Source organism: Dromiciops gliroides, chromosome 3 (genome assembly GCF_019393635.1).
Source record: "Dromiciops gliroides isolate mDroGli1 chromosome 3, mDroGli1.pri, whole genome shotgun sequence".
Classification (NCBI taxonomy): domain Eukaryota; kingdom Metazoa; phylum Chordata; class Mammalia; order Microbiotheria; family Microbiotheriidae; genus Dromiciops; species Dromiciops gliroides.
Genome location: NC_057863.1, coordinates 115,023,183 through 115,167,361, shown reverse-complemented (window position 1 = coordinate 115,167,361; position 144,179 = coordinate 115,023,183).

Genomic DNA, 144,179 nt, shown 5'->3' with positions numbered 1-144,179 from the left:
TTGGATTGATATAAATTTTATTTAGTTTCCTATATACTTCAGAAATGAGACCTTTATCAGAAGTACTGGCCATAAAAATCATTTCCCAGCTTTCTGCATCCCTTCTAATTTTGGATGCATTGCTTCTGTTTCTATGAAAACTTTTGAATTTAATGTAATCAAAATCATCCATTTTGCATTTCATAATATTCTCTATCTCTTGTTTGGTCATAAATTATTCTCCTTTCCAAAGATCTGAAATGTAGACTATTTCTTCCTCTCCTAAATACCTATGGTATCACTTCTTAGGTCTAAATCATATATCCATTTTGAACTTATTTTAGTGTAAGGTGTATGATGTTGGTCTATGCCTAATTTCTTCCATACTATCTCCCAGTTTTCCCAGCAGTTTTTGTAAAATATTGAATTCTTATCCCAGAAGCTGGAGTCTTTGGCTTTATCAACCACGGCATTACTAATGTCATTTGCTACTGTGTCTCCTGTGCCTAGCCTATTCCATTGATCCTCCACTGTATTTCTTAGCCAGTAGCAGAGAGTTTTGATGACTGCGGCTTTATAGTAAAGCTCTAGATTTGGTACAGCTAACCCACATTCCTGTGCATTTTTTTCATTATTTCCCTTTATATTCTTGACTTTTTGTTTTCCCAGATGAATTTTATTATTTCTTCTAGCTCTATGAAATAATTTTTAGGTAGTCTTATTGGTATGGCACTGAATACGTAAATTAATTTAGGTAGAATTGTCATTTTTACTACATTAGCTCTGCCTTTCCATGAGCAATTGATATCTTTACAATTATTGAGATCTGATTTGATTTGTGTGAAAAGTGTTTGGTAATTGTGTTCATAGAGTTCCTGGTTTTGTCTTGGAAAGTAGAACCCCAAGTATTTTATATTATCTACACTTAATTTAATTGGAATTTCTCTTTCTATCTCTTGCTGCTGGACTTTGTTGGTTATGTATAGAAATGCTGATGATGTATGTGGGTTTATTTCATATCCTGCTACTTTGCTAAAGTTGTTAATTGTTTCAAGTAATTCGTGAATTGATTCTCTAGGATTCTCTAAGTATACCATCATATTATCTGCAAAGAGTGATAGTTTTGTTTCCTCCTTGCCTATTCTGATTCCTTTAATTCCTCTTTCATCTCCGATTGTTAATGCTAACATTTCTAGTACAATTTTGAATAATAGTGGTGATAATGGACATCTCTGTTTTAGCCCTGTTCTTATTAGGAAGGCCTCTAACTTATCTCGATTACATATAATGCTTGCAGATGGTTTTAGGTAGAAACTGTTTGCCATTTTAAGGAAACTCCACCTATCGCTAAGCTCTCTAGTGTTTTTGTTAGGAATGGGTGCTATATTTTGCCAAAAGCTTTCTCTGCATCTATTGAGATAATCATATGATTTTGGTTTGTTTTCTTATTGATGTGGTTGATTATGTTGATAGTTTTCCTTATGTTGAACCAGCCCTGCATTACTGGTATAAATCCCACCTGGTGATAGTGCATTATACTGGTGATCACTTGCTGTAATCTCCTTGCTAATATCTTGTTTAAGATTTTAGCATCAATATTTATTAGGGAAATTGGTTTATAATTTTCTTTCTCTGTTTTTGCTCTGCCTGGTTTTGGTATCACCACCATATTTCTGTCATAAAATGAATTTGGTAGAACTCCTTCTTTACCTATTTTTCCAAATAATTTGTATAATTTTGGAATTAATTATTCTTTAAATGTTTGGTAGAATTCACCTGTAAACGCATTTGGCCCTGGGGATTTTTTCTTATGGAGTTCTTTAATGGCTTTTCTAATTTCTTTTTCTAATGTGGGCTTATTTAAGGATTTTATTTCTACTTCAGTTAACCTGGGCAGTTTGTATTTTTGTAAATATTTATCCATTTAATTTAGATTGTCAAATTTATTGGCATACAGTTGGGCAAAATAATTCCTAATTGTTGATTTAATTTCTACTTTATTGTTGGTAACATCACCCCTTTCATTTTTGATACTGGTAATTTGGTTTTCTTCTTCTTCTTTTAATCAAATTAACCAATGTTTTATCTATTTTATTTTTTTTCATAAAACCAGCTCTTAGTTTTATTGATTAATTCTATAGTGGTTTGTTTTTTGTTTTTTTTTTGCTTTCAGTCTTATTAATTTCTCCTTTAATTTTCAGGATCTCTACTTTAGTATCTAATTGAGGATTTCTAATTTGTTCTTTTTCTAGCTTTTTAAGTTGCATGCCAAATTCATTAATCTCTTCTTTCTCTTTTCTATTCATGTAAACATTTAGAGCTACAAATTTTCCCCTAAGCACTGCTTTGGCTGCATCCCATAGACTTTGGTATGTTGTCTCATTATTGTCATTCTCTTGGTTATAGTTATTGATTGTTTCTTTGATTTGTTGTTTGACCCATTCATTCTTTAGAATGAAATCATTAAGTTTCCAATTGATTTTCAGTCTACTTTTCCATGACTCTTTCTTACATGTAGTTCTTATTGCATCATGATCTGAGAAGGATGCATTTACTATTTTTGCCTTTCTACATTTGACTATATTTTTGTGCCCTAATACATGGTCAATTTTTGAGTATGTGCTATGTACTGCTGAGAAAAAGGTATATTCCTTTCTATCCCCATTCAATTTTCTCCAGACATCCATAATGTCAAACTTTTCTAATAGTCTATTCACCTCTTTCACTGCTTTCTTATTTATTTTTTGGCTAGATTTATCTAATTCTGAGAGGGGAAGATTCTGATCCCCAACTAGTATAGTATTACTGTCTAATTCCTCTTGTAACTCATTTAACTTCTCTTTTAAGAATTTGGATGCTATGCCACTTGGCGCATACATATTTAATATTGCTATTGCATCATTATCTATAGTGCCTTTTAGGAAGATGCAGTTTCCTTCCTTATCTATTTTAATGAGATCTATTTTTGTCTGTGCTGTGTCTGAGATAAGGATTGCTACCCCTGTTTTTTCACTTTAGCTGAAGCATAATATATTCTGCTCCAGCCTTTTACCTTTAGTCTGTGTATATCTCTCTGCTTCAGATGTGTTTCTTGTAAACAGCATATTTTAGGATTCTGGCTTTTAATCCCCTCTGCAATTCGCTTCCATTTTATAGCAGAGTTCATCCCATTCATATTCACAGTTATTATTACTACTATTTCCCTCCTTTCTATTTACCCCCTTTGTACTTTCCCCCCCTTCTTTCACCCTACTCCTCCTCACCAAATTTTGCTTCTTACCCCTGCCTCCCCCAATCTGCCCTCCCTTTTTATCACTTCCTCCATTTTCTTTACCCTTTTCTCCCTTACTTTTGCCCTCCCTTCTATCAGTCCCCCCTTTCCCTTTTCCCTTTTATTTCCCTAAAAATAGGCTAAGTTTCTTTATCCAAATAAACGCATATGTTATTCCCTCATTGAATCAAATCTAATGAGAGTAGGGTTGAAACAACATTCAGCCTTCCCCTCTATTGTAATAGTTATTTTTTTCCACCTCTTCATAGGATGTAATTCACCTGATTCCATCTCCCCTTTCCTCTTCTCCCTATAAGCTCCCTTTTTAAACCCTTAATTTCCTTTGTGTCATCACATCAAAGACAATTTATATTTGTACCCTCCCTATATAATCCCTCTCTCTGCCCAAATACATTTACAAATCTAAAGAGTTAAAAGTATTATCTTCCCATGTAGGGATGTAAACATTTTAACCTAACTGAGTAACTTTATTCCCCTGTTTATCTTTTTTTTTTTTTTTTTTTTTTTTTTTTTTTGGGGGGCAATGGGGGTTAAGTGACTTGCCCAGGGTCACACATCTAGTAAGTGTCAAGTGTCTGAGGCCGGATTTGAACTCAGGTACTCCTGAATCCAGGGCCGGTGCTTTATCCACTGCGCCACCTAGCTGCCCCCCTGTTTATCTTTTTAACTGCTCTTGAGTCTTGTATGTTAAGATCAAATTTTCTATTCTGTTCTGGTCTTTTCCTCAAGAAAGCTTGAAAGTCCCCAGTGTCATTGAATGTCCATCTTTTCCTCTGAAGGAGAATGATCAGTTTTGCTGGTAATAGATTCTTGGCTGTGGTTCAAGCTCCTTTGCCTTCCAGAATATCATATTCCATGCCTTGGGTTCCTTTAATGTTGAAGCTGCTAGGTCCTGAGCAATCCTGACCATGATATTTAAATTTCTTCTTTCTGGCTGCTTTGAATATTTTCTCCTTCACCTGACAATTCTGGAATTTGGCTACAATATTCCTTGGAGTTTTCCTTTTGGGGTCTCTTTCAGGAGGTGTTCGGTGGATTCTTCAATACCAATTTTATCCTCTGATTCTCTAATATCAGGTCAGTTCTCCTTAATAATTTCCTGGAATATGGTGTCTAGACTCCTTTTCTGATCATGGATTTCAGGCAGTCCAATGATTCTCAAATTTTCTCTCCTGGATCTGTTTTCTACATCAGTTGTCTTTCCAATGAGTTATTTCACATTTTCTTCTAGCTTTTCATTATTTTGATTCTGCTTGACTGATTCCTGGTGTCTCATGGATTCCTTATCTTCCAACTGTCCAATTTTAATTTTTAAGGCATTGTTTTCATCAGTGAGATTATGCACCTTTTTGTACATTTGGCCAAATGAAATTTTTAAGTAATTGTTTTCTTCAGTCAATCTTTGTGCTTCCTTTTCCAAGCTGCTAATTCTTTTTTCATAATTGTCTTGTGTTGCTTTCATTTCTCTCAATTGATTTTTAAAATCCTTTTTGAGCTCCTCCCAGAAGGTTTTTTGTTCTTGAGACTTCACATGTAGGCAATTTGGGAGTATTGTCCTCATCTGAATTTGTGTTTGCCTCTTCCCTGTCAACACAGAAGCTCTCAATGGTAAGACTTCTTTTTTGTTTTTTACTCATAATGCAGCTTATTTTATTTTTTTAAAGTTGAGGTGTCCTCTGGGGCCACCAGGGTCCCTGTTTCATGCTTCTTGTGCTGGGATATACGGGCTGTGTCAATGGCTCTCTACGCTGAGGCCTCTATGTCTTGAAGATTTTTCACCTCCCTGGACTCCCTGTCAGAGTGTGCTGGGATCAGTGGATGTGGCACTGGGCTTCCTGTCCGAGCATGCTGGGATCAGTGGGCCTTCTGGCACCTGTCCTGTGGATATACTTCCAGCCGGCAACCTGCCCTCTCAGCTGATGCAGATGGGTTTTGCCACTGTTCTGCTGTGCCACTGTCTTGTTGTGCCAGGATCCAAGGGCCTCGGTTGCTCAGCTGTGTCCCACAGCTTCCTGCTGAATTGCCCCACCCTCTGCCACACACTGGGCTTCAGTGAGCTGAGCCTTCCTTTTGCCCAAGTGAGACTGACCCTTCCTCAAGTCTTCTAAATTATCTTGGGGGGGGGGGGCGCAGCTATATGGTGCAGTGGTAAGGAACCGGCCCTGGATTCAGGAGTACCTGAATTCAAATCCGGCCTCAGACACTTGACACTTACTAGCTGTGTGACCCTGGGCAAGTCACTTAACCCTCATTGCCCTGCAAAAAAACAAAAAAAAAACAAAAACAAAACGAAACAAAACAAAAAATTATCTCTGGGAGGAAGACCGTGTCTCTGTCTCTTTGCAGGTTCTGTAGTTTCAGAATCCATTTAGAGGCTTGATTTAATGTTCTTTATGAGGGAACAGAAGGAGAGCCCACGCAATTTGCTGACTACTCTCTGCCATCTTGGCTCTGCCCCAATTAAATTTTGATCTGCATTATGTCCCACTAGGAGTTTTCTAGATCAAGATCCTGTCTGAGTTTGACACTTCTTCTGTGAGAACATCTTTGTGGATACCTTACTTAAACTCACCAGTGTACATCAGCAATTGATAGGTAACTGAAATTCCTAGATAACTGACTGGTAGGAACACATTATTACTTGGAACTGGACAAGTCATTATGTGCCAGAGGCAGGATTAGAACCCAATTCTTCCTGAGTCCATAGCCTCTATCTTTGATACTAGAGAATTCTTTACCTTAGGCCTTGTTATGTTGCGAGCATTGGACAAAAATCTACTGATTATTATGTACTTAAAATAATAGTTCTTAGGTCTAAATATTTGAGATACTGTTTCTTTCTCTTTCTTGATGTAATTTTCAGACTTATGTATTCTACCTCATCTGTAATCTTACCCTGGAACATCCATCAAGAAAGACTTTTCAAGCAGGAACATCCCTCTGATTTTCTGGCCTCTTTCTCCAATTGGTGAGTTCTTGGGAACGCCATCCTCTGAAGACTTTCATTCATCTTCCAGAAGTCCTGCTGACTTTCCAGATTTATTCACCATAGCTCCATCCCAGATAAATGCCCTACCCCACACCCACCTACATTCCTGCTCCATTTTAAGTGTGTCTTCCCAGGTGAGTTTGTAAGCCTCTTAAGGGAAGGAGATATCTTTTTTGCTTTCATTTCAATCACCAGATCTTATCAAATGACTGGCACAAAATAGACACTTAAAAATATTTTCCCTTGCTTTACCAAAGGCAAACACCACAATGATATGAAAGGTAGTATGGAAGGCAACCTTATTCACTGATTAATTGTGAAAGATTTGGCTATTCTTAGCAATACAATAATCAAAGACAATTAGACTTATTAAGGACTTAAAATTCTATTGGTGGAAGCTAAGTGGCACAATGGATTAAGCACTGGCCCTGGATTCAGGAGGACCTGAGTTCAAATACAGCCCCAGACACTTGACACTTACTAGTTGTGTGACCCTGGGCAAGTCAATCCTCATTGCCTCACCCCCACTAAACATTGAGCAGAGTAAGAAAATGCTATCCACATATACAGAAAGAACTAATGTAGTCTGAATATATATTGAAGCATACCTTTTTTTTTATTTTATTATTCTTTGTTGGGTTTTGATTTTTGTTCTGTGCTTTCATTTGCAACATGGCTAATGTGGAAATGTTTTGCTTAACCAAACATGTGTAATCTACATCAAATTTCTTGCCTTCTCAAGGAGGGGCAGTAGGAGGGATAGAATTTGGAAATCAAAATATAAAAAAGAATATTAATTATTTCATTATTTATTATATATTTATATATTGTATTGTATTATATAATATTATATTGTATTATGTATTTATATATTATATATTTGTTAATTAGTATTTAATGAATATTAATATTTTGCTTCCATGTAATTGAGAAAGTAATAAGATTAACACCATGAAATATTATATACTTTCTACATTTATAATTGGGCTTTTCTTCTGAAAAAGTGTAGATTATTAGTTATCTTTTAGCCCCCAAACTCTTCCAAATTGATTGTCTTAAGAATTATTTTCTAGATTAATTCCAATAATTTATCAAAATTTCTCTACTTCTAGTGTTTGCAAACCAAATTGATATATCAATACATTATTATAATAGACACACATACTACTGTACATGTTGCTCTATTTTCTATGCATGGATATGCCTTCGACTGACAATTAATACTTACTCTTAAATAATTCCTTTTGTTTTCATGGGATTATATTGACTAAATATGGTGATTAAAAATCTAGAGAAGAACTGGTTCAGATTCAAGGATACAAAGTAGATGTCCCTTCAATTTCATTGGTAAAGCCTTGTTATCTTTGTTTTAAGAATAGACTGGCACAAGCATCATAACTCAAAATATATTGAGTGAGGAGGAGACATGATGAATGAAATGAATTTAGGTCTGGGCCTTGAGTTAGATACATTGTGCTCACCAAAAGTAGCAAGAGAATATATAAGGTATAAGAATAATATAATAATGGAGAATCAGCAAAAATACCTCACTTTAACCTGTGAATGAACTGAGTTATCCACAGGCAAATGCAGTAGGACTGTTTCCAAACAATGAAAGATCTTTTTCCTTACTACCATAATCTATGTCCTCTTACCATACATTGGAACAGACTTTATATTTGTTACCTCAGAAATAAATCATTCAAGATATGATTGGGTCAAAAAAATTTTTTTTTTACTGCCTGAAGACTGAAAACAATAAAAAGTTAAAATAAATAACAAAATAACAAGAAATTCCAAACTATAGTCTTAATTAAGCATGTTTAAAACTGTCCTAAAGCATCAGAAAGATCATATAAAATGGTATATCAGAGGGGTAGAAAATTGGAATTTAAGTTTGAGAGACCTATAGGGAGAGGTATAAGGGCGGGGTGGGGCGTGGGGGACAATGCCTGGAAGTATAATGGAGAAAGTGGAGAAAGGATTTAGATTATTTAACTGGACATAATGTAACTAGAGAAGTTAGCTATACATTTGTATGAAACAGACCCTCCATAGCTTTTAGCCAGATGGACCTAAACTAAAAAACTGCTTACATTAACCTAGGTTCTTTCTGAATCATATTGTGTTAATCATAACAGTAGAGATAATCTGAAACCAAAAATTAAAAATAGAAATAGTAATATAAATTGGTAATAGTAAATGTAAAATAAAGTTGGAGCCAAGGTGTCTGAGAGAAGCCAGGAAGTTACCTGAGCTCTCCCAAGTTTGTCTGTAAATATTGAGTCATATTTCTAAATGGATTCTGAAACTTAAGAACCTACAAAAAGACAGAGACACAATCTTCCAACCTGGTCTCACTTGGGTAAAAGGGGAGCACAGCACACCTCAGCATAGCAAAGCACAAAGTAGGTATGGGCAAATCAACAGGAAGCTCTTGGCCACAGAGGTAAAACTGAGGCAACTTGATCCTGGCTCATCAAGCAAGTGGGGCAGCAGGCCAGTTGTGAGATCCACCAACACAAGCAGAGAGGACATGCTGCCAGCTGGAGGTCCACCCACACAATAGGTACGACCAGGCCTGGCCATCCCAACACCTCGAGCAAGCACAGGGAAAAAACCCAGGGTGGTGAGAAATCCACAAGCCATAGAGGCCTCAGAGTAGAAAGCAAGTGACTCAGCCCCTATGCTCTAGCACGAGAAGCTTCAAACAGTGACCCTTGTGTCTCAGGAGCAGACCTCAACATTAAAAAAAAAAAAAATAAGCTGCAATATGAGTGAGAAACAAAAAAGATCTCTTACCCTTGAGAGCTTCTCTGTAGACAGGGAAGAGCTAAACATAAATTCAGATGAGGACAATACTCTTAAATTGCCTACCTGTAAAGCCTGAAGAGGGAAGATGAATTGGGCTCAAGACCAAGAGGCCTTCTTGGAAGAGCTCAAAAAGGATTTGAAAAATAGATTGAGAGAGGTAGTAGAAAAATGGATAGAAATGAAAGCAATGGAAGAAAATTATGGGAAGACAGTCAGCATCTTGTAAAAGGAAGCACAAAGAATCAGCAGCTTGGTAAAGGAAGTGCAAAGATTAACTGAAGAAAACTATTCCTTAAAAAATTCCTTTGGCAAAATGGAAAAGGAGGTGCAAAAGCTTACTGAAGAAAACAATGCCTTAAAAATTTGCACTGGACAGTTGGAAGCTAATGACTCCATGAGACAACAGGAATCAGTTAAACAGAATCAAAAGAATGAAAAAATAGAAAAAAATGTAAAATGCCTCATTGTAAAGACAACTCACCTGGAAAATAGATCCAGGAAAGACAGTTTGAGAATTATTGGGCTGCCTGAAAGCCATGATCAGAAAATAGTCTAGACACCATATTCCAGTAAATTATCAAGGAGAACTGCCCAGATATTATAGAATCAGAAGATAAAATCATCATTGAAACAATCAACCGGTAACCTCCTGAAAGGGACCCCAAAAAGAAAACTCCAGGGAATATTGTAGTAAAATTCCATAATTACCAGGTGAAGGAGATAAAACTCCAAGTAGCCAGAAAGAAGCAATTTAAATATCATGGAACCACAGCTAGGATTGTATAGGACCTGGCAGCTTCAACATTAATGGATCATAAGGCTTGGAATATGGTATTCCTGAAGGCAAAGGAGGTTGGATTGCAATCAAGAATCTATTACACAGAAAACTGATCATTCTTGTTCAGGGGAAAAGATGAACATTCAATGAAATAGGGGACTTTCAAGGTTTCCTGATGAAAAAGCCAGAACTGAATAGAAAATTCCATCTTAACATACAAGACTCAAAAGTAGTTGAAAAAGGTAAACAGGGGGAAAAAGTTATTGAATAAGGTTAAACTTTTTACATCCCTACATGGGAAGATAATACTTACAATTCTTGAGATCTATATATCTATTTAGGTAGACAGAAGGAATATACACAAATTGTCTAAATAGAAATTGTCTTTAATCTTTGATATCAAGAAAATTAAGGGGTTAAAAATTAGTTTATAGGGGCAGCTAGATGTAGCAGTGGATAGAGCACTGGCCCTGGATTCAGGAGGGCCTGAGTTCAAATCTGACCTCAGACACTTAATACTTACTAGCTGTGTGACCCTGAGCAAGTCACTTAACCCCAATTGCCCAGCAAAAAAAAAGTAGCTTATAGGAAGAAGAGGAAAGGAACAGTGAAATGGGGTGAATTACATCATATAAAGAGGTACAAAAAACCTATTACAATAGAGGAAAAAAGGGTGGGGTGAGCATTCTTTCAACCTCACTCATATCAGATTTGGTTCGAACAGGGAATAACATATATTCATTTGGATGAATAAATTTAGCTTATTCTTTAGGGAAGTAAAAGGGTAAACAAAAATGTAGGGCTGATAGAAAGGAGGGCAGAAGCAGGGGAGAAAATTGTAAAGAAAAGGGAGTGGTGCTGATAAAAGGGAGGGCAGATTGGAGGAGGCAGGGGTAAGAAGCAAAATGTTGGTGAGGAGGAATAGGGTGAAAAGAAGGGGAAAAAGTACAAAGGGGGTAAATAGAATGGAGTCAAATGATAATAATAACTCTGAATGTGAATGGGATGAACTCAGTCATAAAATGGAAATGAATAGCAGAGTGGAATAAAAACCAGAATCCTTCAATATTTTGTTTATAAGAGACACATTTGAAGCAGAAAGATACATAGAGAGTAAAAGTAAAAGTTTGGAGGAGAATATATTATGCTTCAGTTGAAGGCAAAAAAGCAGGGGTAGCAATCCTTATATCAGAAAAAGCAAAGGCAAAACTAAATCTAATTAAGAGAGACAAGGAAGGAAACTACATCTTGCTCAAAGGTATGGTTGATAATGAATGCACCAAGTGGTATAGTATCTAAATTCTTAGAGGAGAAATTAAATGAGTTATAAGAGGAAATAGACAGCAAAACTATACTAGTGAGGGATCTGAATCTTTCCCTCTCAGAATTAGATAAATCTAGCCAAAAAGTAAATAACAAAGACGTTAAAGAGGCAAATAGAATTTTATTTTCCAAACTATTTTCCAAAACTAGCAAAGTTTTACATCAATTTTTTAAAACTTTGTGTCCCATATTCTCTTCCTCCCTCCCTTCCCACCCCCTACCCCCAAGAACTCAAGTAATTCAATGTAAGTTAAACATGAGTAGTCATGGAAAACATCTCTACGTTAGGTAAGTTGTGAGAGAAAACAGATAAAAACAAGACTTCAGATTAAAGAGTTGTTCAAAAAAAGAATTGTGTTTAAATCTGTTTTCAGATACCATCAGTTTTCTCTATAAGTTTATTGCAATTTTCTTTTTTTATTGCAATTTTCATAAGTTGTTCATAGTTATATTGGGTCATTATCTTGATAAAAATAACCACATGCTTCCCAGCAGATCATCTTACACTATTGATGCTATTCTGTATATAGTACATTTCTCTCCGCCTTAATTCTTGTGGCACTTTCCAGGTTTTTCTGATAACATCCTTTTCATCATAACTTTTATATAGTACCTTAAACGTGACAAGGAATTTTCTTCACAATAGCCCAGCAGAGTAGGTACCATACATTTTGCCATTGAAGTCATCATAAATATTTCTCTCAATCTTATTCCCTTCCAATGATATTTGTTCTATTTTCTCTTTTATTTTTCCCTATTTCTCCTCAGAAATCTTTTGCTCCTGACTGTGCTATCCTCCCTTCATTCACCCTTCACTCCTTATACTAGTCCCCTCTTACTTTTCTGTAGGGTTAAATAGATTACACCTCCCAATTGGGTGTGTATGTTATTCCTTACTTGAGCCCACTCTTATGAGGTTAAGTCTTTGAGCTAATTCTGTTTTCTTAAATTTTTCTTCCTCCCTCCCTCCTCCACTCTCCCTATGAAATCAAGCAATTCTCTATATGTCATACATGTGTTATTATGCAGAACATCTTCACCTTCCTTGAAAGTGTTTTGCTTTTTACAACTCCCTCCCCCAACTTACCTTCCCTCCTTCCCCCTCTTCTCCCACATCTCCTTATCTCCTTCCCCACCCACTTTTCCATAGGACAAAATTACATTACCATAACTACTTGAATATGTATGTTATTCCCTCTTTGAGCCAATTCTGATAGTAAGGTTCACTCACTGCCCTATTCCTTTCCCCTATTTCCCTCCTCTCTATAAGCTTTTTCTTATTTACTTCACTTGAGCTACCTCTCCTCAGTCCATCTCTTCTGTTCTCACTCCCCCAGTCTATTCCTCCAACCCCTCAACCCTATTTTAAAGATGTCATCATGGGTTAGCTAGGTGGAACAGTGGACAAAGAATCAGCCCTGGACCCAGGAGGCCCCAAGCCTAAATCCAGCCCCAGACGCCAGACACTCCACCCTGTGTGCCCCACAAAGAACAAGACATAAATTCTTTACAGAAATCATCCTTTCATATTCAGTTCAGACCTGTGTCCTCTGTGTATTCCTTGCTGAGAAAGTTCTTATGAGTTGGCAGTATTATCTTCACATGTAAGAATGTAAATAGTTTAACCTTTTAATATCCCTCATGATTTCTTCTTTCCTGTTTATCTTTTTATTCTTCTCCAGGATCTTGGATTTGAAAGTCAAATTTTCTATTCACTTTAGGTCTTTTCATCATAAATTTCTGAAAGTCTTCTTTTTAATCGAAATCCCATTTTTCCTCTGAAAGATTATATTAAGATTTGCTGGGTATGTGATTCTTGGCTGTAGCATCAGTTCCTTTGTCCTCTGGAAAATGATATTCCATGCCCTTCAGTCCTTTAATGTAGATGATGCTAGATCTTGTGTTATCCTTATTAGAGCTCCATAGTATTTGAATTCCTTTTTTCTACATGCTTGTGTTATTTTCTCCTTGACCTGGGAGCTCTGGAATTTGGATATAATATTCCTAGATGTTTTCCTTTTGGGATCTCTTTCAGGAGATGATTGGTGGATTTTTTTTCAATTTCTACTTTGCCTTCTGCTTCTAGAATATCAGGGCAATTTTGCCTTGCAGTTTCTTGGAAGATGATGTCTAGGCTCTTATTTTAGTCCTGGTTTTCAGGTAGTACAATGATTTTCAAATTATCTCTCCTGAATTTTCTAGGTCAGCTGTTTTTCCTTGGAGATATTTCACATTGTCCTCTATTTTTTCATTCAATTGGATTTCCTTTACTGTCTTGGTTTCTCATAAGGTCACTGGATTCCATTGGTTCAATCCTAATTCTTAGGCAATTATTTTCTTCAGACCGCTTTTTTTTATATCTCCTTTTCTATTTGACTTTTCAAGCTCTTGACTTTTTTCTCACGACTTTCCTGCATCACTCTCATTTCTCTTTCCATTCTTTCCTCCCCCTCTCTAAATTTTCCTTCTATCTCTCCTACTTTCTCTTCAAAGTCCCTTTTGAGTACTTCCATGGACTGAGAGCAATTCATATTTTTCTTGGAAGCTTTGGATATGGGTGCCCTGAGGTTGTTATCTTCTGAGTGTGCACCTTGGTCTTCCTTGTCACTGAAGAAACTTTCTATAATTCTCAACTTTCTTTGCTTGCTCATCTTTCATTCTTTTACTTGACTTTTAACTCCCCACTGGGGCTACACTGTCCCAAACTTCAGAGGGTCCCAGGTGTTTCAGTTTAAGGGAGGGCACCTTTTTCTCTCACCCATCTGCTCTATGGTCTGAAGATAACCTCAAGCCAATTTATTAATTAACCAACCAACAGAGCTTTCTGTGCTATGGTTTTTAGCTTCCAGGAGCTGACGCCCCTTCACCAGCTGTGGCTCCTCATGCTCAGATTTTCTTCCTGATTCCCTGATGGGGTTGCACAGCCAAATTCCTCCCTAAGTCCGGCTAACATCCTTCCACTTCCCCTCCACCCCCGGTCAGCCATTCAGCACCCTCATCCATTAGCAAGCTCAGTTCCAGAAAACACTAGTGCTGCAGCTAGTTCAGAGGCTTGGGGATAAATTCCTCTGGTGTGGCATGCTTGGGGCCTCTGTTGGTGCTACTGTGGGGTTGGACTTCACTGGCAGCCCACCATGGCCTCCTTTATTCTCTCTATGGCTGCAAAATAATCTCAGCCCATATTTATCTGTTTTTTTTTGTGCTCCAGAGGTTCTTTTATTTCTGTTTTGGGGGTAATATTATCAGGAGTTCTGTGCATTTAATGTCTTTCCTCCATCATCTTTGAGGTGAATAAAATGTTAGAAAAGGTAGACATGATAGATGTCTGGAGAAAATTGAATGAGGAAAGGAAAATACCTTTTTGTCAGTGGTACATGGCACATATTCAAAAATTGTCCATGTATTAGGGCATAAAAAGCTCATTTTCAAATATAGAAAGGCAGAAATAGTAAATGCATCCTTCTCAGGTCATGATGTGGTGAATATTCCATGTAATAAAGAGCCATGGAGAGGTAGACTTAAAATGAAGTTGAAACTAAATAATCTCATGCTAAATAATGAGTGGGTCAAACAACAAATCATAGAAACAATCAATAACTTCATCCAAGAGAATGACAATAATGAGACAACATACCAAAATCTATGAATTTTGCATGGAACTAAAAGAGCTAGAAGAAGAACAAATAAAAAATCCCAAACTAAATATTAAATTAGAAATCATGAAAATAAAAGGAGAAATTAATAAAACTGAAAGTAAGAAAACTATAGAATTAATCAATAAATCTAAATCTGGTTTTATGAAAAAAAAACAATAAAGTAGATATACCTGTGTTTAATTTGATTTAAAAAAAGAAAGGAGAAAACCAAATTCCCAGTACCAAAAATGAAAGGCATGATTTAACCACCAATGAAATTGAAATTAAAGAAATAATCAGGAACTATTTTGCCCAACTATGTGCCAATAAATTTGACAATCTAAATATAATGGATGAATATTTACAAAAATACAAATTGCCCAAGTTAACTGAAGAGGTAATAAAATCCTTAAATAGGCCCATATTAGAAAAAGAAATTGAACAAGCCATCAATGAACTCCCTATGAAAAAATCTCTAGGGCCATATGGGTTTCACTTGAATTCTACCAGACATTTAAAGAACAACTAATTACAACACTATACAAATTATTTTGGAAAATAGGTGGAGGAGTTCTACCAAATTCCTTATATGACACAAATATGGTGTTGATACCAAAACCAGGCAGAGCCAAAACAGAGAAAGAAAATTATAGACTGATTTCCCTAATGAATATTGATGAAAAATCTTAAATAAAATATTAGCAAGAAGATTATAACATGTAATCACCAGGATAATACACTATGACCAGGTGGGATTTAAACCAGGAATGCACGGCATGTTCAACATTAGGAAAACTATCAATCAACCACATCAAGTAAAAAAAAAATACTAACCAAAATCATATGATTATTTCAATAGATACAGAGAAAGTGTTTGACAAAATACAACATTCATTCATATTAAAAACAAGAGAGCATAGAAATAAGTAGAACTTTCCTTAAAATAATAAGTAGTATCCACCCCAAATCATCAGCAAACATTGTATGTAATGGGTATAATTTAGATCCATTCCCAATAAGATCAGGGGTGAAACAGGGATGTCCATTATCACCTTGATTATTTAATATAGTACTGGAAATGTTTAGCTATAGCATTAAGAGAGGAAAAAGGAATTAAAGGAATTAGAATAGGCAGGGAGGAAACAAAATTATCACTCATTGCAGAAGATATGCTGGTATACTTAGAGAATCCTAGAGAATCAACTAAAAATTACTTTCAAGGAAGATGAAGATGTTCTGCATTACTGCCCCAGTATATCATTGAATTGCTTGATCTCATAGGAAGGGTTGAGGAGGGAGGGAGGGAGAAATTCCATTTAAAGTAAGGTTAGAGAACAAAAAATACTCGGGAGTCTACTTGCCAAGACAAACCCAGGAACTCTATGAAGACAATTAAAAAACACTTCACACAAATCAAATCAGATCCAAATAATTGGAAAAAATATAAATTGTTCATTGATAGGCTGAGCTAATGTAATAAAAATGACAAATCAACCTAAATTAATTTACTTATTCAGTGCCATTGCAAACAGATTACCTAAAATTATTTTATAGAGTTAGAAAAAATAATAACAAAATTCATCTGGAAAAACAAAATATCAAGAATATCAAGAGAACTAATAAAAAATGCATAGGAATGTGAGCTAACTGTACCAAATTTGAAGCTTTACTATAAAGCGGCAGTCATCAAAACTATTTGGTACTTGCTAAGAAATCCAGTGGTGGATTAATGGAATATGTTAGGCACAGGAGACACAGTAGTAAATTACTTTAGTATTCTATTGTTTGATAAACTCAGACATCAGCTTCTGGGACAGGAACTCAATATTTGACAAAAACAGCTGGGAAAATTGGAGGATAGTATGGCAGAAATTAGGCATAAACCAACATCTTATACCTTATAGTAAAATAAGGTCAAAATGGGTACATCATTTAGCTATACAAGGTGAGACCATGGGTAAATTAGGAGAGGAATGAATGGTTTAACTCTCAGATTTATGGAAAGGAGAACAGTTTATGACTAAATAAGAGACAGAGAATATTATGAAATGCAAAATGGATGATTTTGATTACATTAAATTAAAAAAGGTTTTCTACAAACAGAAGCAATGCAGTCAAAATTATAAGGGAGGAAGAAAGCTGGGAAACAATTTTTATAGTCAATATTTCTGATGAAGTCCTCATTTCTAAAATATATAGGGAACTAAATCAAATGTATAAGAATGCAAGTCATTCTGCAATTGAGAAATGGTCAAAGGATATGAACAGGCAGTTTTCTGATTAAGAAATCAAACTATCATCATGTGAAAAATACTTTAAATCACCATTGATTAGAGAAATGTAAATTAAAATAACTATGAGATACAACCTGACACCTATCAGATCATCTAATATGACAAAAAAGGAAAATAATAAATGTTGGAGAATCTGTGGAAAAAATTGGAACATTAATGCATTGTTGGTGGAGCTGTGAATTGTTCCAACTGTTCTGGAGAGCACTTTGGAACTATTTCCAAAGGGCTATAAATATGTGCATACCTTTTGACCCAACAATACCACTATTAGGTCTTTTTCTCAAAGAGATAATAAAAAAGGGAAAAGGACCCACATGTACAAAACATATTTACAGCTACTCTTTTTGTGGTGGCAAGGAATTGGAAACTGAGGGGATGCCCAACAATTGGGGAATGGCTGAACAAGTTGTGGTTTATGAATATAATGGAATACTATTTTGATATAAGAAATGATGAACAGGAGGAGTTCAGAGAAACCTCAAAGGACTTACATGAACTGATGTTGAGTACGAGATTGTTCCACAGGACACATTATGGAAAATGCTCTCCAAATCCAGAAGAAACAGAACTTTGTAATCTAGATGCAGATTGAACCATACTATTTTTTTTTAATTTTTCTTTTTTGAGTTTTTTCCTTTTTGCTCTGATTCTTCTTGCACGGCATGATTAAAGCAGAAATATGCTTAATGTAATTGTGTATATATATGTGTATATATATATACATGTATATACATATATATAATCTATATCAGATTGCATACTGTCTTAGTGAGGGGGGACGGGAAAGGAAGGAAGAAAAAATTGAAACTAGAAATCTTATAAAAACAAATGTTGAAAACTATCTCTACATGTAACTGGAAAATAATAAAATACTTTTATGGAAAAAATAGTAAATGTAAAATAGTAATAGTCATGATTAGATAAAGTATCCTATAGTTGTTCTTATCATGTATATTATACCTGGGACATTTTTGCCTTTGCCTTACTATTATTACTGAATTTTTAAATATATTATTTGATCACTAAATCAGCAAGCATTTATTAAGTATCTATTATCTACCAGGAACTTTCACTCAGTGCTTTGTAAGTTGAATTTTTAAAACATTTTAAATTATTAGAACCCCAATTCTATCTTACTTTAAAGCTCTATATTTACATAATTTTGAGTTGCTCTTCTATTGTGTTGTTGTGTTTTGTTTTTTGGTGAGGCAATTGGGGTTAAATGACTTGCCCAGAATCACACAGCTAGTAAGTGTCAAGTGTATGAGCCCAAATTTGAACTCAGGGCTTCCTGAATCCTGGACTGGTGCTTTATCCACTGTGCCACCTAGCTGCCCCTATTGAGGTATTCTTTTAGAAATGATTTCCATTGTTTCTGAATAACAGTTATATAATTGAAATATTGCTGACCTATACAGCATGAAATATTTACCTAATTTATGTAAATTGTGGCCAGGCTAGAACAACATGCTGTTGATTAATGTAGTTTTAGCTAGTCACTACAGTATTTGAAAGGAGCTTCACCAAGAAATATAATGATATTTCTCCCTAGCACTAATCATCATTTGCATAATCTTTTATTTTGTAATTGATAATATTTTAATAAAACCATTTAAAATGAGTTATAAATGTGTGTAAATCTTTTTTGTGTCCACTCTTTTGGGGGATATATCTGAATTCTTATTAAATATTTTCTTTTTGACACTTAAGAAATGTTGACCAGGTTATAGGTATGTCAGCTTGAATGAGACCTTGAAATGGTCATTCATGCTTTCGTTATTTCAAGATTAGTTTATAGCAATTCTCTGCTGGCTATGTCCCCTATAGATGGTATATAAGTTCCAGCTGGTGCAGGATAAATCTGCCAGGCTTTTCTTGCAAAAATGATCACTCTGAACATATTTAAGCCCTTTTCCAATTACCCAGATTATGGTTAAATAACATATTGATTATAAAATGCCCTTCTTCCATGAAAGGGTCTCATGACATTGGTTCATTGAATGTTAACATTCTTTCCACTTATGTAGTCTCACACAAAGTTTCTAACTAACCTAAGATTAATTCATAATCATCTTGTAGCTAAAGCCTCATAATGTTGCTATGTACTTACATTTCTACTTTCCAAAAATAAATGTCTAACTTGGCATTCCATGTGCTTGTGTCAAAGGAGGTCATCACTTAAGCTTCTAAAAATATTAAAAATTACTATCTGTTTCAAGGTCATGGTGCTTACATAAATTTTGCTTTCTATGTTGCCAAAAGATATTTTACAGAAAGAAATCACAAAAGGGATGTTCTTACGTGATACAGTGTATGTACTTTGTTGAAGTGCTAGTTTAAAAATGAGGAATAAATTTTGTCATAATTATTTGTTTTCAATGTGGAGAAAAAGTTCATGCCAGATAGCAAAAGGCATCTGGGACAATTAAATATGTCAGAAAATCTTCTTAGAAAAATAAAGTTCATTGGTACAAATGGCATGATGCTATAAAAATGACAGAAAATATTGCTACTCAGTAAGACCTATTCAACCAGGGATCCAGTGCATTCTCCTAATTCCATTGCCTATATGTCAGAAGTCTTTTATTTGTAACCTCAAAATTGTTAAAATTTACCTATGAATATATTTCTTTCATTCGCCAACTACAGGGGATTGACATTGGTCTTTGTCTTATATTCAGAAGAATCCAGTGAAAGATAGATTGGAATCATTATTTTCCTGAGAACTTACTTTGATCCTGAAACAAAAGGTTTTTATTTCAAGGATATGCATATTCCAAAGACCAGTAAAGTAACTTGGTGTTTCTTGATAATCTCTTACCTTGAATACATTAATAGTATGTATCTTTGTATACACATTCATATGTAAAGACACATACATACATACATACATACAGAGACAGAGAGAGACAGAAGAAATGGGTTGTTCTCTAAGAGGACCAAAATGACATCACTAAGTTAGAGTCAAGTTACAGTGTAACTTGTGGCTGATCTGACAAGTATGAACTTAGAATGCTCTACCATAAATCAGGCACAAATAGTCCATATTAACATTTGAGGTGGATTCTGTAAATTTCTGTATATCTCTTTTCCTTTGAGCTATTTTAATTCTGTTTTGCTCATAGTGAACAGCACTTCCTCTGATGAGGACAGGCCATGATGGGCAGAACTTGGACAATGTCTAGCATGTCATGCAATGTTTCAAAGTTCTTAAGAAAGACTTTGAGGGTGTTATGTGGTGTGTGTTTTCCTGACCACCATGTGAGTGCTTACCCTGTGTGAGTTCTCTATAAAATAGTGTTTTAGGCAAGCAGACATTTGGCATTTGAACAATGTGGCCAGCCCATTGGAGTAGTGCTCTCTACAGTAGACTTTGAATGTTTGTCAGTTTAGTTCAGGAAAGAACCTCACTGTCTGGTACCTTATCTTGCCAGATGCTCTTCAGAATTTTCCCAAGACAATTCAAATGAAAGTGATTCAGTTTCCTGGAATGGTGCTGATATATTGCCCAGGTTTCACAGGCATACACCAAAGAGGTCAGCACAATGACTCTGTAAACCTTTTGTTTGGTAGTCAATCTAATAACTCTTTTCTCCCACACTTTCCTTTGGAGCCTCACAAAAACTGAGCTAGCTCTGGCAATGCATGCATTAGCCCCTTTATCAATGTGTATATCTCTAATAAGTATACTTCAAAGGTAAGCGAACTTATCCACAGTCTTCAAAGCCTCTTTGTTTTCTGTAACCAATAGTTCCACATATGGATGGTGTGGTGCTGGCTGATGGAGCCCCTGTGTTTTCTTGGTATTATTAAATTGTTAAGCCAAAATTAGCATAAGCAAGAGAGAATCAAACCATACTTTTTGCATGTCAGCTTCAGAATCTTCATTGAATGCATAATCATCTGCAAACAAAAAAAAAAATCATGTACCAACATTCTCTCAACTTTGGTCTTGGTTTTAGTCTTTTTAAGTTGAAGCATTTACCAACAGTGTGGTAGCAGACCTTGATTCTGTGTTCATACTTATTGAAGGTATTTAACAACATGGCTGAAAAGCCCATGCTACAAAGCTTGGGAGCAAGCACACAGCCTTATTTGCTCCATTAATGACATACAGGAAAAACATGAGAATATTATCCATTATCCAAAATCCAGGGAACCATTCTGTCATGAAATTGACATAAAATATTGATGAGCTTTTTGGGGCAACCAAATGTTGACATAATTTTTCATAAGCCCTCATGACTGACAATATCAAAGGCCTTGGTCAGATGTAAAAGTTTTGTATACAGACCACTGTTCCACTCCTTGCATTTCTCTTGAAGTTGTCCAGCACTTATTAGAACAAGTCTTTATTAAGCAGCTATTAGGTATCAGTCATTGTGTTAAGTGCTTTACAAGTATTATCTCAATTCATCCTCACAACAGCTTGGGAAGGAAACTGAGGCAGACAAAGGTTAAGTTACTGACCCAAGGTCACATAGTTAATAAGTATCTGTGACTGGATTTGAACTCCTTTTCTTGAGCCTAAGTCCATTGCTGTATTTATTCATGCACCTGACTCAAAATGAACAAATACCTTCAAAAGTTTACTATTTTCTACAAGGTATAGTCCAAATTCCTTACCCCAGAACTAGGACATAAAATTGTTAGGAAATATAAGGAAATGGATTCAAAAGAATGTGTGGTGCTTCAGATGATTACATCTATAAATACTGCCTTCCTGTCACAAACAGGGTAATAATTAGTTTAATAGGCATAGAGAAGTGGGTTATAAATTGATAGTAAAGGGTACGGATTATTGAAAAGCCAGCACTAAATAAAGTTAGTCAATGAAAAGTGAGATAATAGCATGAAGAAATGAGGACTCAGGGGAAGCATGACAGCAATATTGAAATATTTGAAAGGCTGTGCTGTTATGTGAAAGATGGTGGGAACTAGTTTCATTTGGCCCAAAAAGTTGGAACTTAGAACAAGGGGTGGAATGCAATATTAGGAAATGTTACTAATAATTCAAGATATCAAAAATAAAACAGAATGGCACTGCACTTCATTTTCATGGAGTATTTGGTACTCTCCCTCATCATTGCTCTCTACATCTCTGAATAGAAATTCAGGCCATGAAATCTAAATCTCTAAAGAGAGAGCTCCTTATTTCTCACTTTGAGATGATTTGCATTCCTCCTCACTGAATTTCTTAAATAAAAAGTTCTAGGTAGCTTCGTTATACTGGTGATTGTTATACCGTTATGGTTTGTACTACGTAAGTCTGAAGACCCCTCTAACTTTAATTCTGTGATTCCATGAAAAGAAGAGAAGTCTCTAGACAGATGGCAGAAGGGAACACTGCTGAGAATTTTGGTTAAAATAGTGGCAGGAAATCAAGACAAAGGGAAAATGTTCATGTAAAATATAAAGATGATAAGGTCCTGATAAAATTATTACAATATTTTGCATTAGCTCCAAACATAGTGCTTTGTTGTATTTATTTTAATTTTGTTTATCATTTGGACAGCCTCAAGAAAGGAGAAAAAGATCTAGTCAAATTTAAAGTGACAAGACAAGAAATAGAAAGGTTGTATCTTTTATTTTTTTTTGGGGGGGGGTGTTGGCAATGAGGGTTAAGTGATTGCCCAGGGTCACACAACTAGTAAGTGTTAAGTGTTTGAGGCTGGATTTGAACTCAGGTCCTTGAATCCACGGTCAGTGCTTTATCCACTGTGCCACCTAGCTGCACCGAAAGGTTGTATCTTTTTCTTTTTCTTTTTTTAAATAATCCTCTTTTTATACCTTGAAAAGTGTGAGTCTGTCCTCTTGCTTTCTTTCTCTCTCTCTCTCTTTTTTTTTTTGCTCCCTTTCTCTTGCAGCCACTTGAACATGTGAAAACTCCTCTAGTCTCTCTCTTCCCATTCCCACTGGGGCAAACACACTCCTTTCCCCACTATTCATAGTTATGGTAGTGAGCAAATGTGCTGCCTAGGCAAACCTGAGCTTAAACCAACAGGCTGTTGGCTGTTTTGCAGATGAGTAATGGAGGGAAGTAGAGGTCTACTTCCATTCAATCAGCCATCTTGGATCCTATCATCATGTTGTGATTTTTATGAAAGTTATGTGGATACAATTCATGTTACTGAATAGAATGAGGAATTTCAGACCTAGGTTGGGGGCCACAGTGAAGAAGCATGATCAGATAAGGATTGTGATAAGAGACAAGGAATCAGACCTTTCTCACAAGTTTGCCTTAAGCTGAGTTTGGGCAGGAGTGCTCATCTCATCAATCCTTTGTTCATGGAGTAGTTCCAAGTTTTATTCCTTTCAGTCTCAATCACAACATTTTTATGTCTACTTTAGAGGGGAAAATGATAAAAAGTTTTGTTTCTGCTTTTTTCTAAAGGAAGTTTGAATATTTCTGATATGTGTGTGCACATGTGTGAAATCTCAAATACACAAACATATACATATACATACATCTGTATGTATCTATACATGTGTATATAGATAGATAGATACATGCACATATATGTACATATATATTTAATATTTTAGTATTCTAATTTTTTCACAAAACCCACAAGACTTCATAAGCTTAAAAGATGGGACGATTTCTTTGTCCAACCTTTGCTGCTAATGGGTCCCTCAGTTGGGGGGTTAGATGCTGAATAATTTATGGACTGAGGCTTGAAGGTGTTCAGCAGTATAAATTTGGTTGAGCAGTGCTAATGAGGTATTGACTATTCTTTCCCATATATGCAGTACCAATATTTTGTATCCCAGATCAACAATAATGTGTAGCAATTGGCGAGATTTTACCTTTGTGGAAGGTGAGAATAAGCAGTCTTCTCACAAAATAATCTTCTTAATGGAAAGCCATATCAACCTATCATTTTCATGAGAAAGAGTACTATTTCTACTGGTTAATTAGAAAACAAATTACTTTTTAATAAGAACAGAATTGTTTCTAATAAATTGTTGAAATATCATTAAATTACTTGTAAATGTCAACTAAAATTAACAAATCACAGCAATGTAAAATCATTTTAACAAATTAAATAATTACCTAATGAATGTTAATCAGTTTTTATTGATTTTCTATTATTTTTTTGTGGGGGACAAAGCCCTTATAAAAGGAACTAGTTTGTACGTTTAAAATATGATTAACATTTAAATAGATTTTTTTTTTATCCCTAAGCTTAGTGGTATCAGAAGTTCCTTCATCTCTTATTAAAGTACTGCCATTTGAAGGGGTAAAATGAATTCTAGTCCCATATGAGCTGAGTCATGAGCTTTATATGCTAGACACTGATATTTTGGTTAATTTGTCATTTTGTTTTTGGAAAGTATAGCTGTAATATGATTTAGTGAATAAAGTTCTGAGATTAGAAGTCAGAAATACTTTAGTACAAGTTCTGCTAAATTATTTTACTATGTGATTCTCAGTAATGCATTTAACCTTGTAGCTTCCTAGGATTTATTTCCCTGTTTTGTTCATAGATTTTTCTGATATTTCCATTTTCTGAAAAGTAGATCCCTATGGACTGGAGTGTGTTGAACACTTCAGAGCATTATACTTTTATCCCCCAAAAGTGATTCCTATCCTTAAAAGAAGATTCTTTCCAACTTGGTTCTAGCAAACTTATAAGAAAAGCACCACTGTGAAAGACATTCTTCATTATAATTTCAGTTCTTGAAAATAATATAAGCAAATCAGAAGGTAATTAGGTACCACAGCAAATAGAGTAGAAGACTTGGATTCAAGATGACCTGCCTTCAAATCCTATACTTACTAGCTGCTTGACCATAGGAAGTCACTAAAGCTCTAAGAGACTCATGAGGTTCCATTACAGGTAAAATGAAGATAAGAAAAAAACATACTTCCTGATATCTTTTCATGACCAAATGAAATAATGCATGTAAAGCACTTTGAAAAATCTTGCAGTGTCATATAACTCACTAACTCTAAATGTGGGGCATTTTAATATTAACTTGATCTGAAATTGGTCTTTGTTTTGTTTTTAAAAATAAGGAATTTATAGGGAAATTATATTATAGGGAAAATTTGCATGAACATATTCAAAACCCTAAGATCCCATGAGAGTGGGGATTATATCTTATCCAAAATGTCTATCACTCAAGAACTAAAGCAGCCAAGGACTCTGGACACAGTAGGTGATTAATAAATGTTTATTGTTGTTCTTGAGAGAGCAAGCTATTTTCCAATACTTCAGAAGCATTCATTTGGAGATTGACCAAGTGCCAATGAGCCTTTTTAGCTATTCATTAAAGCAGACCTGAGATGACCTCTACTTGGCAATATTTTGAAAGTGAGTTTTGGGGAAACTATATATTTGGAAATTTTGTTAAAATATGCTCTAAAGTCTATAGTATATTAAATCAGATTTTTCATCAATTCAGACTGGTATTGCCTCTGACCCAAATGGGGTTGTTCATGGATAGTCAAGAGGACCAAATGAGCTCTACCAGAACTGGGTGCTAAGGAACACAGTACACAAAAGTCAAACAGAACTCTAATCCCCACAAGAAAAGTAGTGGAAAGCAAGTATTACTCACAGAAAAAAACAAACAAACAAACAAACAAAAACAGCACCCTGGTCAAAGACCCAGAGTACACTTTTATGAGAATATTGCTCTCATTCATATAGATTAAAAAAGGGACAGCTGAGACCCAAGCATATTTGGAAATGGACAAAATTTTACTTACCATGAGATAAAGAGGCTTTGGGGAGAATGTCAATAGCTACAAAGTTTTGTGTCCATGATGCTTATAAAATACTACTAAATGACATTTCTGTTGGACCTACACAATTTTCTTTTTGTTCATCTCTGAAAAACAGTTTTAGATTTTTACGTATGTCTTCTTTTTTTTTAATCTTTTTGGTGAGACAATTAGGGTTAAGTGACTTGCCCAGGGTCACACAGCTAGTATGTGTAATGTATCTGAGGACAGATTTGAACTCAGGTCATCCTGAATCCAGGGCTGGTGCTTTATTCACTGTGCCACCTAGCTGCCCTACATATGCCTTCTTAAAACCAGATCATGGAGGGATAGTTAAGTGAAGGACAGAGGGCTTGGAGCTTTTGCAATGGAGTCATAATGAAGGAAATCAATCCATGCAGTGATCCACCATGATTCCAGAGAACTCATAATGAAGAACGCTACCTACCGCTTGACAAAGAGGTGATGGTCTAAATATGTAGAATGAAACATAAATTTTGGATATAGAAAGTGGGAGGAATTAGTTTTGCTTAACTATGCATATTTGGGGGGGTGTTTGTTTTTACAAAGGATTTCCTTTTTGTCCAATGGGTAGGGAAATGAGAGGGAGATAAAGATTTGATAACTTAAAAAATAATTGAGTCATGAAGAACTATTTAGGATAGAAGGAATGGAATTGTACTGATTTCTAGATGTAGGGATGAGGGTGATGGAGATAAAGATAGTATGCAAACTTCTGTTCTGAGATAAGAGATAATGACTTGCTTTTCTTCTTCCATGCCAGTCATAGGGCCCAAGAGTTAAGATAGGAGGGGTTTTGAAAATAGTTTATATTTTTATATGGTATTAAGGTTTGTAAAATATTTTAATATATATTCTCACTTGATGCCTACCCCCCAAAAAAGAAAAGTTCCTGTAGCTCAGAGGTATGGGTTCATTGTCGCCATTCTGGGAAAAAATATATACAGAAGGGTAATACAACTTTACTAAAATAAGAAAATCAAAGAATGCTGTGTCATTAGAAGGGATCAAAGATATAGTTTAGCCAACACCTGACCAAGATTATACTCCATAATATACCTGGGATAAGAGTGTACAAAGTAAGTATTGTTTGTCCTTCATTTTCAGAGGACCAATGACATCATGGGTAATGTCTTGATTTGTGCTTAAATTAGATTTAAGTGAGACAGAGTTGCACAAAGTCATTATCCTCACTCTCTCTTCCCTAAATATATTATAAGGATCTTCAAAACTCCCACTTTAGTGCCCTACCCACTCTTCTTTATACCTCCAAGAATTTGGATCCAAAAATACTTTTCACACTGTCTACTATTTGGCAAACTCTATTTAAACCCACTTTCAGATGGACTCATTGAAGTTTCAGGAAAGTTAGCGGTTGGAAAAAAAAAAATCATACCAAGGTGTGAATGACTGATAATATGCTCCTTTAACCTTCCCATTAGCACTGTCAGTTGTTGGGATTTCAACCAAGGCATGTAAATAGTTTTAGGCAGAGAATTTCTTATATCATACCCCCAATTTATTTCCCTCATTATTTTTATCCCTTTTCTCCTTATTATTCACACACTGTGTAACTGTGAAAAAATAATTTTGCTTTTTGACCTTCAGTTTCCTTATCTGGAAATGGGAATTGTAAGATCATAAATTTAAAGTTGAGAGAAATCTTGAACATCATCAAATCCAAGCCCCATATTTTACAGAAAAGGAAACTGAGGCCCAGAGGGATTAAGTGATTTGCCGATGGAGACACAGATAATTATTTTTAAATAATATTTCATTTCTCCCCAATTACATGGAAAACATTTTTGTTTCTTTTAAAATTACATTTTATTACCATCTTTTATTTTTATATCATAGGCATTTTTTGATATTACCCACCTGTACAAATTGAACCCTCCCTTATAACAAAAGTAAAACTGCTAAGCAAAAACAACCAGTACAATGACTATGTATGACAGTGTATGAGATGTTTTAGCCAGGTAGTCTCTGTCTCTCTGCCAAAAGGAGAAAAGTATATTTCTTCATCTACTCTTTTTTTATGATCTATTCTTTTTTTCTATAAAAGTATTTTATTATTTTCAAGTTATTTGTAGAGGTAGTTTACAACATTTGTTTTTGGAACATAAAATCTTCTGACCTCCCCCCCCCCCCATACACCATCAATCATCTATATCTCTCTGTTCTGCACCCCTTTGAGAGCCTGTAACTGTTTTCGTTCTGCCCACCTGTGTCTCTCTGAAAAGGTCTGTTTTGTCTTCATCCTGCACCCCCATGAAAAGATCTATATGTGTTTTGGTTCTGCCCATCTGTATTCCTCTGATAGGAATTATATCTATTTTTGTTCATGTCTCATTTCAAAATTCTACAGAATCATATAAAATGTCCTTGTTTATGGCAGTACTGACAAAATTTAGGGGTTTGGTATTGATTCTGTGGTTGGTAATGATTCTGGGGTTGGCAGTGATTCTGGGGTTGGAAGTGATTTGGGGGTTGGTAGTGGTTCTCAACTGCCCAGCTTCGCTGCTTTGTTATTTCCTGTACTGGAGCTAAAATGCCTTGTCTGTTCTTTTTCTCCCTCTCATTTCCTTCATAAATATATGTTGCTATTTCTTCAAGTCTGTCAGGACTCAACTTATTCCAATCTGGACACTGCCTTTTAAAGTATTTTCAAATTTCTGGTAAAGACTGGTATATAAAATAAGAGCAGATAATATGGGAATCTCTAGGATTCAATGGTTCTAGCCCAGCATGTTGCTTAGCATGCTTACACAACCTATCATAGAATCTATTAGGTCTCTCATCAGGACTCTGAAATGTATCTATAAATTTTTCCCAATTATTAGTCCTTCTAGCACAGGATTCCATTGCCTTCAGCAATGTGTCTCTTGCCCCTTTTAACAGATCAAAATGCCTAGGGTCATTGGGGTTCCATTCAGGGTCTTCAATAGGCCACCCAATGTCAACCTTTCCTGTGGCTTCCAGGCCATTGACTGCAGCTATTATGTCGGCTCTTTCCCCTGGGGATAATATTGCTTCCAAAAGCTCATTAACATCATTTCAAGTGGGCTGATATCCTCTGAAGATTGTCCTAAAATGGCCAATAACCCCTGTGGGGTCCCCATCAAATTTAGGAATTTCTCATTTCCATCTACCTAAATCTTTGGGGCTGAATGGTATATATCTTCTAAGACTTGCTACAACATCATCCTTACCATGGGAGGGGACCTCGTGAAGGGGGAGGATCTTTATTCTTTCTGTTTCCTCTAAACATGAATTTTCTCTTTTTTTCTTTTTTTGTTTCCTTTGTTGATGTGTCAGCCTGAGAGGCAGATTTACATTCACATGCAGGTCCAAAGCTGTCCTCCTTTTCTCCCTTTTCAGTCAATTCCTCACTTGCTACATTCCAGAGGTTCCAATAAGTTACATCTTTGAGGGACTCAAAATGAAGGATCATTTGTAGAGTTTTCAGTGTTAAGTGATCAAAAGATCCATTCTCTAACCATTTGTTTCCCAATAAGCTAGAATATTTCTTATGCCACATAAAACACAGTTTGATAAGCCTTGCTTTTGTCATGCCTGGCTGAATTGGTAGTTTGTAAGTGTCCCAAGCTGCAATTATTTTCCCAAGGGGGGAGTCATGAATGATATAAAATGTATTATCTTCCACCCTCTTTTTGTAATTCAAAAATTTCCACACTATGACACAAAGAAAAGTAAAAATTAAAATTAAAATTAAAATAGGAATAGAACATTCGAATTCATAAGGACCAAACTTAAATAGAAGGTCAATCCTGGTGAAAAGGCAGGGGAAGAGGCTTAGTCCTCTTTGGTTCCCCAATTCCCGGTCCATTTTGTAGAAGGGAGCAAGGCTTGAAAATAGGAGGCTAAGAGTACTTAAAGGTTAAAATATATACTCAACCTAGGTACTTAACTGTTAAGAGAAATCCAATTTAAAGAGACAGGCACATGTGCAAATAAGGAAGGAAAAGAAAAAAAAAAAAAACTTCTTACCAAACTTGATCAGAAGATTGAGGATCTGCTTTTCCTCTTTGTGGTCAGCCAAACTGTGTAATTTAAGATTCTAAATGTGGATTCTAATTTGCTCCCCCAGTTTTGGGGGAAACTGACTAAAATCACTGATAAAACGAGTTTAGGTTTTTAAGGGTTTTTTGAAAAATAGAAAGAAAAAGATTGAGAACAGAATTCCAATAGCCTGGCATTCCTATCTTTCCTCAAATTTCCTATGAAGTCCTCTGCCACTGCCACCACCATCAAGTCAGGAATCCAAAAAGAACAAGAGCTCTCCACACAGGCCCTCTTTCCTCCTTCCTGTCTCCTCCCAGAAAATAGGAGGCTCCTCATGTTGATTGGCTGGTAGCCTTGATAGACAGCACCCATGAGCAAACATCACTTCCTGTTGCCAAGGAAAAGCCACATGACCTTGCCGTCTGAGGCATTTTCCTCATGGCAGAGCTTTCCCACAGCAAGTCTCCAGTAGGTGGCATCATTCCAATCATTACATAAGATTTCTAATTCCAAATTTTTCTCCATGCTTCCCCTCCCTCCTCCTTCACAAAGACAACAAGGAATCTGATTTGGTTATATATGTACAAGCACATTAAACATATTTCTGTATTAGTCTTGCTATGCTAGAAGAATTAGAGCAAAAAGGAAAAACCTCAAAAAAGAAAAAACAAAAAATAGAGATAGTATTGTTCAATCTGCATCTAGATTCCACAGTTCTTTTTTTTTTTCTGAATTTAGAGAGTGTTTTCTATCATGAGTCCTTTGTAACTATCTTGGACCATTGTATTGCTGAGAAGAGTCAAGTCTATCACAGTTGATCAACGCACAATGTTGTTGATACTGTGCACAATATTCTCCTGGTTCTGCTCATCTCACTCAGCATTAGTACATGTAAGTCCTTCCAGGTTTCTCTGAAATCTGCCTGCTCATTGTTTCTTACAGCACAATAGTATTCCATTACATTCATATACCAGAACTTGTTCAGCCTTTCTCCAGTTGATGGGCAACCCCTCAATTTCCAATTCCTTGCTGCCACAAAAAGAGCAGCTATAAATATATATATTTTTTTTAACTTGTGGGGCCTTTTCCCTTTTTTATCATCTCTTTGGGAAAAAGACCTAATAGTGCTATTGCTGGTTCAAAAGGTATGCACAGCTTTATAGCCCTCTGGGCACAGTTCCAAAGTGCTCTCCAGAATGGTTGGATCAGTTCACAGTTCCACCAACAATGCATTAGTGTTACAATTTTCATGGAAAATATTTTTAACATTTGTTCTTGTTATTTTTTGTTGTGAGTTCCAAATTCTATTTCTTCCTCTCTCCCCACCCCCTCCTTGAGATGGTAAGTAATCTGCTACAGGTTATATTTGTGCAATCATGAAAACAATTCTATATTAATCATTTTGTGCTAGAAGATTCAAGGGGAAAGAATGTGAGAGAGAAAGTAGAAAAAAGGAAGGAAGAAAGGAAGAAAAGAAAGAAGGAAGGGGAAAATTGTATGCCTCAGTCTATTCAGACAACATTAATTCTTTCTCTGGAGGGGGATACCATTTTTCATCATGAATCATTTGTAATTATCTTGGATTATTGTATTGGTGAGAATGCCTAATTCACTCACAGTTCATCATTGTACAATATTGCTGATCCTGTGAACAATGTTGTTTTTTTAAACTTCACTTTGTAGAAGTTCATGTAAGTCTGTCTAGGTTTTTCACACAGCTAATTCTTATAAAAATTAAAATTGTGATATTAGGAAAATATAATCAATCCTCCATTCAGCTGCTGAAGTGAGTTTCCCACAGCAAAAATCCAAACACATAGTTTCCCTACTGAATAAACTCCACTGGCTCCCCCTCACCTTACTGATGAAAAAAATTATCTTTTTGCTATGCAAAGCCATTCATAGCTTACTCTTCCATCACCTTTCCAGTCTTATTATATCTTAGTTCCTTTCCAATACCATTTGATCCAGTAACACTTTTTTTTTCTTCCAAAAAACAAGACACTGTTTCTTGGCTCTAGGCATTTTTTCTGCCTCTCCCCAGTGCCTAAAAGGCTCTCCATTCTTATCTCTCCCTCCTCACAGTCTTGGCTTCCTTCAAATCTCAACTGAACTCCCACCTCCTCTATGAAATCCTTCCACACTTAATGCTTTGTTCTTAATTCCTAACTTAATTCTTAATTCTACTGCCTTCCTTCTGTTAATTATTTCCTATTTGTAATGTAAAAATCTTGTTTGTACACAGTTCTTACCTTTTGTCTTTCCTATTAGATCATCAAAGAATAAACAAAATGTTGAGTAACAAAGGAAGAAGAGATCCTGTTTAGTCTTGGGGAGTGATGAAGTAACAATTATGCAAGGCTGAGAAGAACAGGCAGAGAAACTCAAACAACCAATAATTCAAAGGACTTACCATGGGCTATATCTTGTGCTAGGTTGTGGGCATAGAAAGACAAAAAACACCTGTCCCTGCTCTCAAAAAAGCTTACATATTATGGGGAAGCAACATGTGCTCTTAAATTCAAATATCTTAAAAATGCAAGGAACTATAACTAAGGACAGTAGAATATGAGGGATAAGGAAATGGCTCATGTATAACATGATGCTTGAGCTGAATTTGAATGGAGGTTAAGAATTCTAACAGGTAAAAAGTGGTGATGAGGAAGTTTATTGAAGGCTTATCCCAAGATGAATCATTGTATCCAAGTAGGTCAATTTCATTAGACCACAGAGTTCTTGGAAAAGAGCAAAATGGAATAAGCCTGAGCCAGAATGAAGAGTTTTAGATGCCAGAAGTGTTGTATTCATCCTAAGCACAATAGGAAATAACTCATGTTTCTTGAGCAGGAGAATAGCATAATCAGTTATATTACACAGGAATATCATTTTGTCATCTTTATGTGGTATGGAATGGAAATGGGAGAAAGAGGAAGTAGGTAACCCAATTAGGAGTTGTGACAATTGGAATGACACCACCTGCTGGAAGGTTACTGTAGGAAAGCTCTGCCATGAGGAGAAGGCATCTGAAGGCAAGCCATGTGGCTTGGAAGGTCAGTTCCTTGGCATCAGGAAGTGATGTTTGCTCATGGGTACTGTCTATCAAAGCTACCAGCCAATTAGCTTGGAGCTGTGTGTGCATGTAGATGGGATATTTCCAATTTTCATAAGAGGCTTCTGGGAGGAAGAAGGAATGAGGCTCTCTTTCTTTTGTCAGGACCTCATGGAGAGTGGAGCTAGAAATGCTGGCTCCCTGAGATAGATAGATGTAGGTATCTAGGCATCTTTCTCTCTGTTCACCAAATTCTTATGCTCCTTAAAGTTTTTATGCTTAAAACTCTAAACTTTTGCTAAAGCTTCTAATTTATTGCTGACCACTCATTAGATTTTTAGACAGGATAGCTAGATAGCAACTTTACAGATGGCTGACCACAAAGAGGAAAGCTGAACCCTGATCTTCTGATCTTCCAGTTTGGAAAGAAATTTTTTTTCCCTATTTCTATATGTGCCTGTCTCTTTAAATTGGGTTTCTCTTAATGGCTAAGCACCTAGATTAAGTACCTGATTTAACTCTTAAGTACTCTTAGCCTCCTATTTTCAAGCCTCTCTCCCTTTTACTTTATAAAATGGGTTGTGGGACCAAAGAACACTTCTGAGTTTTAGTAATCTAAGCCTCTTCTCCTGGATTTTCAACCAGGTCAAGATTGACTTCATGATTAAGTTCTGTCCTTAAGAATTCAAATGTTCTATTTCTATTCTAATTTTTATTCTTACTTTCCTTTGTGTCATAGTGAGGAAATTTTTGAATTACAAAAAGGGAACTGATGATACTATAGAAATGAAGAACACTCAGAAAACTATGAATACCAGAACATACCACATAATACAGGGGTCCTGCTTAGAGAAAATAATTGCAGCATGGGACTCTCATAAGCCACCAATTCAGCCAGGCATGACAAAATCAAGGCTTATCAAACTGTGTTTTATAGGTTACTGGAAAAGAAATGGTTAGAGAATGGATCTTTTGACCACTTAACACTGAAAACTCTATAAATGAGCTTTCATTTTGAGTCCCCCAAAGATTTAACTTATTGGAACCTCTAGAATGTAGCAAGTAAGGAATTGACTGAAAAGGGAGAAAAGGAGGACAGCTTTGGACCTGAATGTGAATGTAAATCTGCCTCTCAGGCTGACATATCAAAAAGGAAAAAAAAGGAAAAAAAGAGAAAATTCATGTGTACAGGAGACAAAAACGATAAAAATCCTCCCCCTTCATGTTATCCCCTTTCATGGTAAAAAATGATGTTGTAGTAAGTCTTACATGATATATACCATTTAGCCCCAAAGATTTAGGTATATGGAAATGAGAAATTCCTAAATTTGATGGGGACCCCACAGGGCTTATTGGCCATTTTAGAACAATTTTCAGAGGATATCAGCCCACTTGGAATGACCTTAATGAGCTTATGGAAGCAATATTATCCCCAGGGGAAAGAGCAGATATAATACCTGAAACTAATGGCCTGGAAGCCATGGGAAAGGTTGATATTGGGTGGCCTATTGAAAACCCTGAATAGGACCCCAGTAAGCCTAGGCATTTTGAAATGTTGAAAGATGTGAGAGACACATTGCTGAAAGCAATGGAATCCTGTGGTAGAAGGACAACTGGCAAAAATTTATAGATACAGTTCAGAGATCTGATGAGAGACCTAATAGGTTCTATGACAGGTTGTGTAAGCATGCTAGGCAACATGCTGGACTATACCCATTAAACCCTAGAGATTCCCATATCTTCTGTTCTCATTTTGTATACCAGTCCTTACCAGAAATTCAGAAATATTTTCAAAGGCATTTTCCAGACTCAAATAGTTTGAGTCCAGACAGACTTAAAGAAATAGCAACATATATTTATGAAGGAAATGAGAGGGAGGAAAAGACCAGACAAGGCATTTTAGCTCCTGTATAGGAAATAACAAGGCAGCAAAGTTGGGCACTTGAGAATAACTGCCAAGCCCAGAATCATTGCAAATCCCAGAACCAATCCCAGAACCGATATCAAACCCCTAAATTTTCCCAGTACTTCCATAAACAAGGACATTTTATACAATTTTGTAGGATTTTGAAATGAGACATAACTGAAAATAGATATAATTCCTCTCAGAGGAATACAGATAGGCAAAACCAAAATAGAGACAGATCTTTTCAGGGGGGTGCAGGATGGAGACAAAACAGACATTTTCAGAGACAGGTGGGTAGAATGAAAGCAGTTACAGGCATTCTCAAAGGGGTGAAGAACAGAGAGACATAGAAGATTGATGGTGTGTGGAGGTCTAAAGGACAATGGAATCTGAAGATTTTACATTTCCAGACCCTGAAATTTTTAGCCCTTTTGTACCAGTCCCTTCCCTTCCCCAGAGTAATGAACCTCATGTAACCATTAGGGTTGAAGATACTTATTATGATTGCTTATTGGATACAGGAGCTTCAAGATCAGTCCTAGTGAGAAAAACTGGACCCCTAAATGTACACCTATTGGATCTCTAAATGTAGTGGCATTTCCGGAAAAGCCCAATACGTTGCAAAATTAACCCTCGCATGGTGAATCTGGGTCCATGAACAGTAGAATATTCATTCCTACTTATGCCTGACTCTCCTGTAAACCTACTAGGCTGTGACCTCCTTTGTAAACTTTGTAAACTTAGAGCAACCATATCTTGTTCTCCAGATGATAGCATTTCCCTGGAGGTGCCAGAGGATACGTCCAATTTTGATCCAGATAGTCAAGAACAGTGGATAATATATTTGAAATCCCTTCTGATATTCCTGAGTCCCTATAGGCTCCTCATCTACTGATGTGTAGGTCTCCTTAAATCTGCTGTTCCTGTTATCATTAAGACCAACGTGGACCATCCATTCCACAATATCCCTTATTTAGAGAATCCATTGAGGGAATTTCTCTATAATTCAGGCTTGACAAACAAAGGCATAATTGTCCCATGCCCTCAATCCTTGTCCAACATGCCTATTTTGTCAGTTAGGAAAAAAAAAAAACACCCCAGACCTGGGCCATATGGCAAGCCTATTACAATTTGTACAAGATTTACAAGCAATTAATTGTTATGTATACCTAAACCACTCGTTAGTGCTGAACCCTGCTATTCTTATTTCTTCAATCCCATATTGAAGCATCAGCATCACAGTAGTAGATCTTTGCTTGCATTTTTTTTCAATACCAATACACTAGGAATCCAATATTTGTTTGCTTTTACCTGGAAGAATAGTCAGGGACTTGGATAAGACTCCCACAAGGGTTTGTTGATAGTCCCACACTATTCTCCCAGGTTTTGCATCAGGATTTAGCCTCCATTACCATTAAAGGTTCTACCTAGATCCAATATGTAGATGACTTACTCTTGGCTGCACCTAATGCTGAGAATTTTGCTTTGTTTTTGTTTCTTTTTTGCGGGGCAATGGTTGGTTAAGTGACTTGACCAGGTCATACAAGCCTAGTAAGTGTCAAGTGTCTGAGGTCAGATTTGAACTGAGGTATCCCTGAATCCAGGGCCAGTGATTTATCCACTGTGCTACCCTAATGCTGAGATTTCCAGAGAGATAGTAAAAACCTGTTATATAGAGTTGCGCAAATGAGGCCATAAAGTCTCTAAGTCCAAATTAAAAATGGTGTCTGCCTCAGGTAGAATATTTGGGTTTTGTGTTGGCTGCTTGGTACTTGTTCCATCTCTACTAAGTGTGTCCACACTATTCAACAACTCTTGCTCCCTCTACTAAGAAGCAGCAAAGGGCCATTCTGGGAGCAGCTGCATATTGGAGACAATGGATACCCTCTTTTGGTGAAAATTACTAAACCTCTTACAACTCTAACTGAAAATTCTGTCCAGATCCTTTACAGCTGGATTCCCAGCATTGTTCAGCTATAGCAGAATTAAAATGGGCCTAGCTATCAGCACCTACACGGGGATCCCAGACTACAGTAATTCTTTTACTACTTTTGTACATGAGCAGAAGGGAATGGCATCTGGGTCCTGACCTCAAAAATTAGGACCTGTCTAGTGCCCAATAGCGTATTATTCCAGCCAACTGGATTCTGTAGCCTCTAGGGTGCCACCTTGCCTTAGGGCAGTGGCAGCTACAGCCCTTTTGGTATAAAAAGCCTCTGATCTGGTCATAAGTAACCCTCTAACCGTGCAATACCCTCATGAAGTTGAGGCTCTCTTACTATGTCATAGGACACAAAGTTTTTCAGATCAAAGGCTCACTAGATATGAAGTAACCCTGCTAGGAAATGAAAGAATCACTTTAAAGCATTGTACAGTCCTTAACCCAGCAACACTGCTCCCTGACCTGACACTCTCAGGGTAGCCTTTGCATAATTTTATATCCCTAGTTGACATAACTGAGAAACCTCATGATGATATTCTTGACACACCTTAGAGTACCCTGATTTTATTTTCTATACAGATGGTTCCTCCTTATGCAAAGGGTAACCCATTACACAGGGGCCACTGTAGTTTCTGATTATGATACTATCTGGGCAGCTTTTCTGCCTTCACATCTTAGTGCACAGGCTGCCAAACTTGTGGCTCTCACACAAGCCTGTTCTTTAGCCAGAGGAAAAAATGCTACTATTTTTACAGATTCTAAATATTTGTTTAGTGTCGCCATGCTGTAGGCATGCTTTGGCTACAAAGAGGTTTTTTTTTTTTTTTTAACATCGGCTGGCAAAGCCATTGCTAATGGAGAATTTATTAAAGATCTCCTATCTGCCTTAAAACTCCCATCTGCCTTAGCTATTGTTCATTGTCCTGCTCATACTGGGGAAAGTGACCCTCTTTCAAAGGGAATAAATTGGTTGATGTTGCTGCTACGCTTGCTTCTTTGGAAGCCCCTGGAATATGTATTTAACTTTCTTTTTCTGCTGATGTTTCTATACACTTACTTATGATAAGTCTGAGGTAGAGATGTGGGAAAAGAAATACAAGGTTAAAGAAGTCAATGGGGTTTGAGTGACTCCAGAGGGGAAGCCACTTCTCCCCCAGAGCTTCTATCATCAGGTATGCCTATCTATTCACAGAAAAAGTCCATTTTAGCACTCAAGGAATTATGGACTCAGTAAAAAGGGTTTAGATTGCCCGGGAGTCACTAATGTGGCCTTTAGGATTTGTGCATCTTGTTCAGTTTGTCAGAATTATAATCAACATGCTTTCTGGCTAAAGCTTATGGAGGATATCCCTTTACCATATACCCCTTTTGAGCATCTACAAATTGATTATACTACAATGCCTAAGGCAGGAATTTATACATTTTGTCTTGTTATAGTTGATCAACTCACTTGGTGGGTGGAGGAGTTTCCCAGCCCCTGAAGCCACAGCTGCCTTTGTTGCCAAACCCTTCTTAAAGAGATGGTCCCTCATTTTGGCCCACCAGCCTGCATTCATCCTGAAAAAGGCACACATTATACTGATTCTGTTTTATCCAAAATTTACTCTTTCTTGGGAGTTACTCCAAAATTTCATACACCCTAACATCCATAAAGGTCAGGACAGGTGGAATGTATGAATAAAACCTAAGAGTATGTTTGGCAAATTGTGAACTGAAACTCATTTGAATTGTCCTGATATTTTACCCTTGGCACTGTTCTACCTGTGTAGTAGGCCAAGAGAAGAACTACATATATCTCCTTATGAGATGCTTTTTGGCCATCCTCCTATCTAAGCAAAACCTTTTTCCCCAGTATAAACATCATTGGTGGGAAGAGATGTTTCTGTTTCTTCCTATATACAGGAATTACAAGCCAAACTACATGATCTCCATTGAAGCAGAAGCAGCAGTACATGCTGGCCCATTGGACATCTCCTTACTTGATCTGAAACTAGGAGACAGTATATATATAAAGTTTTCAGCAGACTAGTGGGACTCAGCCAACTTGGGAAGGTACTTTCCAAGTATTGCTAACAACTCTCACTGCCATCAAAATCAGAGAGAAGGATTCATGGATACATTGCTCTCATGTAAAACTGGTACCAGCACATGTGGACCATTGAATGTCATTGTCTCTTATTCTTCTGTGTGTATTTTGTTGTATTTATTTATCTCTGTTTTAGAAACAATGCAAGATGGTTTTTATTTAATAATACCATGTTAATTCTGGGAGTATTGTGTTCTCCTATTCTAAATTGTTTTTTTTTTCAACTGATTATTTGGATCAAACTCTATAAAGCATTTCCCTGGTAAATTGCTTGCCTTGGCAAGTGTAAATTGATTATAGAAGTATTATTTTTGCTAAGCATATTTTTTTAAAAAGAGGGTGACATTTGTAGTTTTTTTCTTTTCTCATATTTATGTAATCTAATTTATTATTGTCATAAATTAGACATATTTTATAATATAAGAATATGCTATTTGGTTATTATAGATATTAAAATTTTTTTAAATGTATTACAATAGTTCACGATAAAAAGTGAAGAGGGCCTGAAAATATTCTATGGCTGAGTGGAAAGAGGGATTTGGATGGAAGAAATGCTATGCAGAACATTTGGCAAAAATTGGGATTTGAGAATGGAAAACAGTAAAGAGAAATAATGAAAAAAATGAAAAGAAAAAAAAAAAAACCCGGAGAATGTGGTAACTTAATTGCCAGGATTGTGAGACTTTTGATAAATAATGAGTAAGTTTGGAAGAAAGACAATTTTTGGAGAGAAAATTATCATTTCTTTTTCCAACCATTCTGTATAGATTTTTTTTCCTATCAGGTGGTCAATATTTTCAAAGAAAGTAAAGAAAGATAAAGATTGAGGAAAGGTCTTAAATTGGGAAATAAGAGATCATAGATATTTTGGAGAGAACAGTTTCATTGAGTCATGTGGTAGGAGACTGAGAAGCAAAAAAGAAGAAGAAGTGGAGATATCAAGTGTATTCAACTTTGGTGGGGGGGATAGTGAAGGGTTTGTAGGAGTGATGGGGTGAAATCTTGGTATATCACCTATGATGGAGGTTGGGTATTTCACCCAAAGCAAAAAAAATGAAGCTGATGTGGTTGAATAAACATTTGATTGGAAAAGAAAGGACCTGAGATCATTTCCAAGTTCTTTTCCTTACTACCCATGTGACTAGTTAATTCATTTCATCTTTCTGCATCTTAGTTTCATATCTGTAAAATATGTGAGTAACTTATACTTTTCTCTAAGTGCCTTACAGCAATCACTCCTATAAGAATAACACTTATAAGCTGGGTCAGTTGTTTGTATCATACTGAGAATCAATTAATCAGATTTCTTCCTAAAATCAGGGTCAAACATAGTAATTGGGAAAAAGCACATGATATATTTTTGCCTCTGAAAGGACAAGATATGATCTTAGGTCAAATGACATCAAAAGGGAAACTAAGGAAGCTAAAGGACTATTCTTTCATCTTACAGTTTTATGCAAGCATGGTTCTATTTAAAGATGTTCTAGTAGTTGATATTTATGGTACTATACTTGATTTCTATTCTAACCCTCATTAGGCATTATTATCTGTATTCTGCCTGAAGAAGGGAGTCATTAGGAGTTCATCATTATCTAAAATCTATTTACACATTAACAGCTCTCCATTTTAAGCTTCCAGCTATGGGATCATGACAGTATAATAGATGATATGCATTGCCTTTGGAAAAATGAAAGGTTACTTACCTATAAGCCCAGTTTTTCAGAAGATGTATCACCACAAATCAGTCATGAGACAAGCTTTTCACTTCCCCATAGCTGTTAACTTGCTGATTCGGTTTCTGAATACTAATCTCCTTGGATGTACTGATTCATCCTATGATTTCATTTTGCCCCATGAAGAGTCATGAGAAAGGTATGCACAAGTGTATATGTGAGTTAACTTTTTTTCTGTTACTTTCTGCCAGAAGGAGGCCTTATATGTGTATGTGTTGTGTGTGTGTGTGTGTGTCTGTCTGTCTGCTGTCTGTCTTACCCAGAGGTCTAACACAGTATACTGGATATACATATTAGGCACTTTAAAATAATTTCAATGAAACCACTTTTATAAATATATAATTTTCTGTGTTTTTTATTATGAAGACTCCACTTTTTTATTTTAAAACATATCAAATGCTTCCATTAAAAAAGAAATGTCTGTGTGACCCTGGGCAAGTCACTTAACCCCAATTGCCTCACTAAAAAAAAAAAAGAAATGTCACTATGGAAAATACTAATTAAGTTTTAACAAATCAATAAAACAAAAATTTTATTAAATGCCTGGCCATGACCAAATGTTAAGGGTGGGGCTTAGTTAAGGTGGTGCCTCGTTAGAATAGGTTCATTGTTGGTATGAAATGAGGTACTCTTGGGTCATTCATACCAAAGGCTATACTTCACTAGGTCTATAAGGGAAAGTCCTTCCAAAACAGAAATATTTAAAGTCATAAAAGCTCACAGGGAAGACGTCTGAACAGTCTATTTTAGGTCCTCCAGGGAATAGCCTGTTCACACCCAAATTAAAAGAGACAGACTTAGAAAACTTTTAAATGAGAGTCATTAGGACACCCAATGGAGAATGTGGATTTCCTAACCTATAGTTTCCAATAAGTCTCTGTGATTTCTTCTATAGCATGAGAAGCAAATGTCATTTTTATTCTGTAATATTCCCAGAATCTTCTTTGTTTTCTCACCACTTCTATAGTACCAAACTGTGAGTGAGAGCACTGGATGGCTGACTTTGTTAGAGTTGATTTCCTACTGCTTATCTCTCTTTCATCTAGAGTCAATTTACATTAATCTGACAATCCAATTTTTTCAAGGTCAGAGTAACCCAAGAATGCTAAAATGGGCTTTCTTACTCTCCCAAGCAACTTCCAGCCAATAAAGAAACTAGGTCTTGCTCTGTATTCTGTTAAGATGTTTCTCAATTACCATCAGAAGAGGTCTTGCCATAGACTTCCATTGTGAATGGCAAGTGATGACCTCATCCCCTTATTTGAATCACTATTTTCTAAATTTGAACCAAAATGTGAACCACTACAAAGCCATCTATTCCTAATTACAATATCCCATACACTGCAGCTTGTTTCATTGTTATAATGAAATAAGGCACTATAAAACCATTCACCAGTTTAACAAAATGTTCTATTTAATGTAATATACATATATATATTTATATATAACACACGATACATATATACATACACAGTTTATATATATATATATATATACACACACATAATATATGTATATGTATATATATACTATTACAGTATGTATATAAGATACTATCTATCTATCTATATACTATAATATCTATATCTATCTATACCAGTATATATAAATATAGATATGGATATAGATACACACATATATTACATATCCATATATATACACACATATATATATACATATACACACACACACACATATATATATATATATATATATATATATATATACATATACACACACACACACATATATATGGATATACCTGCACATTACTTGTGTAGACATAGTCCCCTTTACTCCCATATTTAAATATGGTAACTCATACAGTCTTAGGTTATCCAATCTTTTGGCCTACTCAAACCAGTATATTCTTCGCAGGTTCACCCCTGTCTTTTCCACTTAATGAGATTCCTTTGTGGCCTTCTGTTAAGGGCTAAAATTCCTAGCCAGTCTGTCCTTAAAATATCTAATGATAGGTTGCCAATAAATTATAAGCTTTAGCAAGAGTTAGACTTTAGGCATTTGTTAAGGAGAATAAGAATTCAGTAAAGAGAGAAGGAGAAGGCCTAGATTCCTAATCTATTAAAGGGGAGAGCACATTTCTAGCTCTGCTCTCCACCAGAGTCCAAAGGAAAGAGAGCGAGACCGAGTGCCAGTCTCTTCCTTCTTCCTCCCACTAGCCAATGTCACTTCCTGATGCCCAAGAAAAGACTCCTGGTCTTTCCCTCAAAGACCTTCGCTTCATGGGCGGAACTCTTCTACAGTAAGTCTCCAGCAGGTGGCGTCATTCCAATCATTCCAGTTCCCCGATTTGTTTCCTCAAGAAACGGTACGTTTCCTTGATGAAACAGTCAAAAATAACAGAATATAATAACCTATGCTAACTAACAATATGTTAATAACAATATAGAAAAGGAAGAGAGGAAAGTTTTGTCCAGAGGGGCAATGTTTTGTCCTCATGAACCGACACTTTGACATTGGTCTTGCAAAGGGAGGGCCTCTGCAGAGAATACATGTTACAGATGGTGTATATTATAATAGAGAAAAGAGAAACAAAAAAAAAAAACAACAAAAACAAAACAAAACTGTTCATTTAAAGTCTCTGAAAGTCTTTTCTCAGATGGCCTCTAGGTGTAGTCATGGAATGGAAGTCTTTTCAGGGGTTGATGTGTGGATCCATATGTGTGGATGCTGGTAATCAGCCAGGAAAATTTCCTACAAAATTGAGCTTAATTCAACTTTAAAATAGCTTTGTCAATAATCAAATCAAACAATGAGAGTTCTCAAAAACATGTCTAAGGGAATTCAGAATCTTAGTTGTTACACATGAAACATACAATAAAACAAAAATTGAAACAGTCTTTAAAATTAATATTAATACAGCCCCCTCCTTTATGGAGGGTAAATTGAGAAGACAATTGCTGTGATATTAATTTCTAAAAATAATTTTAATCTTTGTTTCATCACTTTTTTGCATCATCTGCCTAATTATCCTCATGCCATTATGAGAAATTAAAAAATCTAATATAATTGGTAACAGATGTCAAGGCCAAATTCAACAGTTATTTATCATGACACCTGAGATAATTATGGGGGTTACCATAAAAGAACAGAGAAATGATGGGATATGATCTTTCCCACACTTGAGCAATATATACTGCCCATGCAGTATGCCAGGTTTAAACTAGGTGGATAGAATAGATGTCTATGCCACCGAACATATTGGAGGAAACTGAGTCAGACTTAATCAGATGAATGGGATTGAAATGTCCATGGCATCAGGCATATAGGAGGGAGCATAGAAGCCAGGTGTAGAAGTGAGATGGGTGGGATGAATACTTCCAGTCATCTGTACAATATTGTGGGGAAAAGTAATATAAAATATTAAACCAAGAGAATCCAACCTCAACATTTGTCAAAAGCCGTTCCCTCGGCCATACCTTGATTTCATGCATGTCTCCCCTCGTGACAGTTCAGTGTCTGCTCTTGCATGTATTCCTCTTGTGATTGGATGGCATCTTGGCCAAATGGCATCTGATAACTCAGAATAAAGGCAATTAATTTCTTAAATGATAAATGATTGCAAAAAATGTGAATACATCTTGACTCAGAACACAATATATAATTATGCAACAATTTCAAATACCCTTTTTTTACTAAGTATATAATTACTTTTGTGAAAAATCAGAATATATTTAAATACAAGTTAAAGCACAACAGAATCTCAAAGAAAACTTTTTTTAAAAAAGAAAACTTTTACAAATGTTCCCCTCTTTTATTTTGGAATATGCTTATCAAAAATAATACTTCTAGAATCAATTTACACTTGCCATGGCAACCAATTTGCCAGGGAAATGCTTTAAAGAGTTTGATCAAATAATCAGTTGAGAGAAAAAAATAGCAAAAACAACCAACTCAGAAAATGGGAGCACAATACTCCTAGAATTAACATTGTATTATGAAATCAAAACCATCTTGCAATGTTTCAAAATTAGATAGATGAATGAATAGAAGAAAATACACATGGAATAATAAAAGACAATGAAATTCAAACTAGGGAAATCTAAATTAATATGAATTTAATATTAATAAGAGCCTTATAAAATATAAACTTGATCACATGACTATTAAAAAGCTTTTACAAATATTCTCCTTGTTTTAAAACTAAGTATAAAACACAATCTCAAAAGCATGAAAATCTCTCTAAAAATAAACCCATATCATTAATTTCAAATGTAGATGTAATAGCATAGAAATCCTATGTAACCTCTGAACTGATACTATTACTCTGAGTGAATTCAGAACACTTTTGATTCCGCTATCTAAAATCCCCAATACTCATATCAATACCTTGCTGCTTGCTTCTACATTTCTGTAAAATATGTACCCTTCCATGGCAGAAGAAGTGGAGTCTTGAACTATGTTGATGATTGTCATTCTTAATCAGCTTAAGTTTTTCTTCTTTAACACCTCTATATTGTCTGTCAGTCTTTTCACCATACAAATGCTTTATAAGATTACTAATTAAAGACAAAAGCAGGTAAGCAAAATAATGAACAAAATGAGCATATCTGGAATTTAAAGGGTTTTCTAAGGTTGTCTCAGAAGCACAGCCAGGCTGGGGAAGGGCTGAGCCTGAAGCTGCAAATGTAGTTAGAGAAAGTTGCACATACGCATTAGATATCTGGACTTTCCTGGAAGGAGAATCAAGGGGCTTGGCCATGTGAGTTGTAGAAGGTAGGGTCTGGAGAGGAGGGGAGGGACTGGGGTAATTTGAATAGGACTTGATTTTGAACTCAGGCCTGGATTCCTCTCCCCCTACTTTGCCTCCAGGTGCTCAGGATTAAAAACTTCTAGAGGTTGGGTCATTGCCTCCAGGTATGCAAAATTAGAGCAACAATTAGTGTTAGAACTTGGAAAAGCTGCAGGAATCTCTTCCTGGTTTCTCTGAAAAAGCATGGTTGGGAGAGGGGAAGATATTTCCTTGTGTGAGTACCTTGCTGGCTCCTCCAACAAAAATAAAAAGAAAAATAGAAAATCCACAAAAACAAAGCATTAACATGATCTTATTCCCCATTTGTCTGGTTAAACAGACTAAAATAAAAAATAGGGTAATTAGGAAGTTTAAAAGGTCCATTGGAAAAAATTTAAAGGGAAAACACAGCCAGTATGCCAGTACTTAGCAATTAAAGGGAGAGGGTAGGGGAAATTTCTTACCCAACCAGAAGATCAGAAGACTGAGGTTTAGCTTTCCTCTTCGTGGTCAGCCATCTGTTAAGGGCTAAAATTCTAGCTAGTCTGTCTAAAATATCTAATGAGTGGTCGCCAATATTTATAAGCTTTAGCAAGAGTTAGACTTTTAGGCATTTATTAAGGAGAATAAGAATTTGGTAAAGAGAGAAGGAAAGGCCTAGATTCCTATCTATTAAAGGGAGAGCACATTTCTAGCTCTGCTCTCCACCAGAGTCCAAAGGAAAGAGAGCGAGACTGAGCTCCAGTCTCTTCCTTCTTCCTCCCACTAGCCAATGTCACTTCCTGATGCCCAAGAAAAAACTCCTGGTCTTGCCTTCAAAGACCTTCACTTCATGGGCAGAACTCTTCTACAGTAAGTCTCCAGTAGGTGGCGTCATTCCAATCGTTACACTCCATTTTGTGGAAGAGACTATGATGGCTTGATTTCATTCTGCCCCTAGACCCTCACCCTGCCTTGGTGCTATTCCTGCCTTTCTAGACTATATAGACCTAGTTTCCTTCACCAACACACACACATACACACACACGTACCCATTCCACACTCACATCACTACAAAAAATCACATTTCTCAGATCCCTTTCATGTATTGTCTCACCAATTAAAATGTAAGCACGTTAAGAACAAGTCCTAATTTTTTGGTTTGTTTTTGGTTTTTTGCTTGCTTATGTATCCCCAGCACATAGAACAGCACATAGTAAACATTTAATAAATGCTTGTTTCCTCCCTTCTTACTTTGAAGTTTTGCTTATGGCCCACATTCATACAAAATTCTACACCTATTCATGGAAATTCAAACAAATTATAATTCACTGACAGGACACCTTTATCATCAGTTACCTGAATATTACCAATAAAAAAATCTGTCATGTTTTTTTTTTTTGCCCTATTGGCAATAAAGTTGACATTTCTCTTTTCAAAGGTTACTTTGTTCTTCATATTTCTCTTAGTTGCTAAAAGGTGATATAATCCAGTTGAAAAGAACACTGAATGAAGAGTTAAATAGAGTCTAATTAAAGTATTGCTATTTTATCTTATGCATCTAACCAGACTATATTAAGTAAAATAATAAAATAATCACATATTTTATTAATGAATAATTAATATGTTCTTTTACATAATGAATTCAATTATTTTGGAATATAGTTCATTGAAAATGTAGTTAGTGGAAAATGTGAAGTGCAGGGATCTAGTTAAAATTTAGATTTAGTATCTCAGTAGGGGTTAGGTTTTTAGATAGGGCAAAACATAATATGAAATTGCACATGTAAATACTTACTCCTGGAGATCACAAGTGACTGTTGTTTTATTCCCTGATTAGTGACAAGAGAAGTTGGGAAAATAACCTGAGATTTTGATTGTTTGACAACAGTGCACTATAGATCTAAGATAAGCCACAGTCAGTCAAGTGTCATAACACCTTCTATTTTAAACTGTAAAAGATAAAGTGCTTTGGATACCTTGAATGAAATATCTCTAATTGCCAAATTATGAACAAACAAGAAATGTTGAAGCTCTCCTCCATGCTATAATTTCTTAGGACCTAGTGACATGCTGCAGCTCTATACTGGTTGTTAGAAGGAGATAGAGTGACAGAGAAAGTTGTGATATTTTTGATTGGCCCAAATTATATTAACTATATCTGAATTATAATTGGTAATGAAAAATAATAATAAACCTAATACGGTTTTATTGATTTATTTGAAATGCTTATGTTCATTGCCTTGTCCTTGAAATTTTATAAGGTTTTAAAATAATAATAATCTTAATTTATGTAGTTTTTATACTCTCAAAACACTTCATGCACATTATTTCATTTGATTCTCAGAACAACCCTGGAAGGTAAGTAGTACAAATATTACGATCCCCTCTTTATAGGTTAAGAACTTAGGCTCAGAGATGATAAGAGAAGATTATAAAACCTGCTTCAAGTGGTTAAACTAGAGAGCTAAAAAGTTCCTTTCCAAATCTGAGATTTCATACTCCTATAAAGAATCTTGCTTAAATCCACGTATCCAGTAGAAATAATCAGGAGTGTTTGTTATTCCTGGTTATACTAAGAAGTCAAGTACTCCTATCTCTATATTATCTCATCTCTCAACAGTAGTCTTCCTTACATAGAAGGGCCAAAAATTTAATCACATCAAGGGGCTAACAAAAATGTTTTGTTTTCACATTATTTTCTCCATTCAATAACCACATATCCACTACAGTCCCAGGTTTTTATAAGAAAAAATGGAAACAAATAATGCCATAAAAAACAAAATACATTATATTTAAATATATAGAACACTTCTGGGTGACATGAACAAGAAGATAGGAGACTAGATGTTTTCACCAATTCACACTGAAGGAAGGAAGAGAGGAAGGAAGAAAATGAGGATAAGGAGTTGGAGGAAGAGGAGAAGGACTGTGAAGAAGAAAATAAAGATGAAGTCAATAATGATCCATAAATAAAGCAGTAAATTCCAAGCACAAGTAAACAATAAACCCAGAAATATAACAACTTTAAGAATTAACAGTTAAATACACTAATTCATAAAACCCCAACTCAGCATCCTCCCCTCCTTTAGCTGCTTCCACACATCTTGAATGATACAAACTAAGTAATGGGGTCATATTTTGATAAACCACTAAAAAATTTCCTTGGAGCTGCACCGAAAATGTAAGCATTTCATTACTGCCAGTTCTCCATTTTCCTTTGCAATACTAAAAGGATAGTGGTCCTTCTTAGCTATTTAAGGAAGACTGGAGTGATTTTATATGTAGGAATTGATATTTAGGTGAAGAAACTCATGATGGTAAAGGGTCTTCCTGGAATCCCCATTCCTCCCTTTTCCAATCTTGCCAGAAAAAAACTAAATAAGTCATGAAAAGAAATAAAGAACAAAAGAAATAGGGCTAATGTAATAACTGAAGAAATTCTTTGGCTTTAGGAACAAATATGGTGAAAAATAAAGAGAGCAAGCTGAGACAACATTCAGGTTCAGCCCCAGGAGTTAATGAACAACCATAAGTGGGGGAGTCAGAAAGTAAACAACAGAGGAATATAATGGGAAAGGAAAAAAACACCAAAGACACCACAGGACAAAATATTCAGTTAAAAACTTACAAAGGAAGCAGATAAATCAAAAAAGAATATACTAAAATTAGAAAGAAAGATGAGGAACAAAAGCTACTGAAAATTACATACCTGTCTAAATAAATACTGAAAGACAATGGAAATTGAACCAAACCTTATGGAATGTAGAATACTGTATATTTCTAAGGGATCTTAGAACCAAAAGAGAATATTCCAGAATGTTTGAAGAGTGACATTAGCATCTTTAGAGAAAGGGAATTGCTGGTTGTACTAGCAAGTCTAGCCCTCATATCTCTATATCTTCTTGTCTCTCAGTAGTACTCTTCCTTGCAATGAATGGGCAAAAACATATCAAAGGGCTAGAAAAAAAAAGTTTCTTTTTATTATTTTCCCCGAAAGAGAAGTACCCCAAGATGTAGCCCAAAATGGCCATCTCAAATAGAAACTATTAAAAGGAAAAAAATGAGGAAAAAATAATTAATAACAGAGGAACCATTTATATACTATATATATATATATATATATATATATATATATATACATATATATATACAATATATATACATATATATATATACATATATATATATATTTAAATTACATAAGATAAGATTAAGTTAGAATTTAAAGAAATAGCCAAAATGATGGTGAAGGAACTGGACTGGAACACTGTGGACTAAAACCCACAACTTCACGTGCAAACAAAGTATTTTGTGGGACTAAAATGCAGAATGAAAGGGTACAGAAAAGAATACAGTAGGGGAGGTAGAAGAAAAAAAAAGTTTATCAAAATATAACCTAATTGTACCCTAGTGTGATGTACCCTAATAAAGTCCCCAATTAAATAAGGAAAATGACTTGTAGTTTATTTTTGGAAAAAACTTGGGTCAATGGGAGAGGCAATGAAGAGAGAGACTGAAACAAAGGGAAAGATTGTAAGGAATTTTGAATCAATCCAGCAAGAAGTTTCCAGTATAGATCACAACCATTGGAAAAAAAATGTTATTTAATGGAAATTTAGGATCTTACAATTATTCTATTGTGCAAGAAGATGATACACATGGAAATCTAACCTTCTGAGAAAGAGTTGCACCTCCATGGACAACATCTTGCCTCTGAAGAAATTATAACTCATGAAGCAATGGGACCAAAGAGGAGACTGAATAGCAGATGAGAAAGACAGTGATCTTGGAGAAGGCAAATATTAGAACCACATGAATTGAGACATAGGGAATTTTCTACAGTAGTAGAAAATTTTTGCTACTTCTATTATGAATTAACACTTCTTAGAGTGAGTCACAAGAGAAAAAAATACGTAGTTAGGATTTAGAAAGTCAATGATAGAAAATAGTAAGAATAGGGAACTAAGATTTGGATGAAAAGAAAAGAAAACTTAAAAGAGGTAGAAGGATAGAAAAAACAGGACATTAAATTAGGCACTGAAGAAGAACAATAATTAAAAGGACATAAAAGGAGAGAATTATGTAACTAAATAAAAGAAAGAAAATACACTTTAGGTAAATTGTAAAACAACAAAAGAGTGACAAGAAGTTGGGAAAAAAGGCAGAGATTTAAAGATAGAATCTAGAGATTCATAAGAAAGTAGATAGTATTAAATAGATTAAGGAGGAAAAGTACTGCCTTTAAGAAAAGGGGAAGGATTGGGGGCAGCTAGGTTGTGCAGTGGATAAAGCACAGGCCCTGGATTCAGGAGTACCTGAGTTCAAATCCAGTCTCAGATACTTGATTCTTACTAGTTGTGTGACCCTGGGCAAGTCACTTAACCCTCATTACCCTGCAAAAAAAAAAAAGAAAAGTAAAGAAAAGGGGAAGGAGAAAAAAATCCTAAATCAGAAAAAGATAATACTACAGATAAAGCAGAAGAAAATCCCAGCTTAACTCATAATTTTAAATTCATAGACTGAGTAATCCAATAAAAATGACTGATTTGACAAATAAACAAAACCCAAAAATTTGTTGCTTATATGAAACAAAACTTAAAAGCAAATATGTGCATATAATAAAATAAGCATCAGAAACTAAATGTATTATGAATTGTGTAAATCCTAAAAAGTAGGACTTGCAATTCAACTGTCAAAGTAAAAGAGAATACAGAATAAATTGTGATAAGCAAGATAATTATATTATTTTAAAGAAACAGACAAGAATCCAATATGAGTTTTAAAGTTCTATGTTCCAATTGGTATACCATTAAATTCATACATAAAATTTAACTGAATTACAAGAAAATATAGATAAAAACACAATAATAGGATGAAACATTAATGTTTTAGATTTGGACAAATCTTGGAGGAAGGGTGGAATGGAAAATATAGAATTGAACAAATTGATACAGAAAATGAGAGCAGAAAGACATGGGACCTTTTGAATTGGGCCAGTAAAACGATTAATATTTCTCAATAATATATTAAAGTTTTGGGAAAATTTTCTATATTTTAGGGTACAGACAATTTGCAAATTAATGTTAAAAGAGAGAAATTCTACATAGAAAAGAAAATGCATTTTATTAATATGGGACTTTTCCCAGAATAAAGTGTCAGTATATATTGAGCCCCTTTACTTATTAAGGCTATGATCAGAATTTAAAAATAAATAAGAAAAAATTATTAAAATGATAAAATATATGTTATACAATTGAAACAAATAAATCATAAAATACTTAAATTAGAATATTTTTTAATTAGGAAATGGAAAAATGTTCCCATTTAAACCAATGGATAATAATTTCAAATGACATTGACAAAAGGTCACAATAAATTAGACTATAAACGCAACTGTAAAATCTTACAAAAATGGATCATTATGAGTAATATTGTCTAATAAAGAGAAGTATTTGAATGTAAACTTCATTTAAAGAAAATGTGCTAAGATGTCCAATTAAGGAACGTAATCACAACAAATTTTAAAGAGCACTATAGAAAGACAACAAACAGAAGAAACATGAAAAAATGTGCAAAAAATTTAAACATTTTCTCTTTCAAGGACAGTCAATTATGCTCATAGAGGAGGTAAAATTATAATAAAAAGAATAAAAATTAAAAAGTTACCACCAATTAGAAAAAGTGGGGGCAATATATTTGTAAGATGATGGAACAACTAATAAATAATGTATATAAATCAAGGGAAGGGGGGGGGCAGCTAGGTTGTACAGTGGATAAAGCACTGACCCTGGATTCAGGAGGACCTGAGTTCAAATCTGGACTCAGAAATTTAACACTTACTACCTGTGTAACTCTGGGCAAGTCACTTAAAGCTAATTGACCTGCCAAAAAACAAACAAACAAAAAAAGAAAACAGTAAAGGAAGATTATAAAGCCATGAAAAAACAAACAAATTTGGATAACATTACTGGGGGAAAAGATAACTTAGACAGTATAATTAATGACTTAATTATATATTTACTCTCCTATTTATCTTCATGAGAATCATCTATATATGAATCAGGGATATTCTCAATGAAATTGCTAGAAGGAAATCACTTTTATAAGCAATATTTTAAAAATGACTGTGTAGTTACCATTTCATGATTAACTGAAAGATATAAATATTATAAGAAATGAATATAAAAAATGATTTTATTTAATAAAATGCCAAACTACCCATTAGGTTACCAAAAAGTAGTCTTTTATTCATGCATCAATATTATTCCTCAAAAGAGAAAACAGAAATTTCCCTAATTAAGTATTTATTGATAATAAAACTTTGTGCAATTGTTTTAGTCATGGCCAACTCTGTGACACTGGGTTTGTTTGTTTTTTTTGGCAAACATATTGAATTAGTTTTCCATTTACTTCTCCAGTTCATTTTATACATGAGGAAACTGAGGCAAACAGAACTAAGGGATTTGTCCAGGGTCATACAGCTAGTATTTTTGGCCAAATTTTAGCTTGGACATCTTTTTGATTCCAGGTCCAGTGCCCTATCCACTGTGTCACCTAGCTGCTCTATTAAAAAGATTCATATGGAATAAAATGTGTGGGCATAGTCTCATCAAAATATTTGTTACTGTGCTCGAAAAATGAAATGCAAAGTCAAAGAGAGATCTTGTGTGGATGGTGAGCCCTCAGATGTTCTTGTTTATATATAAAATTGTGATGATTCTTCCAGACCCAGAGCAACATGGAGCTTCCTGAAAGAAATTTGGCATCTCCCTCTAACAGTAAAGATGTTGTTAATCCTTAATTCTTAACTGACTCCAAGGCTGGTGCCTTATCCGCTGCACCATCTAGCTGCCCAACTAACAGTAATGATGAAGTGAATAAAGAACATCTATTTCTCAGGATTTCAACCTCAATTTGAAGCAGCTAGGGTAGATGAGCAAATTTGACCTAGAGTTAAAGTAGAATTGAGAACAGCTTCAAATACTAATTAGCAAATTTCAAAGTTACTTTGTTGTCTGCAAGTTTCCCATCAAAGCAAAGGCACATCTATTCAATATGTGCAGTAAGACATGAATATAACTCCTTTTAAAACAAAGACACTTAAATTATGGGCTGTGATCCCATATGGAGTCACATAACTGAATGCAGGGGTCCTGAAAAATTTGGCAACAGTAAAAGGTTATTATAAGTATTTTATATACCTATATACCAGTGGTCAAATAAAAATTTCTGAGGTGAAAAAGGGTAATAAGTGAAAAAAGTTTAAGATGTCCTGAACTAAAGAACTAAAAATGAAAATCACATTGAGGGTAAAGAAGAGATTTATGTGTGTGAGTAAGTTGTAACTTATAACCATTGAGAAACTCCAAGGAACTGGAGTAAAAAATGTCATCAAAAATTGCATAATACAAATTAAAAATGAGCTGATCACATGGTAAAAATGAATGACTGGTGGACAGCCATATGGTTCTACTGTCATGTCAGGAGAAAGTAAGGAAAACCTTCACAAACTTGGCTGGACACTGTAAGGTGAACTTTTGTGAGAACATGGACAAGGGTCATGAAAGATATGTAAGCAGAGAGAATTTGTTACCTGAATCATGAGAGAGAATCCAACCAACCTGAAAGAGATTGTGAAGGCCATATTTAGTATGGGGAGAGATAATTGGGGTAATAAAGGAAATTAACAGCCTCTTTAATTTTTTTTGTTTTTGTTTTTGTTTTTTTTTAGTGAGGCAATTGGGGTTAATTGACTTGCCCAGGGTCACAAAGCTAGTAAGTGTTAAGTGTCTGAGGCTGGATTTGAACTCAGGTACTCCTGACTCCAGGGCCGGTGCTCTATCCACTGTGCCACCTAGCTATCCCATTAACAGCCTCTTTAAAAAACAAAACAGGGTTTATTAATGGGAACAAATTTAAAATGCAAGTAAGGCTAATAGAATTAGGGACAATGAAAAAGCAAATAGGGGAAGGAAAAAAATACAACCTTCAAACTCACCACCACCCAGAATAAGCAGTTCCAAAGAGAACCAGCTGTGTAGCATCTCTCTTCCTCCTCTTTCACATGTGCCAAAGTGCCAATTGGTCTTTAAATGAAAGTTGGTGAAGTAAAAGTTCCTGAGGTGAGATTTCTTGAGGCTGTGAATGATGTGAAAGTTGAGGTGAAATTTCCCCTGGTTTCCTCTGCTTCCCTCAGGACTCACTGTTGTTTTGTTCAGTGGAGTTATACTGAAGATGTCTATACTTCACTCAGGCCAAAATTCAGCCCATGGAGGTCCTGTCTTTTCTGAGGTCCTTTCAAGTTGTTTTACGAATACAGCTACTTTAGGCCTGTGCTGCTCTATATTCATTTTGTGGCCTTCTATGGTCATACTCCTTTCTCTCTTTCTAGCTTTTTATGGGAAAATGCCATATTACAATATTGATTATAGAGAGAATAAAAATTGCAGTTATTTGAGCTATGAAAAAGGGAATGGGGAAGGAAAAAAAAATGACCCACAAACTTACCACCACCCAGAATTACCAGTTCCAAAGAGAACCAGCTGCACAGCATCTCTCTCCCTCTCTCACACACACCAAAATGCCAGTTGTTCTTTAGGTGAAAGTTGGTGAGTTCTGGCCTGAGGCAAGCCATGAGGTCTTGGCATCAGGAAGTGATGTTTGCTTGTGGGTACTGTTGATCAAAGTTGCCAGCCAATTAGCTTGGAGGTGTGTGTGTGTGTGTGTGTGTGTGTGTGTGTGTGTGTGTACGGCCCTGTTTCCTGTTGGAGTAGAGGCTTCTGGGAGGAGGAAGGAAGTGCTGGGGCCTTTTGGTTCTTGGTCTCACTATGGCAGGTCAGATGCTGAGGTCTCTTAGAAATAGTTAGATTTTTACTTTTCTCTCTGATCATTAGATCCTAATGCTCTTTAATAAATACTTAAAATTCTAAACTCTTGCTAAAGCTTCTAATTTATGGTGACTACCCATTAGATTTTTAGACAGTCTAGCTAGAATTTTAGCCCCATACAAATAGCAACTTTACAAGATCCACTTGAGTGTACTTAGAGTCAGTTATGACTACTCTTCCTGAATCAATTTTAATTATCATTGTCATTTCCTCCCATCACCCTAAATTGTTGGGATTTTTTTGTTTCTTTTTTGCTTTTTGTTTTTTTTTTTGTTTTGGGGGGGCAGGACAATGAGGGTGAAGTGACTTGCCTAGGGTCACATAGCTAGTAAGTGACAAGTGTCTGAAGCCAGATTTGAACTCAGGTCCTCTTGAATCCAGGACCACCTAGTTGCCCCCTCACCCTAAGTTAATATAGTACAATTGTTTTGGTTAGACCATTGTGCTAATTAAAATTGATTATTATTATAAAATCTGAAAATTGATATTTCCCTATTTGATTTTGCATCTTTTTGTTCACCTCCTTATAATTCCATTTACAAATATTATAATATCTAGCCTTGGTTAAATCTCATCCAATGTCTTTCCATACTTATTAACCACACAAACTCATTTCTTTGTTTCAATAAGAAATACTCCTGGAAGTCTATTATTCTGGTCTTTTTCATATAAGCTTTTACTCAAAGCTATGTAAGTATTGTCTGCCTTTACTCTTCTCTTTGAAAAAATGGGTGTTTCTTGCTAAGACCATTCCTACACTTCTACAGTCACTTTTTAAATACATTTTCTCCTTGTGAGGGCTTTGATTAGCTCAGTGTTTTCATTATATCTATTTTCCATTTTATTGCAGTAAAAATTTGTTGAAACAGTTCATCCACATTATTTCACTTATTCTCAATCTCTCCCTCTCTAGTGGCTTATTTCCTACTGCCTACAAAGATACCTATGTCTCCACTATCCTGAAAAAACAAAAAACAAAAAACCTTCACTTGATCCTTTCATTCCCACTATCTATCATCCTATATCTCTCCTGACCTTTGTAGCTAAAGTTGAAAAGGATATATAGAATAAATGAGTCCACTTTCTCTAAAGTCACTCTCTTTTTAAGCCTTACAATCTGGCTTCTGGCCTTACCATTACACTGAAACTGCTCTCTCCAAAGTTACTAATGGTCTCTTAATTGTCACATCTAATGGACATTGTTCTTTCCTTATTCACTTTGAATTCTGTTGAGCTTTTGACACGATTTCTCTCTCGAGCTAGATAGCCTCTACTCTTTAGGTTTTCAGGCTTCCACTCTCTCTTGCTTTTCTTCCTACCTATCTGACAGTTGCTGTTCTGTGTTTTTTGACAGATCCTCCTCCAAATCATTCTCTCTGACCAGAGGGAACCTCAGGGTTCTGCCATGGCTTCTATTCTTTTCTCCCTTTACACTATTTCACTTGGTGATCACATCTTTAATTACCATCTCTATGCTGATGATTATAAAATCTACCTTTCCTACCAAAATCTCTCTGCTGACCTTAAACCTGGCATCTCCAATTGTCTTTTAGGCATCTCAAACTGGATATCCAGTAGGCATTTCAAATTCAATGTAAAAATCTGAATTTATTATCTTTCTCATAAATCCTTTCTACCTTCTTACCCTCCCTTTAATTTTAGAGGAAAAACATCCTCACAATTCTTCAGGAGTCATCCTAGATTCCTCACTACTTCTCACACCATGACCCCTATATCTCAGCTATTATGAAAGACTGCCAAATTTGCCTTTGCAACATCTCTCAAATGTTTTCACTTATTTTTCTCTGACTTTGCCACAACCTAGTGCAGATCTTCACCTTCTACCTTGATAATTACAATGGCTTTGTGGTGGAACTGCCTGCTTCAAATCTGTTCCCACTCTAATTCTAAATTCAGATACTAAAATGATTTTCCTAAAAGACAGGTATAATCATGTCATCACCCTACTCCATAAATTCCAATGTCTTCCTATAATCTCCAGAAACAAATAAAAAACGCTATTTGTATTTCAAATTCCTCCACAATTATCTCCCTTCTATCTTATCAATCTTACACTTTATTCCCCAATAAGTATGCTTCGATCCAGTAACACTGGCTTCTTGGATGTTCCACAAAGAAAGCACTCCATCTCTTGGCTCTGGACATTTTCTTTTGCTGTCCCCTATCACTGCAATACATTCCCTCTTCCATTCAGAATACTGACCTCCCTGACTTCCTATATATCACAACTAAAATTCCACCTTCTTCAGGAAACCTGCCCTAACCCCTTTAAATTCTGTTGTCTTGGGGCAGCTAGGTGGCACAGTGGATAGAGCACCAGCCCTGGAGTCAGGAGTACCTGAGTTCAAATGCATCTTCAGATATTTGATACTTACTAGTTGTGTGGCCCTGGGCAAGTCATTTAACCCCAATTGCCTCATCAAAAAAAATTCTGTTCTCTTAGTTCTTTTAATTATTTCCTTTCTTATCCTGTACATAGTTTCTTCTGTATGTTTTTGTATTTTCTGCCCCCTTAGATTACAAGCTCCTTCAGGGAAGGGATGTTCTTTTGCCTCTTTTGTTTTTTCAGTTCTTACCACAGTGCTAGTTACATAGTAGGCACTAAAAATGCTGACTGACTGCTATAGTGGCCAATGCCTCTCAGTCTTTTATCAGATTTTCCTTTGATTTTTTTCCTTACTGAACAAGTCAATAACCTGGCTCTGTAGAAAAAATTATTTTGAATTGATTCTCATAATCAGCAACCAGCTATTTTCTGTTTCTAAAGACATTTTAAATTTCAATTATAATGATATGGCTCCAAGTTTACTGTATTAACTGCTTTTTTAATACTCATTTCAAAGAAATTTATATGTAGATAAGTATAATCTTAACAGTATAGAAAAATTTACGGCACATGTCTTGGTCCTAAGCTATATTTTCCATAGTTCTTGCTATCTTTCTCTGTAATTACATTCAGAATTTAATTCACCAAATAGCAAGATATTTGTTAAAATGTTTGGAGGTATATGCCAAGTTCTTCTTAAGAATTTCCTTCCTCATTCGCTGAATAAATTGTTGACATAGAGCTTCAGTTTTGTTAATTTATACACAGTGAATCCTGCAAGATGAAATAAGTGACTATCCCAAGAAATCATATGTCTTATTACCTTTAGGTGCATATGGAAACCAATTCTTTAAATTTCTTAAATTTACTCATAAAAGGAAGATTTACAAGTCATACTTCAGTACAGTTTCAACTTCTTGTTTTCTGGTTTTATTTATGGTAAGAATTTATCTTGGATATAGTTGTTTCTCAAACATTGGTTCAAGTTTTGGTCACTGGAGAAGCAGGTATGCAAATGATCACATGAAGCCCTAAAATGGGTAGATGTAATTGTAAAGTTACACACACATATGAATGTATATAGACATAGATAGATAGATAGATACTTATACACATATAAATGTAGAGTTTTATGTCTATATATGTATACACATGTATATATGTATATATACACATTTCTGTGTGCATATCTATATGTGTCTGCATATGTATGTATATATATATCTATATACACAAATGAATTTATATTTTCATGTGTATATTTGGGTGTAGATGAATTCTTGAACACTTATTTTCTACAGAATATGTATCTTTCTTTCGTGAAAGAATATCTCTTTCACGAATATGTTTTCAGTAGATGAACTTACTGTAGGTCTGAGCCACTAAGGAAAATTTCACTATAATTTAATAAATACTATGAGTGAGCTAAAGGTGTTAATATGCCTTTTCAAATATCTGCCTTACAGCTAGGGACTATTTTATGTGCTACACTGAACAAGCTATTTTTAAAAATTATGCTAAAAAATTAACTGTAAAATACTATAGCAACACATATATTAAATAAACTGTTGGCTTATATGCTTCTGTGTTGTGAAATCCAAGAACAATAGACATTCAATAATTTAGTGATGACTTACAAATATAGCAGAAAAATAAATTTAAAGTATCTACATTAACTGTTGGCATGGATGATAAGCAACCCTACAAAACCAAAACAGTCACTGACGACCAGTTTTGCAATAAATATTTCTTTGATAGGATGAAAAGTGAATATTTTAATGCTACACTAGGAATCAATAAAGTACCACTTATTATCTATTTGTCTACACTTTATACAATTCAATTTAGGTTGTGAACCCAGTAAAACAAGTGTTATATTTATGAACAATTGAACAAATGTTTTATTGTTAGTATAAGAATTAAGCATTTAAATTAAATATTATTGAGAGGTTTCCATCTTGAAATGAGATCTACTAGTGAAACTAAAATGATTCTAAGCAATTGTCACCTTGCATCAGTAAATCTATTTTTATATTTACCTTTAATTGTTCTCTGAACCTTATTATTATCAGCATCCTATGCCAGCTCTTTTCTTTTTTTTTTTTTGCCCTAGGTAGCTAATTAAAGAGTATCTAGATACTACTTACACAAGGAAGAGTGTTGAATAATACATGAAGATTGACTGAAGTCAATTTCTTTATATTTTTATCTTTTATTCATTAGTTTTTTTTTTTTTTCAGAAAGCAAAGTGGGGTAGATAAAAAAAGTCAGGGTAAAAGAAATGAATACTTGAATTCCTGTGCAGTTTAAAAAGTTATGAAATAGACGTGAATTGAAGATCTGGAGCTAGAAAAGTAAAAAGACTTTAAAGGGCTCTATCAGTTATAAGCAAATACCATTGTGTCCTATAAAATCTTCTGGTCTCACTTATTAAAGAAGCCAAAATATTTCAAGTACCTTCTTAATCCCTCATAATTATTATTAATTAACATTAGGAAAAGGAGTGATAGTATTAGTAAGATTAATTCATATTTATGAGTATTTGCTAACAAAAACTCAAACAAACCCAGTATAGTAATCAATATTGTTACAAGAAGCCTGTGAGACAGATCGATACTCCAATTTCCAATGGATCTCTGTTCTCTTCAATATGGGAATTCCCTCTAGTGATGCAAATTTCGATGAATCCATGTTTTCTGGTTCTCTGAAACTTTTGTCTACAAACTCATAAATTCTTTCTCATGTGGGGCAAGGAAGGGATATAGGCACCCTGGAAGTTGAAGATCTTTGAGTATTCCTGAAAACTCAAATACAACAGTGGAGGGTGTGGGTTTTCAAATAGTTATCCTTTAAAATTACCACATGAAAATCCCATCTTTTTCAATCTTACTTTTTCAATAATTTTTTTTATTCCATTTCTTTTCATAATTGCTTGATTTGCAGTCTCTCTATGCCCATCATGAGGCTTTTCATTGCTCTCTGGGTGCTCATCTTCCTCAATTCTTTGGTGAATATATGTTCCATGAATCACATTGTGACAATATCACTGGAAGAATAAAAAGATGGACCTATCTTTTAGGAAGACCTGAGTCATAATTTTTTTTCAGTTTCCATAAGGCAATCAAAACCTTTATAATCCTGATATTCAATTTCCAATGCTCATCCAAGACAGATAGGTATATAGAAGATAGATTGATATATAAAGTAAATATAGTTATACATAGATATATATTAATAAGTACATTAAATTTAATAATTATATGTATTACTAAGTATATGCAAACACATATCTATGTATATATGTACACATGCATCCTAATGTTATAGTACCATGGCATATTTATTTACTTGCAAAGCAGAATGTGGACAATATACATTGGTCATGCAGTCAGTTACTATTTCCTAGTAAGGAGTTCAAATTAAATTTTACATAAAGAAACACTAAATAAATAAAAATATAATGGCATAAATGAATAATTTCTAATCACTCAAATATTAAGATCTTTTTATATATGCATATACATGCATATATAATATATATACATATACATACATATATAATATATATACATACACACACATATATGTGTGTATATATATATATATACATATATATATATATAATTTTCCTTGATCCCCTATACTCCAAATCACTGCCCGTGAGCCTTTTTCAGAGAGAAAATGAAACCTAAAGGAAAAGACGTGATATTGATCAGGTTATCTCCTTATTCTCCTAAGTAGGAGGCAAAACCATGACATAGTAGAGCCCCAGTTCTAATGGTGATATGAAGGACCATAGGAATACCCAGTTAACCCACTGAACCCAAGAAAATATTTGAAAATGATCCCAGAATGTATAATGAGAAATAAATTTTAAAAGCAATAATGTTTCTCCATTCAATTCAAAACTGCCCATAAAGGTAGCCAAAAATCTTCTATTTGGAAGTTGGCTTAAAAAAATTCAAGCATTCTGGGAAGATGGCTGAGTAGTTCAGGAATTTCTAGGCTTTCCAGATTTTGTCCACAAATGGACATAACAATACCACAAAATGAATGTAGAGCAGCAAAAGTAAAGGGGTTCTCCTAAGATAACTTAAGAGGATCTCAGAAGAAAGTAGAATAGATTATAGAGTTGAACCAAACAAAATGTTCTTTAGAAGAACCACACTTGAGAGATGAAGTTTTAAGTAATTAAAATGAGCTAATGGAGTAGAATATACTATGCTTTCTGGGAATTAAAAATCAGAATTAGCAATAGTGATCTCAGAAAAGGAAAACCTAAAAATAATTGTTAAAAGAGATTTTTAAAAAAGAGATAGGGGAAACTAGGTAGCACAATGGATAGAGCACCGTCCTTGGAGTCAGGAAGACCTGAGTTCAAATCTGACCTCAGACACTTGACACTAGCTGTGTGACTCTGGGCAAGTCACTTAGCCCCAGTTGCCACACACACACACACACACACATACACACAAAAGAGATAAGTAGGAAAACAATATAATTCTTAAAGATACTAAAGATCATTAAAAATATATAAAGTTTCTTGAAGGAAAATCCAATTTAATTGTATGGAGAAATAGGCAGTGAAATTATAGTAATTGTAGACCTCAATGTTTCCCTTTACAAAATAAGACAAATCAAAAAAATGGAATTAAAAAAATTAAGCAATATGGGAAATATTTGACAGTTATCAAACACTAATAGAAAGAAATATATAGATTTCTGATATAGGCATAAAACATTTAAAACATTGACTTTATGCAAGGGTATTAAATCCTTAATAAACAAAAATAGAAAAGCAGGAATTTTAAACACATTCCTAACAGCAAAAATTATTTATAATCAATAAAGGCTATTCAAATGAATGTTTCAATTAAGTTGATAACTAAATAATTTAAAACTAAAGCTTGGTGTGTCAGAGAACAAACCATAGAAACAACAGATGATTTCATCAAAGAATAAAACATTTTCATCAAACTTTTTAGATGGCAAAATGATCCTATCTGGGAAAATGGTTGAAAATTTGTGTTTGAACCCTTGATATTTATGGCTTTGGTAAATGCTTGATTCTCAGGGATTCCATTCACTCATCTTCAAAATGAGAAGTTCAGATTTAGTGATCTGTAGATTATCATGTAATTCTAAATCTTACGGTTTTAGGATTTAATACTCTTGGTTGTGGAACAAATCATAGTTGATCTCTTCTTACCCGAAGACAATAAAAGATAAGTTGATTTACTACAATTCACCTAATTTAAAGAATTTACAATGTTAATTTCTTCTTAAATTAGTCATCATGAGGCTATACATTACTTCTCTGTTATCTATAACTATATTTGTTTTCAATATCATCAATCACCTTTAATTTTCCATTTTTCATAATACTACTGTCGTTAATTAGTTTTACAAATAAGTTCCTTTGCTACTAACAATTACAGAATCACAGAAATATAGTCCTCTGATTTTGAAAGCTTAAGAGAGTGAAGATGGAATTGAGAAAAGAGCTATGCATCAGGAAACCTGGACCCCAGGACCAGTACTAACAAGCTCCTTCTGAGATTAAGAAAGCCCCACTCATCCATATTATGGAAATAATAATATTTGCATGCACTACTTCACAAAATTGTGGGGAAAATAATTTTTAAAACTTTAAAGCCCTGTGATCAATGTATTATTTGCTTAGTAGAACATATACAAGTATATATTTATAATGACTCAATAATTTCTTTTCTTCACACACATAAATATACATCAATATACATGAGAAAAATAAGTTCATAGGATGATAGGTTTGAAACTTGAAGCTACCATAGAGGTCATCAAGTCCTACACTTTCATTTTATAAATGAGGTAACAGGAACAGATAGGTTATATAATTTGCTCAGAGTCTCAAACCATAATGTCTAAGGTGGGAGGAAGGTGGTTGAACACAGTTCTTTCTGATCCTCAGTTGAGTATCCCAGGGCTAGTTCTTTATCCACTATGCCAACTAGCTGCCCCACTGAGTATCAATATGTATCACTACACGATATGACTTTTCAGGTTATGATAATTCATGTTTCCCTGGGCTGAAAACAAATGTACAAAGACCAATGTTCTTTCAATGAAAGTAGAAAAAATTGTTTCTGGCATGGTATAATTTCTATGTTCTGGAAAAAGAATTAGCTGTCTCCAAACAACATGTTTCTGTTTCCTCACGTGAAAAAAATATCTTAAAAAGAACAAAATATCTCCTCTATATCTGTATATCTATATTTGGCTTTTGATGACTAAAATGAAGTTCAGGATCACAATTACCCCTAAACAATGTTTCTCTCATTTCTCACAATGATTTGATTTTTGCCTACCTTCTTCTTTATAACTTCATAATCTTTTGGCCCATCAACAAAGCAATTACCTAGCATTACTACCTAAACGAGGGTTAGGGTCTTTTGCTTAAAGTATGACACTAAAATGAGCAGAATGAAGGAGAATGATAAAGACAAACATTCAAAAGGCTTGTTTTCTTTCTTTGGGAGATGTCTGGTTCTTCCTTCAAGGTTAAATGTTGTATGTCTGTCTGAAACGTATTTCTTTCCTTTTTTGTTGAACTTGATAGTTTAAAGATAAAAAAATTGTCAAATGTGTCAGGATAATTATTTCTCTCTTTCTATCTAAACCCTTTGAGATTATGGGTCTAGTCCAAAAGTAGATGGAATCTGATATTTTTATTCTATGTGCTCTCAATTCCTTCAGTACTTTGTCATTTGCATAAATGGGATATATATCATGCATATATAAGCTACAGACAGTGATAGACATCCTTTGCCCACATGTTGATAACCCTAGATATTATAATCAAATTCTAAGTGTGTTTAAAGGACATTGTCTTCCATGTAGCAGGCATGAAATCTCCATCTCCAAGAGGCAAGAAAAAAAAATCATATTGAGCGGATTAGTCAAAGTAATAAATAAAATGTATCTTTTTTCTACTTTCTTTTTCTACAATCTCTGCTGGATTGTGAGAGCCATTAGCCCTAGGGCAGCCACACTATACTCTGGCCACGCTGTTTTCCCCTGTGACACTATCACTACCCTTCTCTACCTCTGCCATGATAGTCTAGATCCTATCTCCAGGGCCATGTCTTCTTCTTCTTCTTTTTTTTTTTTAATATTAGGTGAGGCAATTGGGCTTAAGTGACTTGCCCAGGGTCACACAACTAGTAAGTATCAAGGGTCTGAGGCCAGATTTGAACTCAGGTCCTCCTGAATCCAGAGCTGGTGCTCTATCCACTGCACCACCTAGCCGCCCCTGCCATGTCTTCTTTATTGGTGTGAGGCTACCATACATAGCCAGCCACAAATCTATCATGCCACATTCATTCACTTTTTCTGCACAGCACCAAAGTCTTCATCTATCTTGTTCCCTGTTGTTGTGTTCTCCTGATTATTAATTTTCACTGTATCTTGCTGACCCCAGACTCCTGATGCTACACTGCAGTATCTTTCTAATATGTTGCCACTTAGGTAACTTCCTTTCCACCATTTCTAATCATCCTAATCCCCCACCTCATCTTAAATACAAATACATTTCTACTCTGAACTCTGAAAACAGTAATGCAATTTTAAAAATCCTTCCTGGGAATAGCATGTTAATCAATTAATCTATGAATCCATTCACTATCTTGTGACTTCTCATGCCAAAGCAACTCTCCCAAGTTACCACTTTCCTATTACAGGATTTTTAACCTATAGTTTTTAAAAGATAGATAGATGATAGATAGATAATTACCTATGTATATGCATATATACATACATATTTGTATACATAAACACATGCACATACAAATACATATACATATATTTGTAACACTGTAGATTGTATTAGATGAATTTTGAATATTCTGAGAAGAGGTTCATGGTATTCAACAGACACCCCAAGACAAAAGGGTTTATGACACACATGCAAAAGTGTTAAGAACCTTTGAAATAAGGGAGTATATAAATAACTTGAGATAAGAGACCATCTTATATTTTGTATTTGCATCCACAGGAATTAAAACAATGCATGGAAAATGGCAGGGAAAAGAAAGGAAGTTGCCTGAGCTCTCCTGAGTTTCCCTCATAAACAACATCAAATTAAGCCCTTAAATGGATTCTGGACAACCTACAAAAATACAGAGAATCACAATCTTCCAATTTGAGATAACTTAGAAGACTTCAGGAAAGGTCTGTCTTATTTTGGTGAAAGGAGAGCACAGTGCAGCTCAGTGCAGTATGGAGTGGGTCTAGACAAGTTAATAGGAGCCTCCAGGCCACAACAAAGATCAGTACCTGAGGCCACTTGGTCCTGGCTTTGCAGGCTGGTGGTGCAGTGGTCCAGTTGTGAGACTTCCCCAGACCTGGCTTAGAGGGCAAACTGCCAGATAGAGAACCACCCATAGGACAGGTGCAATTAGGACAAGTCATCCCAGTGGAGGGAGCAAGCACAGAGCTCTGAGGAATACACAAGTAACAGAGGCCTCAGAGCAGAAAACCAGTGAGCAGGTCCCTATTCCCCAGCACAAGAAGCTTTCAACAATGGCGCTGGTGGCCCTAAAACAGACCTTGAATTGAAAAGTCAAAAAATAGGCTACAATATGTGTAAGAAAAAGCAAAGGACCATGACAAATGAGAACTTCTATGGTGACAGGGAAGACCAAAACAGAAACTCATATGAGGACAATACTGTCAATTTCCTACATGTGAAGCCTCAAGGGAAAAGATAAATTTATCTCAAGACAAAAAAAAAAAAAAGCTTTCTTGGGAGAGCTTAAAAAGGATTTTTTTTAAAAATCAAATAAAATAGATAGAAGAAAAAATGGGAATCAGTCAAACTGAATCAGAAGAATAAAAAAAATAGAACAAAATGCATTGGAAAGATGACTGACCTGGAAAAGATCCAAGAGAGATAATTTAATAATTATTGTACTACCTGAAAGCCATGACCAAAAAAAGTTTTAACACTACATGCTAGGAAATTATCAAGGCTAATTACCCTGGTATTGTAGAATCAGAGGATAAAATAATCATTGAAAGCATTCACAATAACCTCCTGAAAGAGAGCCCAAAAGGAAAACTTCAAGGAATAGTGTAGCTAATTCCAGAATTATCAGGTGAAAGAAAGATACTTCAAGTATCTGGAAAGAAATAATTTAAATATCATGGAGCCACAGTCAGGATTACACAACACATGGAAACTTCAACATTAAAAGATCAGAAAGTTTGGAATGTGATATTCTGGAAGGCAAAAGAGCTTGTATTTCCACCAATAATCACCTACCCAGCAAAATTTAGCATTATCTTTCAGGAGAAAAGATGGACATTCAATGAAATATGGAATTTTCAAGCTTTCCCAATGAAAAGATCAGAATAGAACAGAAAATTTGATCATCAAATACAAGACTCAAAAGAGCATAAAAATTAAACAGGAAAAATAATTATTCAATAAGTTTAAATGGTTTACATCCCTACATGGGAAGATAATATTTGTAACTCTTAGAACTGTATCTCTATTTGGGCAGATACATAGAGGGTATAGGTATAAATTGACTCTGATGTTATGATATAAAAATAAGCCATGAAAAAAGGAGTATACAGGAAAAAGAGGAAAGTAGAGGTGGAATGGGATAAATTACATCCCATGAAGAGGCACAAAAAAAAAAACCTGTTACAATAGAGAGAAAGAATAGAGGGGTGAGTATTGTTTCAACCTTACTCTCATGAGATTTGGTTCAAAGAGGGAATGGCCTATACATTCACTTAGATAAATAAATTTAGTTTACCCTTTAGGGAAGTGGAAGGGGAAGGGGAAAACAGGGGGCATTGATAGAAGGGAGGGCAGAAGCTGGGGAAAAAAGGTCAAAGAATAACAAGGGGGCTGATAAGAGGACAAATTGAGGGAAGCAGTGGTCAGAATCAAGATGCTGGTGAGGAGGAATAGGGTGAAAGAAGAAAGAAAAGTATAAACAAAGGTGGAGTTAGGATGGAGGAAGAAAGGCAATGACTTACCTGAGCCCTCCCAAAGATTCCTCCAAATACCTTCAAATAATGCCATAACACTATTGCTGGAGAATCAGAACCCACAAAAAGTCAGAGTGAAATATTTTTCCAGCTGAAGACAACTTACAAGGTCAGCAGGAAAGACCTGTTTTACCAGGGTGGGAGATCATTGTGTGATGATCAACTGCGGGAGTTTTAACTCTGCAGCAATACAATGATCCAAGATAATTACAAAAGCCTCATGATGGAAAATGCTCTCCACACCCAGGAAAACAAACTGTGGAATCTGGATGTAGAATGAGCCATACTCTTCCTGCTTTTTTGTTTGTTTTTTTGTTTGTTTGTTTGTGAGTTTTTTTCTCTTTTTTTCTGGTTCTTCTTTCACAACATGACTAATGCAGAAATATGTTTAATGTGTTTTTACATATATAACCAATATCAGATTGTTTTCTGTCTTTGGCAGTGGGGAGAGAAGGGAAAGAGTGAGAAAAATTTGAAACTAAAAATCTTTTCAAAATAAATGTAAAAAACTATCTCTATATGTGACTGGAAAATAATGAAATACTTTTAAAAGATCTCTGAGTAAAGGGACATTAAGCTCACAACTTAACTCATTATGAACATGACACTGGTCCAATCAAACTCAGGCCCAAAGCTGGGGTCAATGTCAGCTTCTACTAGTTGAGAGTCACAAATGTCACTCTAAATGTTCGATTTTCATCAAGGTCACAGTGCTAAGCTGGTTACAAGATCAAGCCTAGATTTCTAGATTTCCAGGTCTCGATGGCTCATGTTCCCACCCCAACCAGAGACTCCATTCCTTCTACCTGCAATGGAAAAAATCTTCTGTATCTTTCAATTATCAGTGCTTGATATTCCATTAATGAATCTGTTACTTATTTTCCTGAGCAATTATTCTGTTAAGTTTATCCACAATTGACTTAAAAAATGAATTAAGTTATCAATACCATAGTATGCATTCATTATGAATCTTTCAAAAAATGGCAGCTATTTGAATTCAATGCTCTGAACATGAAAAATATAAGAAAGTTTGATAGAGATTAGATGATCATATCACAGTAACAGAACCTAGTGAATGGTGTTATCATTGTCAGGGCCATCCTTGGGCACAGCTGAAAAGGATTACAATATATTATAAACATCAGTGATGAACATCAGTGTTTGTTGTCTCTGTGATACCTATGCTACCATAACCCTATTCTTGCATTACCTTGCATAAACAAATATAGAAACCCAGAGTAACTGAAATAGTTAAGAGGTTGTCAAGTCAAAAAACAATCAGGGATTATTAAAAGAAAACAAATAAACACATGCAGGCAGGACAGCAATTCTAGAGGAGTCAAATAGAGTACTAACATTTCTCTTCAGAAAGGAATAAAGAAATGATGGATAAGTAGATATGCATAGATAGATATAGATATAAACATGCTCTCACACATATATTCAAATTCATTTAACAAATCTATATGTATTATATTGTAAACAAATTTAAATATGTAATTTTTTAAACAAATTATATACAGAGAGAAATAAAATTCTTATTGTCAAATATTTGTTTAATGGAAACACCACTGCAGCTAACTTTCCCTAACCTTCCATCCAGTGTTACTCCTACCATACCATGCTACCTTCACCAAGAAGAGAGGAATAAAAGTGCTAAAATAATGAGTGAGTTCTATGACAGAAGAGAAGTTTTAGTTTTGTTAGGGGCCTTGTGTTATTATTTTTATCATATGTCTTTTTCTGTATCTTCCTCTTCTTTCTCACCACTGGTAGATTCACCCATGCTTTTCAGATCTTCTATAGAAACACATTTTCAATATATTGTGTAACTATAATACTTAGAAAAGGGAATTTAAGATATAATTTTACATAGGGCATCTATAATATCCTTGAATTTAAAATGAGTTAAATGACTTTTGCCTACTATTTACTTTATTGGTATATTATAAGTATTAATAGTATGTACAAAATATTCCCAATTTCTTAAATGAATTCATTACATAAATCCAAGGTAGTACTATAGTGAAAGGATGCTTCTAGGCAACCCATGGGTAGATGGGATAGGTTGTTGCTAGGCAGCACAAGCTCATCTGTGTTGCAGTCCTGAAAGCCCACTGCTGCTAAGGTTATTAGACAGCCTTAGAAAAATATTGCCTGGTTCTCTGTATATTCTAACATAGCTTTTGCATGAAAATGTAGGTTTGCTCAAGAAAGAAGTCTTTAGTCTATGAATAGGAAAGAAAAATTGAGGAGAGCATGAGCAGAATTCAGAATCTCTCAAGCCTCTGAAAATATCAGCTGTTTTCCATTGACTTTCTCAAGTAACTAAACTGATTAGTTCATTTTAGCAATAAAATAATTTCTTAAGAAGTAATTGAAATAAATCATGAAATGATTGGTCTGGTTATGTCAGCCATCTTCAAACCCAAGTGGGATCTTCCACTTGATAATCTAATTGAATATTAGAAGTGAACTATAATGATAACTAAAAAAATCAAATGGCAAGTATTTTGATCAATCTAGTCATCTTATTAGATAACTGGAATTTGTATTGTATTTTAAACTGTGTGAAATGTTTCATGTATAGTATTTTATTTGAAATTTACGATTTGGTGAGGTAGGAAATATTAGATTGTTAAATCCCCATTAGACTGAGATTTTCCTAAGGGCAGGACATATCTTTTTGTCTTTTTTATGCCTGTAATGTTTTCATTGTGTCTAGCACATGGTAATCACTTTATAAATGTTTATTGATTGACTGATTTTATGTGTGTGTGTGTGTGTGTGTCTGTATATACACAATCTTCACTTTCAGATTACAGTTGAGAATCTGAGACATGTAGTGTTTGTCACTTTGTGATGCCTTGGTCAATAAACATTAATTGAGAGCTTAATTTATGCCAGGAAATATGCCAAGTTAATCAATATAAAAAAGGCAAACATGTAAGTTGTGCTAGGAAAATTCCTACATAACCAATACACCTTAGAGGCATGAAATGAACCTAAGTTTTCTGACTCCAAGTCTAACCTCCATATCCATCACACAATACTACCTCTCAGTGCTTCAATAATTGAAATTATTTCTCCAACTACTGACACATTATGTAGTAAACAACAAATAATTACAGGCTTATTGACAAAAATGTATCAAAGTCTAATTGTTGAGTCTATGGAGAGGGATGTCAGTTTGAAGCCAATATGACAGAGATCTAGGGGTTTTATTGGACCACAATCTCATTTTGAGGTCTCAGTGTGGTATGACAGCCAAGAGAGCTAATAAGACTTTAAGTTCTATTAAGACAGGTATAATTTTATAGACTAAAATATTGATAATTCTGTTGTGCTCTTTTTTGGACAAATGACAATTATTTTCATCAATTTTTGGTAGAGCAGTAGACTATGCTGGTAAAGGTTTGACAGTCAGCTGAAAGAGGGAAAGAAAGAAAGAAAGAAAGAAAGAAAGAAAGAAAGAAAGAAAGAAAGAAAGAAAGAAAGAAAGAAAGAAAGAAAGAAAGAAAGAAAGAAAGAAAGAAGGAAAGGAAGAAAGGAATAAAGAAAGAAAGAAATGGACTCACCATAAACTTTTTTTTTATGTATAAGGTATTTTATTTTTTCCGTTACATGTAAAGATAGTTCTCAACTTTTGTTTATACAAGCTTTACAATTTCAGATTTTTCTCCCTCCCTTCCCTCCCTTCCCCCTCCCCTAGGCAGCAGGTAATCTAATATAGGTTATGTCTCTATATATCTATACATATAGATATATATATATATATATACACACACTTATATATATATATATATAAATATATATATATATATATACACATAATAACATTAATCCTATTTCTGCATTAATCCTGTTACAAGAGAAAAAATCAGAGCAGTGATGCAAAACCTCAAAATAGAAAAAAAAAACAACAGCACCCAAAACAAAAGAAATAATATTGTTCAATCAGCATCTTTACTCCACAGTTCTTTCTTTCTTTTTTTTTCTTGGATTTGGAGATCCTCTTCTATCATGAGTTCCCTGGAACTCTTTTGTACCATTGCATTGGTATGAAGAATATAGTCCATCACAGTAGGTCAACACTCAATGTTGATGATACTGTGTACAATGTTCTTCTGGTTCTGCTCATCTCACTCATCATCAGCTCACGTAAGACCCTCCAGGTTTCTATGAACTCTTCCTGCTCATGATTTCTTACAGCACGATAGTATTCCATTGTATTCATATACCACAACTTGTCCAGCCATTCCCCAATTGATGGGCACCCCCTCAACTTCCAATTCCTTGCTACCACGTAAAGAGCAGCTATGAATATTTTTGTACATGTGGGTCCCTTTCCCCCTTCCATGATTTCTTTGGGCAAAAGACCTAAAAGTGGAATTGCTGGGTCAAAGGGTATGCACAGCTTTATTGCCCTTTGGGCATAATTCCAAATTGCTCTCCAGAATGGTTGGATCAGCTCATAGCTCCACCAACAATGCATTAGTGTTCCAATTTTCCCACAGCCTCTCCAACATTTATTATCTTCCTTTTTTGTCACTTTAGCCAATCTGATAGGTGTCAGGTGGTATCTCAGAGTTGTTTTAATTTGCATCTCTCTAATCATTAGAGATTTAGAGCATTTTTTCATATGGGAATAGATAGCTTTGGTTTCTTCATCAGAAAACTGCCTGTTCATATCCTTTGACCAATTCTCAATTGGGGAATGACTTGGATTCTTATAAATTTGATTTAATTCCCTATATATTTTAGAGATGAGGCCTGTATCAGAAGCACTGGCCTCAAAAATTTTTTCCCAGTTTTCTGCATCCCTTCTAATTTTGGATGCATTGCTTCTGTTTGTACAAAAATTTTTTAATTTAATATAATCAAAGTCATCCATTTTGCATTTTATAATATACTCTATCTCTTGTTTGGTCAAACACCATAAACTTTTAATAGGCAATATTATCACCATCTCTATCACTTTCTTAAGTTTAAACAATCAATAAATCAAATCCTACTTAGTATTATTTACTATTTACTATTTTTGAGGTACAAATGCTCTCATTGAAAATATAATTGACCCTCTTGTGCTAGTTGTAGCTGATTCTAGCACAATACTGGTTCTACATTTTAAGAAAAAAAATAAACTGGAAAGGGCACAGGGGAAGATAACCATTAAAGTAGAAATTAATTAATGAAAGAATTTGTTGAAGCAACTTCGGATATTTACCTTGGAGAAGAGAATAACTTGGATGCTCATAATAGCTGTCTTCAGATATTTCAAAGGCTATCATGGATTTTTTTTTTCTTGGACATCATGGAGTTGAAATCAGAGCAATGGGTAAACATATCAAAGAAAAAAAAATAAGCTTGAATAAGGAAAAAAAAGTTCCTAAAATTCAGAGCTATCTAAAAGTATAATGAACTTCCTTGGGAGGTAGTGAGTTCCTCTTCCCTTATTAATAGTCATTAAACAAAAGCTAAATCATAATTTGTCAAGTATAATATAGAGTAAATTTTTTGGCAAGTGCATATTAGCTTAAACATTCATTGATGTTCCTTCTAACTTTGAAACTATGTGATTATGTAAATTATGTATATAGTTTTAAATGTGCAATTTCTTTACAATAGCAAAGACTTTTCTAGTGATTTAGTATATAAGGAAAATGAATCTATATTATTCTTTCTAATATATGAACATAACAAATTTCAACTTCACACCTTTAGAGAGTTTTTCTACTAAATAGCTTCCCTTTGTGAGGCATCTTAGTATAGTGAACAGAAGAGTAAATGTAAAGTGTAAAAAAAGACATGAGTTCAATTGTGTCCCAGACATTTAATAGGTATGTCACCCTAGGAAAGTTATATAGCCACTCTCAAGTTTGTCCTTATCTGTAAAATGTGAATGAAAATAATAATTACAATTAATAGCTTTGTCATATAGCACCTACTTCACAAAGTTGTTGTTAGGATCAATATGTGAAATATTTAGCAAATTATAAAGTGATAAATAAATGTTAAGGCTTTGTTGTGTTTTTTTTTTCTTGGAAATACCTTCACAGAGGTCTACTCTGGTACTAATTAATCAATCTATTCAACACTAATTTATTAAGCTCCTACCACAGACCAGTTTCAAGAAAAAAAAATAGAGAATTGAATGACCAATTAATGAAGTTAATATCTCAGTACATATAACCAGTTTAGGTACTATAAATGGACAGTGGTTTGTATATATAACTAAATAGAAGAAAGACAGCATACTGAATTGAGGGTTAGGTGACACAATGGATAAAGTGCTAGGCCTGGAATCAGGAGGACTTATGTGTGTAAATTCCAATGCAGCCTCATATACTCAATCGCACATGACCCTAGGCTAGTCACTTAATTCTGTTTGCCTCAGTTTTCTCAACTTTAAAATGAGTTGGGGAAGGAAATGGAAAACCAGTCCAATATCTATGTCAAGAAAACCTCAAATGGCATAAGGAAGAGTTGGACATAACTGAAAAATGACTGAAACAACAAGAAGCAGTTAAATTGCATTTGAGGTACTGTGTATTGTTTTTAATGCTCCCTAATGTGTACTTAAACAAAACCTCCTATTTCAAACATAAATATTGTCACAGTGATGATAAATTATTAAAAATCCAGGCCAACCACCATTTCTGATCAAAGAAAGCATAGGTAGCTTAATGGTCTATTGAGAGTCTCCTGGAGAGTGTATATAAATTGCAAATTATCCTTAATGATGGCTTATGTGCAAGAAGTGGCATAAGCAATATTTTTTCAGAAAATGTATTATTAGAAAAGGAGAAAACTTGGTCATGTAGTGAATCTGAAGTAGATATGGACAATCTTAGTGTTTCACTGATACCTTTGAGAATTAAAAATAAATTAGAGTGGGAGTAGCCAGGTGGTGCAGTGGATAGTGCACCGGCCCTGGATTCAGGAGGACCTGAGTTCAAATCTGGCCTCAGACACTTGATACTTCCTATCTGTGTGACCCTGGGCAAATCACTTAACCCCAATTGCCTCAACAAAAAAAAAATAAATAGAGCAAAGGTCCATGAAACCCCAGTGATTCTGGCAATTGATTTCAGGAGGTCCACTAACAAGGCAGCAGGAAAATTACATTTTTGTTTTTACTAATGTGGATAACAAATTTAGTACTTATTTCAATTATGAAAAACATTATTCTGAGAAGATGTATAAATTATAGACACAAAAAACCCCAAGAACTCCTCATTTAGATGAAGACCTCCATCCTATTAGGGAATATATTAGTTGTGATCTGAACCAATGTAAAGACAAAGGTTATAATGTAATATAAAATTTAATATAGCATTTATGACAACTTTTATAATAATTACATATTACAAATTATGGAAAATAAATAATGTTATGCCTCTTAGGGAGTCCAACTTGGGATAGCTAGCAGTCTTGATGAAAATGGGGGTGGGATGTGACAATGTGCTACTAATAAATGCGTGCAACAACTGCACAGTCAATTTAGTGAGATAAAAATGGAGGAAAGGGGGGAGATTATATCTAAAATATTAAATGTCCAGAATGCCAGAAAGGGTAAACAGAAAATTTAGGAAAATATTTGTGTGAAATACACCTGATGTAAAGTTCAATTTGATGGTAAAAAATGGAACTGAAAAAATAGAAACCGCTTTAAGTTATAAAAATTTGATAAGTTCAACTTCATTGTGATGGATGAGTTTCAAAGTCCCTATAAGAGCCTAAAAGTTACATTGAAACTGTTTTTGAGAGATATAATTGAACATGATTTTGTTTTGTATCTAAATGAAAATTAGGTTAAGGAATATGATTTATCAAAGAGCTGTGTCTAGAGGAAAGTATGTAGATGCTATTGATATATCATTTCTAATAAGATCAAAAAAATTTCAAAGGTGATATTATAAAATCTCAAATTTGGATGCAATCTTATGAGCCACCCCATCCAAGCTATAGCACACTAAGAATCTCCTTTATTATATCCCCATCAAGGCATCATTCAGCCCTTGAAGATCTCTAGTGAGGCCCTCACAAGGTTACCAGTTTCCATTTTATACACTGTTGATTGATGGTTTCTCCTTAAGTTGAGGCTTGATCTACACCTCTACAACGTTCATACATTGCTCCTGGTGCTGTACACTACACTTCTCTTATCTAATCCCTCTTCCACTTGAAAAGTCTTCAAACATTTTAATATTTTGCCTCAAGTACATCATCCTTTCTTCAAACTTAATAGATTCTATTTTCTTCAAACAATTGTTTTGCATAAGATAATCTTGAAGTTCATCATCCTGATCAACCTCTACTGAAAACCTCCAAACTTATCAATGCCATTCCTAAATGTGTTACTCCAAAATGAACACAATACTATAGATGTATACTAATCAAGGTGGAGTATGGCTTTAGTATTCTGCTGTCATATTACAATGTTGCTTTATATCATCCTTGGAGTCTACCATGCCCCTACACTTTTTTTACATGAATATTTTATAACAGTTGTACCTTTGATATCAACAAAAGTGAACTCCAAAAAAAGAGAATTTTCTAGTCCTAAATGGAAACAGAAATATATGATGAAGGTGCTGTTTGTACAAAGGAAAGTTGTTCTTACATAGATAATACAAGCATCAACAAATCATTGACATTTATGTGCAATTAGTTATCTATAGAAGGAGATAGTAAAAATGTGAGCTATATATTCTTTTGAACTGGACATCTTATCCAAGATGCATAGGAATATGCAGTGAGAAACCAGAAAGCCATTATTGTTCCTAGGGTGTTAGAGGAAAATCTTCCTCAGAATATAGTTTACCAGCACAAATTCATTCTTTTTTTTAATTAATAAAGTATTTTATTTTTTCCCGTTACATGTAAAGATAGTTCTCAACTTTTGTTTATACAAGCTTTACAATTTCAGATTTTTCTCCCTCTCTCCCCTCCCTCCCCTCCCTCCCCGCTCCCCTAGGCAGCAGGTAATCTGATATAGGTGTTATATTTATATATAGAAATATCTATATATAAATATAGATATAATAACATTAATCCTATTTCTGCATTAGTCATGTTATAAGAGAAAATTCAGAGTAATGATGAAAAACCTCAAAATAGAAAAAACAACAATACCAAAACCAAAAGAAATAGTATGGTTCATTCAGCATCTATACTCCACAGTTGTTTTTTTTCTTGGATTTAGAGATCCTCTTCTATCATGAGTTCCCTGGAACTCTTCTGTACCATTACATTGGTGAGAAGAATATAGTCCATCACAGTAGATCAACACTCAATGTTGATGATACTGTGTACAATGTTCTTCTGGTTCTGCTCATCTCACTCATCATCAGCCCATGCAAGACGCTCCAGGTTTCTCTGAACTCCTCCTGCTCTTCGTTTCTTACAGCACAATAGTATTCCATTGTATTCATATACCACAACTTGTCCAATCATTCCCCAATTGATGGGCATCCCCTCAACTTCCAATTCCTTGCCACCACATAAAGAGCAGCTATAAATATTTTTGTACATGTGGGTCCCTTTCTCCTTTCCATGATTTCCTTGGGAAAAAGACCCAAAAGTGGAATTGCTGGGTCAAAGGGTATGCACAGCTTTATTGCCCTTTGGGCATAATTCCAAATTGCTCTCCAGAATGTTTGGATCAGTTCACAGCTCAAGAGGTGATACCATAGGTAAATTAGGAGAGAAAGGAATAGTCTACCTAACAAATCTTTGGAAAGGAAAACAGTTTATGACCAAATAAGAGGTAGAGTACATTATAAAATGCAAAATGGATGATTTTGATTACATTAAATTAAAAAATTTTTGTACAAACAGAAGCAATGCATCCAAAATTAGAAGGGACGCAGAAAACTGGGAAACAATTTTTATGACCAGTACTTCTGATACAGGCCTCATCTCTAAAATATATTGGGAACTAAATCAAATTTATAAGAATCCAAGTCATTCCCCAATTGAGAAATGGTCAAAGGATATGAACAGGCAGTTTTCTGATGAAGAAACCAAAGCTACGTATTCCCATATGAAAAAATGCTCTAAATCTCTAATGATTAGAAAGATGCAAATTAAAACAACTCTGAGGTACCACCTGACACCTATCAGATTGGCCAAAATAACAAAAAAGGAAAATAATAAATGCTGGAGAAGCTGTGGGAAAATTGGAACACAAATTCATTCTTAAAAAAGAAGAAATTTTGAAGCAAATTATTCAGAGATATGTTGTTCTTGGTAGGAATCAAGAAATCTATAACAATACCTAACTAGCCATAGGGAAGCCCATTAACATATGTTTCAAAATTATGTTGCTCAATATGACCAGAAAGCCCAATGGATAGAATGTGAAATATATAGTGCCTGCATATTATTCTGCAAGGAATTATGACAAATGGGGACATTGATCAATTGGTTTTTGCTCTGGAATTGAAGAGAATGGAGAAGATGTAGGAATTCATAGCCAGTAGCCATGCACTGGACATGAAAAGGCTCTTAGGTTCAGGCAGCTATATAATGCCTCAGTCTATTGTCTATATATTCATATAAGTGACAAAGCTCTGATAAGCAACCTTGATATGCATGGAAACCGGGAGATAACAACCTGATAGAAAGTCATACCCTACCTTTGTTTACAGAGATTGGACAACTAGCAGCACCAGAAAAGATTTAGGATCTTATAAATAGCAATAGTATATGTCACAGCACAAATTACTATCACATGCATAATATTATATGTTGCATATACACACATATATGTATGTACATGTCTATATTCGCATACACATGCATATACCTATATACATGCACATGCATATATGTGCATATGCATGGATACATACATTTACATGCACACATATATACATATATGTGTGTTTCACAGCAAATAAAAATATTTAATCTACTACTACTACTACTGCTACTGCTGCTACTGCTGCTGCTGCTGCTGCTGCTACTACTACTACTACTACTACTACTATTACTACTATTATTACTACTACTACATGTAGTCTGTGTAGTAACAGAAAAAAAACAATGGTATATTTAAGGACAGAGTTTCTTCCCTGAGGTCTTACAATACATTATACAGACAATGAAATGCAGATATAAAAAACACCAGATGAGAACACAGTTAAATCTCAAAGGCATGAGGCAGCTTAAATATTTTGTCAGACAATGAACTTCATTGCAATTTTCAAATGTAGGATTCTTATCAATCAAATTGTATTAAAAGCTTTTCTCATTTTTCTAGAAGAAGAGACCCTAACTCTGTTTCTGAAGAAGAACATGAGGGGAAATGGCCTTCCATTAATCAGCATTGAAGACAGATAATTTGTCAATGGATTAAAATAAAATTCATTGCCATTAGGTCTTTTAAAATTGTGTTTTGAGAGGCCCCTCTTTTAACTAAGCTATTCATTAAAATATATATGAAAAGTGCATCAGTACTGAAGCAGAAAGGGAAATAAAAGTGATGTGCATACCATCCTGAAGTATAAATCAAATGAATTGTCACAACTTGGTGTTCTCTGTCCACTGAACAATCAGCTGAAGGCCAGACCAGCAGGAAGAAGTCATCAGTGAAAAGAGCAGTCTCCTTGATTCACTGAAGAGTAGGGAGGTGTACCTCCACCAATGAGGATGTAAGTAGTTACTTCCCAAACAAAAGCACCTTAGGCAGCTTAGTCAAAGAGGGAGAGCCTGCATGAGTAAAGATAAAGAAAGGCTCAGAGGCAAGAATGAGCATGGCATATTTAGAAATCAGAGGAGAGGCCAGCAGGCAATAAATTGAGATTTAACATTTCTATGTCTGGTCTTATAAAATATAACAATAAGAGTGATTTGCAAGAGAGTTGAAATGTGAAAATATGGATAAGGAATTTCTGGTCTCCCTTCCACATCAGTGTCCATGCAAAGTCATTTTTTTTAATACTAGAACTCTTGGTGTTTTAATCTTCATCAATATAGTAGGTAAATATTTAGAGCATAAAATTATCTAAATATTATTCAGTGATCATGTATTCCTTTTCTACATATATGTTATCAAGAGTAAGGTTTTTACCTTGAGCATTTTTTTTAGTACAAGCACAGACATCAATTCCCATTCCTCATTTGTGTTTTATACATTGTTACATGTATCAACATATCAACCAATATGATCCACTAACTAATCAAATCATTAGTCTAAACAGGAATAGGAAACTGTCAAAGTAGATGTTCAAGATAGAAAAAAAATGATGCTAACAGAAAGATCAAATAGAAGCAGAATATATTATTGGATGTTTATAATGTCTATGTCTATAAAGATATTTCATAAATGTGAGTAGACACATGATAGTGGTAATTTGGGTGAGTAGAAGAAATCCTAAATGTTATTGCTATAATTGTACATAGGCCACCCAGTCAGAAGAGGGGTATATGTAATTCTTTCTTAATAGAAACACTTCAACTATAATATAAACCACGTTGTAAAAATGAGGGGGGAGCAGCTAGGTGGCACAGTTGATAAAGCACCAGCCCTGGATTTAGGAGGACCCTGAGTTCAAATACAGCCTCAGACACTTGACACATACTAGCTGTGTGATACTGGGCAAGTCACTCAACCCTCATTGCCCTGCAAACAAATAAACAAACAAACAAAAAAAAAGAGGGAAAACAGTTACAAAACAACTACTAGGTGATTCATTCCACCATCATGAACATTCCAGTAATCAAGAACATTTAGTGTTTGTTTTCACTTTCTTTGTCAAGAAGTGCTATTCAAGACTAAAAGTTATTGTTTTAAAATGATAGTTACCTTTTCAAAAAGTGATTATGTCCCTATGGTGTTCAGAATAACTAAGGTCTCGCTGGGTAGAACCAGGCATGGATCTTTGCATATTTAAAAGCACTCAAATAAATATGAGCATATAAATAAGAACTCATAAAAGTGTGACTCCAGAGGGAGAGAGGCTCTAAAATAATGAATTTCTGGTTACTGGATCATAAATATTATAATGAAGATAAGAGTAAAATACCTTGACTCAGTTCTACATATTATTTGCAATACAGATGATTGACTCTAGTCTGATACATCTCAGCCAATGAGCCAGGTGTTTCAAGCTATAGTCAGATAGCAAAGATGTAAGTCCATAGATGCAACAGAGAAGAGAACAAAAAACGAAACACATTTGGAGCCTACTTTAGTTGCCATATTGGAGGGAGACATTGACCTATATTGAAGTCTGTAAGTAGAAAAACAAATGGGAGATGCCTGCAAGTTCCCAGAGGTAGAAAGAGCTGGTAATATTTAAGAATAAACACATTAACTGTGTTTCAGGTATCCCTGCATTGAAGATATACCTAATAGATTGGATATTAAGATACTTGGGTTTATAAGGAACTACAGGATTAAAATCTGCACAATGTTTGTTCTAATATATTAGATTTTATTCCTTTGAATTTTATGGTAAAGAATAAACCTCTGTAAAGAATTAAGTCATGCTTATGTAGTTGACTGAATTATACCATACTATATATCCAAGTGGTCTGTTGATATGCAATCTGAAAGGTAAGAGATTGGAGTCTCTCAGTGGTCAGAGTTAAGTCAAAAGTCTATAATTAAAAAATGCAATCAAAAATGCCACTGGATTAATGAGATGAACACTGCCATCCATGACAGGATAGCCTGCTCTCTGGAAATGATCAAGAAAGTAGGATTTTTCCTGAGTACCCTTTCATGTAGGGATGCTTACTTATCCCAAGGCTAGGATAACCATGGGACATTACAACCTTTGGCCCTCATCAAAGAATGAAATCTGAAAAGGGGCTAGTATGATACCCTGGAAATTAACCATAAGAATAGAAGAGAGAAAACCTAGATTGATAGAAGTTCATGCAGAAAAGACCTGGATGTTTAAATTAACCTCATAATCAAAATGAGGCAAGGGCTCTTAAAACCTATAGTATATCATTCCTAAGGAATGTCTTCCATACAAATTATAATAGGTAAAATATACAAGTATAAGTAGAATACCTATAAAATATTTATAAATGTGTGTATATAGAGTAGATAAAAATATGTATATATAATGCATATACATATATAAATTTTAGGTAAGCAGTATTTCCTTTTTTCCTCTCAAAATAATTTACTGGATATAAGGGTGAAAACATTGGATTTGACGTGTCACATGCCTTATTCTTCCCTCTACTACTTTCTTTCTCATTATTATATAATTAAAGGAAAATCATTCAATTCACAAAATCCTATTAAATAAATGATTATATGAATAAAAAGCATTGGGGCAGCTAAGTGGCAGAGTGGATAGAGTACCGGCCCTGGATTCAGGAGGACCTGAGTTCAAATCCGGCCTCAGACACTTAACACTTACTAGCTGTGTGACCCTGGGCAAGTCAACCCCAATTGCCTCACCAAAACAACAACAACAACAACAACAAAAAAGCATTGTTTAAGCAATTTCTATATTCTAGATACATGGGATACAAATACAAATGGGAAGACACCCCCACTCTTAAGGAGCTTACTTACATTTAATAGAGACAATATAAAGAAAGCAGTAGCTGTTCAGGAAAGTATAATAGTTTGGAAAGTTTTAAGGATGGTGAATAAGACCAAAAGGGAAGAGATTTTATAATTTTAAGATGTAATTACAGTATTCCTTTGACTATGATTGCAAAAATGAAGATCACTGTGCTAGGTGGTGAGTTTGAAATATTAGAAATTTTCAGGGCCTGGACTCCAGAAACTTATGCTATAGTATGGGGAACAAGATACACATAAATAACTATAACAGGGGCAGCTAGGTGGTGCAGTGGATAGAGCACCAGCCCTGGAGTCAGGAGGACTTAAGTTCAAATCCGGCCTCAGACATTTAACACTTACTAGCTGTGTGACCCTAGGCAAGTCACTTAACCCCAATTGCCTCACCAAAAAAACACTACAACATAAGAGAAAACATGATAAATCCACAAAATAAGTTAAAAAGAATTGTTATTCTAGTGACACTCTTATCATGTTATGACACAAATCATTGAAAAGTGAAAAATCCACCAATATAGTCCACTCTGAGATAAAACACAATATAAGAAAAATGGTGTCAATTCTACAAAAGAAAATGTCTATTTATTTACTCCCTAATCATTAACAGAATCTACACTCAAAGTAGGCTGCACACATTGGGAGCTGTGAGTGAGATTTTCCCCAACCCTTAAATATAAGTGATTTAATCATGGTAATAATCAGTATTTAGACTACACATTGTGATTTAGTATGTTTAGGTATTCTTTAGCAGCTTAATCAAATGCTAATAGAATAAGTAAGATATATATTAGTAGAATTAAATACATGCAATATGGTAGATTGATGCAAAAACCACATAATTTAAACCATTAGTTTAATCCACTGTGGTTAGATATACACCAATCAGCTTAAAGGTGAAATACTAAAAATAGTTCCTCCAGACCAATAAGAACTTGAGAAAAATTACCTTTGGAGGTGGATGGAGTTGATGGATTTCACCATTAAATTCTCTTAACTGTGGTTTCCTGTATTGTATATAAAATCCACTATGGTGGATCCTCTAGTTAGATTTCATAATTTTGCATAAGCCTGAGGTTTCCAGTATTCAATGAGGATGTGTTGGTCATACAGCACTTGAATTGGGTTGTGTAAATGGTGTTTTTGGGAGGGGTCTGTCTAGAAATGGTAAGGAATATAAGCACTGCTCAGGTTCTTTGGGTCTTAGACCTGAGACTGGCTTTATTGTGAGACAGGTACCCTCTCTCAATAAGCCTATTTTCTATGGCTTGGAGACTTTGCTGTTTCTTTTTCTTCATTGGACTTAGAAAGTTTTGCAACAGAGATAATATGAGAGAAAATATGGTTACATTAAAAATTTGTTTTAGCAAACCATAAATTATATATATATATATATATATATATATATATATATATATATATATATATATATATATATATATATATTTCAATCAATTAATAAAATCTGATGTGTCTGGAAAGACTAAAGTTGGGCAATTCTACACTTGGGAAGGGAATTTATAGCTTGGTCCAATTCCCTCTTGAACTGGGTGTCTGATGTTCAAGAGGTCTAGATTTTAAGGTGAGATCTTACACTGTAAACATCATCTTCAAAGACATTCAAGTATGAGAATACTGTTGGACTGTTTTAAAGTTCTAAATCTCATTAGCAAAGTGAAAACTTTCAAGCAACCTACCTGTCTCAAGTCATGCTGAGAGAGGGACTTGAAGTGGCTGGAGGAGAAACATTTCACTTATCTTTGAAATTCAACCTCTAGAGACTCAATTCCTGGCTTTATTTTAAAGAAAAAGCCACTCTCTTTCTTCTAGTGTTGGACACTATATTTTATTTTACATAAATTTTGTCCCATCAAAATAAACTGCTGACTCCTTTGACACTTCGTAGACATACTCTATAAACAGACATTAGAAATAGTTTATCCTTTAATAATGTTAGCCATTTTCTCTACCCTAGAGAAAAAATAATTCATAATTTTGAAAGTGTGCTTTCTCTCCATTGATAGTCAGCAAGGTCGTAATCAGTATTAGAAGTTGTATTCAACTTCTAAAAGGACAATTAATTGTTTCTTTTAACAATAAATATTTGCCAAATGGACACTGCCCAGAATTTCTATAATTCTCATTAATTTGTGCAAAAATTTCATAATTATGTCATTTTTTTCTAGGTGATACCAAAATTGTGGCTCATAAAAAACAAAATAAATGTTAAATTAGAAAATAAATATATAGATTATAATTATATTGAATATCATACGAAGAAATTTTTTTGTATGCTATTCATAACACTTATACAGCAATGGAAAATTCACATTTTTTTGCAAGAAACATTTATTTAATTTTTCCAGTTACATGTAAAGGCAGTTTTCAACATTCATTTGCATAAAATTTAGAGTTCCAAATTTTCCTCCCTCCCTCCCTTCTCTCCCCCCCTACAAGACAGCAACCACTCTGATATAGGTTTTATATGTACAATGCACAAGTGCTCTTTAATTTTTTTAAGTATCTGTTCAATCAATACCAGCTCTTTCTCTGAGAGTGGATAGTATCCTTCATCATTAGTTCCATGGTATTGTCTTGGAACATTGTATTCCTGAGAGTAGTTGAGTCATTCACAATTGCTCACAGAACAATATTGCTGTCATTCTGCACAATGTCCTCCCAGCTCTGCTTACTTCACTGTAACAATTGGAATGACGCCACCTGCTGGAGACTTACTGTAGGAAACCTCCACTATGAGGAGAAGGCATCTGAGAGCAAGCCATGCAGCTCTTCTTTGGCATCAGAAAATGACATTTGTTTGTGGGAAGAAGAGAGGGTGAGGCTGGTTCTCTCATTCTCTTTTTTACCAGGACTCTCATGGAGAGCAGAGGAGAACGGTAGCTTTTCTTTGGCATGAGGAAATGATGTTTCCTTGTGGGAGAAAGGGAGGGTGAGGCTGGTTCTCTCATTCTCTTTTTTGCCAGCACTCTCATGGAGAGTGGAGGAGAATTATACCTCCCCAAGATAGATAAATGAATGTAGGCCTTTCTCTCTCTCTTCACCAAATTCTTATTCTGCTTAATAAATGCTTAAAAGTCTAAACTCTTGCTAAAGCTAATAATTTCTTGGTGACCACTCATAGATATTTTATACAGTATAGCTAAAATTTTAGCCCCATACAGATGGCTAACCACGAATAGGAAAGCTGAATCTCCATCTTCTGATTTTCCCTCCCCTGTCTCCTTAAATTGGAAAGTACTGCTAAGTACTGGCTGTTTTCCCTTTAAATTTTCAAATGGGTTTTTACAACTCCATAAATACCCTATTTCTGATTTTAGTCTGTTTAACCAGACAAATGGGGGATAAGATCATGTTAATGCTTTGTGTTTGTGGATTTTCTATTTTTATTTTTATTTTTGTTATAAGAGCCAGCAAGGGGCTCACACAAGGGAATATAAATATCCCCCTCTCTCCCAACCATGCCTTTTCAGAGAAAACTCTGACTCCTGTATTTTTTCCAAATTCTAATGCTATGTGTTTCTCTTCTTTTGCATTGCTGGAGGCAATGCCCCAACCACATCTAGAAGCAATGGGGAGAGGGGAAACCAAGTCTGAGTTCAAAACCAAGCCTGATTCCCTGGCTGTGTACCACATGGGAGAGGTGGTCCTGCCCACTCCTCTCAGGACTCCACCCCCTCTACCTCCTCTGGTGTCACCTCCTACTCCTCCCATGGCCATGCCCCTTGATCCTCCTCCCAGGGAAGTCAAGAGATCTTTCTCAGGTCCTGATCTTGGTCATACACACCTTTCTCTACCTGCATTTGCAGCTTCTTCTCAGTTGCTGAAGAAGTCAGCCTCAGTCCTTCCCCAGCCTGGCTGTGATTCTGACTTGACCTGCTGTGATTCTCCCAAACCAAGCTTAGAATACCCTTTAAATTCCATATATGCTCGTTTTGTCATAATTTTGTTAATCTGCTTTTGTCTTTAATCAGTACCCTTATAAAGCATTTGTATTATGAAAGGACCAACAGACAATATAGAGGGGTTAAAGAAGACAAACTTAAGCTGAATAAAAATGACAATCATCATATTTCAAGAAGACATATTTTGCAGAAATAGAGAAGTAAACAGCAAGGTATTAAGCCTGGCATACTTCATGGGCAGTATATATTGCTCAAGAGTGGGAATGCTTATATCCCATAATTTCATTTTTCTTTAATGGTAACCCCCATAATTATCTCAGGTGTCATGATAAATACAGTGTTGGATTTGGCCTTGACATCTGTTACCAATCATATTAGATTTTTAAATTTCTCATAATGACTTGAGGATAATTAGGCAGATGATGCAAAAGGTGATGAAACAAAGATAAAAATTACTGTAGTAATATTAAGTTTTAGATAGTTTCAATTTTTGTTTTATTATATGTTTTATGTATAACAACTAAGATTCTGAATTCCCTTAGATAAGTTTTTAAGAACTTTCATTGTTTGAATTGATTTTTCACAAAGCTATTTTAAGGTTGTTTTAAGCTCAATTTTGTAGGAAAGTTTCCTGGCTGATTACCAGCATCTACACATCAACCCCTGAAAAGACTTCCATTCCATGACTACAACCAAAGGACATACAAGAATCATCTGAGAAAAGACTTTCAAAGACTTTAAATGAGCAGTTTTGTTTTGTTAATTTTTATTCCTTTCTGTTGTTATGTACACCATTTGTAATGTTTTCTCCACAGAGGCCCTCCCTCTGCAGGCCAGTGTCAAACCATCGGTTTATGAGGGACCAGCCCTCTACACAAAATTTCCCCTTTCTCCCTTTTCTATATTTTTATTAACATATTGTTTGTTAGCATAGGGTATTATATTCTGTTACTTTTGACTGTTTCATCAAGGAAACACCCTGTGTTTCTTGAAGAGATAAATGGGGGACTGTAATGATTGGAATGACACCCTTTGCTAGAGACTTACTGTAGGAAAGCTCCACCATGAGGAGAAGGCACCTGAGGGCAAGCTATGCGGCTTTTCTTTGATATAAGGAAGCGACATTTGCTTGTGGAAGGAAGAAGGGGCAAGACTGGTTCTCTCATTCTCTTTTTTGCCAGGACTCTCGTGGAGAGTGGAGGAGGAGAACTGTAGCTCCCTGAGATAGATTAATCTAGGCTTTTATCTCTCTCTTCACCAAATTCTTATTCTCCTTAATAAATGCTTAAAAGTCTAAACTCTTGTGAAAGCTTATAATTTATTCATGACCACTCATTAGATATTTTAGACAGTATAGCTAGAATTTTAGCCCCATACATCAATATACATCAGTTCATATGAGTCCATCTTTTTTTGGAATCATCCTGCTTGTCATTTCTTATAGCACAATAATATTTTATTATAATCATATACCACAGCTTTTTCAATCATTCCCCAATTGATGAGCATTCCTTTGAATTCCAATTCTTAGCCAGCACAGAGTTTCTACATTTTTTTTTTGCAGGGCAATGGGGTTTAAGTGACTTGCCCAGGGTCACACAGCTAGTAAGTGTCTGAGGCTGAGTTTGAACTCAGGTCCTCCTGAATCCAAGGCTAGTGCCCTATCCATTACACCACCTAGTTGCCCCCTCTACAATTTTTTATGCACAAATTTCCACCTTTTTTCTTTTTCACAATTACTATTGTTAACTGTTTCCCTCCATCCTATTCCCTTCCCCATGATATTTATACTATTATCTATCTTCTTTTACCCCATCCTTCTTCAAAAGGGATTTGCTTCTTACTGTCTACTGCTGCCCCAATCTACCCTCCCTTATTTTGCCCCTCCTTCCTTATCCCCTTCCCCTTCTATTTTCCTGCAGTGTTAGATAGATTACCTCACCCAATTGGGTGTGTGTGTTGATCCCTCCTTGAGCCAACTCTGATGAGATTAAGGACTTTAAGTCTATTCTAATAACTGTAAAATTCATTTACTGCCCTGATCCTCCCCCATCTCTTCCCCCACACCACAAGCCCTTTCCTTTTTCTTTCATCAGGGATTTCACCGCCATGCTACCTCTGCCCTTCCTCCTCCCCCAGTGCATTCTTCTGACCACTTAATTTTACACTAAAGATGTCATCATGGGGTAGCTAGGTGACACAGTGGACAAAGAATCCACTGTGGGCCAGGGAAGTCACCAGTCCCATTTCAACTTCAGACACGAGAAAATCATCCACTGCACAACCCCAGGAATGTTACATGACTACAACTTATTATGGTTCTCTAAGGTCTTGTTTTTGAAAGTAAAATTTACCATTCAGTTCACGTCTTTTCATCACAAATACCTCAATGTCCTCTTATTCATTGAATTCCCATTTTTTCCTCTGAAAGATTAGGATCAGTTTTTCTGGGTAGGTGATTCTTGATTGTAATCCCAATTCCTTTACCTCTAGATTATCATATTCCATGCCTTCCAGTCCTTCAATGTAGCAGCTGATAGATCTTGTGCTATTCTGACTGGGGCTCCATAGTACTTGAATTCTTTTTTTTTGGTAGCTTGCAATATTTTTTCCTTGACCTGAGTTCTAGAATTTGGCTATAATATTCCTAGGAGTTTTCCTTTGGGGATCTCTTTCTGAAAGTGGTCAGTGGATTCTTTCAATTTATATTTTACCTTCTGGTTCTAGAATATCAGGGTAATTTTCCCTGACAATTTCTTGGAATATAATGTCTAAGCTCTTTGCTTGATCATGTTTTTCAGGTAGACCAGTAATTGGAAAATAATCTCTCTTGTACCTATATTCCAGGTAAGCAGTTTTTACAAGAAGATATATTACATTGCCCTCTATATTTTTATTCATTTGGATTTGCTTTATTGTGTCTTGGTTTCTCATAAAGTCACTGGCTTCCATTTGTTCCATCATAATTCTTAGGCAATTATTTTTGTCAGAGAGCTTTTGTACCTCCTTTTCCATTTGGCCAATTTGGCTTTTCAAGCTTTTGACTTTTTTCTCATGTCTTTCCTGCATCACCCTCATTTTATCTTCCATTTTTTTCCTCTCCCTTTCTAACTTCCTCTTCAAAGTCCTTTGTGAGCACCTCTATGGTCTGAGACCAATTAATATTTTTCTTGGAAGCTTTAGATATAGGGGCCCTGACATTGACATCTTCTTCTAAGGGTGCACCTTGATCTTCCTTGTCACTGATGAAACTTTCTATGGTCTTCACCTTTCTCTGTTTGCTCATCTTGCCTTTCTTTTACTTGACTTTTAGCTCCTTAAAGTGGGGCACTGTTTCCAGGCTGCTGTATCCCAAGATTCAGAATGTCCCCTGGGACTTGATATGATTTAAGGAGGGGACAGTTCTTCACTCTCCTGGCCTGTTCCCTGGTCTGTAGATGACCCCAGACTAACTTTCTAATCAACTAGCTTTGTATGTTGTGGTTGTCAGATCCAAGGTGTCTGTGCGCCTCCCCCACGTGGGCCACTGCTACTCAAACCTACCTCCTGGTTCCCAGCAGGAATAAAAATTCTGGAGAGGCCTTCCTGGGACTGGATCTGCGTCAGCTCAACCGTGGGTTTGGGCTCCAATCCTGTCTCAAATTCACTTTATTTTGAAGATTTCCTCTTGTTTAATTTTATTCTAACATCTCATCATAGTTTAGAAGTAGTAGTAGTAGTAGGCCTCCATCAGTTGAGGATGACCATGGATCAGTGCCTTGAAGAGCCACAGGGCACAGTGTGTCTGTGCAGTTTGATACGGGAGCCACTGCTCCTGAGTGACTTATAACCAGTAACTGCCTCATCCTGTGTTGTATCTACCCCATGAGGAGTAGCTGGAGTGTACTCTCCATGGCGCTGTCCTGGGCAGATCAATTGGAAAACAAATTCTTGCCCATGTAGCAGGTTTTCCCTCTCCATGACATTGGTGGATCCAAAGGAGAGGCAGAGTCAATACAGTTTGAGACCAGTGCCACTGCAGGAGTTGCCAGAGGGATGTGATGTCCAATATCCAACTGCCTAAGGGACTCCAACTCCTGATTTTTCCTCGGGGTTAACTCCCAAAGCCTTCCCCATACATGGGTATAGCCACAAGGCAGCAGAGGTTTAAAATTAGGGTTTCCTTCCCCTAGGCGGGTTGCCTAGCAAGGCTAATGAGCCCCACCTGCTGGAAGCGAATGGTTTTAAGGCACCAGTGACTCGACTTTGCCCCTTCTGCAGTTAGTGGAAACAGTTCCACCACAAGAAGGCCAGGAGTTGGGCTTTAGTTGTCAGAGGGTATTTGAGATGCATGCTATTGGAGCATTTTATAGAGAGTGGGAGCTTATCACCACTCCTACCCCAGCATGACAAACCTTTCTCAGGATATGCTATCAGAGGATATATGTCTTGAAAGCTCCTACCAGTATAAAAAGGTTTTTTGAAAAAGGGATAGTATGCCTGTAACTATGAAGCAGTATAGTTTATCTCATAAAGCCTTTTAAAATAAAAATATACCATTGTCTAGTTAAAGAAGGTGGCTGTTAAATAGAAAATAATCCAAAAATTTTGTGACACAACTGAATTTTTACAAAATAAAATATAATGACTAGACTAGTAGAAGTTGGTCTTCCATTTTACAGAAGAGGAAGTGAAGCCTTAGTACACTTAAGTGACTTCTTCAAAGTCATAAACATCCAGTGATGGCTCTGGGAGTAGAACCCAGGGTTCTTGCTTCCTAGTAAAAGGTACTTTTCACTGTACAAAATAAATTTCATTGGTTCTGATTTTATCTTAAGGCTTTTTTCCCTTCTAATTTGAATTTTAATAATCTGCTTTTTAAAAATTGCTTTAGAATTAAATGTTTGTTTTTTTGAGCATATAGGACAAAAGTCATTTTTAATAGGTTGTAGGAACCTGGTAATAGGATCTATAATAGCAAACTCCACATTTTCAGTACTGTTTCTATTATGAAACTAAATCTACTTAACCAGTCCAATAATTAAATAAGAGGATGTCAGTATTATATAATTTAAATTAATGTAGCAGTTATAACAGATATAGATATGAAGACCCCAAGATGCTGCATTTATTTCCTTTTATACTTTTAAATTTTCTCAATTAAGTAAATATATTTTATGATCAATAATTTGTTTTAAGATACAAATATCGGAAGTAAAAAGGCTGTATCTTTAAATTAAAATACTAACAGATTCACCACAAGGAAACCTTTTCTTTTTTTGGGAGTTTTTTCACATTCTCTCCCTAGTTAGGTGTCCTTCCTGTTTAATTCATACGATAAATTCTATCTTGAAACTCCATTTCTGTACTGAAAAAAGTCATATTCTGATTTCAGCTATCCAACCATTGACCATTTGAAAGAACCCTGCACTGGGAAGTCAGGAGATCTAGGTTTGCAGTCTGTTTTGCCTTTCATTGATTCATTTTGTAAATAAACTTGGGTAAATTACAACCCTCCCCTGGACCTTTGTTTCCCGTAATACAAATGAAGAACATAATACCCTTTATTTACCTTTCAAGATTATTATGAGGCTCAAACCTGATGATGAATGTAAAAATTCCATGAAAATTATAAAGCCCTATCCCCAAAAAAACCAAATAAATAAATGGATAAAATGTCCCATGATTACTCTACTGTTTCTTCAGATAAATATTTGCTGAGTTTAATTAAATATTCTCAATTGTCCTGTCCCTGCTGAATATTACCAGGCAAGCAGGCTGGACAACTTAGAATGTATTATCTGGGTCCCTTAATAATAACATCATAAAGATGTTCCACTATAATGTTTTATTAGCCTAAGGGAGTTAATACAGACTTTGAAAGAGCCACATTTACAACCACAAGGTAGCTTACATATTGGGAATTTTTTTCTAGTACTTCTTTGGGCAAAATACAAGGTCCTAAAGTATTGAACTGCACATTTCATGAATACTCAGGGAGAATAATTAATATTTGTTGCTTTTTGGGACTGTTTCTATTTTTCTGTGCATGTCCAGCAATAGGTATTTTTAAGGCAATAGTTTTCAAGCAAAAGGTAGGAGCTGGGGAGTGGAAATCAGATATCATTTGTAATGGGAGTTAGGGACAACACATAGGTTTGTGAAAAGGATTCTATTATTTATATCCTTTTCCTCTTTCTATTTACAAAGACACAAGAAAATTCTGCTGTAAACAACTGTAATTAAATGGCTCTGATAATGTGAAAGTATGTATGGGCAAAGCAGGAGAACAAAACACAAAGCAAGCAGCCTTGGCATAACTGTGAAAAGAGTTTGGAATTTGTTTTGCAAATATTCTGACAGGAACTATGAAATGTAATGTTGACAAATATAAAATAATGCATAAAGAGTTCAAAATTCATCAAGTCATACAGAAAATGAGTTCAATTGAACTTGAACAAAAGAACTTTGAAAGTGACCTTGGAGCAATCTAAACTTTGCTTCAAATATGTCTAGACACAGCAATGAAGCACTTAAAATTCCAACAGAATGCTACAATATACACAGTGGTGGAATATGAGCTATAATCTCCCATCCTCACCACTTTCCTTTGTGCCAGTACAAGAGTAGTTCATTATATTAACATATCACTTTAATCCAAAGAGCTTCAATGCTCTCTAGACAAAATCTTAAAATCATCAGATCACAGGATCATAGATTTCTAGAGTTGAAAGAGAGTTTGGAGATCTCAGTCATTATACTTTTCTCTTTAATTTAAACACATATTAATCTTTTGAAGATTAAGTTGTTTAAAATAGCTAATGCAGTTATTTTAGGTTAATTCAACCAAAATCATGTTCCTTTCTTCCTCAGCATAATCTCTGTAAATGAAAAGTCACTGTCATTATATTAGAAATGCTTACCAAAAAATAATTTGGCCTTGTTGTTCATTCTCTCTCATTTCTACCCTGTGGGGTAGGAATGGGCAAAGGGATTTGAAATGGGAAGTCAAAAAGAAAAATGGGATAATGGAAATCACTCTCTTAAAAGTCAAGTGTAGGTGTATATATGTACAGGAATTGAGAGTGGGGTAGGAGGTAATCATCTACAAAGTGACCAAAAAGAGGAGACTTAAAAGCTGAACCTTACCAATTATGGTTACTTGATTTTCAACATAACCTGTTAGTTTTGTCTATTTATTCACCAGTACCTGACAAAATAAATTACACATGGCAAACACTAAATAAATGATTTTTCAATGTTTCCTACTGTATGATTCCAATAATTCCAATCCATTCCTACAGTAGAGGTTTCCCCTGTGATTACTCTGAGCAAACTACTAAAGAGCTCTGTGGCTCAGTTTCCTTATTTCTAAAATAAGGGAATTGGACTAAGTTCCTTACAAAACTTATATTGTGTTTAGCCTTTGTGTTAGAGCCAGATAAAGTCATAACTAGCTTATTGTCCTCTTTATCCAAACATAAGATTCTAGGAATAATACACCACATACATGTCTTTTATCTCTATAGGAAACATGGATTCTCTGGTACAGAGAGCACAATCTGGTAAACTTTCTACTCTACCACACTGCCTCCATAGCCCAGTGCATGATTTTTTAGACAGTGCTGCCACTACTAGAACAATAATGCGGGCATGGATTTAGCCTGTAACATTTAGTTATTAAATGCTAGATAATTAAAATTATTAAATTTAGATTAAATTAAAATGATTAAATGCTAGAAAATGTTTTAAAGCATTATCAAAATGCATTTGAGTAAATACAGTAGAATTTTACCTAGACTGCAAAGATAGTTATTCATTTTAATTTTTTCTGCTCTTTTACTTTTTTATAAACAAAAGCAAGGAACTCACATTTTGTTATACTTTTCCCGCCATCAGCTCCCTTGGGATATATGACTAGTGGTGAAGTCTCTGGATGAAAAGGTATGAACATTCATCATTGTTTTTTTTTTTTTTTACTATGATACCAAATTGATTTCCAAAATTGTTGAAGCAATTCAAATTGAGGCAACAATGTATTCATCTTTCCATAACACTTCTAACATTAACTATTTCCATATCTTGTCAACACAGCCAATTTGCTAGGTATAATTTGAAATCTCAAAATTGTTTTCTATTTCTATTTTAGTGATTTGGAGAAGTCTTAAATATGGCTGCTAATTTAACAAGGAAGGAAAGAAGGGAAGAAGAAAACATTTGGATTTTTATCCCAAATTTCATCTGCATTGATGAACTGCTGAAATGGGTCTCCAGAGGAATGCTTTCTAAATCTCTTAATTCTGACCAAAGGGATTCCCCCATTCCCGATACTCAGGAGTAATATGTTGTCTTTCAAATGCTATAAGCTGGTGCCTTCATTCCAGTGTGTTATCCCCCATAGTAATCATGAGAAATAATTTACTATGTCCTCTAAATCATTGATTGGGTTCAAATTTAAAGCAATTGCTACAAAATATTCACTCTACCAAGTTAAATTCCAAATGTTACATAGCTGATGAACAGTCACTTGAATCTAGCATCTTTTCTGCTGGGTCAATTTATTGCTGCCCTGGGTTCTAGTAGCTTCCAAGGTCTATGCAATTAAACCAGTCTTGTTTGCCCACAGTTCTGGCCCAGAATTATATTCTCCAAATTCTGGTACCTATCCCAGTCTTGTGAAAATCACTTGCTTGCAGTCTAGTTTATTCTATCTTAAATACTCTGCATAATACAGGAAAGAATAGGTACATAGACAAAAAGCAACAGTAAGACCATGTGCTGATGGCTTTATGTTGACCCAAGTGGGAGTATACTCGAGTCACTGGTTCTACCTTTCTTAGAATAATCAGGGCCACATCCTAGCAGTAGCATATTGACTCTGGGTGACAGGGCATTCCAAAAACACAGCAATATTCAAAGGCAAACAGTATCTTTTCCCCCTACTAACCAGCAGGGAAGGAAAAAATGTTTCATTTATGAGACTATTTTGTATTTATATTTAGTTAAAATTCAATGGATAATCAAAAAGACATTCAATAAGAAGTTTAAAAATAATTGTAGAATGGCAATGCATATTTTGAAGCATAGATTTTATTAACTCCATATCTTCAGCAATTTCTACAATCATAAATACATGGTAGTTTAGGGATGGAGGAAACTGACTGTTGAGAAGATTCAAGAAAACTTCATTGAGAATAATGGTTTTGATTTGTTTTATATCATGGATGTTTTGGGGCATTTTACTGGAATTTATAGTTCTCTTCTCAGAATAATGTTTTTAATGCATAAAATAAAACACACAGTATTGTAAAAACCAAGCTATATTGAAATACAGTTATCAAACAAAAAAAAGAGCACATCTCAAGTACCCCAGGCTAAAAAATTAGCACTTGAGCCAAGACTTCTGTGAGGTAGAAGTAAGGATACCATATTTGACATGGGAATCAGTAAGAAAAGAAATATGAAATGAAATTACTCATGCAGGTTAAATGAATTGCCCAGGATCACAGTGAAGCTGCATTTGAGCTCGGGTATTCCTAACTTCAGGCTGATTGTGCTATTGACTGCCCTACCCCAACCTAGTTGCTAATATGGCCCTACACTAGTTTTCTGACTGCTTTCATGAATAGAAAACAAAGATATATATGACAAACCTTGATACTTTAATGGTCAAAAGAAAATGTGTGGATTCACATTCAGGGTGAATTTTCAAATAAAATATATTAATATGCAATTCCCTAAAAAATACTTTCATAAGCAGATTCAGAATTTTTAGAGTGTAAGGGCCAAATTTAGTATAGGCAGAGTTAATTGGGTGGCTCATCATAATATTGGGGTAAGAAAAGAGGTTAACAGCCTCTTTTAAAAAGAACAAAACAGGTTTTATTAATGGGAACAAACACAGGTGAAGATAGAGATAATGAAAGAGGGGATAGATGGGGGCAGCTAGGTGGCACAGTGAATAGAGCACCAGCCCTGGAGTCTGAAGACCTGAGTTCAAATCTGGCCTCAGACACTTGATATTTACTAGCTATGTGACATTGGGCAAATCACATTGCCTCACCAAAAAAAAAAAAGGTATAGATAAACTCACCAACACACTAGCATCTCTCTGTCTCTATCCCTCTCTCTCTCTCTCTTGCATCTCTGTTAAGCTCAGTATAAGAGCAATTAGTCTCTGAAATGGTAAGTTTTCATAATGCATAAATCTCATATTAATTTCACCAAAGAAAACATAATGGTAAAAATGCATGTTATGCTGCATAACTCAAGATATATTTGTAATATCTGCAATAATCCCAAACCATACTTAGAGTTTACATAGTCACAATGACATGTAAAAGATAAATGAATATAAATTCCTGATAATATTAAACATTTTTATAGAATCTGCATTAAGTAAACCACATCATCTTGTCCATGAATTCTCTATCTAGTATAATGACAATAACAGATACTTGAAGTGATGATCAATTTATCGAAAAGGAAATAAAACCTCAATCAGCCGAAAGAGCCATGTGCTCTTGGTGGAGAAGGATTTTGTTTGTTTCTTTTGTTTTGTTTTGTTTTTTGTTTTGTTTTACCTGTACAAGGAAAAGCTTGTTTAAGGTAAGAGCTTATATTGTTAGAATTTGGGGTACACCACATTTCTTAAACTGGTTCCCCAATTCTCTGTATGCCAAAGTAGCAGGGGTTTTTAAATTACCATTTATTCTTCCAATGCTATCAAAATGATTGTTATGCTAGAAAATATGGTGTTCTTTAACTTTGGCTTTGTCTGTAACACAAATTTGCCACAGTGGTTTATTCAGCTGATGAATGATTACATTCAGTTGGTTATGCTTTGCAAAGGCTACAATCACATAGTTCCCAAAGAACGTACCAGCTTTTTTCAAATCAGCAACATATTTTTCAAAGGGAATATCTTTTCTATAAAAAGCTCAAAGTCTTTTTTATAACTGAGCATATAATTAGCAGTTTCTTGTCTATGTTTGACATGCTTTCTCGAATGACCTTCTAACTGGTCTCTGAGGGCTCTAAAAAGGCAATTTCCATCTCCTGATACCTTAAGGAGTTTGAGTCCCAGGGTTTGCAATTGAGTGATAAGGTTTGCAAATTGGAACTATCTATTACCTCTAGACTCCATTTGGTTTCTTTGCTCTTTAGCAGCTGTTTGAGTTTTATCTGAATTTTCTTTACCTACAAGTGGTGCAGGCTTCACATGGGAATAATGAATCCAAGATTCTTTTTCTCCAATTTTAATAGCAATGGGAGTTGTTAATAATACCTGAAAAGGTCCCTTCCAAGGGGGCCAGGTTCCACTGGTCCACTGAATATTCTTAATATATACATTGTCTCCAGGACTTAAATCATGCAAGGAAAAATCTAAAAAAGCAGCTTGTATAGTGACTCCTGTCTCATGGAGTTCCCGTAGCCTAGTTTGCAATTCCTGTATATAGGAAGCAACAGAAGTATCACCTCCCAACAGTGATGTATAAACTGGGGAAAAAGTTTTAGCTTGGATAGGAGGGTGACCAAAAAGCATCTCATAAAGTGTTATATGGAGTTCTCCACTTGGCCTACTGCGTAAATAGAATAATGTCAAGGGTAGAACATCAGGCCATTTTAAATGGGTTTCAGTACATAATTTGCCAATCAGAATGATCATAAGTTAGGTGGAGAGAAACATTCTCAGAAGGTGAGAGTTTAAATACATGTTCAGTGGCTTCTAAAGCAGCAAGCTTAGCAGCTGAATCAGCTCGTGCATTCCCCTTTGAAACAGGATCAGTATTCCCTGTGTGGGCAGGGCAATGTGCAATTGCTAGAGCAGAGGGAAGTTTCATAAAAGAAGATCCATCTGTATAGAGGACAATATCAGGGTCCTCTGAAGGTGTATCCAAAAGATCATCACAGGGTTTCTCAACTAAAGAGGAATAATCATGCAAAGGCTCCCCTGAGAGTGGTAAATTAGGGAGCAGTGTTGCTGGGTTAAGGACTGTAGAGTGTTTTAAAGTTATATTCTCATTACCTAAAAGGGTTACTTCATACTTAGCCAGCCTTTGATCCAAAAAGGCTTGTGTTCCATGGCATAGCAAGAAGGCCTCTACTTCATGAGGACATTGTATATGTCTGTGTGTACATGTGTCTATATGGACAAAATTAAAAAAAAACAAAAAACTTCTGTTTAGCTGTGCCCATTTTATTGAAGAACATGGAGAAAAATATTAATATAATTTACTAAATTTTTAATGAATGCTATTCTTCTGAACAAAAACAGATCAAAAACTGCTTTCTCTCTCTTTCTCTCTCTCTCTCTCTCTCTCTCTCTCTCTCTCTCTCTCTCTCTCTCTCTCTCTCTCTCTTTTTTAGTGAGGCAATTGGGGTTAAGTGACTTACCAGGGTCACACAGCTAGTAAGTGTTAAGTGTCTGAGGCCAGATTAGAACTCAGGTACTCCTGATTCCTGGGCCAGTGCTCTATCCACTGTGCCACCTAGCTGCCCCCAAATCTGCTTTCTCACCCCATTCCTAACATAAAATTGCATCTACATTACTTTCTATATTAGTCAACAACATATTTACCATGCATTATCAATATAATTACAATATAATTATTTCTAAACCTGAAATGTATACTACATTCTCTAAGCCACAGGAGATTCAATAAAACCAATTGATGTTAAAATTTTGTTTTTACATATATTTTGGAAAATAAAATTCTATTCAAAAAACAAAAAAAAAGAAAACAATAGTAAGTGTTTTATTGGCTTTCTGACAATTTGATAGGAGGAGGAAAAAATGATAGATGATAGGCAGTATGATATCATTTTCCTTAGTTTAGGAATTAGAATATCTCATCTACTTTAGATTCATCAAAGCACTCAGAAATCTCACTTATCTAGCTTCATAATATACATGTTCTTTAGGAGCATTCCAATCACCTTGTCATGAAAAGTTCTGAGAATAAAAAAGTAAATGGTACATCAAACTAGAAAATTGGAATGGAAGAAAAAATCATGAATTAGTTTCCTAAAACTGAACTAACTAAAGAACCAATTTCCTTAATGTATTAAATAATTTGATAGATAAAAGGTACTCTATCAACTAATGTTTAATTTCAGGATATATTCAATTCACCTTAAAAATGATCTCTGGCTACTGTTGAGAATGAGGGGGGGAACATTTTAAAAAGATTCTTGTGTTATACTTCTGGTTTATCTCACATTTCATAGTATAACTATTTATCATAGTGTAATGGGAGAATTTGAATTCTTGGGTCACAGCATTACAACTCTATCACTTCCTACTTGCATGATCATGAGCAAATTACATAATCTCTGTGGACCTCTATTCCTCACTTTTATTCTAAATAGCAAGTGAGTGATGTAACTAATATGTTGAATTAAATAACTAGAAAATAACAAAGAAAAACTCAAAAAAACCTGAAACTATGGGCTAAAACAATTAAGAAGAAATTAAATAGAGATAAATGTAAAGTCCTTCACTGGGGTCCAAAAAATTAAGTGATTAAGAACAACATGGAGAAATAATGTAAAGATAGAAGATTCTCTGAAAAATAGATAGAGATTTTAGTGGATCAAATTTAAATTTAACAGCATGATGCATCAGACCAAAATATATACTTGTAATTTTATGGTATTTAAATGAAAGTAGAATGTCCAGAATTAAGATAATTATTATCCACAGTGCTCTATTTTGACCTGGTCAAAGAACTCCTGGATAATTATCTTTATTTCCAGCAATAAAAATTAAGGAGGTGTAATGGCCAAATTTTAATTGAGGAGTGTTAATTAGGCAGCTCATCATAATTTGGGGTAAGGAAGGAGATTAACAGCTTCTTTCAAAAAACAAAATAGAGTTTATTAACAGGAACAAATTTAAAACACAAGTAACATTAGTAGAACTAGGGACAAGAGAAAAATGGTATGGCGAAGGAAAATAATATGACCTGAAATCACACCAACTGGACTCAGCTGCTCCACGTTTAACCCTCTCCCTCTTGCCTGCCAGAATGACCTGACTCCTCCCTTCTCTCTATCCCAAAAGTCCCCTCTTCAGCGGGAAACAGGGTCCACATACACACAGCCCCAAGGTAAATATCTTGAGTAGTGAAGCCAGCTTCACATAGGCATCAGTGTGAGTTGATGATGTGAGCTGCAGTGCCATGGATGGAGCACCATGCCAAAGTAGAGGGGGTGGTGCCTGAGGCTGGCCAGGGTGCATCCTGGGGCTTCTAATTTTAGCCAAAGATGGGATCAGGAAAACCTCAAATCACAAGTAATTATTTATATGCCCCCCTTTGTTTCATCAAGAAACACAGGGTGTTTCCTTGATGAAACAGAGGGAAGACAGTAGCTGGAAATCATTCAGAGGGGGAGAACATGGATAAGGAGTGCACTCAAAAGTATGCTGTACAGAAATAATTTGCAGCAAGTAATTCTGTTCAACTTAAATGTTAGGGGAAATGCAGAGTGGTAGAGGACACATGAACATTGTCTACATGATTTTTTAAAAGAATTTTCACATAGGGGGCAGCTAGGTGGTACAATGGATAAAGCACCCGCCCTGGATTCAGGAAGACCTGAGTTCAAATCTGGCCTCTGACACATGACACTACTTGTGTGAGCCTAGGCCCATCACTTAACCGTCATTGCCCCACAAAACAAAGAAAGAAAGGAAGGAAGGAAGGAAGGAAGGAAGGAAGGAAGGAAGGAAGGAAGGAAGGAAGGAAGGAAGGAAGGAAGGAAGAAAGAAAGAAAGAAAGAAAGAAAGAAAGAAAGAAAGAAAGAAAGAAAGAAAGAAAGAAAGAAAGAAAGAAAGAAAGAAAGAAAAATTCTTACATAGTCTGTTTGGTCTTACTTAGAAATAGGACCAATAAGATAAAATCATAGAGACAAAGATTATAGAGCTTCCCCCAAATTGAATGGGGTTTCTTTGTAAGTAGTGACTTTACTGTCATTAGAGATATCAAGCAGTGGCTAAAGGACCATTATAGTGAGACATAATAAAGGTATTCATACTTGCAATAAGGCTTGTACTAGTAAACTTTCAAGTCCCTTCCAAGTCTCAGATTCTGTGTTTTTATGAATAAAAGGATTCTACTATAAGAAATAAAAAATAATACAGAGGAGCTTGATTTCTGGGTGAAGCTTTCTGCTATTAAACACATGCATTTTAGAAGTATGACTATTAATATTGTTTCAAATAAGCAAAGTGCATAGAAAGAGATACTTGTTATGAATACGGTGTATCTATTATGTGTGTGTATATGTGTATTATATATATATATATATATATATATATATATATACACATATACTTTCTATTCTCAAATGTTTATACATACACACATAAGCATGTTTTATTTAGAAGAAGTTTTAGGTAATTTTGCTTTTGTAATGGTTTTGAATTTCCACAAAAATTCTGAAAAACTCCAACTATAGATTTTATCAAGAGTTATGGTAAGGTTTGGAGGAAGTAAGAGTAAGATGTTTTCTGCTTAATGGAAAAGGGCTATTATAGGTTTTCATGTCTCAAATATAGAAACAAACCATTCCTTGTGTTATCTATTTTACTTTTTTACAAACTCTTTAAAAGTAAAAGAAAAATAATATTCTGAGGACAATGGAATAAAAAATTGTCCAGAAATATTTTAATAGTAATTTGTGCAAGAAGACAGTCATTGGAAGTAGCAGATACAAGATTCCATGAGACTAAAGTTTCTAACCCTGAACCAAAAATTTAGATGAGGTCTTTTTTTTTCAGTTTTTTCTTCAATTGTTCATTTTATCAAACTACTCAAGACATTTGATAATTATTGGAGAAGCTTTATGGTGTGGTATGCCTTAATAATTAAACAGTTTTGAATAAGGTAATTGGGTGTCTGGATTTCTTTAGGTCTTGCTTTAATTATCATCTTTATAAACACAATTAAAATATAATATTTAGGGACAGCTGGGTGGTGCTGTGTATAGGACACTGGCCCTTGATTCAGAAGGACCTCATTTTAAATCCAGCCTCAGACACTTGACACTCACTAGCTGTGTGACCATGTGCAGGTCACTTAACCCTCATTGCCCCACCAAAAAAGAAAAAGACAAGAAAAGAAAAAAAAATAATTTTTAGAGAAAGGTTTAGTTTTTGAAATGTATTTTCATGGAAAGCTTGCTTATAAATTGCTCTCTTTTATTCATACCAAAACAAACCCTGACAATTCAATGGATGCACCTCCACTTATCTGGTAGCAGGGGTCTTTTGCACAAATGACAAACAAGAATCTCCTCATCAGGGATACCCTGAGGCACAAGAACTGAGATTCAGCATATAAAAAGTTTTCAATGAGTTCATTTTGAGCCAAGCTACTCCTGACCATTTATCATTCAATCTGGCCTTCAGAAATGCAATGCTGCATGACAGCAGGCCCTGAAAACTGGGATGAGGCATTACTTGACCCTGTCTGCTTGTAGTCACTGGGTAGGCCTCAGAACACTTTACCCTTATCCTCTACAGATTTCATTAGTAGCTGCCATTCATCAAATGTTCAATAAATGTAGAAGATAGAATAGGAGTGAACTAATGCCAAACCCTGAAGATCAAAAGGGTTATACTACAGACAAAACTTGAAAAAATCATAGTGCCGATGGGATTAACTCAGTAATCCCTGTCAGTTGATCTTTGTTCTTTCAAATCAGCAGAAGCAACTTAGGTTCAACCTTTTGACCCAGTGGATATAATACTGGACCTGAAGGTTTTTTGTTTGTTTATTTGTTTTTAAAGGGACCTCAGGAAAAATATAAACTCCTTATCCTGCCATTTAAAGCTCTTCCATTCTTGGCCCAATTTAATCATTCTAGTCTTATTTCATATTACTCTCCTTCACATATTCAACATTCCAGTCAAACTGGTCTATTAATTGTACTTTCAAATCAAAACTCCATCTCTTCCCTCAGTTTTCCCTTAGGTATAATGGAGATAATGATAACTGCATTAACTACTATATGGCCTTCACGAGGATGAAATGTTAAAATGTATAAAAAGTGCTTCACAAAATTTAAAGTGCTATATTAATTCCAACTATTATTTTTGTAATTATAAGAACTAGCCCTAGATAAGAATAATCAGGTTTTTTTGGCAGTGTGACTGTAAGATTGCCTCATAATTGTCATCAAGTAAAAGCATATCACTCATTTAACCTAATTCTAGGTTACTTAAGTTGGGGAAGATAGGCAGTTTTCTAAGGCTAGTCTTTGAAAGCCAAATGTTGTATTATATCTTAGTAGAAAAATGGATGAATCCATCCATATAGAAAAGACTAAATGTCTACTTATCAGGTATCCAGCATTAGAAAAGTGAAGGCTTATAGAAAGATCAACAGTTAGAATGGTGCTGGGAACTTCAGAACCATAAATCCAGGCTGGGAAAAATAGTCCAGAGTCAAATATTATAAATAAGAGAAGAGCAGAAAGCTAGTTTGGTTCAAAGTAATTAGGCTAGGTCCAAGGGTACAGAAAATCAATTTAAACTTTGAAGATAATGAAAATAATAGAATTCCAAAATGGCCATTAAAGAGATCAGGGAAATCAGGAAATGAGGAGCAAGGATAAGAACCTTGGTAGAGAAGGTGAGATAAGAGAGGTGAAGATCTTTGTACAAAGAAATGTTGAAAAAGCTGAAACCAGATGCAGGCAGCTTGAGCACATTTAGCAGTCTCAGCAACAAGAATGTCAGTTATCTATGGTAAGTCTATGTGTATTGTGCTTTGCAGGAAGAGTGGAAACCCAGGAATAGAAAATAATAATAATAATAATAATAATAATAATAATAATAATAATAATAATAATAGCAATAATAACAGTAACAATAGAACAACATAATATAATCAATCTGCAGGTCCAAAAACATCATTTATAAACCCTTGCTAAATGCCAGGAGTTGAGTTAAGCCCCATTGATAGAAAGAATAAGAAAAACCAGTCTCTGCCTTCAAGAGGCTTACTTTGTAATGGTAAGACAAAATGTACATACATACATATCCATAAGATTGAAGCAAAGTAGGTATAAGAGTGTTAAAGACAAAGTGACTAACATATAAGGGGATGAGGAAAAGTCTCCTGTAGAAGGCAACACTAGAACTAAGTATTAAATGAAAGAAATGATTCTGAGTCAGAGATGTTATTGTTTGTCTTTTTTTCCTGAAGAGGATCATTACATCTGAGTGATGTCACAACTTATACTGAAGTGGATTTAAGTGAAGGAGGGCTGCAAAAGGTCACTAACCTCACTCTCTCCTCCAGAGGCATCTGGGCCCAGTGGAAAAATATATAAATAAGGTGACTGGGCATGGACCTAAATGTTGAAGGCAATTGGGCTTAAGTGACTTACCCAGGATCACACAGCTAATAATTGTCTGAGGTGAGATTTGAATTCAGGTCCTCCCTACTTCAGGGCCAGTGCTCTATTAACCATGCCACCTCGCTGACCCCAAGATTAAAAGGGATAAGTACAGTCTGGGCAAATAAATAGAGATAGGACATGAAGGAATATCAAGCAAACTAATGTGGATGAACTGTATACTGCATGTAAGGTACAAAAGTGTAAGAAGCCTAGATAAATAAAAAAAGAATTTGACTCTTTAAATATACAGAGAGATAGAAAGAAACAGAAATGAAGATGCAGATGGAGGAGATAGAGATAGAGAGATATAGATATCTCTCTATCTCTATATCTATTATGTACATATATATAGGAATAGCTACACAGAGTTTATATATATATAAATATCTATATCTACATCTATCTGTCTGTCTCTCTACCTATCTCTACCTATCTATCTATCTATCTATCTATCTATCTATCTATCTATCTATCTATCTATCTATCTATCTATCTATCTATTTAAAATGTCTAAAGTAGACTTCATTATATTCCCTGTTCTTCTTCCACCTATTTCTCTACCAAAATATTCCTCTTTAGAATTTTTCCTATTATGGAAGAGAACATCTTCATCCTTCCAGTGACTCAGGTTTATCTTAGTAATATCCCTTAGTATAATCTAATTTATAAACCTATCATTCACCCCACACAAGATAGTTGGGAATGATAGTCAGGAGCCAGTTCCAATTGGGTTTTAATTGTTAAATTTTCAATGTGACTATTCGAACATTGGAAGTCAGCAAACACAACAAATGAGGGCTTGCCTGATTGTTTAGTTGATTGGATTTAAGAATGAATGTGATGGAGAAAATGGTAGGAATGCTGTATAGCTTAAAATTGCGTTGGCTTACCTCTGTTTATTTGTTGTTCATTCTTGAAGAGGACCATGGCACCAGCATGATGTCATGACTTTCAGTGAACTGGATTTAAATGAGGGAGGACTGTGAAAGATTTACCAACCTCACTCTCTACACCAGAGCTATCTGGGTCCAGTGCCATGACATGAATCAAGACAACTAGAGATGGCCACAGATGTTTTTTGTTTGTTTGTTTTCTTTTCTTTTAAGACAATTGGGGGTTAAGTGCCTTCCCTGGGTCACACAGGTAGTAAGTGTCTGAGGTGAGATTTGAACTGAGGACCTCCCAAATTCAGGGCCAGAGTTCTATCCACTACACTGAATAGCTGACAAGAATGATGTAGAATAGAGCTCAGGAGTAAGACCAGGGCTGGATATACATATATGCATAAAGATGATTATTTGAATCATGGAAGCTGATCAGATTTCCAGATGAGATAATATACAGAGTAGAACAAAAACAATACAAAGAGAGAACAAGACTGAACCTTGTAGGATAGCCATAGTCAATTCCTATGACATGAATGAAGTTACAAGTAAACAGATGTCTAAGTAGAAATGTTCTAGAAATTCCTAAAAAAAAAAAAAAAAGGAAAGCAAATGAACTTAAGAGGATCTCTCTCCAAAATCTGTTACTACTTGGATTTTTGTTTCCTTCTTAGAATGCGTAAATGAGAACTGACAGGTTTATGGTGAGAAAGAAAAGAGTAACAGAGACAGAGAGAGCCTGAGAGAAAGACTGAGAGAAAGTGAGAGAGACAGAGAGACAGAGTCAGACAGAGACAGAGACACAGAGAGAAAGAGACAGAGACACAGAGAAAGAGAGAGACACAGACACGGAGAAAGACAGACATAGGTAGTTCTGTGGTTGTCAATTTTTCAATTTAAATGATAAACATTTTTATTTAAAGTTTTGAATTCCAAATTGTATCCCTCCTTCCCTCCCTCTCCTTCCCCCTCCCTGAGGTGGTTACCAATCAGATATGGGTTATGCATGTATGATTATATAAAGAATTACCATATTAGTCTTTTTGTATAAGTAAACTTGGATAAAATAAAGAAATGAAAGAAAGTAAAAACTGAATGTTTCAGTCCATGTTCAATAAATACCAATTCTTTCTTTAGAGGTGGATAGTATAATTCATCTTTAGCACTTTGGGATTGTCTTAGAACATTGCATTGCTGAGAATAGTCAAATCATTGACAATTCTTCATCAAGCAATATTTCTCTCACTGCGCACATTCTCTTGGTTCTGCTCACTTCACTATACATCATTTCATACAAATCTTTCCAGGCCTTCCTAAAATTATCCTGCTTTTTATTTCCTATAGCACAATAATATTTCAACACCATCATATAACGCAGTTTGTTTAGCCATTCCCCAATTGATGGGAATTCCTTTGATTTCCAATTCTTAGCCACTACAAAAAACGCTGCTATAAATATTTTTGTAAAAATTAGTATTTTTTCTCCTTTTTGGGATGTCTTTGTTATATAAACCTAGCAGTGGTACTGCTGGATCAGTGCTATAGTTCTACAGTGCTATAGCCCTATGGGCATTGTTCCAAATCGCTCTTCAGAATGGTTAGATCTTTTGACAACTCCACCAACAGTGGATTGGTGTCCCAGTTTTCCCATATTTCCTCCAACATCCAATATTTTCAGGTTTTTGTTGTATTTGCTACTCTAATAGGTATGAGATGATACCTCAGAGTTGTTTAAATGTGTATTTGTCTGATCAATAGTGATTTAGAGCAATTTTTCATATGATTATAGACAGCTTTGATTTCTTTGTCTGAAAGCTGTCTGTTCATATCCTTTGACAATTTATCAATTGAAGAACAACGTGTACTTTTATAAATTTGACTCAGTTCTCTATATAATTGAGAAATGAGGCCTTTATCAGAGATATTTATTTCAAAAATTATTTCTCAGTTTTCTCTCTTCCCTTGTAACTTGATTGTATTAGTTTTGTTTAGGCAAAACTTTTTTTAAATTTTATATATTCAAAATTATCTTTTTTTTTTTTTTACATTTTGTTTTACTTTCTATATCTTCTTTGGTCCTAAATTCTTCCTTTGGCCATACATCTGGCAAATGATTCCACACTCCTGAAGGTTGCTGATGGTATCATCCTTTATGTGTAAATCAGGTACTCATTTTGACCTTATTTTAGTACATGATGTGAGATGGTGGTCTGTACCTAATTTCTGCCATACTAGTTTCCAGTTTTCCCAACAGTTTTGGTCAAATAATGAGTTTTTATTCCAAAACCTTAGATCTTTGGATTTCTCATATGCTACATAACTATATCCATATTCTATAGTGTAATTTGTACCTATTCTATTCCACTGATCCACCTTTTTTATTTCTTAGCCAATACCAGATTGTTTTGATTATTACTAGTTTATAATGCAGTTTGAGATCTGGTACTGCTAGACTACCTTGTTTCATAATTTCTTTCATTGATTCCCATGACATCCTTGAGCTATTGTTCTGCCAGGAGAATTTCATTATTTTTCTAGATCTATAAATTTTTATATTGATATTTGATTATCGATATTGATTTTTTATTAGTATTGCACTAAATAAATAAATTAACTTAGGCAAGATTTTCAGTTTTATTATGTTTGCTCAGCCTACCTATGAGCAATTAACACTTTTTACAATTGTTAAAATCTGATTTTATTTGTATGAAAAGTGTTTTATAGTTCTGGTCATATAGTTCCTGGGTTTGTCTTGGCAGGTAAACTCCCAAGTATTTTATATTGTCTACAGTTATTTTAAATTGCAAAGAGTGATAGTTTTGTTTCCTCATTACCTATTCTAATTGCTTTAATTTCTTTTTCTTCTATTTTTGTTATTGCTAACAGTTCTAATACAATATTAAATAATAGAAGTGATAATGGACATGCTTGCTACACCCATGATTGTACTGGGAAGGTTTCTAGCTTATCCCCATTACAGACAATACTCAATGATGGTTTTAGATAAATATTATATATCATTTTAGAGTAAACTCTATTTATTCCTATGCTCTCTAGTGTTTTTTCTTTTTCTTTCTTTCTTTTTTTTTGTGGGGCAATGACTTGCCCAGGGTCACACAGCTAGTTAGTGTCAAGTATCTGAGACCATATTTGAACTCAGGTCATCCTGAATCCAGGGCCAGTGCTTTATCCATGACACCAACCTAGCTGCCCCCTCTCTCTTGTGTTTTTATTAGGACTGGGTGCTGTAGTTTGTCAAAGGCCTTTATTGCATCTATTGAGATAATCATATAGTTTCTTTTGTCTTATTGATATGGTCTTTTGTGGTGGTAGTTTTCCCAATAGTCAACCAGTCCTGCATTCCTGTTATAAATCCCACCTGGTCATAATGTACAATCCTTCTGATGTGTTGCTGAAATATTTTTGCTAGTATTTTATTTAAAATGTTTGCATCAATATTCATTAGGGATATTGTTCTATAATTACCTTTCTTTGTTTTGGCTCTCCCTAGTTTGGGTAGCACATTGGTCTCATAAAATGGATTTGGTAGGAATCCATCCTCATTTATTATCTCAAATAATTTATATTGTATTGAGATTAATTGTTCTTTAAATATTTGGGAGAATTAACTTGTAAATTTATCTGTTCCTGGAGATTTTTTTCATAAGAAATTAATTGGGGCAGGTAGGTGGCAGAGTGGATAAAGCACCAGCCCTGGATTCAGGAGGACCTGAGTTCAAATCCAGGCCTCAGACACTTGACACTTACTAGCTGTGTGAACCTGGCCAAGTCACTCAACCCTCATTGCCCCACAAAAAAAAATATGATGGCTTCTTCAATTTATTTTTTTCTAAAATTGGGTTATTTAAATGTGTTATTTCTTCTCTTGTTAATTTGGGAAATTTGTGTTTTAATAGATATTTATCAATTTCATTTAGATTGTCAATTTTTTGGCATATAATTTGGCAAAATAGTTCCTAATAATTGTCTTAATTTCCTCTTTATTAGTAGTGAGTTTACCCCTTTCATTTTTTATACTAGTAATTTGGTTTTTTTCTATGATTTTTTTTATCAAATTAGCCAGTGGTTTTTCTATTTCATTGTTTTGTTCATGAAACCATCTTCTAGTTTTATTTATTATTTCAATGGATTTCTTACTTTCAAATTTATTAATGTCTCCTTTGATTTTAAGTATTTCCAATTTGGTGTTTAGTTGGAAATTTTTAATTTGTTCATCTTCTAGTATTCCTTTTTTTTTTTAGTTGCATGCCCAATTAATTGATTTGGTTTATTTTCTCTATGGTGTTGATGTAAGCAGTTAGGGATATAAATTTCCCCTAAGTAATGCTTTGGCTGCATCCCATAAATTTTGATATGTTGTCTCATCCTGGTTATTTTTTTAATGAAATCATAAATTCTTTCTATGATTTGTTCTTTTACCCACTTGTTTTTTAGGATCAGATTATTTATTTTCCAATTGCTTTTAATCCCTTTTTCAAGTGCCTATTATTGAATGTAATTTTTATTGCATTATGACCTTTAAAGAAGGTGTTTACTATTTCTGTTTTCTGCATCTGATTTTGAGGGTTTTATGCCCTAATACATGATTATTTGCTGTTTTGTTCCCATGTACTGCTGAGAAGAGGGTATTTTCCTTTCTATTCCTATTAAATTATCTCCAGAGATCTATCATATCTAACTTTTAAATAATTTTATTCATTTCCTTAATTTCATTCCTATTTATATTTTTCATTAGATTTATCTAGTTCTGAGAAAGGAAGGTTAAGATTCCCTACTAGGATAGTTTTATTACCTATTTCCTCTTGTAACTCACTCATCTCCTTCAGAAATTTAGATGGCTACACAATTTGGTACATATATGTTAAGTATTGATATGACTTCATTGTCTATGGTACTTTTCAGCAAGTTATAGTTTCCCTCTTTATCTTTTTTAATTAGAACTATTTTTGCTTTTCATTAAACTGAAATCACAACTACTATCCCTGTTTTCTTTGCTTAAGTTGAAGCATAATAGTTTCTGTTCCAGCACCTTATTTTTAACCTGCATGTATTCCTCTGCTTTAAATGTGTTTTTTGTAAACAACATATTGTAAGATTTTGGTTTTTAATCCATTCTGCTGTCTTCTTCCATTTAATAGGTTTGTTCATCCTAGTGACATTTATTATTATGATGACTGTTTATTTCTCTCCATGCTATTTTTTTAACCTGTTTATCCTCCCCATCCTTTCCCTTCTTACAAGTTATCACCACCTTAACCAATATCCCCTCCATTGTATCAGTCTCCACTTCCCCTTCTATTATCCCTGTTCCTTTTTTAGTTCTTTGTCAGGTAAGATAGATTTCTATATCAAATGAGTGTGTATGTTATTCACTCTTTGAGCCAACTTTGATGAGATTAAGGCTTAATCGTGGCCTGTCACACCCCATTTCCCCCTCCATTTTAAAAATTCTTTCATGCCTCCATTTTTATGGGAAAATTTAGTACTTTTTTTCAGGGCAATAAGGGTTAAGTGACTTCCCCAGGTTCACAGAGCTAGTAAAAAGTGTCAAGTATCTGAGTATGGATTTGAACTCAGATCCTCCTGAATTCAAGGCTGGTGCTTTATCCACTGCACCACCTAGCTGCCCCCACCCCATTCAGTTTCCCACCTCCTTCTTCCATGCAATTTCTTTCTTACCTCTTTATTTTGGGGGGGGTATCATCCTATCAGTCACCTTATAACCACACCCTCTTTATATATATTCCTTCTGATTACTCATAATAACATTGACTTACAAATAATATCATCCTATCAATTTCACCTCATATCCAGAGTGTCTTCCTACATATACTCCTAATTGCTCTTATAATAAACTAGTTAAGATTTACAAATATCTTCTCTTATGGAAATATAAACAATTAATTATAAACAATTGAATTTCCTGCATTTTTTGTTTCTTTTATATCTTTTTTTCTGTTTCCCTTGTGTCTTTATTTATTTGGAGGTCAATTTTTTTATTCAACTCTGGCCTTATAATCAGAAATGCTTGAAAGTCCTCTTTTTCATTAAATGTCCATTTTTCACTGAAAGAGTATATTCAGGAGCAGCTACATGGCGCAGTGGATAGAGCACCAGCCCTGGAGTCAGGAGTACCTGGGTTCAAATCCGGCCTCAGACACAACCCTTACTAACTGTGTGATCCTGGGCAAGTCACTTAACCCCAATTGCCTCACTAAGAAAAAAAATAAAAAAGAGTATATTCGATTTTTCTGGGTATGTGATTCTTGGTTGTGAACCTAACACCTTTGCCTTTTGATACATTATATTCCAAGTCCTGTTATTCTTTAATGTGGAAGCTGCCAAATACTGTGTAATTCTGACAAGCTCCATGGTGTTTGAATTGTTTCTTTTTGGCTGCTTGCAATAATTTCCCCTTGATCTGTGAGCTTTAAAATTGGACTATGATATTCTTTGGACTTTTAGAATCTTTCAGGTGGTGATTGGTGGATTCTTTGAATTTCTATTTCTCTCTCTGATTCTAATATATCAGGGCAGTTTTCTTTGAGAATTTTTGAAGAATATTTTCCAGACTTTTTTTAATTATGCCTTTCACATAGTCCAATAATACTTATATTATCTCTTCTGGGTCTATTTTCAAAGTCAGTTTCTTTTCCAATGAGAAATTTCATTTTCTTCTTTTCTTCTTTACATTTTGATTTTGTTTTATCATATCTTGATGTCTCATAGAGTCACTAATTTCCATTTGTTCAATTCTAATTTTTGAAGAGTTATTTTCTTCAGTGATCTTTTGTACTTCCTTTTCCATATGACTAATTCTATTCTTTATGGAGTTATTTTTCTCAGTAAATTTTTGTATATCTTTTCCCATGCTATTGATTCTTTTTCATGTGTCTCTTGCATTACATTTATTACTTTCCCCAATTCTTCTTCTAATTCTCTAATTTGCTTTTTTTTCTTTTTCTTTTTCTTTTTTTTTTTTGCAGGTCAATGGGGGTTAAGTGACTTGCCCAGGGTCACACAGCTGTTAAGTGTCAAGTGTCTGAGGCCGGATTTGAAATCAGGTACTCCTGAATTCAAGGCCAGTGCTTTATCCACTGTGCCACCTAGCTGCCCCCCTCTAATTTGCTTTTAAATTCGTTTTTAAGGTCTTCCAGAATTTTTTTTTTTTGGCCCAAAGTCAATTTGCATTTTTCTTTGAGGTTTCACCTGTATCCATGTTGTTACTATAGTCCTCCTTTAAATTTATGCCTTGATCTTCCCTATCACTTTAGTAACTTTCAATAGTAATTTTTTTTTCGAGGAGGGTGCTCATTTTTGTGCCTTTTTTGCAACATGGTGCTTGAGTGTTTTTTTTTTTTTCTTTTAGTGAAGCAATTGGTGGTAAGTGACTTGCCCAGGGTCATACAGCTAGTAAGTGTTAAGTGTCTGAGGCCGGATTTGAACTCAGGTACTCCTGACTCCAGAGCTGGTGCTCTATCCACTGTGCCATCTAGCTGCCCCATGTTTGAGTCTTTTTGGTTTGTTTGTTTAGTTTTGTTTTGTTTAGTTTTGAGAGAGTTAGCATCTATTCATTCACTGTGCCAAGTTTTTGTGCTAAGGCTCTGAGTCTTAATGGTGGCTTTCCCTGAGCAGCAGGATTTAGCTGCTTGCTTTTGCTTTTTCTGTACAATATCTTCCCTGGTGACTGGTCTTGGGTGGGGGAGGCAGGTTGGTCCTCCCTTTTGGCCTCCCCTCAGTATGTGCTGGTCTCCTCCAGGGTTGGTGTCCTACTGCTACATTGTTAAACTTAACAGTCTTTCTGATGGGTGGCCCTGGAAGAGCAATCTCGTTCTTGGTCAGACTCTGGGTGGTGCCCTGCTGCTGGGCTGCTCTGTTAACAAGACCTTTCTGTTAGCACGCCTGGGAGGAGTTATTTTCTTGCAAATGTACCCAAAGGGGGGGGGGAGCTGTTTCTGGGTTGCTATGGTAACAGAGTCAGTTGACTATCAGGCCCTGGAGGAGTAGTAATGTCGTTGCAGATCTGCTTGAAGGTTGGAGCCTCCTGCTGCAGGTTTGCTATGGAAAAAGTGTCTTTCTGCAGGTAGGTCCCAGGAGTTGACACTTGATGTTGCTCAGCCTTGGGCAGGGCTTAAGTACAAGCCCTCCCTGGTGGTCTGCCCTGGCAGTGGGGTGGCTGAAAAGGGCCCCTGCTATGCTGCCAATGCTGCTCACTTGCTCAGAGGGCTGCTGGTTTACAATAGGGCAGAGCCTCACTTGTGGATTGTCCTTAACTCAAAGCCCTGCTTCAGGCACCCTGCTGTGAACCCAACTTTTGAGGCTGATGCTGCTCTTAGAACTCACTTCCTTCTTACCAGGTAAGACTAGCATTTCCTGCCAGGATGTTAGGTGGCTTGCCTGATCCAAAAACAACTCAGAAGCAATTTTACATTTGTTTGGAAGAGAAACTCAGGAGAGCTCCAGAGGGTTCTTTCCTCAGGCAGTCATCTTGCCACCAGAAGTCCCAATTTTTCTTTATGACAAGAAATGCAAAGGCCTAAAACATCCTCAGAATTCTAAGTCCAAATTTCTCCAGCAATGAGAAACATTCGACTCTTTTAAGAAACTTTATGTTTAAACTGCAATTAAAAAGATCAGTGTTTTTACATTCTTGAACACATCACAGAGTAGTTTTAGATTGTCTCTCTAATAAATAGTATATCTCTAAGTTATTATACTATTTTTCCTTATAAATTTATAATAATGTTATCTCCTAATATAGAAATACTATCCTTTTAATTATATATGTAAAATTATTCCATATATACTTCTATTTATCAGTTCTTTCTCTGTATACAGATAGCATCTTTCTTCATATGTCCTTTATTGGTATTACTAAGATATCTAAATTTCTAATATGGCAAATGTGAATAAATATAATCCACATAAGCAAAAGCTCTGTGGGTGATTCTCATTAATTTTTAAGAATGCAAATGGGTCCTGAGTTTAAATAAAAGCATGAGAGTCTTTACTATAATCAGATAAATGATTTTCTTCCATAATAGTTAGCCAGTTTTGCCAATTATCTTAATATTGGGTCAATTATTTGACATTGTCCTAGAGTTCATAAATTTTGACACTGAAGAGAAAAACAATGATATGTATTTTCCATTATATTAATGGGCTTCTTCCTTCCATCCTTTCTATATTTATCTAATGTATCAATTTATTCTATTTAATTTTTCTTATCTATCTAATAATCTATCTCAAGTTGTGTGCTAAAGAACCAAGAACTTATTTCAGTACATATTAATTTAATGAGATGATAGTATCACTTACAAATCATAAATGATATCTGTGTACAGAGGTATGAATATGACAGTATGACTATGTGTATACATTAATGCATAATGTTGATGGGATCTGTGATTTCATTGGCATAGGAAACTCAATGTGAATACATCAAGAGTTGGGCAGTTAGGTGGCACAGTTGATAAAGTAGCAGGCTTGGAGTCAAGAAGTCCTGAGTTAGGAAGATGTCAATTCAAATCAGGCTTCAGACATTAAGTAGTTGTGTGACCTGGGCATATCACTCAAACAATATTTGGCACAGTTTCCTCAACTGTCAAATAGAGAAAATAGTAAAATATACCTCCCAAGGTTGTTTTGGGGATCATATGAGATCATAATTTTAAAGGCCTTATCATAGTTTCTGACATATAGAATAAGCACAAGAGGCATTATGATGGTGAAATTGAAACCAAACATTGAAGCTGGTGAGAAAGAAAGGTTTTGCTGAATTTCTGGGGACTCTTTAAAGGGAATCTTTGGAAGAGTTTGTTGTTGTTATGTATTTTCTCTATATAGCCCTCCAAACAGAGGTATAGATGCAGTTGAAGATATTTATGAGGTATAAATATTAATAAAGCAATTCTCATGATAATGAGTTTCCTGGTGATGAGATTTGGGTGGATGAGTATGCTCATGCACACACACACACACACACACACACACACACACACACACACACACACACTAATGATGGAGGAGTTAAAACCACACAGTTTCTCTCCCTCTCTCTCTCCCCGATCTCTCTCTCTGTCTCTCTCCATGCCTCCCTATCCTTCTCCCTCTCAACCTCTCTCCCTCTCACTCCCCCTCTCCCCCTCCCTCTCCTGTCTCCCTTTCCCCTCTCCTCCTTCTTCTTCTCTTCTCTCTGTTTATCTATCATCTATCTACATAAATAGACATAAATATTTCTAATTTATTGTGATGTTTAAAGTCTAATGTGTGGTCACCTTTTTTCTACCGCTATCATGAGGGTAGAACTAGTTAGGGTTTACTTATAAGTTAGAACTGTCAGCACCAGTTTTTTTGGCATTAAGAATGTATTAAAGAGTGGGGCAGCCAAATGGCACAGTGGATAGAGCACTGGCCCTGGAGTCAGGAGTACCTGAGTTCAAATCCGGCCTCAGACACTTAAAACTTACTAGCTGTGTGACCCTGGGCAAGTTACTTAACCCCAATTGCCTCACTCAAAAAAAAAAAAAGAATGTATTAAAGAGTAAAGAGAGGACATGTGGAGTTCAGGAAGTTAAGAAAGAAACCTATCTACCCTAGGATTCATACTGGCTTTCTTCTTCTCCTTTTCTTTCTGCCACCAACATGAGATTTGGGAATGAAAGAGAGCAAGAGAGCCAGAGTCCACCACACTTCCTATTTCCTGACTCCCTGTGGGACAGGAAGAGGGGTGGTCTTCACACAAAGCTCCAAGCTAATTTGCTGGTAGCATTCAAGTCCATTGATTGACATGACTTAGAGGTGGTCCATGAATTGTCAGGTGACATCACAACACTGATTTGAGCACAGAAAGGTTACCTCATGTTTTCTTGGCAGGGGTCCCTGGGGAGTAATATTATCACACTCCTCCCTGTACTTCATGAAGAAACATGGTTTCCTTATATGAAGCAATAACATTACAGATACTTATGACTACCAAAAAATAAAGGGAAGGAAAAGAGAGAAAAGAAATTGAGAGACATATTGACAGCAGCTAAAGGGGGCACTCCCCTTTAGCAGGTGGACAGTACAAAGAAAGAAAAACTAAAGGGGTCACACCTCTCTACAAGTGGACATTATAAATAGTATATGCAATGGGGAAAAGAAAAACTGGAAAATATCCATTTAAGTCTTTGAAATTCTTATCTCAGATGGTTATTGAGATGTCATCTGTGTATAGCTCTGGATTTTGTCTCTAGATTCTGGGCATGGTCTCAGGTGTGGTGGTAGAGTTTAAGTCCTTCAGGTGTGGATGCTGATGATCAGCTAGAAAGTGCCCTCAGCTGGAAATTGTCCTACAAAATTGTTCTTAACACAATTTTAAATAGCTTTGCCCATAACCAAATCAAACAATGAGAGTTCTGAAAAACATATGTCCAAGGAAATACAGAATCTTTTAGAGATTTTACAATTATTGTCCAGTTCTTACACATGAAACATATAATAAAAACAAAAATTGAAACATTCTCTAAAAATTAATATTACTACATACCCTTTTATTGAAACATTTTCTAAAACATTATATTACCACAGTCCCCCCTGTGGAGAGTAAATGTAGAAGACTACTGTGATATTAATTAAGAAAATAATTCTTATCTTTGTTTCATAACTTTTTGCATCATCTGCCTAATTATCCTCATGCCATCATGAGAAATTAAAGAATCTAATATAACTGGTAACAGATGGCAAGGCCAAATCCAACATTGTATTCATCATGACACCTGAGATAATTATGGGGTTACCATAAAAGAACAGAGGGGAAACTGATTCAGCCTTAATCAGATGCCTAGGATTGAGATGTCCATGACATCAGGCATATAGGAGGGGGAATTGAAGTCAGAAATAGAGTGAGGAGGCATAGCTTGGCCATCTAGTGCTATGTGGGGTGAAAATTAAACCAAGAGAATCCAACCTCAGCCTTTGGAAAGACCAATGGAATAGCCATTGGCAAGAGGTGAGGTTGTATTCTCTTGCTTCAATTTTTTCTCCCCTTCTGTGACAGTTCAATGCCTGCTCTTGTATGTATTCCTCTCATGGATTGCTTGCATTTTGGCTCCTTAGGATATGATAACTCAGAATAAAGGCAAATAATGTCTTAAATGGTAAATTCCCATCATCCAAGTTTCACATAGATTTAACAACTGATAATAATGATGACAGCAAAAAATGTGAATTTGCTTTGACTCAGAATATAATATACCATATGAAATAATTCCAAATAATAACTTTTTTAAAGCTTAGTGAAAATAATACTTGTAGAAATAATTTACACTTGTCAGGGCAATCAATTTACCAAGGGAAAACTTTATTGAATTTGATCAAATAATAAGTTGGAAAAACAAACAATTTAGAATATGGCAGAATAATACTCCCAGACTTAATATTGTAATACAAAATCATGACCATCTTCATTGGTTTAAAAATAGAGAGATAGATGAATAGAACAAAATATACATGGAAGAATAAAAAAAACAAAGAAATTCAAACTGGCTTAAAATAATCTTAAAAGAATGAAAATCTCTATGAAAACAAACTCATACTATTAATTTCAAAATGTATATGCAATAGCATAAAAGAGAAAAAACCCTTATGTAACATTTGAACTGACATTATTATTCATTATTACATAATTTCCATGAATTCATTACTCATCAATTGTTGGTACTGGTTTTATGTGGGAGCAATGGATCCAAGAGTAATTCTCCCTGATTTTAATGGCAGTTGAAGTTGTAAGCAAACCTAGAGAGGACTTTCCCAAGCTGGCTGGGTCCCACTAGTATGCTGAGAATTTTTGATCTATACACTGTCTCCTGGTTTCAAATCATGTAAGAAGTCCAAGGGGCCAGCCTATACTGCTGCTCCTGCAGCCATTCCACAATGCTAAAAGTTAATTGGCTAGCATCATTTAAGTCTATTGGTTTATGGGACTTGAGGGTGGTCCATGAACAGAATGTGATGAGGTCAGAATTCAGAGAACACAACCCCTGAGGGCAGGCCTTCACACTTCAATAATGAATCATTTCTTTTCCATTGAAATGTAAACAATATGAAGGATTTAATATATCTTCATTAAATTTCTCTACCTCTTTATCCTTTGAAACCAGTGTGGATAATAAGCTACAATTAAAATACTAGGCACAATAATAATTTAGTAATAGTCTAGTTGTTGTTTGATGAGAATCAATATTTAAAATAAACCACCCATTCATGCAAAGAGAATATTTGAATTCAAGAAATATTATTGATAATCTACTCAGTTCTTTCATTTTATAGACAAACTGAAATACAGCTAGATGAAGGATTTCTCTAACATCACAGAGCTAGAAATGGAATCCAGCTCCCCTAATATTTTAAACTAATTCCAATATTCAGACCAAATTATTTCTAAGGGAGTGGATATATTGTTGCACTGATTATATAATCTATCCAAATAACTACCTGGCTAGGTATCTTACTGCCTAGCCTTCTGATTATCTATCTAAATATCTCTACATATGTGATTTAACTATGGAGTATATTCAAGAGATGGTGTAGATACTAGGAATATAAAGGTAAAAACAAACAAAAAGCATATTCTCTTACCTTAAGCAATTCATAATCTAATGGAGAAAGGATGAGATATCATGTTAACCTGTACTCCTATTTCTATTTATTATATATTGTCATTTAAATAACATTTGTAGAATTTCTTTTTTCCCTACCATATATGGAAAAGTGTCAGGCTGGAGTGATATCTAAATACATCCATTTTTTCACTGTATGTACTTCTATATAAATATGAGTCATTTGCCATCTATATTTTCTCATTTTGAGCAAATCTAGCTCATGTCCTTCATATTGTTCAAATCTTCTATACAGAAACTACCTAGTATCCTGAAGGTCTTCTATGGGGTCTCTTAATAATTCATGGATATGAGTATTGCCCAGAGAATGTCCACCTTTTGTCCCTCACTCTTACTATGTGACAAATCTGCCTGTTATCCCAGTCATACATGTCCATGATGATTTTTTTTTCTTCTTTGGCACACCTAGTGTGCAGGACATTATGTGTAATATATAGTAGCTAACTCAAAACCATAATATGTATTTTCCTTGGACTTTTTGTCACATGTAATTTGGAATCATCATACTAATATATGAGTTTCAGGCAGATAGCAAAACTTAGAAAATATTTTTTTCCTTAAAGAAAAGTTTCTATATCATGGGAAAGTTTGTGTGAATCAAAAATGCTCCATCATTTTCCCAATATAATCCATAATATAAATTAAGAACATGACATTAGAAAAACAACCATTGGGCTACTTATAAACTTGCTATTTCTCCAGTAAATATATAAAGAGAAATGTGTAGATAAACATCCATGTCAGTTCATTTCTGAAAATTGTGTGTATTCCTGTTAGTATTTTGTAAAGACTATGTATGATGGAGTATAAAACAGATAGATATCTGTTATAGCAGAGAAAACGGAAGATTTAGGGTGTTTCTCCAGCACTCTAAAAGAATTCATCAAAAATTAACAATTTTGTTTACATGGTGTTAACCATCTGTTTGATACCAAAAATCCAGTTGGACTGATTTTTCCTTCACTGAATTGACAAATTGTATCCAATAAATGTTTGTTGAATTGTTACTTAACTGGTAAAGATATTAAAAATATTCCCTTGAGATAGTCATTTCAGCTCACAAGGAAATTCAGCATATGAGACTACCAGAAATTCAGAAAATGTTAGTTGGAAGGGAGGAGTTCAGAGGACCTAGTCTAATCCACACTCAAATAAATCATACCCTTTTTCTTTCTTTCTTTCTTGTTTTTTGCTTGCAATTTTATTGTCCAAATTACATGTAAAAACAAAATTTGACAGTTAAAAACAAAATTTCATATTAAGGAACTATAAAAAAAAGTTATGCTTCAATCTGTTTTCATATACCATTAATTCTTTCTCTGTAGATGGATTGCAATTTTCATAAGTCCTTCAGAGTTATCTTGGATCATTTCATTGCTGAAAATAACCACATCCTTCCCAGTAGATCATCTTACACTATTGTTGTTCTTTTGTATACAGTACATTTTACTCTGCTTCAATTCATGTAGGTCTTTCCCGTTTTTTTCTGATATCATCCTGTTCATCATAACTTTTATATAGTACCTTAAATTTGACAAAGAATTTTCTTCATAATAGCCCAGGAAAGTAGGTACCATACATTTTGCCATTATAAACAATCATCATAAATGTTTCCCTCCATCCTATTCCCTTCCCATATTACTGTATTTGCTATCATCTTTTACCCTGTTCCTCCTCAAAAGTGTTTTGACTCTGACTACCCCCTCCCCTGCTCTGTCCTCCCTTCTTATACCCTTCTCTCCTTATCCTCTTCTCTTCCTACTTTGCTGAAGCGTTAAATAGATTGCTCCTCCCAATTGGGTGTGGATATTATTCCCTACTTGAGCCAGTTCTGATGAGATTAAGCTCTTTGAACTAATTCTGTTTTCTAAATTTTCTTCCTCCCTCAGTCCTCCCTCAATCCTCCCTATGAAATCAAGCAATTAAATATGTCATACAGATGCAGTTGTGCAGAACATCTTAACCTTCTTTGAAAGTGTTTTACTTTTTACTGCTCCCTCCACTAATATGCCCTTCCTTCCTTCCCCTCTTCTCCACCCCCATCTCCCAACTCCTTTCTCTCTCACTTTCCCTCAGGGCAAAATATATTACTATACCCACTTGATTATGTATGTTAGTCCCTCTTTGAGCCAATTCTGATGATAGTTATGTTCCCATTCCTTCCCCCTCTTCCCCTCCCCTCCATAAGCTTTTTTCTTTTTTTTCTTTTAAATCATACTTTAAAAAAATCCCTAATAATATGCTAATACAGTCTTTGCTGAAAGTCATCTTGTAAAGATCTGATTATCTTTTAATTTAGCCATCTTTGCCTTACCTAATTTTAGAAAGTCCTACATAACATGAAGGATAAATTTGCTTCGTTATAGAATTTATCTATTCTTCCTAGTTCTGCATTGAGGGTCAAGCAGAGTGAGACATTTCCTTTTTTCAACATTACAACCCTTTTAATAATTCTAGAGGGCTATGTCTATCATCTTTCCAACTCTTCTTCTCATGGCTTAGTTTCCCTAGTGCCTTTGACCCATTTTCACAGGGCATGGTCTCTAGTATGATCTCTATATGCAGGTTTCCTGGTTGTCATCTTCTAGATGTATTCTAGTTTATCATTATCCTTTCATAAATGTGGTCTCTTAAAACCAAAAACAGTACAATATTTCAGATGTGTTCAGACCAGGGAGAAGTACAGCAATGCTACCATTTACCTCATTCTGAACATTATTCCTCTTAATGTTATCTAAGATTATATCAGTTTTTTCACTGTTGTATCGTGTTGTGATTTGATATTAAGCTTATAATATGTAATTTTTCACATAATGCATAATCAAGCTAGGCATCCCTCAACTTGTACTTTTGAAGTTGATGTTATCTTTCAAACACAAGCATAGGATGTTACATTTATCCCCATTAAATTCTATATTATCATGATTAACCCCTTATTCAAGCTCCTAAAGATAGGTAAGTAGGTAGATAGGTAGGTAGGTGGGTGGTTGGGTGGATGGGTGGGTGGATGGCTGGATAGCTGGATAGATAGAATTATATTCCTGATTATATACACATATATGTGTGTATATATCATATATATATATATATATATATATATATAATACACACATATATACACATAGAAATACACATAGTCACATATGTATACATGTATATATTTGTACATGTATATACGTGTATATGTATATGTGTGTGTGATGATTCTTGATTCTGTCATCTAAGGTGCAGTTATCCCTGCTGTTTTTGCATCATCTGAATATTTGATGCATGTGCTACCTATAACTTTATATGGGTTATTGAGTGACATGTTACAAAGAATAGATCCAATAACAATTCATTGGTTCACTCTATTAGAGATCACTTCAAATTGACAAAGAATCATGAATTCTTTGGGTTGGATCATTCAAATAGCTCAAATTCATCAAACTCAATATATTCACCTTATCAAAAAAAAATACATGTCAGACTTTGTTAAATTCTTCTCTGAAAAATAGATTTACTTAGTGTATATTCTTCTCGATTTAGCCAGCATACCATTTAATCAAACAAGCAAAATAGTTGTCTTGAATAATTTATTTCTATTAACTAGATCTTATTTAAAATTGCTTCCTTTTTCTGAATATTTAGAACCCATCTTTTTTAATAACAAATTGTTGAATTTTGTCAGGAATAGAAATCAATCTCACATACCTATGTTTACCAGCTTAATTCTCTTACTCTTTAAAAAAAATAAATACATTTTCCCATCCCCCATTGTTTCTTTTATTCTTTATAATCTTTGAGTTAACCCATCTGTTGTTGTTGCCTTTGGAAATAATCTGTCTATCCCTCCTGACTTGAATTGATTGAATTTAGATTATCTCTGTTTCCTTAGTTATCATGGATTTCAACTCCCTTTTAATTAAGCTTTCTCCTTGATCAAAAATATGAATTGAGTAGTTCTGTCTTCTCTTGATCATCTTATTATCATTTCATCTATGCTAAACAGCAGTCCTGAATTATCTTTGATATTCCTCCTTCTCAGATCATAGGTTAAAAATGACCATTTCTTGCCTGTAACATTCCACCCCAGTACCATCTCTTTCTAGATTACAGTCCTCCTGACATGATTTTTTACGGAATTCTTTCACTCTTGCCTCCATACTTAATGACCTCCCCAAAATTTCATCTTCTACTCTATTTCACTTTGCCTTTATTTCATCTTTTAAAAATATTACTTTCTACAATCATCTTGATCCCATTATATAACACTTTTCCCTCTCGTTAAAATCATATTTGTTTCCTTTATTTATCATTAGAATTTGATTTTTGAAAGTCAACTCATGTTCCATGTGAGAGTATACACAAATATACACAACACAAAATTTAGTACATTTTAAACCACAGTTCATTGCCCTTCCTCTAAATTGTTAGAAGTTGAACTGTCCTAAAATGTAGGTCAGTAACCTAATAAATATTTTACAATGCCTAAAATTTGCCAGGTTCTTTGCTAAGCACCAGAGGTATATATATATATATATATATATAATATATGGCCACTGTTTTCAGGTTACAAAGAATTAGAAATTTAGAGGATTCCCAGCATTTGGGTGCATGGCTGAATAAATTGGGGTATGTGATTATGATGGAACAGTATTGTTCAATAAGAAATGCTGAACAGGATGTTCTCAGAAACACCTGGAAAGATTTACATTATCTGATGCAAAGTAAAGTGTATAAAATAACAGAAATGTTGTGTACTGATCAGCTGTGAAAGACATGACTACTTTCAGCAATGCAATGATCCAAGAAAACTCTGAAGGAATTATGCTGAAAACTGCTATACATCCAGAGAAAGAACTGATGGTGGTCTGAATATAGATCAAAGCACATTTTTAAAACTTTATTTTTCTCGAATTTTTTAAAACATTTTCTTTCACATCCTGACTACCATGGAAATGTTTTACATGACTACACATATACAACTTATATTGAATCACTTGCCTTCTTAAGAGATGGGGTGGAAAGGGAGGAAGGAAGAGAACTTGCAACACACATATTTGAAAATTCATGTTAATTTTTTTTACATGTAATTAGGGTAAAATAAAATTCTAAATAAACAAAAAAATGGTCTTTACACTTAAGGTGTTCACAGTCTAATGGGAGAGGGAAACAGCATGCAAATCTGTAAAAATAAGCTATATTCGCATCACATTGGAAGTAATTGACAGAGAAAAGGTATTAGAATTATGGTACATAGGGAAGAAGGGAAAGGGATGCAGTCTAGTCCTAGACAACAGAATGGTATAAATGATTCCATCACCCTTTAAGTCTGTCGTTTTAAGTGAGGAGAAAATAAGATAAGCATGCATAACAAATAGTCATGGAAATTAGATACTCAGAAGCAAGTCAATAATGCATTAAATTAAAAGGAAACTATTGAAAAAGTATCCAGTTCAAAAGCATAGAGTAAAAAAGTAGTTTCTAATTTTGTTTTATGTATATTTGTAGCAATTTATTTGGGTTTATAGAAGTTTAAATTTTGATGGCAAATGGCCAGTTATGCATTGCAATACAATTTTACATTTAAAGAAATCACAGACATAATGTCAGTACTTTTTTTAAAAAATCATGTCTTTTAAACAATCACCTATGTGTGAGGCCCAAAACATGCATACATTTATTATACCATATGATGTTAATATAAAAAATGTTCATGGAATCTTCCTATGGGACTAATTGAATCATGTAATGTTATTTATTCATATATCATGTTTTCAAAGACCTCATTAACAATGTTTCATAGATTTCAAATTATGGAAAATTGTAAATAATTTCATCAAAGAAATATATGTCTCATAGAGAAGGTAAAGTAGCCACTTAGTTAGAGACAGGCAGAAAACTTCATTGGTATCCTTATGTCAAGAGAACTCCTATAATTTCCCCAGAATAATGATTAGTCCCCACATGTCAAAATTGTTAAAAGGCATTCTTTTTACTTGGGGTGAGTGGACATTAATGAGTTATCTTTATTATAATATTTATGTGAGCAATCTTGCCTTTTCAGTCTATGTGCCATTTTTTCATATACAATCTCTTCTCTGTACTCATACAGTCACTACCTGAGTGCATATCTATGCTAGATAATGACAACAGTCTTCTCATTAATTCCCTTACCTAAACTTTGTTCTCTCAAATCTATTCCACATATAGTTGCCTAAGTAATTTACCTTAAGTATAGTTCTGATCACATCTTTCCCCTACCCAATAAGATCCAGTGACTATATTATTTTTTGTAAACCTAGCTCTCAGCAACTTACCACCATATCCAGCACATATTAGGCACGTAATAAATATTGATTAGATACCTTGATGGCATAGTGCACAGGGTGCTGAACTTGGAGTCAGGAAAACATGAAGTCAAATAATTTATAGTTCAATATGATATAGCTGAACCCAAGATCAAATCAATACAAACATATTTCCCAGTACCTTGTATGGTAGGCACAACTGCATTTGATCAGGATTTTAGTTCCCAGGATACTATGTGTCTGCAAGTTTTTGGACTTGTCATTTCTATCCTGTGCATGGGAAGTCTCAGGGATATTCTTAAATTCCTTAGCTCAAAAATACTGTCAGTGACATCTTTCGTCCATGTGACTCCCCCTCATCTATGAATCTTTATGTCTTTATAACCTTCCTATTATTATCATGTCTCTTTACCCTGGACAGGGTAGACATGACAAGGTCAGGAAGCCTACCGCACAAGCTACTGGGATATATGTAAGTAGCAGTTTGACCTATGGTTACAACTATATCATAGAGAACTAAAAAGAAAATGATTTTTAAAAAAAATTAACCTTTAGATAAAATAAAGTTTATACTTTCACTTTAAAATTATGGGATAACTAAATCACGGAGTAATTTTTTTTTGGAAGTAGAGGTAAAAAGTAGATTTATGGATAGATATTCCAATAAATTAAAACATACACTTTAAAGTTAAGGAGAGAGAAATGAAATATACGTGAAAATTTTTTGTGTGTTTGAAAGGAATAGGAAGTTGTAAATAGAAGATTTTAAGTTTAATGAACAATCATATTTTATTGTATTAGTTATGAAAATGCTTGTTTTAATCCATAAAATAAAAAGAAAAGAAAAAGAAAGGAAATATTGTAGTAGAAAATGGTACAAAAGAAAAAAAACATGCTTTCTGTTTATAAATAACTCACATTCAAATAGAATAAACTTAGATGATCCTGAGGAGAAATATGAAAAAAAAATCATGAGTAGAATGATACATATTATAACTGAAAGGAAGCTCATACATACATTAAAATATTTATAGGAGCAGTTTTTGTTGTACCAAAGAATTGGAAACAAAGCAGGTGTTAATCAATTGGGGAATGGGTAATCAAACTGGGGAGAATGAATGCAATGGAATACTACTACTCTGTAAGAAATGAGAAATGGGGGAAAATTCAGAAAAGAATGGAATAATGTGAAGTGATGCAGAATGAAGTAAGCAGTGTCAGGAGAACAATACATTCATTGATTACAGTAATGGAAATAGAACAGCAACAACAACAAATGGAAAATGAACATTGCACATTTTTATAATGACAGGTAAAATGAATTAAAGATACAAAAAAAATGCACCTCCCTTTCAGAGTTTGATATTCTATATGTTATAAGATTAACTATGTTGGTTAGTGTTAGTGATTGCTTAAAAAAAAAAAACTTACAATGATAGGCTCGCTAAGGAGTGAGAGGGAAATTTAGAAATGTAAATTGATGTCAATAAAATGAGATACGATAAAATGTATTTTAAGACCTGTTTATAGAATGGCTCAGTGAGATCAGAGACTATAAATAAGAGTGCAGTGGAAAATGAAATCATTTGGAAAGAGATACTTATTGGGGAAAGGTTCACTTTCTTGTAAGATGATATCATTTCAATTATTGTGTGCTTATTTTTCCTCTTTGTATTATCAGATCAATTTTTTCCTATTTGTTTTTTCTCTTAGTCATTTTATATTGTAGAATCAAATATCTTTTACTTTCATTCTCGCATTTGCTATTTCTTAGTAAGAAAGTTGACAAGTGGTTAAGAAATGTTGAAAAACCTCTATCTAATTCCTACAGATTTTCCTAAGAATTTAGTTGATAATCCTTGAAGATTTCTTTGGACTCTGCTGATGCCATGCTTTTTTTTCCTCAGGCTGCATTGTGAATAGTGGGATCAATTACAGAGAGAAAGTTGGAAAGACACTCTAGCTCTTCTGTGGTTTTATTATATCTAGTTTCTTAGTTAAGTTAAGTCAGTGAGACACTCCTTACAGGCATGGATCAGAATGTCACAAGCATCAGAAGGGGGAAAAAAGCAGAAAAAAACAAAAGGAGGAAGGAGAAACCTTGCAGGGACCTCAGGGATGAATTGGTTATTTCCACAAATAAGAAATAACTGGCAAGTTTCAAATAGGTCAAAATATTTACATTGGGTTGTTTAACCAAGTAGGATCCAAGTATTGAAATGATCCATAAAAATCCATAAAATATTAATATACTCACCATATATATATATATATATACACACATATATATTTTGTGTGTGTTTTTGTGTGTACATACATAGAGAGATGTAGATGTTTGTATATCTCTAAATGAAGTCATATTTGTGTATATATGCATATATATCTACATATATAATTTGCCTTCAACTAAAAGAATAAGAATTACAATTTTTTAATGGAGAACATAATCTATGAGTTTTTAGGTTTCTTTGTTTTTGCAATATGTTTTCACATATTTTTTTTAAATGTGGCTTCTTTTCATGTAAAGAGAAGCAATAGAATATTAAAACAAGCATTTTTCATTTCTGTGTCTTCTTAATTGTAGTATTTTCTAGTTGTTTCAATCTAGCAGCTATGGATAAAAGTGACTTAGTTGCTTCCTATTGACAGTAGTGCTGTTAGATATATTACTCATAAATATTTCATCTTGCGTTCTATAACAAGCCAAGTAAAATATAAATTCCATTTTGCGTTCTTAACCACTTTAACTTTGATATTCTTAAAGGTAAGATAAACGAGGCACAAACAATTGCACAAAAAATACTCTGTATAACCACTAAATGGTTTAAGTTAGTATCACAGGGAAAAAATAAAGAAGAGTTACACTAAAGAATATGTTAAGCCCTTGATTCTATTACTTTGTATCATAATGACACTTTCAGGAGAATTATATGGCTTTCTGAACCTGCCAATAAAATCTTATTCACTAAATGGGAATCTACAGCTCACAGCTTATGTCAATAAGAATGAGAACAAGAAAACGAAAAACTCCAGCTGTTGTGTATATTATATTTCCAATGAGCTGGTGTAAAATGGTTTATTCTCTATCACAGCAGTCACTGATTCAGACAATGGCTAATGGATGTCAGGTTTCTGGTAAGAGTTTCAAAGGCTCAAGTAACTCAAAGCCTAATTCTATTAGTTTATTACACTCAAGAATGATAAAATGTCTTTTAAATGATTTGTGAATGATTGAGGCTATTCAAACAGTGTCAAACTATTAATGCTACAAGATATATATATATATATATATATATTTTGCATATCTATAACTTTTTTTTATTTGATACCAGCTGGGATCTGAAAATCACAGAAAGAACCAAGTATAAAAATTCAAAATTCAATTGACTTCGGTGAATGAACCTAAAATGAACCTCAAATCTTATGCTAACCAGATAATTTGTTCCACTTCTTTTTCCTCTGACCCTAAAAAAGTGCAGCCTTATATTATTGTATAAAATATATTAGACTGTCTTTAAAGTCCAATTCAGGACTGTTTTCCCCCTACTAAGATGGTAGTCTCAGTAATTCAATTGTGATGCTTAGCCAAAGGGGGATATAAGAAATCAGGAATAATTTTTCTCAAGCTTTTGGGAGTTGACCTAAAGAAGAAAACAGTAATTGGCCAATGGAGATGAATGGAATACAGTTATTAAGACAATAGAAACCCAAAGTAAAAAGCCTGAAACAATAAATTTAAATGTTCTAATTATAAGAAAAGGGAAATATGAAAAGAGTATCAAATTACTAATTGTTAATTTTCAACAAATAAAGGTGGTTAGCTTGTTCTCAATGTAACTGTATTAATGTTTGTAGTATAAAAGCATTATGGAGCACCATGAAAGAGGGGATGAATTATGGTAGAAAGGTTTATGAATATGTTGAAGATTTCTGTTCTTTACTATGTAGTTAAATCCAGTAATGCCAAAATAACAATATGATACCATCATGCCATTTGACAAGCTTCACTTAACTGTACAAAATTGAATCTCAAATCATAAATGAGGTCATGTTTGTGCCATAGAAAATCTGTACCTTACTCCCCACTTCAGTCCACATCGTGTAGAGCAGAAAAAAGAGAGAGGACTTGTTGACAGATGGTATTAAGATGACCAGAAAATAGCATGTTGGGTCTAGATCATGATTGTTGTAGATAACTAGAATAAATGGAAACACAGGGCAAAATCTACCAGGACAATTAAGAAGTAAATCACACAAGGGTTAATTGATTTACCCAACTTTAAACAGCTAATAAGAGGCACAAGTGCACATGTACATGCACAAAAATGTGTACATGAATGTGTTTGTGTACATGTATATGTGAATATACATATGCCTATAACCTATACTTATACATATACCTATACATAAAACTATTCTACACATACATCTATAAGTTCTTTCTCTGGATGCAGGTAACACCATGCTTTATATGTCCTTTTTAGTTAATTTCAATTTTTATAATGTCAAAATGACTATTGTCACTCAAAGTTTTTCCTAAAAAAATATTGTTGTTACTGTATAGAATTTTCTGTTGGTTCTGCTCATTTTACTCATTGTACCATGCTTGTCTGTCCATGTTTTATCTAAGATCATAAAGCTGATCATTTCTTATATATTTAATCAAGAGTTTGTTCATCACTTATTTAAGTAAAAAATGGTTAAAAAACATAAATCAATCCCTGATTTGTAGAGTTTGACATTTTCTGAGGTGAAATTGATCACATTGAAAATTTAATAATTAGTTCTTGCAAGTTGGTTCAAGCTGGTTCCAACACACCCCTGTCTCCAATGTTTAGGTGTGTTTATGGTTAGCAAGAAATGAATCTACTCTGTGGATGCTGAAGAAGTTTAAGGGCCTAAGTTGTGAAGTGTGAACTCATTTAGCAAAACAGTAAAGAAAATGATCGAGTTAAATACCATAAGCCAAGTAGAAAAACCATGAAACTGGTAGTTAGATGATACTAATATGGATGCAAAGAGAAAAAAGCTGCAGATAGTGATATCAGAAATGATAGGCTATGGAGATAAGTTGATATAAAAAATGTCCTAGGAGAGACAGCAGAAAACAAGGAGCAAAATAATGTTCATCCTTATTCCTGTGAGCAGGATAAACCAAGAAAAGCAATGTTCATATATTGTGCATTTTGAAGGAATCAACATGAATAAGTTAAATTTTAGTTTAACACAGGAAGTGGAAGAAGTTTATGAAAAATGTTAAATTTACTCAAAATACAGGGGCAGCTAGGTGGTACAGTGGATAAAGCACTGGCTCTGGATTCAGGAGTACCTGAGTTCATATCTGGCCTCAGACACTTGACACTTAATAGCTGTGTGACCCTGGGCAAGTCACTTAACCCCATTGCCCACAAAAACAAACAAAACAAAACAAAACAAAAAAACCCATAAATAAATTTACTCACAATACAACAGAGGATCCGTATGGCAACATGAAAGGGAATTGTTAGCAGAGAAGGCAGGGGTGAAGAGGGATTGCATAAGGCCTCAGGTGAAGAGAAGGAAAGTAAGGGGAATGATAGGGGTAATGGTTTGCATTTTGGAAAGTAATTGTGGAAAATATAGTAGAAAGGTGTAGGATGTAGTGAGGTAGGCTTGAAAGACACATTATTGATAGATAGTAACAGGGGGTGATGAATAGACTGTGTTTTCTCATCAGTGGAGCTTGTTGAAATAATCAGTCCTAAAGTTCCTCTTTGGAAGTTGATGAATTGATGTATGTAGTTCTGATGTGTTCGCATGACACCACAAATTTGCTTCCTAAGATACTAAGCTCAAAAGTTGCTGGTAGCAACAAAAGAAACAATAACCACAGGAGCAGCCTCCAAATTAGCTACTGAACCTATGTTTATATACACAATCTATTCAACAATTTTTATTGAATTGACAATACTGTTGGTCATTTATTTGAAAAAAAATTGACCATTTTTGACTGAACTAATTAGTTAGTTCCAACAAAATCAAATGGGCAGTGACTGTGAGAATAGTTAACAATTTAAAATGTTGAATCTGTCATTCATTTTAGTCCAGTGTTATTTCTTTGCATATAATTAGCCAGAATTTATTGTAAATGTCTGTCCTCTAGACAAAGGTTCTAATTATTCCAAAATCACAAAAGATATGTGGTTCATATTTCAATTAAAAAGGAAATAATTCAAAATGTTTTTGATTTAAAGTATCAATTGGGGTACAATACATAAATGAAGAAAACAGTATAATGATAATGTAAGGTAGTAAATAATCATTGAGATGCAGGTTGATATAATGTATAGAGCACTAGCTTTAATTTAAGGAAGTTTGTTGTTGTTCATTCAGTTATGTCCAACTCTTGTTGACCCCATGGCACACCAGGTTCTTATATCCTACATTATCTCTCAAAGCCTGTCCAAGTTCAAGTTCATTGTTTCCAAGACATCTATTCCTCTCATCTTCTGCTATCCCCTTCTCCTGTTACCTTCAGTCTTTTCCAAGATCAAGGTCTTTTCTAATAAGCCATATCTTTTCATTATGTGCCCAAAGTATTTAAGGTTCAGCTTAAGTATTTGACCTTCCAGTGAATAGTCTAAATTAATTTGTATTGACTGAAATTGGTCTCCTTCTTATCCAAGGAATTATCAGAAGTCTTCACCAGCAGCACGATTCAAAAGTATTGATTCTGAAATGCTTCATTTTCCTTATATTCCATCTCTCACAACCATATATTGCTGCTGGAAAAACTGTAGCTTTTGCTATATGAACCTTTGTCAGCAAGGTGATGTCTCTACTTTTTGGTATGTTGTCCAGATTTGCCAGAGCTTTCCTTCCAAGAAGCAAGTGTCTTTTAACTTCATAACAATAGTCACCATCTGCAATAATTTTTGAGCCCAAGAATATGAAATATTACACTGCTTTTATTTCTACTCTCTCTATTCACCATAATTTTTTTGCGACCAGTTGCCAGGCTTTTATTGTTTTGATATTAAGCTTCAAGTCAGTAATTATACTTTCTTTTTTAAACCTCTTTGTGAGGCCTTTTAATTCTTCACTTTCTGCCATGAAGGTGCTACTGTCTTAGTATCTGAGATTGTTGATGTTTCTCTTGGCAACTCTAATTATGACTTTTGATTCATCTAGCCTGGCATTTCACATGATGTACTCTGCATATGAATTAAATAATTAGGATGACAATAGATAGTCTTGTTGTACACCTGTTAAAATCTTCAACCAATCACTTGTTCCATATTCATTTCTAACTGTTGCTTCTTAACTGGTATACATACAGGTTACTCAGAAGATACGATGATCTGGTAATCCCATCTCTTTGAGGAATTGCCACATATTATTGTGATCCACATAGTCAGTGGCTTTAAGTTAGTAAGTAAAGCAGAATCAGATGTGTTTTTTTCCTAAAACATATTTGCTTTTTCTATAATCCAGCAAGTATTGGCAATTTGGTATTCATTTCCTCTGCCTCTTGGAAAACCAGCCTACACTTCTAATAATTCTCTGTTCACATATTTCTGAAGTCTACTTTTCAGAATCTTAAACACAAGTTTGGGTGTAATGAAAGCAATTGTTTTCGAATTTGAAAATTCCTTGGCATTCCATGGCCCTTCTTTATTGTTAAGATGTAAACTGATATTTTCCATTTTAGTGGCCATTTTGAGTTTTCCAAATTTCCTGGCATATTGAGTGCAGCATTTTAACAACATCATATTTTAGGATTTTAAATAGCTTAGTAGGGATTCCATGACCTCCACTAGCCTTATTATTAGCAGTACTTCTTAAGGCCCAATTGATTTCTCTAGGATAGTTGGCTCCCATTTTCCAGGATGTTTGACTCTATATCAGTAACAACACCATCATTATTATCAGTCTTATTAAGATCTTTCTTATATATCATTTTTTGGGTATTCTTGCCACTTCTTTATCTCCTCTGGTTCTGTTAAGTCCCTACCATTTTTGTCTTTTATAATGTCCATTTTTGCATGATGTTCCCTTGATATATGTAATTTTCTTGAGATCTCTTGTCTTTCCCATTTTATTTTCTTCTATTTCCTTGCATTTTTCATTTAATAAAATCTCATCTCTACTTTTTATTCTGTGTAATTCTGTATTTGTTGGATATATCTTTCTCTTTCTCCTTTACCTTTTGTTTGCCTTCTTTCTTAAGCTATTTGTAAAGTCCCAACAGACAGCATTTTGCTTTCTTGATCTTCTTGCCTAGCTATATAATGCTAAGCAAGTCATCTTGCCTTCCTTGGACCAGTTCTCTCATTTGTAAAATGAGAGGATTGAACTATATGTCCACTAAAATAACTTCTACTTCTAAATCTCTGATTTCCAGTGCTACCTTTATGAATGAAAAAAAAAACTAGTGATAGAGAAGTATAAAAATTACATGACTTTGGACTACTGCCATCAGGACATACATTCTTAAAAGGTACATCTTGATCTATTCTCAGAAAGATGGGTAAGATTTAAATAATCAGAGGAAAGGCAGGAAAAGCATTGTAGAGTGGGGAAAACAGCATAAAGAAATGCTAAATTGTTGAGTAAATATGGCATGGGCAATCATATTAGTATAATATTAGCAATTATCTCTTATAATTTTTGAGGAAATGTCAGGGTAGAATACATTTTCAGATTTACAATGAACTAAAAAAATCCTAATTATCATTTTTACAATGTGTCACAGATGACCAAATTAAAACCAATACTTGTTCATGATTTTGGGATATTGACCATAGCAAGTTTATATATTTATAATTGTTTATAAACATGTCCTAGTCATTTTAAATCATTTGAGGAAATTACATGGAACAGCAGATACAATGCTGGGTCTGGAGTTGTGATGATCTGAATTCAAATCTAGATTCAGACATGTATAAGCTGTGTGACTCTGGGTAAGTTAATTAACTTTTATTTGACTCAATTTCTTTAGCTGCAATATGGCGAGAATAACAGCACTTATCTCTCAGGGATGTTTTGAGAAGCAAATGAGATAATATTTGTAAAGTACTTAACAAAGTACCTGTCACATAGTAGGTACCATATGAGTGCTTATTGCTCTTCTATCCTTCACTTTAAATTAATGTAGCTTGATTTCCCAGAGCCTGATTCCTTTGTGATGAAATGATACAAATGAGTATCCTTGATCAACACAAACCTTACAATTACATTTTGGACTTGTAGTCACCCAAGCAAAGTACGGATATCCTATGAAGTCCTACATAAGTCTATAAATATCTGCCTTTTGGTACAGTATTGTGAAAGGAGATGATAGCCACTGTAAGGCAACTATGCTTTATCAAAAACTCTATCATCAACATAGAAATAGGTATGGATATTCTGTAGTTTATACTTTTATTCACAATTTTGATCCTGTGTAGAAAAATGTTGGTTGACTACCGAAGCTATAGAAATGTGGGACGTAGGGAATCGGATGATCATATGGTAAATGGATGCTCAACTCATGAGTTTTCTATTTGTCTGATTCTTAATTTTCTTTCATTATATATTGAACTGATGCTGCTGAAATAAAGCACACTGACTTGCAATGAAAATTTGGAGTGCTGTCTGTTTGCTCTTCATGCACTCTCCCTGTAGTGAATATGTAACCGTAACACTTCATATTCTTGTCTTTGGCTAGGTTAAGATACAAAATTTATACAATTATAAATGCATTTATGACTATATAAGGCAGTTTATGAGAGGCAAAAATTAATTATACATATAAGAATCACAGGAGCACGATAAAAAAGGCGAGAAAAACAAGTATAGGAGGACTTATCTAATCTATTTGGTTCATTTCCATTATATGCCAAGAGATTTATCCAAATATTTATTCTGGCAGAAAAAGAAAAAGGTGACATTCAATTCTGCAATCTATATTTTTTAATAATTATTACAACAAACAACCAAGTATTATAATTAATTAGCAATTCAGGTGAAAACTCTCATACTCCACTTAGTACCTATTCTCAAACATCTTGAGATGGGTGGTTGACTCAACTCAACCTAACTGATCCAAAGTCCCTTTATAACCCACTTTCTTCATATAATCTAAAGGCTGGCTCCCTATCTCTTACAACATGGATAGAGGGCTTTACAATTTTATTTAAATTGTGTATGTAAACACATATATAAATATATGTATATACATACACACCTACACATATGTTACAATTCAATTTAAAGTATGTGTTTATACATATATGTATATGTGTACACATAAGCCTCATATATTTCTATATGCACATTTGTGTATATATGCAGACATTCCCATGTTTATTTTTTAAAATTTGTATATGAATATATTTATATATTCATTTTTTACAGTAAGATTAATTTTACCACACAAAACCAGCTAAATAGCATAGTACAGAAGAGAACTGGACAACATATTCAAGAAATTCAAGATAAAACAATTGAAAATGAATAGATTATGAATGCCCTTTGACAGTTTCACATACATGTTATGATAATTCTAGGTATTTCCCACATCTTTTATATTTGAATATCTGTAGAGTCACCATGATTTCCCATAGAAAAGCACCTAGAAAGACTTTACTAGCTAATGATATTTTTACATAAATATAAGCATGGTTATGGGGTGCTAAATAGTGGAAATTGTGAGGATGGTAGCCAATTAAATGATGCAAAGTGAGAATCATAAACAACTAGAAAAATGAGAAGCCCCTGGAATTTGTAGAATTCTAGAGACTTTCTTCTCCTGGCTTAAGAAACTTGGTAGACTCTAGGTATCTATGCTACAGAGCCAAAAATATCACAGGGTAGGGAGGCAAATTCAAATAAGATAGAAAAACATGCCACCTAATCCCTATGAATTTTCAACAGGAAATGAGTCCAGAAAGACTTTTAATAGAGATGGAGTCTACCAGAACAGACCTCATATTAAGAAACATTGGATATTTCCATAACATGTAGAACTGATTTTTCATCTCTATTTTGCCTTCATCCTTTTGATAAAACTATCATCATCACAGTTAAGTACAAAGCACTTAGAAGTAGGAAGTTCGTCTTTGTATATTACGGGGTTCTCATACACAAAATTTTCCATTTCTTGGGTGAGGGCTATGGAGCATCAGTGTGAAATAGTTTTCCTAAATGTATCTAAGACACATCTGTCATAATAATTTCTAACAAGAGTTTATATACAACTTTTCATTTCATTGGTCACTTATCTCTCTACCAACCTTATAGATAACACTTTATTCCCCAATAACACAAATTTCTATATTTGTGTAACTTAATATACTGTCTTTCTATTTTTGATTAGGGGCAGAGCAAAGATGGCAGAGAGAAACCAGGAAGTTGCCTGAGCTCTCCCAAGTTTCCCTCAAAAACATTAAATCAATCCTTGAAATGGATTCTGGAGCTACAGAACCTACAAAAAGACAGAGACACAATCTTCCAATTTGAGATAATTTAGAAGATTTCAGGAAAGGTCTCTCACTTGAGAGAATGGGAGCACAGAGCAGCTCAGCTTAGTGTATGTGTGTGTGTATGTGTGTGTGTGCGTGCGCGCATGCACAGGGGGTCTGAACAAGTCATTAGGAGGCTTTTGGCTCCAGCAAAGATCAGCAACTGAGGCCCCTTGGTCCTGGCTCAGAAGGCTGGTGGTACAGCAGACCAGATGTGAGACCTGCCAGCAGTGGCTGAGAAGGCAAACAACCAGCTAGAGAACCACTCACAGGACAGGCACTCCTAGGCCAAGCCATCTAAGCATAGGGAACAAGCCCAGGGAGGTGAGGAATCAACACACCACAGAGGCCTTAGAGTAGAAAGCCATCAGTCAGACCCATATTTCCCAGCACAAGAAGCTTGCAAGAGTAGCCATTGTGACTCAGGAATAGAGTTCAACTTTATAAGTCAAAAAATAGGCTACAACATGAGTAAGAAACAGAAAAGAGCCCTTACTATTGATAGCTTCTGTAGCAACAGAGAAGACCAAAACACAAACTCAGATGAGGATAATACTGTCAAAATGCCTACATATGAAGCCTCAAAGGAGAAGATAAATTGTGAATTGGTCTCAAGACCAATAGGCCTTCTTAGAAGATCTCAAAAAGGATTTTAAAAATTAAATGAGAGAGGTAGAAGAAAAAAATGGAAAAGAAATGAGAGAAATTAGAATTATGCAAGAAAACCATGAAAAAAGAGTCAACAGCTTGCAGAATGAAGCACAAAATTTAACTGAAGAAAACAATTCCATAAAAAATATAAGGCCAAAGGAACAAAAAAATGCCCAAATGGAAAAGGATGTGCAAAAGCTTACCAAAGAAAATAAGTAGAATTGGATAGATGGAAGTTAATGGCTCTGTTAAACACCAAGAATCAGTCAAACAGAATCAAAAGAATGAAAAACAATAATTATTTTATTTAAAGCTATTTCTAAAGATATTGTTCTTATCCCTTCTCCAGAAGGACACCATTTCCTTTTCCAATATATATATATATATAGATATATAGATATAATTTCTCCCTGTGCAGCAGTTTTACAAATCATTTGAATGAAAACATTTCTGATTGCAGGGAATAGACAAGAAATGCTCTGATCACTAGAATAGACTACCATTCATTCACCTGTTGTGTACATACTAGATTTTCAACATATTTTAAAAGGTATATTACTCATTATGCATACATAAAATACATTGCTAGAAAAGTCTCTATAAAATGGCCCATTTTGACCAATATATTTTCTGTTACCCTTGTCTTAGAGAGATTCTTAACTTGAAGTGTTCTTTTTAATATTTTGTCATTTGTAATCTTTAGCATCCATTACAATACTGACAAATACCTTATACACTGCTTGCCAGATGTAAGCACTGGTGTGAAAATTGGAAATATGCAATACATATTGAAGGATTGCTGAAGAAATTTCAGATTTTTTAAACATAAATTTAATGCCTTTAAAAACAGTCTCTTTTAAGGAATATCAACCCACATATATGCCCCTTTTCCTACTGTCCTCTCTAGATAGAATGCCAACTTACATATTTGGAACACTGTAGTTTAACAAAGAACTACGTGTATTCAATATTTTACTTTGAGTAATTTTTGTACTGTAATTTGAGCTACTTATAGTATAAGCAACCAATTTTCTCTCAGAATAAATTTTGGGTGTGAAGCATGAAATGTATTACCAATAACAGAAGAACAATTTGATACTCTGATGTGTGCTAGCAGTTTCTCTGGGGTAAAAAAAATGCATTGAAAGATTGCAGCAATTAGTTGGGCTACACATAAATAAATGTACACAATCCAGAACAGGACCAGATGAGAAATAGAAGATATGGGAAACAAGTAATTTCAGACTCTTCAAATAAAAGTTCAGTTTCAAAGAAACTTTGGTCCAGCTGACTTGGTTGCACAACTGCTCCAAAGGAAAACATACAATATTGATTAAGCAATATAGTCTGGGAGCAAAATAATCCAGTGGGGCAAAAAATATTCCAGTTGATTGAATGATAAACACAGTGGAGAGTGAATCAGAAATATGCATTCAATTTTTATAGGCAGTATATAGTAATGATGCCCTCAGAGAAAGTAAAGCCCTTAAGTGATTATAGTGGAAGAAGAAATGAAGCTTGCTTAATTCTTTTTTTTTTAAGCTTCCTTAATTCTTGATACAAAAGATAGTCTTTTTCTATATTATTTTATACACATAACCCCAGAATGAATGCACATGTCTAGGAGATATGAAATTAGCAAGTACTAAAATTAATTTTCCAAATAGAAATCTTCATCACCAAGTCACGAAAATTAACCCATCAGTAAAAGGAATCTTTTTGAGGATACAAGTTCATTGCTCATCTTCATTTCAGCGATGATAAAATTTCTTCTCATTCTCATTTTAATGATGTGGATTTTTAAGTTGAAAAACAATGACAATTCTAAGTCTCCCAAGAAATTCGACTATTGATAGTAGAATAGGTGAGAAATATATGTCCCCATGACAAATCATTCATATCAGTTCTGTAATTTATATTATTAATTATATATATATAAATATATATACATATGTATATATATTTGGTGAGGCAATTGGGGTTAAGTGACTTGTCTAGGGTCACACAGCTAGTAAGTGTTAAGTGTCTGAGGCCGTATTTGAACTCAGGTCCTCCTGATTCCAGGGCCAGTGCTTTATCTTTCAGTGCAAATCTTTCCAAGATTTTTCTGAAATCTGCCTGTTCATCATTTCTTATAGCGCAACAGCATTCCATTAACTTTATATACCACAACTTGTTCAGCCATTCCCCAATTGATGGACATTCCTTTGATTTACAATTCTTAGCCATCAAAAAAGAGCTTATATATATATATATATATATATGTATATATATATACACACATATATATATATGTATATATATGTATATATATACACATATATATATCTGTACATGTAGGTCATTTTCCTTTTTTCTGTTTAGAATTCAATATAACTTATACATAAGTAGGCATGGAAAACATCTTCATGTTAGCTAGGTTGTGAGAGAAAACAGATAAAATCAAAACTTCAGATTAAGAAATTGTCAAAAGAAAAATGTGTTTCAATCTGTTTTCAGATATCATAAGTTGTTTCTCTGTAGATGGATTGCAATTTTCATAAATCTTTCAGAGATATATTGGATCATTGCCTTGCTGAAAATAACCATGTGATTCCAAGCGGATCATCTTACACTATTTCTGTTCTTTTGTATACAGTGCTTTTAACTCTGCTTCAGTTCATGTAGGTCTTCCCAAGTTTTTCTGATAGCATCCTTTTCATCATAACTTTTATATAGTACCTTAAACTTGAAAAATAATTTTCTTCAGAATAGCCCAGAAAAGAAGGTACCATACATTTTGCCATTATAAACAATCATCATAAATGTTTCCCTCCATCCTATTCCCTTCCCATGATATTTGCTTTATTTTCTATCTTCTTTTACCCTATTCTCCTCAAAAGTGTTTTACTTTGGGGCAGCTAGGTGGTTCAGTGTATAGAGCACCGACCCTGGATTCAGGAGGAACTGAGTTCAAATCTGGCCTCAGACACTTAACACTTACTAGCTGTGTGATTCTGGGCAAGTCACTTAACCCCAATTGCCTCACAAAAAAAAAAAGAAAAAAAAAGCGTTTTGCTTCAGACTGGCCCCTCCCCTGCTCTTCCCAACCTTCTTTCACCCTTCCTTCCTTATCCTCTTTCCCTCCTACTTTCCTGTAGGGTTAAATGGCTTACTCCTCCCAATTGGGTGTGAATGTTATTGCCTCCTTGAGCCCAACATTATCCTTTTTTTAAAAAAAAATGATATTTTTTGGGACACAGAAATAATAGTGGTATGGCTGGATCAAAGTGTATGTATAGCTTGATTGGTATAGTTCCAAATTGCTCTCCAGAATGGTTAGATGAGTTCACAACTCCACCAACAATGAATTAGTATCCCAATTTTCCCATATTTTCTACAACATATATCATTTTGGATTGCTGTTACATTAGCCAATCTGATAGATATAAGATGGCACCCCAGAGCTGTTTTAATTTTCATTTTTCTAATCAGTAGTGATTTAGGACATTTTTATATGACTACACATAGCTATAATTTCTTCCACAGAAAACTGCTTGTTCATATCCTTTGACTGTTTATCAATTAGGGAATGACTTGTATTCTTATAAATTTGACTTAGTATTCTATGTCTTTGAGAAATGAGGCCTTTATCAGAAACACTGACTATAAAAATTGCTTCCCAGCTTTCTGCTTACCTTCTTATGCTGATGGTATTGATTTTGTTTGTTCAAAACCTTTTTTTTTAATTTAATGCAATTGAAATGATCCATTTTGCATTTCCTTATATTCTCTATCTCTTGTTTTATCATATATTCTTCCTTTCTCCATAGATCTCAAAAGTAAACGATTCCTTGCTCTTCTAATTTTTTTATAGCATCACACCTTTTATCTAAATAAGGTACACATTTTGAACTTATCTTGGTATACGGTGCAAAATGTTGTTCTATGCCTAGTTTCTGCCTTACTATTTCCTAGTTTTCTTAGAAGTTTGTGTCAGTTAATTCTTATCTAAGAATCTTTGGGTCTTATCAAACAGTAGATTACTAAAGTAATTTACTTCTGTGCCTTGTGTGCTTAATCTCTTACACTGATCCAACACTTATTTCTTAGCCAGTACCAGATAGTTTTGATGATTGCAGCTTTATAATACATTTTTATATCTGGTATGGCTAGGCCACCTTTTATTGCATTTTTTTTTCATTAATCCTCATTCTGGAACTTTTGTTTTTTAAATGAATTTAATTATTATTTTTTATCTCCATAAAATTATTTTGGTAGTTTGATATGGCACTGAATGATTGAAATAGAATTGCCATTTTTATTATATTAACTTGGCCTATGCATAGGAAATTGATATTTTTCCAATTGTTTAGATCTGACTAATCATATGAAAAGTATTTTTTAATTGTGTTCATATAGTTTCTGGGTTTGTCTTGGCAAGTAGAGTCCCAAACATTTTATATTGCCTGCAGTTATTTTAAATATAATTTCTCTTTCTATTATCTCTTGATGATGTACTTTTTGGATGATACATAGAAATGCTGATGATTTATTTGGATTTACCTTATATCCCGCAACTTTGCTGAAGTTGTTCATTATTTCCACTGTTTTTTTTTTTTATTTATTCTCTAGGATTCTCTAAGTATACCGTAATATCATTTTCAAAGACTGATAATTTTGTTTCCTCATTGCCTATTTTAATTCTTTTAATTGCTTTTTCTTCTCTTATTGTTAAAGCTAGCATTTCTAATGCAATATTGAATAATGGTGGCAATAATGGCCATCCTTGTATCACCCCTGACTATATTGGGAAGGCTTCTAGCTTATCCCCATTACAATTCATTTTAAGGAAAGCTCCATTTATTCATTTGCTAGGAGAAGAAATTTTAATAACTTGTGAAACTTATACACCTAATTTTCTAGACCTCAGTTTCCTCCTCTACAAAATGAGAAAGGTTGACTTGATTAAATGTGACTTATCTTCAACTTCTGAAACCATATTTCAATGAAATGTCATAATTACTCATTGTTTTTGTCTGTTTGGACTCAAGGTCTAGGGAAGTATATATAGTACAACATTCTGTTTTGCCATAAAAATTCCTTTTTGTTTTTAAAGCCTACGCACTACTCATCATTTTATTTTTATTTTTTGTGAGTCAATTGGGGTTAAGTGACTTGCCCAGGGTCACACAGCTAGCAAGTGTGTAAAGTGTCTGAGGTCAGATTTGAACTCAGGTCCTCCTGAATCTAGGGCTGGTGCTCTATCCACTGCGCCACCTAGCTGCCCCGCCATATAAATTCTTACTGAAACCTGCACATTTGCTTTTTTAGAAATTCAAGGTAATATGAGAGAAGATTCTAGACATGGTGGTTTTAATTCCAGTTATAGTTGAATTGTTGCATGGCCTTAGGCATATCCTATAAACTTTCAGTGTCTTGGTTTCCACATCTTCCATTTTTTTTGTGAAAAAATTGCTTTGAAGTTAAAGTGATATAATCTTAACAATAATGGCTAGTCATTATATAACCCTGTAAGGTTACGAGAGTCACTTTACATGTGTTATCACATTTGATACTCATTATTACTCTGGAAGATTGGGATTATTATTATCTCCATTTATACATGAGAAAACCGAGGCATATAAAAATGAGTTGTTTTCCTAGGTAATGCAGCTATTACATTTTTGAGATAGTATTTGAACCCAAGTCTTCCTGGCTAAGTATAGCATTCTATCCGCTGTACTGCTAATGATCATGAAAAATGCTTTGAAAAAATTAAAAGCTCTGTGTAACTGTAAATTGCTACTATTATTTGGCAGTGACATAAATTGTTCTTTAAAATATACTAACTTACTTCAGTGAAAATACATTTTAAAAGTACATAGTAAAACTCTCTATAATGATTTTTGCTAAGAAGAAATATTTTATATAGAAATTTATGTCTGTATTTTCCCTCAAATGGTTAGAAAAATAGACATTTCAAAATTACATTGGAAATGCCAGTTTCCAAAATATATTAATCAGTACCAAATGCTAAATCAAGTTGTTTCCCTCAAACCGAAACATAAAATTTTAAAGGACTGGAATGAAAGGGGCAGAATGCAGAAAACCAAAAATGTTCTTGGGAAATTATAGGAAGATGAGTTAATGGTCCTAACATTTGGTTGTTTTCCTTGTCAAATTTGGGGTCCTTTATTCCATAAATCACTCCTAGGCTAAGCTCTGAATTTTCTTTTCCAAAAAAGTGATCAAAAGGCAATTAAGATTGTTCACTTATAGATTAGATTTATTTGAGAAATTAAATGAGCATTCAATATGTGTGATTTTTCCATATTCTTAAAGCTTATGTCTCTAAATTCCAAAAACTTATTTGTCATTTAGTTATTTTTCAAGGAAATGTTTCTAAAGCATATCAAACATTCCCCTGCCTTCTTAAGTAGAATGCCTGTGATATATGTGATGTTCAAAGACTAGCACTTCAGTGTGAGGGCATGTCAATCCCTTTTCAGGATTGTTCATCCACCGTTGTTGTCTACCTGGCAATTAATTCTCACCTTTTGCTCTAAGAAGCTGTAGCATGTGCAGTGGCCACATCCTGCTAATAAACCAGCTGGGCAGATGGGCTAAAACAGATTGAGAGTATCCCAAGTGTCTCATCTATCAGTGAGTGAGGGGCATATCACCTCAAGCATTTGAAGACTTACTCTGGCAGAACAGGTGCAG